At 40.7% G+C, this 144,179-nt stretch overlaps 5 protein-coding genes across 8 annotated transcripts in view; 2 read left to right on the forward strand and 3 right to left on the reverse strand.

The window, feature by feature from the left end:
* Window positions 1-23,157: 23,157 nt before the first annotated feature.
* ric3a (RIC3 acetylcholine receptor chaperone a) lies at window positions 23,158-27,398 on the forward strand. The gene is given in 7 exon segments (XM_018685003.2): window positions 23,158-23,275; window positions 24,986-25,203; window positions 25,300-25,375; window positions 25,586-25,682; window positions 26,251-26,408; window positions 26,591-26,751; window positions 26,753-27,398. Coding segments are annotated over 7 exon segments (1,428 nt in total). The 3' UTR covers window positions 27,353-27,398.
* Window positions 27,399-28,974: 1,576 nt separating this feature from the next.
* On the reverse strand, window positions 28,975-67,810 carry tub (TUB bipartite transcription factor). 2 transcript variants are annotated; one of them, XM_018685001.2, is made up of 12 exons: window positions 67,623-67,810; window positions 41,579-41,630; window positions 39,517-39,679; window positions 38,389-38,526; window positions 36,701-36,853; window positions 35,479-35,600; window positions 34,305-34,496; window positions 34,084-34,196; window positions 32,931-33,045; window positions 32,308-32,406; window positions 32,008-32,179; window positions 28,975-30,870 (listed from the first exon to the last, which is right to left on the reverse strand). In XM_018685001.2, exons 1-12 carry the CDS (start codon window positions 67,676-67,678, stop codon window positions 30,737-30,739), a joined length of 1,509 nt encoding a protein of 502 aa, XP_018540517.1. In that variant the 5' UTR covers window positions 67,679-67,810; the 3' UTR covers window positions 28,975-30,736. The 2 variants fall into 2 exon arrangements, with proteins under 2 accessions (XP_018540517.1, XP_018540518.1); XM_018685002.2 differs by lacking the exon at window positions 67,623-67,810 and adding an exon at window positions 48,931-49,404.
* A 2,694-nt stretch (window positions 67,811-70,504) lies between these two features.
* Window positions 70,505-96,249, reverse strand: rras2 (RAS related 2). Of its 2 annotated transcripts, none has more exons than XM_018685000.2 (6): window positions 95,801-96,249; window positions 77,037-77,124; window positions 76,709-76,811; window positions 74,820-74,928; window positions 73,058-73,176; window positions 70,505-72,591 (listed from the first exon to the last, which is right to left on the reverse strand). In XM_018685000.2, the coding sequence occupies exons 1-6, from the start codon at window positions 95,900-95,902 to the stop codon at window positions 72,504-72,506; spliced, it is 609 nt and encodes a 202-aa protein (XP_018540516.1). In that variant the 5' UTR covers window positions 95,903-96,249; the 3' UTR covers window positions 70,505-72,503. The 2 variants fall into 2 exon arrangements, with proteins under 2 accessions (XP_018540516.1, XP_050929681.1); XM_051073724.1 differs by lacking the exon at window positions 95,801-96,249 and adding an exon at window positions 81,569-81,590.
* Window positions 96,250-99,497: 3,248 nt separating this feature from the next.
* Window positions 99,498-111,967, reverse strand: copb1 (COPI coat complex subunit beta 1). Of its 2 annotated transcripts, none has more exons than XM_018684999.2 (22): window positions 111,916-111,967; window positions 106,387-106,539; window positions 105,699-105,928; window positions 105,408-105,577; window positions 105,202-105,316; window positions 104,993-105,085; window positions 104,744-104,881; window positions 104,484-104,603; window positions 104,050-104,157; window positions 103,784-103,930; window positions 103,532-103,677; window positions 103,163-103,259; window positions 102,900-103,060; window positions 102,696-102,816; window positions 102,360-102,587; window positions 101,817-101,996; window positions 101,142-101,286; window positions 100,892-101,011; window positions 100,665-100,810; window positions 100,373-100,462; window positions 100,013-100,168; window positions 99,498-99,778 (listed from the first exon to the last, which is right to left on the reverse strand). In XM_018684999.2, the coding sequence occupies exons 2-22, from the start codon at window positions 106,475-106,477 to the stop codon at window positions 99,719-99,721; spliced, it is 2,862 nt and encodes a 953-aa protein (XP_018540515.1). In that variant the 5' UTR covers window positions 106,478-106,539; window positions 111,916-111,967; the 3' UTR covers window positions 99,498-99,718. The 2 variants fall into 2 exon arrangements, with proteins under 2 accessions (XP_018540515.1, XP_018540514.1); XM_018684998.2 differs by lacking the exon at window positions 111,916-111,967 and adding an exon at window positions 109,135-109,292.
* Window positions 111,968-112,527: 560 nt separating this feature from the next.
* Window positions 112,528-144,179, forward strand: part of pde3b (phosphodiesterase 3B) — a 42,256-nt gene continuing 10,604 nt past the window's right edge. The window contains 4 exon segments of the mRNA XM_051073729.1: window positions 112,528-113,579; window positions 142,284-142,334; window positions 143,292-143,540; window positions 143,823-143,974. Coding sequence (XP_050929686.1) covers window positions 112,692-113,579; window positions 142,284-142,334; window positions 143,292-143,540; window positions 143,823-143,974 — 1,340 coding nt within the window. The 5' untranslated portion in view covers window positions 112,528-112,691.

Here is a 144,179-nt window from a genome sequence, read left to right on the forward strand (position 1 = left end):
GCAGTGTGGAAACACTTGGTGATCTGCCCCTGCTCCCGAAGAACAAAACAAAAAAAAAAAATCAAGGTCTGAACCGAACAGTGGGTTTGGAGAGCCATTACACTATCACCCCAGCTATGACACAACCCAATCCTCAGAGAGAACACTGAATCAGTGATTAGACAAATTCCCAGATTAAGTATAATAAGTTTTGTAAGACAGTAATATAATGTAATATTCTTCAACAATATTTGAACACGGCAACTACAGAATGGTTAAGGTAACTATAATATCATGGTTATGGCCGATGCACCACGGTTAACATGTGGTCAGGATCAAGGCAAATAAAGCATCTGCTCTAACTCTGCCACTAGCATAGTCACAAGTATACATGTTGAATTAAACAACACCTACATCGAGAAACAAAAAAGACACAGAGCTAAAAACAGCATGGCAGTATTAGTACTAAGTCTAGGGGGTAATTTCATTGTTTGGAATTATTCAGGACAATATTGGATATTTTGCCTTCATTAAGTGATTTGGCCTAAAACAACTGATCATCTAATAGAATAAGTGATGTTGATGCCAATAAGACTGGTTGATGTATTTCTGTGTCTGCATGTGTGATGTTTATTATATAACAATTTGAATGGATAATCTGTATTCTCTACTCATGAACCATGATGCTGTCCTTCACACAGACAGCTGCGACCTTACAGCCTCGGAGATAAAGCTGCAGCATTTGTTGTGAAATGTGCTGAATACAGTTACCTTGAACGCGTAAGAGCAGAGATGCTAAACTCTGGTCAAGTGACTATTATTCCGCTTGAAAATAAACTGATTTTCACACCCAATCAAAAACCCCAACATATGTTCCATTGATGCCTAATGGGCCTGCCTGTGCTATGTGCAAGAGACTGGAGAGGACAATTAGTCGCATGTGGCTTTGATTAGCACTGATTCCACAACAGTGCTGGAAGGAATATAGAAAACAAAACACTAAATTACTGTTGAAGCTCTTTTTGACAGAATGCAATAAAATGGAAGAAACTATTTAACTTGGTAATAACAGGTAAATGTGAACATGTTAACTATAGCATGGTGCCCGTGGCTAAGATTATGCATATTCTACCTACAAACAGCCTGTGCCAAGCAATGCATATAAAACTGAAATAAATGGCTACAGATGCATGAACTTGCCCTGAAAGAGGTTTGCTTACTCTGTGATCTCATTCTTAAATGAAACCAATTTGCCTAGAAATTGGTTCTAAGGCCTAATGCTGAACTCTGTACATCAGCTCTGCCACACACACACACACACACGCACGCACACACACAGTTGGCTTTTACAAACGCACTTTCACAGTCACACTGCTTCCACCCCTTCCCTCGCTGCAAATCATGTTTGACTTTGAAGTGCTAATTTTGGAAGTTTAGCCAATTTTTATTTGCTGCTTTGAAATGTATCCCCTAAGCTGCTGCACCAGCAATGAAATATACAGACCTTTACAATGAGGGATAAGTGACCAAAATGAGAAGCGCCTGGTTTTCTTCCTAACATTATATAACTGTGAATAATCCCCACATAGCATTTTCTCCTGTGCCATCACTGCCTCAATTTATATTCAAAAATATTATGCAGACTTTTTACTTTTTGCACATTCCTCAATCCCTACCTAATGTTAGAGCTAATTTAAGTTATCTACAATACAGTGCTGCAGACAAAAACCCTAAAATATTTTTCACATTATTGCTGTGTTTCTCCATAAACACCTCAGTAACACCCGAGTATATGGTTTCATCTTGGTAATGTATCTGGATTCCTGATGATAACAGGGTTTTGAATCATTAGTACTTTTCTCTGCAGGTGAACTCATGCAGCCCTATAGACAGGTGTACTTGGTCATGAACAAACACATTTGCTTCAGAAACATCTGCTCTGTGTAAAGATAGAAACAACCCTGTCTTTTGAGCTTTGTTCCTCTGTCGTGTGTAAGACCCCGCACACTGAAAAGAAGGCCTTGGTAATATACGTCGCAGCGTTTACCACCGTGATGGATGCAAGGATGACCTCAATCACAATCCTTTTTTAACGGCTCTCAGTGGGAGCTGGAGCATTATATAGTAAAATAAGTTGATCAGATTGGCTCCTCACCAAGCAGCTCAGCTAATAACATGGCAAGCAAAGAGCTTGAGGGAGAGAAGATTTGGAATGTGGGCCCCTTCACTTTCCAGCGCTGCTCTGCTTTAACACAGTCCTGGACTTGGCAATAAATTGCTTTGGTAATCAGCTTTTTGAAAAGCTTATTTACTGCTTGTTTTGTGTTTATTGTAGTTCTCAGAATGAAATATAAAATTGGATTTTATTACATGTGCAATTTTCTCATCTCGTAAAGAATAGAGAGAGAGAGAGAGAGAGAGAGAGAGAGAGAGAGGGAGAGAGAGAGAGAGAGAGAGAGAGAGAGGGAGTGCACATCACCTTGTTGAGTATGGATGATCCAGAGAGGATGTATACTGTATATTATTTTTGATGATCTCTTTGTTTTGACGCTGTCTCCTTATGCTCCTAACACACTACGGTATTGGGTGGAAACATTTCATGTATAAATCCCCCCCCAAAAAAAGGCTCACAAATCAAAGTCTAGCAGCTACACTGGGGTCTATATCTATATGTATGAGAGTGAGGATGAGTGACAGAGAGTGAGAGAGGAAAAGGCAAGTGTGGAGTAGTTTGTACTGTGTGCAAGGACTGAATGGAACTGTTGGCAAGTGAACAAAGTAACTGCTCATTCACTACAAAAGGAATATAATGAATTAATTAATTTATCCACAGCTCTACTTCACAAATGCACAAACCATGTGCTCATGTTTAGAGAACCAGATTCCCAGCGGTGCCTTTCACAGCTCCATCATTATGTCTGGATCATTTGTAGACCATGTGCTATAAAGTTAACCTAATGCTAACAAAGTATAGACCTGCCTTCATACCTGTGGTTCATTTAATCGTTGCTGTCAGCACTCCCCTGTTTTCATTTCATTTTATTTAGGCTTTAGAAATTAAACAAACCCCTGCATCATTCAAAGGAGCTTAAATCTAGTCTTGGATCATCTGGTATCTGGTAGCTAATTACTGTACTATGACTGTAAGGCATTAGAGATATTCACATTTACAAGACTTCTCATATTCAACTAATTTTGAACTAAATGCAAAGTGACTTTATGTGACTGTAGAGTCTGACAGATTCCATTAGAATCTAAAAATCTGCAGGGATACATTTGTTTTCCAGTCAAATTAAGACTTTTATTTTCCAGATGATCATAACATCCTATTGCACAAGCTGTCCTCCTCAGTGCTACATTTTGGTCTGTTCACTGTCAATACATGCCTATTTTATTAGTCATTACCTGTTATTGGTTTTTACTGATCAACAGCTGGTTTATGCTGTTACGCAGATGACATCCAACTTTTCAAAAATATCTCACGTCACATTTCAGTTCAAAAACTGTGTTGCTCACATTTTTGGTCATGGCTCATGAGCCTGATCGTGGCAACTTTCACTGTTTAACCCAACAGCAAACACAGACAGATCCACAGCTAATGAAACAGCTGTGACTCTGGACAAAGAGCAACATGACTTTGTGGCAGCCAATTCAATTGTGAGTTTTCCTTCATCTAAACTAAGAGTGTTGCCTTAAACTAATTATAGCAAGATATGTCTTCTTGTTAAGGTGCTTAAAACTCTGTGTCCTTATACAGTTATAAGAATAAATGTTATTGTATAAGGATGTTGTAGAAGAATCGTTTGATGCTGTAAATAGGAGCTCTCTCCGTCACTGAAGTCATTCTGTTTATAAATTCTCCATAAGAGTGATCCTCTATTAGAAATGTTTATGATTAAATGATTTTTTCTCCTCTGCTTCTGTGTCACTATAGAGAAAAACTTAAAAGCCTCGGGCCTGTATATACTCTGATTTGTTGTGTCTCCATGTGTATATGTGCGCACCCTCTTGTCCAGACTCATTTTTCCATCCATTTTTACACTGCGTTTGGGAAAGTGGAAGAAACAAGAAAGACAATAATTTTACATTTTGATACACTGCATCTACTGTAATGTTTTTTATTGTGATACTAAAATCAATACCACACACAACTTTTACCAAACACTGCTTGGTGTATGAAAGACAGAATACAGAAAAGCCTGTGGTGCTGGGCTCCCTGTTAGCCCACTGCTCCAGATGGCCATTTCACAGCTGCTGATTACTATTGACTGTTTTTAGCTAGTTTCAATCACATTTCATTGATTATCTTTTCTGTTTTTCTGATTTAACGTAATCTGAAAGAGGATACATCTAAAATGACCCTTTCCAAAAACACAACCTCTAGCTTGATAATCTGAAGTACCATTTTGTTTCACTTCGTTTTTTGGCCTGACGCTGTGTTCAAGTTAGCTCATTTCTTTTTGGGGGTATTTGTTTTGTTTGTTCCAAGTCAGTCAGTGGTGAGTGTTGTATCCATCACATCGCTGTCACTGATATCATATGAGTCGAAAGAGACTCTATTTCTTCAGTCTCATCCGAGCTTGTTTCCATTTTTCATGAATGTAGCTAGGTAGGTTGTTAGCCATGTAGATAAGAGATAGATAAGATAATCCTTTATTAGTCTCACAATGGGGAAATTTACAGTAGACACATCAATCATTCCCACACAGCTCTGATTGGTCCATTGTTTCTCTAATTCTGAAATACATCTAATCAGCATCACAGGAAACAGAGAATTTCTCCAGTATCTGACAATAATAATAACTGACCTTTACCCTGCTACAGTGAAGCAGTAGGAAAATACACAAAGCAAGAACAGTAATTCAGATTCAGTACATTATGTCCAGCATAACTTCCAAAGCTAGTCCTATTCATATTCAGCAATTATTCTGGTGGCACATAGATACAATGAAATCCAAATGAGATCTCTGTAGCACTGACATACTTTCTGCTAGCAGGTACAGGATGCCTCATATATGATTAATTAATTGCGGCAGCCTGCCATCTGTGTTTTAACTGATTAAATAGCTCACAAAGTGGGATGCACCTTTTGATGTGAACCTTTGGGGAACCGGCTCTGTCTTTGTATTTCTACCTTGATTAAGCACAATACCCCAGCACTTCCTCCAGCCCTCTATTTCAAAGTCTCTTTAATTTGGGAGGAAAGGACACAAAGGCATTTGGGGTGCTTTAAAATGTTGCCCATTTCCAGTAGTCAAGGGGCTGTCTCTCTCTTTCTCTCTTTTTGTTTTTTTATAAAGTGAATGTTTCACACAGGGCTGGGCCGGTGAGCAAGCATCGGGCTTTCAGATAAAAATTGATTCCAGTAAATTCTCACCTGAGATCCATCACGGTGAAAGGCTTTAAAAGGTCACACATGTAATAAGTTCCTATGGTCTCAGTCCCTCCAATAATAGGCCTTTAGTCTGCCATGGAAGGCTGGTATATAGAAATAATTGAGTAATCTGTGGACCATTCAATTCAATCGTGGGACTCAGTGACAGTGCAAGGCCTGCTGGGCTGCGAAGAGGTTGTTCTGGAGAGTCTTTCTGCTGGCAGGGAAATGGTTTGTCCCCTAAAGCCAAGCACCTCCATCTTTGCAACGGCACAGTGGATCACTGACATTTTAGAGGCTCTTCCAGGCCTAAATTGTATAGGATCCTGTCAGCAATTCAACCCAGAAAGAGGAAAGAATATGACACGACAGAAATGTATGCCCGAGAGCACGAATTCAATTAAAAACTCTCTTGGTATCCTAAATTAGCATGTATCCCCTCCACAAAGTAAAATGCATCTGATGTAAAGAGCAGCGTTACTGAATGTTTTTGCATCTGGAACATTTGAGAGAACAAAGTAAAAACTATTTCAACCAGGCCTCTGTAGGGTTTTTATATCTGTTTTTCCTAATACAATACATAAGACCAATAATGGACCATTTGCTAAAACAAACAAACAAACAAAACGTACCCCTTGCTTTGCTATACCTGTACATTAAGCTAACATTAGCTCAATGAGTTGGTTGTTAACACGTCGACCTTTTTAATGTTTCCAGCTGACCATGAGAATCTTGTAGACTAAAGGCTACATACATGATACCATGCTAAAAAACTGAGACTAAAGCTACTGAAGTAACACCATTATACCAGGAGAATTAGAAATAAAAAAAACATCAGTCTCGTATTGGAGTATAAGACTAGTTACCTCTAGTGTCACAAGTATGAGAGGGACAAATAAAGGTTAAAGCTTATCAAGCAAAACAACATTGTTTAGCTGCTTAGCTCACACAGTTTATGCTTATTGTCTGTATTTCCAAACAGGTTCACTTTTAGGCAGCTTTTAGGACGAGGACTAACCAGACTGTTTGCTGAATGCAACCAGATGCAGCTGTGCCAACGTCCATAATACATACCAAATTTCAATCTATACTAATATAGCCAGAAATGCTGCATTATTTGCAACCATGGAAGTAACACTTGGCTAGGTTATCACTCTAATTAGTATGCTAGTTAGATGGATATGCTGCGGTTTGCAGCTCACACTGAGGCATTCCTTACACTTCATTTCTCCTGTATTTTGGGGTTTGGAAAGGCTAAAATAAAACACCACACTTCAGACTTTCAGCATGCAGTGTATCTTCCTTACTAGAATCCTATTAATCACACAACATGTTGAGAAATCCAAAGTTTGACAGGCTGGCTCTGGCTCATTACAGCTGCTTAGTTATGATTGGACAATCTATGTAGGGAGGGGCTTAGGAAACAGTCAGCTGTGTGCTATCATGCTGACAGTTGTCTGGCGAAAACACTGAAAGGTTTAGTTAAATACAGCAGTCCTTATGAATTGAGAAAATAAGTCATTGACTATGATGCAGATCCATCAGCTCATTCTGACACTGTCTGGCATTTGAATAATCTTTTCATATCGCAGTTCAATATGAGGCTTCTTACGCTACAGCCTTTGAGTGAACCACATCAGTCAGCACTCCATCTCTTTATCTGTCTCACCATGCTAGTCACAGATGTCACAATAGTCTTTACACATCATTTTATTTTCAGTAAAAAACTGTTCCCACCCATCAAAGAAGCGTTCTCCATACATGTGCACGCACACGCACGCACACACACACACACACAACATGACAGATTTAGAAATATGACTTAAACCAGAACAGATGGCCCTTAAAAGTAAAACACAGTAATTCAATCTGGCTAATGGGAGGAAAGCCACAAACGGCTCCATTCTCATTTCTTTGACTGAGAAACTCAGCTGAATTGCTTCTCCAGCTTTGATGCTCAACCCCTCTATCATAGTGTGTTTCTGTGTTCCCCATGCATATTATAAGACATTTAAAAGGAAAACAGTGTATATTTACTAGACATGCCTCACCATGTGCACAGACAGGAGCTATTAGTGCCTAGGCAGAGGGGGAAATGTATTGTAATTGATTGTTACAAAAGATTACCCTCTCAAGAAGCATCAAGCTATTTCAGAACTGCATTTGACGCCTTAATGCGCTGTGCAAAGAAGGCTCTTTCAGCACCACATCTACGCTGACATGCAGTTTGCAAAACAATTACCATGCGCTGTTGTTTGATCTTTGTCCCCACTCTTTATAAGTGTGAGTACAACTCACTTGCCAGCCACACGGGCAATCATGGCTTCTATCAAGGCATGTCAGTTATAGGCAAACACAGTGCATATTCCTTACACATGTCAGAGAAAAGAAACACAGTAAGGAGTTGCTTTCACCACTGAAATTATGTAGTTAAAGTGATAATGAATTGCTGTTGGAAAGTTGTGGCTGCATATGTAGCATCCAGCTGCAGGATACAGGGAGTCTGTGAGGCTGAGTGAACCATAGTCTTAACCTTATGAAGACAAAACATTGCTGTGTCTCCAACTGATTTAATTTCATTCACTGTCACTCACTCTGTATGTTTATGAAGATATCTCCGGTTACGGTGGGTTGCATTCCCTCATGAGGTTTACCAAATTGCCCAGTGAATCAGAATGTAGATTTCAACTTTACAAATAGATCAACTCCACATTCTGTAAAGAAATTGCGACGGACTAAAATAGCCGATTTGATGGGAAACAAATCTGTGTCGATTAAGGATAAGTAATGTGTGTGAAGGGGGGATGGGTATTGAATCTAGAATTCCCAACTAGCAGAAAATTGGTTTTTGTATAGCAGCAATATAGCTTGGACACTTCTAGTCAGTGTTTGGAGGAAATATATTAACCTGCTGGGCCATGTGCACAAACTTTCCAACCTTATTGTTGACAGGTTTTATGAGCCTAATGCACTTTGTGATATATGGCATAATAACCCAGTCTATGTCTGTAGGGCCTTACTCTTAATATCGGCTGCCGAGTGGATCAGGCAAAATTATTGTAATGAGACAAAATTTCCATACAACAGCAAAATGAGTTCATTATTCTAAGTTATATTGGTGAAGTAACCAAAAGAAATTGATGGTTTTATTAAGCTGGAATTGAATTACAGTCATAAACAGAATTAGGCAAACATGCAGACAGCAAAATGTAATAATAATTACATTAGTGTTATCTAAAAGGTTATCATAGCGGCCCCTGCTGCTTCTTATATGCCATTTTCAAACAGAGGTACTGTTTCCAGCCTTAGGATAGCTCTAATTTCCTGGCCCTAGCAGGCCGACTGAAATTTGTACAGTTGCCTGTGCACAGCTGTAAAACTGCAGGTGGAAATCTAACACTTGCAGCTGGTTAATTCCAGTCCTCTGTTCAAGCTCAACAAGAGAGACATGGCCCAACAGTATGTGGATCAAGGTAGCACCGCCCCCAACAGCTCACTCTTGCCCCACCTGGAGGATCCCCATAAATTTCCAGGATAGCTGGGAGATGTAGTCCCTCCAGGACACCCTAGGTCTGTCCTCCTAACTTGATCACTTCCTGTACACATGCACAGGAGGAGCTTATGAGCACGCAGTCCTCTCAAGAGCTAGGATTATCTTAAATTTACAGCAAAAAGAAAAAATTGTGTGGAACTGGTGAGGTTTAGAATTTAAATAAAACTGACCTTCTGTGAAGTATCTTTAGAAAATACGTCATTGAGAACAAATTTTAAATACAATCATACAATTAAGAGAATTAAGAGCACAATCTCCTTTAAATGGAACCTGAAGCAGCATCTTATGCATCCATTAAGTATCAGTAGTCATTCCTCCCAAGGTTACCATCTCTCTCAGTAGCTGGCTGTACTCTCCAGCTGTCCACTGAGGACTGCTTCAGTGCATCCTCTACATCAGCTGATTATGCTATCTATCAAGCCCAGCTGTCACTGCCCATTTAAACCTTTGTCAAGTCCTCCATGCGACTGCAGCCTGCAGTAAACCAAGTAATTGCACTTTTGTAATCCAACACCTGAACATCACTTGCCCTGTATATTTCTAAAACAGATGAGCAAGATGGTGTATTTAAAGAGTAAAATTTGGGGTTTGACTTGCGTTGATGGAGGCATGGGAAATAGTCCTGATGACAAATACACTGGGATCGAAAAGAACACTGTTTTGTTTTTGTTGTAGTTACAGCGAGCTAAAAGAAGGAAAAACAGATGCCAGCCGCTTTTTTCTTGTTGCCAAGGCACAAACAGGATGCTGGCAGCTACAAAGATTCAATTATAAAAAGTACAGAAAATAATTAGAAAAAATAATAGCACTTGAAAAAAATTGCCCCTCCAGAAATTGCGCATAACAATAAATCCGTTAATTAGCTCATTAATATTCAATTGGGGTCAGTGGACTTAATGGAACCTTTTTCATGGGCCAAGGAAATGTTTAACACTCAGTTTTTCCTCTGCCTGTTCTCATTATCAACTATGCACAGGCAGGCCTTATCAGTCCTCCAGATGGTGAGGAACAATGCAGCACCATTATCGTCTTACAGCAGCATGTGTGCCTTGTAACCGGTGTGTGCCTGGGACAGTGAAGTATAGATACTGAGGCATTTAGTGTAATTGATATGTGGTATATATCGTATTGTTTAGGCCTGTTTGTTTGCTCTGCTGGTATTCAAGGCGAGAGGAGAGGCGAAGATTGATTTTCACCGCAGCCATTCCCGCTCTCACCACAGGTCACAGATAACTTGTCAACGCAGGTTTTTGGGCTGGTGTAAAATGCATCAAGGCTAAACTCTCTCGGGCATAGTGGAGGATAGGGAGTTTCATCTCTGCAAACACAAGCCCTCTCATTGCCGTTACCTTGTGCATGAGACAGATGTTTTATTCAACAAGTACATGGGATGGAGAGATGTCCAGGCGAGGCCTTTTTGCATCTCTGCTACTGTTAAGGTTCCCTACTGCGAGTTATTTCTCAGCTTTGTAAATACAAATAAAAACTGTAAAATGTCCCAGTCTGTATTTTGGTTCCAGTTCTTTAAGGGACAAATTTTAGGGAATCCTTATCAAACGTGATGTACAATAGAACAAGCATATGGGAATCCTGCTACACTGTCTGTGTGATTCATTTGATGTCTCTTGTTTCATTTGATGAATACATAAAAGCACTTCCTCTTTTCAAGCAGCCTTCATCAGTCAGTTTATCAGTGCGTCTTATAGCCAGTCAATCTCATGCTCCTTTCTTTGTTACCACCCCATGTGTGGCGGCACAGAGGGTCTGTAAACTTGCTAGGGTCCCTGCCTCTGCACTCTCTCTTCATTAGCTTCTCAGAGATTCAGATTACTTCAAGCTATTTTCACCAACATTCGGCATCAGCCTATCATCAGGAAGCAGACCAAGACAAAACCACTCATGCATACACAATTGGCCTGGAAATGACTGTGTCAAAATCTATGGTAAAGCCAAGTTTAATTAATGTAGGTATGATGAATGCTAAATTGTCACTATGGGGCATTTCAAGCCTTTGACATTTACATTGCCTTTGTTGGGATCTCTCCCAGAAATCAAGAACACCAAGAAATATGCTAGCAAGGATTTTACAGTTCTGTGATTTTCTGAGCAGAATAAATAATGCAATCTGCTGAGAAATCTTCATTCACTGACAGTCAAAGGGGAAATTGATGCCACTTGTTAGAAATATTCGGTGCATTTATTTTTTATCAGCATTTTCCATAACACTGTGGATTAATGTGCCTCAATTCGGAAGATGGACCGTGACATCGTCATTTTCCATTAACGTGCTCCATCTCTTGTATCCATCATTATATCTACAATAGTTAAATGTCAACCTTTTGAAAGGCAGCGTTTTCAGTCTCATCCAGGGTTATCCCCTTTAAAAAATAAGACAAAACATGAAAGCACAGTTTGTTTTCGTCTCTGTCTGAAGCAAAGGCTGTGGATTTTTACAGAGATAAAGGCTGTTCCATTTGTTCTTAACATGTCAGTTTATTGACACCATTCTCAAAGCGAAGGAAGATTATTAGAAATGATACATTATCGCTTGAAAAAAAAGAACATTTTTGTATCAATTCAGTGGTGCAGAAAAATACAGGGATGGACTGAATGACTTAAAGGAGATTTTCCCACATCTTCCTGACAACTAAGTCAAAGTAAAGAAAATACAAAATAAAATTGAATTCGCCTGACTGAAACAATGTAGGTAAAGGGATTTAACAACAAAAGCATTTCTAAACAAATAACTGGCAATGACTTTTCAGCTGTGAGAGCTAACAGAGCACAATGGCTGGGACTGAATGTGCTGAATGTGCTACGGCTATCCCACAAATAGAGGTGATCCTAAATCATGTGCTTAAAGGTTGCAGCTTGAGAGCCCAGGTGTCATGGATAATTCCTACTCAGATATCTATAGCCCTCACTATCTCACCCCATTCTCTCTCTCCTAGCTTAACTTCACCTCTGTCAAACAGGCAAGCTGCCATCCTATTGATCCCCCCCTCCTAGCTTCCAAAGGCCCACCCCTCCCCCTCCCAAGGCCCAGGCGTTAAGGGCAGTCACTAAACCTGTGGGCAAAAGGAAAGAGGACACTCCCCACTGAGTGCAATTGGGATTTGAGAAAGTTAAACACTTCTCAAGCACAAAATTCCAGCCTGGGCAGCAGAGAGGGGATTCTGTCCTCAGGCCCTCCTCACGCTCCCCTGATCAGAGGGTCAGTCCCGTCATCATCATCATCATCGTCCTTCTTGCCCATCTTGCACTCTCACCGTCTTTCAGAAGATCTGGAAGGGCTCAGCTTTCTCTATTACTTCAAACACTGCTGTCAGCAGCTTTTGTTGCTGTCCTTGACTCTACCATGCTACAGGGTTCATATTTTGAGAGTGACACACTGCAGGGGTGAAGGGCAAAAGTGCAAAGTGGGATGAAGAGAGATGGCAGCTGGGGTCTTACAGTTAAACAAGGTATTTATTCTGATGGACGACGCAAAACCCAAAGAATAAAACAATTCATAGAGACCATGCAGCACTGAAAGGGTAAGTCCAACAATGGAGCTAGCTGCTTTTGGCCATTTGGTTTTAAGAAAGGTAGCAGTCATACCACCTAAGCACTCAAATATATAAACTCAACAGAAATAATCAACATATATACTGAACATGGAGGTTATTTCTACTGTACTCACTGCTGTTTTTTTAATCAGTGTAGCACATTTAGTGCAATCCTCCTCCTACAGTTGCTCTTGTCAATGGTCAAGTTAATATCAGTAAAAAAAAAAAAAAAAAAAAATACAGTCATGTTAAACAGAAACAGGCAGATGGGATCCACACATGGAGTATGGAAAGCATGTGACCAGACCAAGCTGAACACATGAGTCAGGGCTGAAGTGTCACGACAATGCAGCCAAAATGGATTTTAATCTGAATTCATTTACTCCTTACAGATTTTTTTCTGCACTACAATGATGCTACACTGGTCTCAGTTGACCAAAACATAAATTAATATGTTCTTTTATCATTGGATAGGGCATTAACAGATGGAGGCTGTAGGATATACCTCAGATGTGTAAGAAGTTAAATACCTCCATCAAATCTGCATCTACCTTCTGGTACAAGCCTTAAAAGCATCATATTGTTTGTTCTTCCTAATCTGATACGAGCCAATCCAAGAGACGCTTCACCCTTATCACTGTGTAATTTGTGCCTTGTGTCATTATGTGGTAATTCTAATGTAAAACCATTGCATGAAATACAGTTTCAGTGACACAATTACTTGCATGTTCACTTTGTAAAATAATTCCCACCGTGTAAATGTAACTTGTAACAGGACGCAGATGACACACGGAATGACAAAGGCAGCACACGAATTAATAAAACATGCACTAACAGACATGAGGGGCCTTGAAAAGATGGATGCACAGGAGGTACAGGTTTATAGATAAACTTGTGTAAGTGGATTAGGTGGTTCACTGCCCAGGAAATATTATGAATATAGTATTTACATTTTTTGACATAAAATGATATGAAGTCATGAGAGAGATTTAAATGAAGTCAATTGTATGTATAATTCAGTAAATAAATTAAGATAGTTAGTTACAACCTTTGACAACTGGTTTATTTTGCGCACATTGTTTTCTTAATGTGTAAATAATGTCAGTGTAAAAGAACAAGGATGGTTGGATGTAAACGGCAAATGCCAACAAATAATAAATAACGAATTGTGTCTCTCAAGTTACACAGAATTCAACAGGACAAGACAAAGAACAGATGGCAGGAGAGGAAGCCTTAGCCAGTCATTACTACACAATATCCTGAGACGGCGTGTAAATAGCGCCCCGCGTTTTGTGGGTCGTGTCTACGCATTTAATGTTGTTTATTCCCTTGTCATGTTAGTTAGGGGTACGGTTAGTCAGTAGAGAAATGATGTTATGAAATGGCGTGCAACAAGCAAAAGGAATTTTACATTGGTGGAATGGAATTGGTGTGTTGCTCACACTATAGAAGCTCCATCATACAGGATAAGACACTAAAATACCCAGGACAAAGTACAGGACAGGACACAAATTGGTCTAACCATCTACTGGTCGAGCCAGGGTTAGAGTCTATCCACATGTACTTTCCTCCTGTACTTGGACTCAGTGGTTGTTTGGAACAGAACTGTTAAACAGATGAGACTAGACAGGTCAAGAGCAGACTCCATGGATGTATACACCAACTGAATACAAGTCATTTGTCTCCACAAATACTCCTGAACCTACAGTTGAAAGGTTCCCATTGGACTTCCTCGTTTTTTTTTAGCTGACAGCCATGTTACCCCAGTGCTCTTTATCTATTCAGACCTGTGGGTCTCCTGTAACACAACCTGCAAGAGTGAAGGAGGGGTATTTAAGGCCGTATCACCACTACAAAAAGAGCTGCATGTTTACAAGAACAAGACAAGCACATTACGTTCAAACAATGCAGCACTGCCTCCAATCCTGTGCTCTCTTTCACTCACTACATCCCACCCCCTCGGGGTTAGCAGACCTTCCTTCATGTTCAAAGATTATCTGTTAATCCAAAATGTGCAGGAGCATGAGACGACAGGAAAGGGACCAATACCCTGGGGGGAGGGAGGGATGCATGGCTTTATTTGTTTGTTGGCTTTCATATTAATCCATTGGAACACAGTGCCTTTCCCCCCTCTTTTCTGGGCATGTGTAAATGTTTTAGAGCCATTAAATGGAAGATGAAATTTTCAATGGATAGCATGTAAAAGTATTAATTGTAAAGACCATTATTTGGTGTCCATGAGGCTGAATCAGCTTAGCCACTCCATTCCCCCATTTGCATACAAAATGCTTTATTTTGGCAATCAATGAAAGTGCTCCACTGTATGTGTGGCTTATCACATGCTTGCAGGAAATGGATTCCTTAGCCATCTCGTTAAATTCTGTTGATGCAGAACAATTTGAAACATGGCACAGGCAGCAATGACATTTAAAGATGCCTCGGCTTAATTATATTTTGCAAACATTTGGGCTGTTTGTCCTCGGGGATAGAGTGCCTCCACTACAAAGTTAACTTGTTAATAATTCAAAATGAATCTCTCTTTTTGTTGAGCACCAATCATTATCTCCTATTAGTGCTGGTTAAGGGCATTCAAGGTGCCTCAAACACACAGGGGAGACATGCTGCTATTTAATACTTAAAAATTAAGCTCACACATGCAGCACAATGAACTTTGTAAATTTCAGCAGAAAAATCCAACCACTAAAAGTTCCTAAAAAACGTCCAACCTACCAACACAGGAGAGATGCTGATGTACATAAAAGTGACTGATTGAATGAATAATTTAAATAAATACATACATACACCCACATAGAAAAACACATCCAGGACACAGGGAAGGAGGTTTTAGCAGAGTTAATGTAAGTTAGGTGCTTGCTTGAAACAAACTAGTTTGTACAATGTGTCAACAACAGCAAATATTCGATGTAGAGGGTGCTCATCATGACTCAGGGAGGACTCAGCCAGATATAACAGACTCTTAGCTGACGTATCGATGCATTAACCTGGGCTACTGTGTTTATTATGCTAATAATGGCCTTAGCTCCAGATGTTCCCACATTACTCCTGTTATATTTTAACCATTCTGATCAGTTTCAACTATTTTCCAAGCAAAGTAAGAGCATGTTTTATCATGTGAGACGTTACTATGTAAACAGAAAATAAATGCAGCTTCACCATGGCAACTGGATAACAGATATTACTTAAGCTAAGTTTGTTAGCTAGTGTGAACGGTATGAACGATAGCCTACTACTTACAGCATTCAAGTGAATTGTCATGCTTGTTGTGCCACTGTGGTAGGTCCAGTTTTCAGAGTGCCTCAAATATTTGATCTAGCTCTACACTACCAGCAGATTGATCAATGATAAAAATAACCATTACAGCCCTAAACATATACTTCTAATGTTAAACACTATATGTATAGATCATAAAAATGTGTCGATGGAGTAAAAAACATGTTTTTGCCTACATACTGTATATGTGCATTCATGAGGAAGAGATCATTCAAGCTCTCTAAAGAAAGAGGTGTGCATGTTTTGTTCATGATAGTTCATAAAGGCAACACAAATTTAAATTGCATCCCTTGGTGATAGCGTCTGTCCTTCTGATACTAATAAATTAAAGTGTGCAGACTGGCAACCATACAACTAAAAGACAGTCAAGGTCTGGCCTATATTGTAAAGCCTGTTTCAACTCCATTAATCCACCTCATTCACTTTTCACAACTGTCTTTCTTCTATGAATATACGGGATTGCAATTTGTGACAGCGTGTCCTTCATGACACTCAAAGCCAGGTGCATCCCCATCAATATCAGCAAAAAGAGGAAAAAAATTAAACCTTCTCAAAATATATACTGTAGGAGTGCATTGATTTAATATACTGCCATAAGCCCTTGCTCCTACACTCGACATGCAATTTGGAAATAAATTGACTGATTTAGATAGAGGCACGAGGAGGAGTGGAAAAAAACCTGACGTAAACCTGGTCCTCTACTATTGAGTAAGGTGACATTGCGCAACAAATCACTTGCATGAATAGAGAAAGAAAACGATTTCTATTTCTAAAAAGTAATTTTGTTTGGGGAAGGTGCGTTGATTGCCATGTATGTGAATCTATTCCTCACTCGACTCGAGGAGCATGAACATTTTATAAAAGTCAATGTTATATTTTGCTGTTAGCATAATAATCAGAAAGGCCAGACTTTCATCCAAAGAATAACAGAATCTCATTTATTCCAAGTACATAATAGAAGGCCGACTGCATCAGCCTATCTCTCCCGTGCTTTGTATACTGCTGTGCAGGAGCAGAAATAGTTGACTTTTGCGGCAGCAGAGTCCATTGTGTTTTAATTGAGCCCAATGAAGAATAATTAAGTAATTAAAGCCTTGATAAGAGAGAGGCACAGTAAACAGATAAAAGACAAGCACTGGTATTAACAATATGCTACACTGCAGAGAGAATTGGACATACCTCCAGTATGGCATCACTAAAAGTAGACAAAGCATCAAAAGCACCACCCAAAATGGGCCATCAGTCTGAATGTCATTTCTTAAAAGAGCTTGTGGCTGTGAATATGCACATGGCCAGATTTAAAATTTAATACTTCCCAGCTGGATTTTGGGAATGGGAGTGCACTGTGATATTTTCACCACTCTGACATTAGCGGGTTTTATTTTTTGAGTAATTGCACAGCTTGATGTGTACTCAGGGGTTTCCATGAGAACGATGAAAGTCTTATTTCAACAATGCTGCAATTATGGGGAAATATGGAAATACATTTTGAGCCAGTTCACAGTTGAGTTGACTGGAATAATAGGAATAGAAAACAGAAACAGGGAGCAAGGTTGAAAATGGCAATTCGAAACTCAACTGTCTTTAAAATACCAGCCCATTATCAAAAGAACCCTTACAACTAAAAATTCTAATACCCTCTTATGTGTCAAATACTGCAGCACATCCATATTACTTTAACATAGTTCATGTTGCCAAATTTTCCCAAATAGTGGTATCAGCTTTATTCAACATACAGCAGCCATAATCTGTGTTGGCATCATATGCTGGTTGGCAGTGATAATCTATAATCCATTCATCCAGAGAGGGTACACAAATGCATATTTGTTTCCTAGGATTAAAAGCTTATAGAGGGAGTATGGCATGGCCAATAATGTTCATCCATGCCAGCTATGACAGAATTTTCAGCTGTATTGTGGATACAGGGTTTGTTTGTAAGCCATGAGGCAGTATCCTAAGTGCTTCAAAACAACAAAGTACAAACTTAATCATTCCAATATTTCTTCACTGGGATATCAAAATTAAATATTCTGCCATGACAGTATGTCTCTAAATGATAATTATACTATCCAGCAGACTTACAGAAGTGATAGGACTCATGGAATAGTCACTTGACAGACCTGCCTGCCGCTCTGCCTTGTGGTCAGCAAACAAAGCTGTCACATGAAGGTCACCAGTTCACAGTCCAAGACTGAAAAGGTCTACAACCAATTGTTTGACTGAAATGAAATTCTACATTGCTGCAGAAATAGGATGCCAGTCACAACACTGAGAAAATCCTTCTTTAACCAAAACACCAAATATCACTGTCCTAAGTCCTCTTACTGTCTGAAGTGTTGTTGTTGTCATACACATCAATTTACTACTTTTTGATTTAACTGAAAGTTTCAAAAAAGTCTGAGAAGTAGAACAGTGTGCACACATTAGTTCTACTAATTTGCACATTATTATTAAAAGACACTTGCCAATTTGATTAGCAGACAATTTGCAGGCCTTTGTGTAAGATGTGTCACATAAAATATCCACCCTTGAAACAATGACTTGGTGTGCCTTGGCATTCTTCACTTAGCTTAAATCTCCTGGGTATCTGACTATAAGCACTACTTAAACTAAGATGCACTTGAGACTACCTCATAATTTCTTGTGCTCCTGACAGCAGAGTGGTCCTTACAGACAATAAAGACACCTTCTCCTCCGTGGTATAAGAAAGTTCACAGTAATGCTGGAGTAATCAACTAAGACTACATGTCACACATTAAAAAAACTTAATTGTCAACAATATTAAATCAGGCCAAAGCCCAATGTTATAAGAACAGTTTTATTGTTATCCTTTATGAGAAAAACAAAACTTTTTATAGATCATTAGATCAATTGCTTTGTATAGTTATTCACAGTAAATGCATGAAGTGTTGTTCACTCCCTTAACAAGTGTCACAATGTCTTATGGGGCTGCTCATTGGGCAAAAGTAGAAGGCCTGAATAGTACTAAACACACCTGTGGGTATAACTTGAGTTCTGTTTAACAAGTTTCACCATTAGTTTGTTCCCGAAGGCTCAGTTCCAGAACAAAGGACCACCCACTCAGACAGTGGTTTGTCCTACATAGGAGCTGTATTTGACTTGTTGAATTTGAAGAGAAAGAGACCAGTTGGGTATGCTGTTAGAAGGCTACACAGAGATAACTACTATTTTATATGGGTACAGACCAAAGGCTGTTTGGCAAGTAGTGTGATCACTAATGACAGAGCCGAACGATGCAACCACAAATTCCAGCCCAGATTCTTTAGAGAAAATGATGTTTTGGTAGTAGAGGACCAACCAACAGAGACTCACAACCCACAAAATCTTAAAATAAAATCGACAGTGATGCCCCAGGTACCCTCCACCCTGACCTTGAGGCACAAGCCAGACAACACTCCTCTCATAATCATTAACGATGACTGAACAAAAGTCATATTCAGACAGGTTATCCAGGGCAGCCTACTCTAGAGATTCAGAAGTGCAGATTCCACTGGGGTAGCAAGCAATAGACAGCAGGCCTCAGCCTCCCAAGCACCTCTTAATAACCATTTAATTAGCACATGGCTCCTCACTGTGAAGCATTCATAGCCTTTGTGGCAAGCTGCAATTGCTGCCACAAATACATCTAACATGGGGCAACACAAACTTTCCAAAGCACTTACTCAAGTGTGCTGGCTATAAGGACTCTATAATGCACTAAGAGCTTAGATCAATCAATTCTAAAGGTAGCTAGTGAAGGGATGCAAGAACTTGAGTGATCGTTTTGTACCAGATAAATGCTTTAGCTGATGCATCTGAACAAGCAAGAGGAAATGATGGATTTTTTTGCCAATTTCAGAGCAGTATAGTGCACTGTAGTACGCTGGGCAAAATCTGATAAATACACAGATAACAGGTTCCACATTATAGTAAAGATATGACAGCTACTATCTCCAATACAATTGTATTATTTATCTAACATGCTTATCTAAGTGGAGGCCACTGTAAAAAAATAAAAAAAAAAAAGCAGGTTTTCTGTAGTATTTGATTACATTGTGAATGAGTTTCTCAAGCTGTAATTGGTGAATTTGCAAATTTGTTTTATTTGCATCTAGCTGCAGACAATATTGAGCCATCCAGTCCTGAATGTCTCCGAGATGGTTATAATGACAGTCAAATCCCTGTGGGGTTTTGAGAATTGCATAATAGGTGAGGATGCATATCATCTGCATAATAGAGAACAATGATGGTATGTCTGTGCAATAGATGGCATAAAGACGACATGGAGAACAGAAGTGGATGTAGATATGACTCCTGGGAAATTGTACACAGCATCCTACATTTAAGTGCTATTCTTATCCCTAAACTATTTCAAAGTAATTAACATGTCCATCCGATGCTTAAGAGAGATTCCACAATTAGCATTTCCAAATACAGTACTGAAGTCAACAGATCTGATTAAACGCTGCATCAGACTCTTGTGTTGACGAATTACTTTAAGTAAGTGAAGTTAGTCCAAAATCCTGACTGATTTTAAATGAAATGATCATTTTCATTCATAGGAACAATCAGTAATAAACATTCTCCAGAAACGTGACAAGAACAGTAAGATTGGTTCATGACTGTTCAAGACGTTTGTATCTCAGAGAGATGTCAGAAATTGGCATTCTATCTTCATATGTATAAGTAAAAGGTAGTACTAGCACAAGCTAGCATAAATTAGCATGTTGCAATTAACCAGTCACACATAAAAGCCACAAGGTAAGACTGGCAAAACAAATACACTTCACAATTTTGCAGTATCACAGGTCATAAGTGTGTAGGATCAAAGAAAGAAACTATGGCTGCTATGAATGAGAAGAGACGAGATACTATGAAGCAAACAAATAGGAAACATCAAAAAACAATGACAGTCCAAACAACTGACAACTGACAGTCATCAGTTCTGTAAGTCTGTGAAATGTGAAGTATGCAGATCAACCCGAGGGAGTTACCAACAAAGCCTAAAACCATATAGATGAATTTTGAAGCAGGATTTATCAATCTAACCTAATCATGTGGACTTCAAAGGACTTTCTGACAGGTTTGTAAAAATAATCTGACATGTCTCATTCAGAAAACGTCTGAGTTTCCCTTTATGTTGCTCTACTTCTCTTTGGCCTTCAGCAGTCTGTGAAAACAAATGCCTAAACCCTTTGATTCTGTTTGTACAATAGATTGTACAACAGCTCTTCATCATTTTAGCAGTGTTATCAAGTGGTTTTTTTTTTTTTTTTTTTTTTTTGCACAATGGCAGATGCCAATTGTTGCCTCTGTCAGAGAGTAACTATGCTGACATCTGTCTGTGCGGATGCACACACCGAGTAAGCTGAATTATATTCCTCCACTAAAGGCAAAAAGCAGAACTATTACACCTGAATAACCTCTGATTACATGCATACCATCAATTATTTATCTGACCCCTGCAGGGTTTAACACATTGATCACTGATTCAAAGTATTCTGTCAAAGATACATGTGGGAGTTACTGACATGGTCTCTGCTAATAAGTCCCCTATGTCCCACCTACATGACCTCTGTGCATGTTGGTTTGAGCTAATTTGCTAAAGTGGAGTGTTGCACTTTTAAAATACCTTACAAAATAATGTCACAAATGATTGGGAAAATGCCTACCATCTAAAACTCATTACAGTTAATCAAGTCAGCTTTGCTTTTATCTCATTTCCAGCCTTTCTTACACAACTGACTGACAGCAGCAGGAGAATCTTTCCCAGTAAAAACACAATACTATCACAGTATGTAATGAGAATACTGAATGTATTCTCACCTTACGCAGCTCTCACCGACAAAATACTGAAAAAATTTGCACCTGCCCTCTCCATCTTTTTAAAATTCCTTTTGATAACTGCAAGTATGTCACGTGATTCATTACTGTTCTATTTTTAATATTTGTACTCAATTAACTGTCTGTGCTTTGTTTTTAAATTTAGACTATTTTCCCATTCCCATTTTCAACAATGTGAACAATAAAATTAAAGACTAACAAATGTACTAACTACCTGACAACCCTACTCATAATGAAAAATAATTATTATAATGTTCCTAATATTGAGGCCTACACAGGCTATCCCAGTGGTGATGGTGAAGTGGTGAATCTATGTGGCTAATATTGTTGAAACACACTGGCTATACCATCTCTATTGATGTATAAATGTAGGAAACTAAAAAATCCTAAAATTGTTAGACATTTCCATTCAACACCATAAAATATTATTATTTAACTGTTGGGGCTGAGTGGATAATTTCCTGTCTTCCAAGTGCCTTACCTCTGTACCTGAGCCTGCACTGCCATCTGGTGCTGTTTGGTATGAAACACACACCACATAGCATACATGATGGGAGGGCTGATAGGTCATGTGTTGCATTCAAGTGCTCATTGTAAATACGAGTTGTGTTTTCCAAGTCTTGCTTAGAAATAAAGAATTCTGGTTTTTGTCTGTTTTAGTAATCAAACGTTACGATGCTCGTTTGTCCTATAGCAAAGGAATGTACAGAAAGACTTGCACATCAGGGGGTGGCACGCCACAACATGATGCCTATGACAGTTCCAATGAGAAATGCCAGCTATTAACAATAACAACATAACATACTGAATCAGATCAATATCACATGAGCAGGTAAACCTGTGAAACACCTCCAACTTCACATCTGGTTTTGTCTTGTTTTGTTTTTGTTTAGTTTTTCTCCAGAAAATCATAAAGTGATGCACTTTCCATCTAAGCCATCAGTCTGCCACTTCTATCAAATCTATTACAACTAGCTGGATGCTCATGAAGTCACATAGCGCCTCACATTGTCAATCCGCAAAGCACCGATTGGTCTGACAAATACTTCTTATTAAATCACTCACAACGCACAGCGAGCTGTCTTACCTTAAACCAGCGTCTTGACAAAAGCAGGCGTGAACTTGGTCTCTTTCAGGGCTGTGACTCTTTTTCCAGCGTTGGCTTGTTGCTGCATTGACCCTAGATCATGGCAACACAACAAGAAAAAGTTAATATTGAGAGATAAAAAGGAAATTTGGTTCACATGTACTTGACCAAAACGTAAAGGTGGTGACCTGATGCTGACTGCCGTGCCTGAGCAGAGGGTAACCTCATCTATCTGCTACATCTTGTTGGTTTAGGTGTTGTGTTTGAAATCCAGACACTTTTAGGGAATGATGATAATAACTGTGCCAGCTGATCACCACTCTGTGGATCTGTCATTAATATTTCAAACAGCACTTGAATGCATCTGGTCTAATCTGGTCTAATCTGGGCAGGAACGTCACCAGATGAGAGATGACATCTGTGGATACCAGCTCTTCTGTTCAAGTGAAATAAATGCATGGCTGTTATTTTCTGAGACAAAATGTCTATAACAACTTGCCAGAAGGTTACCCTTATATCATGCTCTGTTCTCTGTGTTTCTCTTTTCCTGCCCAGAATGCTTTTACCCAGAGGAAAAAAGGAGATGGAGCAGCCTGAGGGTAAGGCAGCTTATCAGATCATCATCCATCCATCCATCTCCATCCTGCTCCATCTCCATGTCTTTTTTTTTTCGTTTGCGATGTTGTTGTTGTTGTTTCCAGCTGTTGCTCTAACTGTACAGATTGAACGAGGCCTTGGGCCCCATCATTGCACACAGATGTTCATCATAATGTTACACAATGGAAAAGAAGAACAAAGAAACATGCACTTCATATATACTGAAGATTTTTTTTGCTGTATTGTATGTGAACTGTATTTAAAAATTCACATGTTCAAACATGTTTCAACCTATTCATTCAGATTTTTTAATACAAGTCCACACTAAATTTTAGATAGCCTGTCTATTAAACACTGTGAAGCTGAAATGATTCAATTATTAGAGTTATGTGTTATTTGATGCTTTTACACCTCACATCCACCATGGAAGCAGCAACACTGACACACTCAAGTGTTTTTCACGGAAAATGCTAATTTATGTAAGCAAACAAAACAACAATTCTAGATAGACATTATGGATTTCTGGGACCTAAAATATGCTTTAGGTACAGAGCAATGGTGGTGATATGACTTCAGAAATAATGATTAACGTCATTTCATGACTTTGAATACAGACATATTTACACAGCTAGTAAAAAGCTAAATTTGCTGTTCATTGTGTGAAAGCTGAGCCATTTAAAAGATGGTGGATGTCATACACAACTCAAGCATTGCCCTAAGTTTGAATTTCAAGTAGAACAAAATAGAAATTGCTGCCATGTATCAACAATCCTCCTACAGTATACTGCTGATCAACTACCAACAACACAAACTAACTCCAGTCAGTCAACAATGACCACAAATTGATTCTGATCAGAAAACCAAAGCTACATGTTAATCATTAAACAAACCAAGTCCAAATGTTACAAATGTCACACACACCTAAAAAGTCATGCCTTGTTTTTATGGTTCCATAACCAGTGAACAATCTTCCTGACATCTAGCAAAAATACAATGATCAATCTGTAAGAAAACAAAGTATTCATTGCATTTTTTTTTTACCTTGTGACTCCACGTCTCCTCAGCTACATCCCGTTGGTCAGGGTAAAAGAAACTGTGACTTTCCTCCTGTGTTTTTCGTTGCACTTCAGTAGTTGTCCATGTTGGTCCATTTACATGCTAACATCCTCACAACTCGTTAGGCCACCGACAGACGTCGCATTTTTACGTATAGTTTTAGAGTTACGATCCATCACTTAAAGTGTGTCTCCTCCTGCTACATTGTGATAACCAGAGTTGTCCTTTGTTAATGGGCACATTTAGAGCCTCTGCTAGCCAAACAAAGTGGGCACCGCTTTTTTAAAACCCACTTCACTGCGGCTACCACCTGTTTCTCACTGTACGGCTCCGTCTACCTGGTCAGGCGGGCTTGATTGTGATTGGTCGAACAGACTGTCGATCATCAGCAGTGGCGTATGATTGGTGCAAACAGCAGAAAGAACTTCCCAGGAAGTATCTGTAGTATTATTGTATACTGCAGGAAAATGTTGTGTCCGTGGACTTTCAAAAACACACACACACATGGTTGATGACAAACATAATTTAATTCTTTCTATCAAGTAGCCTATATGAACTACTGGTTGAGGAGGAGATCATTGTGAGATATTTGCAGGAAAATGTTTCTGTAATTATTGATATTTATTTATTGATTGATTGATTGTTATCTCCTCCAGTTGGACCTGGGTTCTACCCTCCTGTGATGCATCAGCTGTCATTGCCGGACGACTCAGAGCAATGGGGTGTGGACCCTTCATACTCCATGACACACAGTGCAGAGGCCAAGGCCAAAGTAAAAGTAATCGGTCGAGGCAAAAAATACAACCTGATGGCTCAAGTGATACCCATATATGGCTTTGGGATCCTTCTTTACATCCTCTACATAATCTACAAGGTGATTACTGTGACTTGCTTGCAAAATACTATAAACTAATACTGTATACAAATTTTATACTTATTTTTCTAATCATAATAATTTTCATGTTCACAGCTGACATGTAAGGGGAAGACTTCTAAAACAGGAAACTACACGACAATTCACAGGGAAAACATGGAGAACAGGATCAGTAAGTTTTACATTTTTGAGACACAATTCCACAAACTATTGGTATTTGTTCATACAGTACAATATGTACAGGTGCAAAGCAACCACACAGCACTGCATATGTGTCAGTGCACATATAAATTTATGCACCTACATGTAGTTTGTTCATATACTGTTTACAGTGCATCATATTTTGATGTTAAAACAGTGCTTTCTCTTGTAAATCTTGTAGTGACAGATTATGAACTTGCCAGGCTTCAGGAGAGACTACTGCAAACAGAGATGATGATGGAGAGGATCGTCTCAGCAAAGGGCCATGGATCTGGGAGGTAAAAGATCTATTTTTTTCTCTTAACACCACTTTTCACTGCCCATAGGACAGGAGAACCAGAGAAATTGCTTCATATTGGGATAAATCAGAGTAGACTTGGCATGGAAATGAAAGTGCTAAAATGAAAGGGAAATTTATTCAAAGGTGGAAAGGCCACTGGCATATTTTACTTAACAGCTGCTGCTACTGCTTTATTCCAAAAAAGTTCTTAGGTCATATAATAGCATGAATTGTTTATGAAGTAACTTAATGTATAAAGAAAAAGAAAAAGGATTCTTGCCAGGCATATAAAAACAGATACACACAGACTCAATAACGTAATCAAAGTGATTTACATTTCATTGATACAGAGAACACCTCAAATCTGGGTGTGATCCTGCTCAGTAAGAGCTTTGAGAAATCAAAAGAATCAGGAAACCGAGACCAAACAGAGAGTCTGCCTTATAGCTAAATCTGAACATGAGAATAATGTAACTGAGAAACAGCAGTTTACTAAACTAGCACAGAGTGACGTACTTCATAGCACCACCATCTTGCCCAGCTCCCATATCTGTGCTGTTCTCTAGTGGCAGAAGGAGGAAGAGTAAAACTACAACATCAAAGAAGGAGGAGAAATTACTCAGGCAACTTCGACAGATCACACAGCTGATGCAAGAGGGCCGGCTGGAGGGGGCATCCCCAGAGATGGAGGCTGAGGAGGTTCCCTACGGTGCAGACTGGGAAGGTACATGAATCTGAATCCTCAAGCTCTTGATGTTGTTTTACAAAATGTATATCTGTTGCATCTACAGTGGAGGATTGTAGCCTTAGAGAAATCCAACTTTATTTAGAAGAATTATAAGAAGCTGTTTCATCTAAGTGTCATTCTGTATTTCTAATGATCTCTTTTTTTGTACATCAATGCAGGTTACCCAGAGGAGACCTACCCAGAGTATGATGATGAGCCCTATGACGGGCAAAGATTTGATTCCATTACGCTGGAGGAACCCCCCAGCCAGCCCACTGCTGAGGCCCTGGCAGAGATGATGGAACAACAGGAGGAAGAGGTTATGGCAAGAAAGTTATCATGTAGTGCAAGAGGAGGATGAAGAAGAGGAGGAGGAAGACGGAGAAGAAGAGGAGGAAGATGAGAATGAAGAGGAAGCAGTGGAGGAAGCAGAGGAGAACATAGAGGAGGAGGAGGAGGAGGAGGAGGAAGAGGAGGCGGAAGAGGAGGCAGAGAAGAGGCAGTTGCTCAGTCCTCGTTTATCCCGGTCTGTAGGAGAAAGAAAGCAGGAGAGAGTTGGTTTGGAGGTGAGCAGAGAGCTGCAGTGTCAAAACGGAGGGAAGAAGCAAATAACCTTCAGCGACCGCGAAGACGTGTTCCACTACCCTAGAGAGGGTACTTATGAGGAGGAGGAAGAGGAGAAGGAAGAGGAAGTGGAAGAAGAGGACGAGGGGACAGAGGCAGAAGAGGAGGAGGAAGCTGACGAGGAGGATCCAGTGATGGAGGCCGAGAGCCTGCAGTTCAGCTGTGAAGGTTCCTTGAACCCAGAGGAGGAAGCAGAGGAGGATGAAGAGTATATGTTGATGTCAGAGCCTGTGGAGGGCGATGGTCGTATACATGCAGACATGCCTAAAGACGTTGGGGTGAGTGGGCTGAGGATGCGCAACAGGAGGGAGACCTGAAGGCCTTTTTAAAACATACAGTGAACTCAGTGTTCCTCACATTGTACTGTGGTTACTTCTTATCCCTACTGTGTGTAAAAGATAGAGCACAAGCTAAACAGAGGCACAGAATGCTGTTTTTGAATAATACTTTTGTACCAATTATAGTTTCCTCTCACACCATCAATATAGCAAGAGGTTCTGATGCATGTCATTTCCAGTGTATTTTGGTTTTAATCCAGTGTCCACAAACAGAGAAAAAATAGAATCTCAGGCTTAAGCAGCATTTAAGCACTTCAAATTGAGTCCATCCAGAGGCCTCTTCACGTCCTTTTTTCTGGCAAAACAGATTTGGAACATTAACTGTTATATTACACTTCACAGTCAATGACATAAGCTGCTCTTATTGTGAAGGCCCTGGACACACATGATCCACCCACAGAGGGCTTTGTACTGATTTGCTTGATTGGACCTATTTTCAGACCAGTGTGTGGAAAATGAGTCTGATTGACAGGGGTGACGCATTTTTCACAGAAGTCATAGATGCTCACAACAGGAACAGAGAATTCAAGCAAGAGTAGTTGATCAGTGAGCAGCACCTGACACTGTCATGTGACATATGGCTCCACCTGGTGGTCCAGTATGGTTCTGCTGCTGAGGGATGCTCCATGTTGCAGTAATGCGGCATAACAGCTTAAAATACACAGCAGCATGATAAATAACATCCAGGGAGCATTGCAAATAACTCCCCAGCAAGAATTATCATGAAGATACAATCCCTCCAGGGTGTAGTAGAGAGAGCAGAGAGTGGACAAGTCTTCTGCAAATATGTAGCAGTAGCAGCAAAGCACATGTCAATATACAGAGTGAATGTGAGCTTTATAAGATTTATAAACACAAACCAGTGCAGTAACATGGGAAGGATGTGGTGGAATAGCTCTCAGCTGCCACAGCAGCTCTGGCAAAATTAAGTCATTAGCTGTTTTTTTTTAGCATTTCTGCCTCCAGAGATTAATGTGATTACGTTACACTTTATTAAAAGCTGCAGGGAAATCCGTCCTCTGCACCTTGATCTGCCATTTGTAAGAAACATAACATTACCATTTATTGTATGTCCTGTTATAAGTACATAGCACTTTTTGATTTTAGGGTGACAGCTGTTCCAACATAATAGTAGTAATAGATGTAATCGATATAATGGAGCAGCAGTCTCCAGGGTCAGTGTTCTCTCTCTGATCTCACAAAAATGCAAAGCAGACAATAGGAAGGACAAAAGAAAAGAGAGACAGAGAGAGAGAGACAGCAAATCATGAGAAATGCAGCTTTAACGAGTCACAGCAGAACTGAACTTCTGTCTGATGTTGACTGTCCTCCCAAATATCCCTGTGATGTTGGACCTGTCTTATGTTGCAGGTGACAGTATAGCATGAAATGCTGCAACCGCTCCTAAAGAATTAGTCTGTGTACAAAGTTTTAGGCAAGCCTCTTACTGCCAGATATGGAACTGTAATCGCCATGCAACCTTTTTTGTTCATATTGTTGTAAAAAAAAAAAAAAAAAAAAAAAAAAAAAAATGAATAAACATGCAAGAATAATACAGTCGCAGTGATCGATTCTTTTCTTTTAAGATAGAATAAAACACATTTATGACTTACTGAAGTTTTATTTTTTTTCCATGATCAAATGACTGTGTCTATACCACCACAGTAAATTGTACACCATTTACTGTACATTACAACGAGAGCACTAAAAACAGAAAGTGAAAGAACGTTTGGTTCCTGGACACATGTATGAAAAGCAGACTTTACAGCAAGAGTATCAACAGTTTTAAAATAGAAATTTAAAATAGTTAGAACACAACTGAGTACAAGAATAGCACATTTGATAAAGATTTCCTCATAACCCACAGTAACAATAGCGGTATCAGAGATTGTTCTTTGCCTTCATTCAGCATTTTTAATGGTCGTAAAATACAAAATACTATTATATATTTGAGAAAGGACACTGCCCCATAAGGAGCGAGAGGAATAATATATTGAGTAAAAATGTGAATAGCAATAAACCATGTGATATAGAAACTTACTGCCAGTCAGATGAGGAATGTTCCCAACTCCACATTAGTGGAGCATAAAATTAATCAAAGGTGTAAAGAGCAAAAGATGAAATAAGTGTTAGCTGTGGCAGAGTCACACTGTTAGTGTGTTTGTTGGCAGTAAGTTGATCTGTGTTGAGTTTGTTTTTTCCAGGTAGGAGACATCAGAAGATATGAGCACAACCTTAAGCCTGAGTGCCTTGGATATTATATCTGCTGCCTGATTAACAGTACAATACTCACGGACAATCGTTAAAATGTTGTCCCACGATGTGCACTTTGGATTACTATCTTCTGGCGGTTTTGCAACCCCCAGCTATTTAACCAATCCAAATGAACCTTGCAATAGACGACTTGATTCAAAGTAGCTACAGAGAAATATTTCCAATGCATGTGAGAACAGCAGGAAAAGCAAAGACCAATTCAAGCTCAGCTCATTTTACGGTCAAAGCGTAACACTGGAATTAGTCTTCAAAGGCACAATAAAGTATGTACAGCTATATCTCATCCACTACTAGACTTCAAAGTAAAGTGCACCATCATCCTATACATTCACATACATGAACACTGTGACACAATATTGTATATGGTACACAGCACAGCATAACATGCCTTTTCCCTGTTCACATCCAAGTCACTAATCGTTTTGTGTGGATACAAGAGATATTCCTCCTTGTGATGCTAATTCATGTGCTTGCAGCTCCATGGAGCAGATACTGCTGAAACTGATGATGACAGAAAAACAAAATGAGCATGTAATAAATACATAAATAACAAAATAAATATATTGTGACGTGCATGTTATTTTTAATTCAGTAACCATACAAGCAGTGTTCATGCTTGAGGGAGTGTGTGACATTGCGTTTTTTTCTTTTCTTTTTTTTTACGTGGCAGACTACATAAAATCCAGTCAACTTGTAAAACTTACAGATGTGTAACTGTTAGTTATAATTTACAGATAAAGAAGAAATGTTAAATTTCTCTAACTACTACATAAAGGAACAGTGTTCGTTTTTAGAATGTCGTTACAGTACAAAATGACTATAGTTATCAAAACAAACAAATTGGATTTTGAAAGTGGATTACTCTTTGTGCTTGTTTTCTTCCACTGACCAAGACCATCCTGAGGTCCCACCCCCCAGCACACACACATACACACACAAAACTTGAGGCCCGTAAAGCATTTTGGGAAATGCAGGACTTCCAAGGTACTGAGGCGGTCTGAAGATCTCAAACCAGCCCTGTGGATTCATTAACAGCCCTTGTTTAGAGGACAGATGGACCAGTTCTCCACATGAACGTCAGGCTCGGATCTATTCACAGGCCAACTTGCTGTCAAAGCTGGAGAGGGCAATGGCAAAGGCTTGCAGGGCACACATTGGGTAGTTATAGTCCATGGTGAAGACATCTTCTGCCACACGGCCAAACTGCATCACAATATAGTCAGCTACAGAGGAGAAGAAGCAGGACACAATGTCAGATAACCTGCTTTGAAACAATGTTTTCCCCTCCCTTTTTTTGTGTTCATTTCCCCAGGCCTGCAGTTCTTCATTTGTCCACCAGATGTCCTCAAACTTTTTTTCCGTCTCATACACCTGCTCTCCTGCTCCCATTTGCAGTTATGTGCTGTGTGTGCATTCTCAAAGTAAGAAACTGTTCCTCCCCTTTCTAACATACTGTAAATAATACAACCATGAAGTTGATCAGTAATCAAATACGAGGGCCATCCCGAACAGTTAAGGAGTTTATCATATATCCGTCTCTCTATCTCTCCTGGTTTCCTGTTGCCTGTCCACTATCTAAAAAGGCAAAACAACTACATAAAACTTAAACTTAATAATCCAATCCATTTGTAAAACCAAAGCTCATTATGAGTAAATATTTTGTTATGGACCGGCTGTCGTCTCACTTAGTTTGACCAAATGCTGTTTATCTTGATTTATATAAAGACTTAAAGATAAAAAGTGACATCCTGAAAGAAAACAGTCACTGGAGGAAAAACAGTGTTGTGATATAAAAACAGATTTTAGAAAAAAAAATACAATAAAATACAAGAAAGCACAATGAAATAAGGCTTCTGATAAACTGTGATCTGACCTTTAACAGGTTTAATTTATTGGCTTATTTCACAGTTTATATTACATCTCATATTTTGCCTGTATTTATTCATATAATTATGAATTTCATAATATACTAAAACACTCACTTTACTGTATAGTACTCTACTGAAAACCTACAGTATGACCTGTCTGGAGCTACTGCAGTGTAATGTTTCAGAGCTAAACTTCATGTCTTTGAGTAAATGCCATGGCCATGGAAAATACTTGCTTGTGATTGGCTGGCAGGCATCCATTTAAATTGTGTAACATAACAACCATCATTCTAAATCAGAATGTTAAACTGCAGGTAACCATAGCAACAGTACTTTTTCTGCTTCCAATTCTGACCGGTGAAACTGACCAACTGTGCTCTTCACCTGCTTCACCTTCCTTTATTTTTGTGGTGGTGTATTATCACATTATCATCACTGGACAACATGACCAGAAAAAACTGTATTTAATAAATGAATGGGTATGAAACTCACGGTCGTTGTCGTGAATGATTTGGAAATTCTTGACGGAGGCCTGAGTGACTCTGCCGTGGAAGTTGAGCACATAGGATTGTGTGTCATCGTTCCACACGGGCGTCTTGTTGTGGAGTTCGATCACGCTCTCTGTGTTCTTGTTCTGCCACCTGGCCAGCAGTGACTCATGGTCCTGTAATGAAGATGAAAAGAATAGCTTCGGACACGGACATCATAGATATCAGACCAATTATGTAAGTATCAGAGGTGGTTGAATTGGTCGGCACAGATGTGGCTATTGAGAAATTAGGTGAGACACACATTTCGTGGGCGAATAGACACTCTCTCATGGTCCATGTTCATTCCAGGGATGATGACACTCATTTTGCGAGGTCCTTTGAATCCTAAGACATTGGTTTCCTGGATTGAAGAGATGATAAATCATATTGTGTATTTACAAAGATTAACATAGGATGATATATTATTACATTAAATGAAAAACAGCAGATGTTTTTAGAGCATTAATAACAAAAGCAAATGTTGTGTTATTGTGCTATTGAGAGTTATCTGTGAAAGCCATTCTCCTTTATAGATAATCCATTGGATTTACAGTTGCTAACAGTTGATAATGAAAAGCCCTGACTCCTCAGTTTGTTAATGTCTTTACCTGATTATCTGAGTCTGATTCTCTAAATGAAACTGTGCATTTCAAAGGTCACCAGACACATTAACCTGGTTGTTGTATTTTCAGAGGAAATACAATGACATGCCATGATATATAACCTTTTTTTTTGTTTGGACCTCTGATATTAAATTATTCCATGTTAGTAGAAAAACAGTACTGCATATAGTATTACTTATTTCCATCCTACCCCTCCTCATTCATCTTCAACAACATAAAAAACAGTACAGCTTTGTTTTAAGAAGCACTCTGACCAACTCACATAGCAAATGGCTGCTAGTTCTTGACGCAGATTGCTGGCTTCGAGGCTGGTGGTGCTCTTCATAGGGTTCAGACCACTGTCATATACAGTGAACTTGGTTCCCATGAGGTTAGACCTGCAAAAGAAAACATAACACACTTAAGGTGTCTAATTATGGATCTGTGTGTATGTGTGTTCCTGAGAGAAATGAGAACATGAAGAGCATTTTAAAAGCATCCCTCAGTTTGTCAGTGAATGATCCTATAATATTTTTAATACTGCCTCTAGTGGGCAAACACTGCACTGCAGCTCTGCTACTGAATGTGCTGCACAAATGCTGCATTAATAGCATCACCATTACATGGTGAGTGTGGTAGTTTACACATACACATGGTAGGTAGTTTGGTCTCACACTGGTTTTTCAAAGACTCAGCTTAAAGCACCTGACTGTATACCTCTTATGAGCCGTACCTCTTTTAGGCCAGGCCCCTCGAGAACTTGAGAAGCACTAGATGAAAGGTCACCGTTGATTTAAATTTAGGTCTCCATCATTCAAGTGGGATTGTGATTGCAAAGGTTTGAGCCATGCATCGACCACTGGTCAGGCGAGCTCTGAAGATTAAAGGCTGCACAGAGCCATATTTGATTAAACTCCCAAGGAGTTTCCATGGAGCTCCTAATGCAGCCTTAAAGCTGTCTCTGCGGATTATATCACTCCTCACTTCCTACCTGACGGTGGCCTTAAACACTAAATGAATTTACAGCTAATGTATATTTATGAGAATGAGGAATACGACAATGGTTCATACAGTAAAGTAACATACATTTTTTACATTAGATATTTTCTCTAGTGAAGCTGAAAGAGAACAGGACATTAAGTTGATCTATTTAAAGGTGGCTTACATGTGTGAAGGTTAATATGAATGTACCATTCAAGTAGCTCTTATTAACTGTTCCATACATTAAGCAGTTAGATCCTGATTTGTTCATGACTCATTCCTCAGTAGCTACAGTGTGCACAGTTTTCTGAATCTTCCTGTAAAGTGTTAATCATATAGTCCTTTCACAGGGATCCTAAGCGTTTATAAATCAATGAATGGGGGCTTCACAGCGTACATTATTCCTTGTGTGGGCAGCCAGAAGTTTTCATGTAGCAAAGCCACTGAGGACTTACCTCAGTTTACCAATGAAGCTCTCTCCACCTCGAGACAGATCAGTGGGATCGATGGAGATGAGGTAATTAGACGTTTTACTCTTTTTCCTCTTCCTGCCAGCGAGCAGAAACACCTAAGCCCGAAGGTAAATTAGAGAAATAAAAGCTCCACCTGTACACTTAAAGGTAGGTAAATCCTGCTGCTCACAGTAGCAGGGCTTCTGTTCCCTGACCCTTCTCACCTTCTTGCCGTCCTCTCTCTCCAGATGAAGGTAGTAGGTGGGATACATGCCTCTGTCCATGCCCTTCTTGTCTCTGGTGATTCTGCACTTCACTCTGACCCCCTGGGGCGCAGGTCGCAGAGAAAACTCTTCGAGGTCGTCCACATCGATGGCGGGTTCACTGACTGGCGGAGTGGGTGCCGAGGCCACCTCCTGTAGGAGAAAACAGCCCACACAGGCCGAGGCCCCTCGTGAGATGGTTGGACCGGTGAGTGATGCATTAGAGATGACTTTCATTAGAGTGGAGTAATGAGCCTGAAGATCAAATCGTCCACTGGGACTGAGAATTAGCACACATTGTCTAAAATAAGGACCTGATGTAGAGACGGAAGATGGGAGTTGAGTGGAGTGGAATGAGGTGCAGGGAAATGATGGTTATCAGTGCAATTTCAGCCGACGTTTTGATTCTGAATGGAGCGCAGCAGCTAAAAAGAGGCTCACATGGTTATCTGACCTGAGCCATACTGTAATTATCAGACCTGAAACAGAGAAAAACAAAACCTGCATTTCTTATCTGTGGATTCAAACATTAGACCAAGCTGAACCAAAGCTTGCTGACCTTCAGGTCATCAGAGGCATGCAGAATAACACCTGAAAACAACTTATATTTTCAAAATAATTAAAGGTTCAAATGCACATTAATGCTTACAATTGTCCACCTGAGCCTTTATGCAAAGCTCTTTGCTTCAGGTGAGTATCTTCTAACCAAATGACCTTTTTTCCTTTCAAATCTCTACAGGCAAACACAGTGTCTGTATGAGATTACTGTTCCACCACCTTTAAACAGTATCATCTATACTGTGACATGCCCAGCACAATGACTTTGAGAAATCTGTGTGGTAAATAAATAAAGGACACACCATGAAAAGCAAAGGCCCAAAATAATTCCAGTATTGTTTGTAGAAGAAAAGAGAAATCAAAAGGCCACTGCACTTTATTTGTATCACATTAGGACATAATGGTCTATTACTGTACTTTCAGCCCTGAAACTGTTTTAAATAGAGTCCAGCTGAGCAACTAAATTGAATCTACATTTCTCTGTGCTTGTTATTCAGAGGTAAAAGGTGCTGCTCGCTGGGCAGAATAAAGACACATCACAGCAGAGTGAAAGCCTGTGCTGCAAACTTCATTTTACCTTGCATGACTTCTTGCTGGTGGCGGAGCCTGGTCTTGTGTTGCTGTTGAGCTGCGAGGAACTGGAGCTAATTTCATCTTCATCATCCTCTTCTTCATCGAAGTTCATACTGCTGGATATTCCTTCACAAAAAACAAACAAACAAACAAAGGTGTCACTGATTTTTCTTCCTCGGCTGTTAATTGGATAAAATGAAATGCAGCCTCCAACAGGAACACATTCATCTGCTGTCACACATCATTGTTCTTAGACGCTGCTGTAAAAACAACATCTTCACAGTCTGAGGTTTAAACTGAATAACTCACGTCCCATGTTTGTGTGTGCACGTTGTTCACACGTTTCCACTAAATGATAAGTGAAACCAGGCGTCTGAATTCACCACAGTCAGTGTTTCATTGCATTAAGTCTACTGCCATTCAGTATCTGACTTTCCATGCATACTGACGTCCAGGTGAATGTAGATAAAATATAAAATGAGTGGTAAATCAGTAACTTTGACTGTTTGCCAGAGGTCCATCAGTCCAGTCATCCAAACCCAGGACGAATAACACTGTTTACCACAATATTGTCCCTGAACATCAGATTTGAAGTTGGTCCACACAAGCCTGTGTTTTCACAGAAACAAACTCTGCTTATCTGCTGTAAAGTTTCTGATCACACTGCATATTAACACAGTTGCTATTTTGCTAATTTATTCTAATGAATAAATTATCAGGAAATAAATTTTAGTGATAAAATATGATGACCTGAAAGAGCTAAGTACAGCATCATGATAAGACGGTAACAATGATCTCAAAATGTCACGAGTATTCTTCACATTTAAACCCAGAAGCTAATAATAAGGACTTGTGTCCATGGCATCTGCTCTGTGTTGTCTCACAATATAATCACCAGTATTTAGACGTGTAAATTACAGTTACACAACACTACACCAGTCACCACAAGGAGTGTAGCAGTGATCAGTGTTTACAGTGATTCTCATATTCCTTAAGTATCAAAAAATATGTTGCCAGAAAAATATCTAAGCGTCACACATTCAGTGTTTGAACTGTGTCATTCAGACACTGGGTCTTAAAATGGAATTTCTATTTGCAGTTTTGAGTCCTAACATGATTCAGTGTGTTTCAGCCATCCTGCCAACAACACACCACAGCAGCAGCCCAGAACGCCCTGGGTATAAATATGGACTCAGGATTGTGCTCCGGCAGAACGCTGACAGTACCTTTCTTGAGCATGGTGACGCGCAGGTCCTGCTTACTCTGTGACTGGGTGCAGCTCATGACGGGCTCTCCCTCGGCCTCCTCCGTGGTGGGGTGCCCCACTGTCAGGATCTGGATCTGACCATCATCCTGCTGGGAAGCCAGGCCGTCGATCGCTGCAGAGCCACTGATCCCACAATAAACAAATTCCATCAGAATACAACTACGCTCCCTAACATCAGGATCTCATGTTAACATCCAGGAAATGCCCAAAAGAATCCCAGCAAAGGAAAACAAAGGTGTTGCTATTAAATAAACAAGACTTCAGGTATATAGTCAACACTTGGCTGTGTAAATGTGATAACATTTCCACTCAGCTGAATGTGTGGGTGTTTTAAGTGATTGCTTTGCTAACTGTCTTTTCTGTTTAATTAGCCTCTGATGTATAAGAGAGAAGAACATTATGTCCGTGCTACCACAGACATTCTCCTCATACAGTAGAAGCACCACAACAGAATAAAGATGATAAGAGAGTGAAATAGTGCGAATGGACATTCAACAGCACCGTTTGAAATGGTGACTTTGTTTTCTTCTTTGTTTTGTCTCTTCTGGTTAAAAAAGCTGGAAATCTTTCTAAGAGGAGGTGTACACGTAGGAGGCCAGTCTGTATTTATTTTGCTTTATTTAGATTTGGATTTCATTTTAAATCCCAATTAACAGCACTTAACCAGTTATTTTTAGTGAGTGCAGAGTAGCTTAGTAAAATCACTCTGCAGTGCGCCTGGGGCAGAGAGATGGGTCCATCAGTGGTGAGTCTGGACGCTATTGCCCTGATTAATCTTTTACCCCAGTGGAATCCCATTAACTTTTTTTTTTCTTTTTCTGGGACAAAGTCATTCCAAAGAGGAGCATCTGCTCTACTGTGATAGATGAGATGACAAACATCTCTAATGTCAGAATCTATTCCACAGAGTTGCATATTTAAAATCTTGCTTTTCAATATCAGTTCCTTATTGTTCTGTAATGATGATTTAGTGTTTAAATTTTCTGGTAAATATTTGGACTAACACAGCCGGGGGTTCAGTCTGAAGTAACAGTGAATGTAGAAGAGCACAGAAGCGTTGTAGATGTGGAGCACATCACCATTTCAACACACGTTTTTCCTCTTCCATCTAAATAGTTTAAAGAATTGATGTCTCCACTTGTGGTGTGTCAGCAGGCTGACAGCACTCAGACTGTCATACATTATTACAGACAGTTGAGCCCTGACAAGCATGACACCACAGCGGTGGCTAAGAGGGCAGTTTCAGCTGGCTGTGTTTGTTGCCAGATGTGGCTTGGAAAATCAGCAGGCGAACCATTATCTGAGGATTGTAAAGAGGGCTGGAGTGGACAGTTGCAGCTGCTGGATAATATGTGGATTCTGCCTCCTCTCTTTCATACTGTGGCCTGCTTCTAATCTGCTTATTTGGTATTTAAACATGAACAGGAAAAACCTGGAACAATATGCTTGAAAAACAATACCCTAAATTTGCCAGCAGCTCAAATATCTTCTGTCTGTTGTGCTTTTTTGTGGTCTTTTACCTTTCCTGACCTCCTCCTCTCTAACTCAGTCTGTCAATCTTTCTTGCAGCGCCTGTCCATTCACCTCAGTTCTATCTACTCTTCACTCTGTCTGACAACCAGTTTGTCTTAATACAGGCAGGCTGACCTTTGTGCTTCCCCTTCCTCTCCTTCTTGTCGCTGCCAGTCTGTGGAGTGGAGCTGGCCGAGGCTTTGCCCTTTTTGGCTGAGCGAGGCGGCTGCATGTCCGCTATCACCTTCACCTCCTCCTGTTCAGCTTCTTGCACTGAGCACAGGGATGGAGGTGAGCAGCAGCGCGAGCGCGATTATCAGGCAGGATGGACAGAAAAGAAGAGAAATGGAAAAGAGAGTTTAGATCCAGTGTAAATTCACTGAGAAGAGAAAAATGAGAAAATATTATGTTTAGCAGAAATGTTATAGCTGTGTGTAGTAGTTTAAACAGGATTATGTGCTTTTTCCTTCAGTAAGTCTCTGGCATGAAATAATATTAAAACATGAATACATAAATTCTACATTAAAAAAAGCTGTGGTTGTAACTTCAGATAAAATGTTGGATTTTATAACTGTGAGGTGAAAAGGGAACTCAAGTCAAATCTCATAATATCTATTACAACTCAGTATTTTTTGTTACTTGGCTGCTATTCAGTGCCATGTAAACATCAACACTAGTTCAGATTCACTAAAAAGTAAAGAGTGACAACTTCCTGCTTTTGAATAGCGATATATAATGTTTAACAGTGAATAGATGAAAGATTTATTTCATCTTTAGGGGGGAAATAACATGCTTATTATTCCCCTTCTTTCTATCAGAATATTAGCCTCTTCTCTCTGTAGGAAATGTGACAGTTCAGGGCCTTGAGCCCAGAAAGTGGTCCTCAGAAACAGGGATTAGATGCTCTGCTCTGGTCTCTGTGTGCAGATAAGAAGACCTCATCAATCACAGTCCAAACACTAAACACTAAGCGCCTGCAGTAGATGGTACAGTGTGTTGTTTTGGTTCTGCATGGGCACTATTGTAACATTTCTGTGGTTCTATATGGTTTCTATTATTCAGCTTCAGGTTTTTATAGTTCTGTGTTTGGTGACTGTGCTACTTGTAGTTTTAAGAGGGAGAAGAACAAATACTTCCTCTAAATAAGACAGATTGATCAAACAAGCAATCTGACATCTTTGTTTGTTCAATCCATCCTGTTTCTTAAATCCTCTATGTGAGCCTGAATCATCAGAGCTCCAGAGCAGTGCCGGTCGTACTAACCATGGTAGATAGTGCTGCTGTTGCTGCTGAGGTAGGATTCCACCAGCGGAGCCTGTTCCTCGCTCTGTTTGGTCCGACGAGTGCGAGACCTCCCGTCCACGTTAGACTGGACCATCAGAGGCTCCTGCCTCTTCTTCTTCTGCTTCTGTTCAAGGAGCGCTCGCTGTTGTGGAGGTTTACACAAGCACCCAAACATGTCCAGAAGGAAAGATAATGAAGGCACAGTTTCAGCAAATGAAATGAAATCATACATTATTAATTAAGTAAAAACATTATGTAATTTCTTCACTGACTGATTAGGTAAAAATGTTGCTGCTTATTGTTTGGGATCACCTCAGTTATGTTTAGTACAGTGACTGCTTTAAAAGGCAAAGCTTTAAACCTTTCTAATCCTCTCCTTGTGAGAAAGATAAACTGTATAAAATAGTTTTCCATTTTAAAATAATCTAGTTTGTGTTCATCTCTTATGATGCTTTACATACAACATTTTCTTATGCTTCATCTTCACAGAGTGCCGAGAGCACGTGGCAATAACACCGTCTCAGATAACTCTGTTAGCCAGGAGAACAATCTGAGGATGTGCTGTCCAAATCACTTTGACCCCAGGCTGGATATAGCTATTCATTTGGACTAAGTGTCAGCTATATGCAAGTCCTCAAACCAGAACTCATCAAATATTGAAGGTTTCTATTAGTGGAGAATTCAGGCTGCAGAGCATCAGAGCTCTCCAGTGTGCTCTGCCAAGACAGTGACGGCTGTAACAGCAGGTACATTTACACAGTACGCAGATCTGAAGATTAAGGCTTTGACCTGTGGATGACACACTTAACGTAAAGTTTGGTAGAAGGTTTGAAATGCACAGTTCTCTCAGCTTCTTAAAAATAACCAGCGAGGAGAAAACATTCATTTGCTTCAGTGTAAAGAATGAGGATATTAATCAGTAATAATTTGTTTTGAGGTTATATGTCTAAGCTAGGTTAAGTGAATAACTACAAGTTAAGAAAGGTTCTTCATCATTCAAGCATGGATGACAAGGAACACAAGGAGTGCAGGAGCATTTGATGCAGCTCTGACAACAGAGCAGTGTTTAGAGCGTGATCCTCCACTGACAAAACCCAGGTTAAAGAAACAGCTGGATGACACAAAGAGCAGTTTTCACTACACAGAGAATAGAAGTGAAAATGGTTGCCCTGCAGCCTGGCCGTGTGTTTTGTCTGTTACTGACAACAAACAAGGACAGAAGCAGTCTCAGTGAGCAGAGTGTGGAAACGTAAAGAGCAGGAGACCCTCACTCTCTGCTCTTATCCTTTATGTGAGGCCTTGTTTTTGGTGTATCAGCAACACTTTTTAATACAGTCTGTAATTTACACTGTCGTATGAATCAGGCACCAAAAATGAGTTACTGGTTCCTGCTGGAGATTTAAATGCAGTGGGAGAAAACAAGAGTATGGGCTGAAAAGGTTTAACATACATACAACATACATGTGAAACGTAATGAAATAATATAACATTTAAATGAAGGTGGATCAAAGATAACTTAAGTTTAATGAGGAGTCTAGTATTTATTATTTTATATCTTTAGATAACATGGAAAGACAAATATTCATATGTCTTGTTTTCTTCCACAACAATTACATTTAAGTAGCAGGAGCAACTGGTAAGGACTTTATTGGTACTTTATTCAGACAAGAAATTATATAGAGTAGCAGTAGGTCTATTTTATTCCAATCCACAATATATAGTCTCAATATAATAATCTAGGTTATCACAGTGTCTAATCATTTGCCTTATAAAGCAGTGTTTGTCATGTTTTAAATGTTTTGCTTCATACTGTTTTTACTTTAACTTGTAGACTGATTTGCTGAATGTTAAGTCTTGCAGAGCATTACACACATCCTCTCACCCCCACACCACACAGAGATAACAAGTCCTCGCTGTCCATTTGTGGCCACATGATGGAGCAGCGGAAGTTTATGTCATGATAAAACTGCCACTGTTATAATTGATTTTGCCCGCGAGTCACTCTATTATCAGAGCTGCAGGAAGGAGAACGAACACTCACCTGTCTGTCCAGCTTCTGCTGTCGGAGGTTGGTGCCCTCGTCATCTAAAGTGCTGCAAAGAAAGAGCAAGAAGGAGGGAGAGTGGTGTTAAAAAGCTGAAAAGCATAATAAACAAACTGCTTCACTTCATTCACTTGCTGCTCAGAAACGGCAACGAAAGGTTAAACACTGTATTCTAACTTCATTGCTGTAATATGCACCATAATGAAGCTTGTTGTGAACTTCAGGAAACAGTGCGTTTGTTTCTGCTGCAAGACATTTAGTTTTCACAGTGAAACCTAACTACTGCACAAAGAAAATACATGAGGTCATTACTCCCTAAAACACAAAAAGGAAATTAGATAATTCAATGAAAATAATACATATACTTATTTCCCATGAGTGTATTAACTGTATAAAAGGCCTTTTTATGGCTTCATGCATTAAAAACTATTTACTACCACAGTGTAATACTAGAGGAGGATTAAATGTAGACTGTCTTGTCTTATATTTTGAGGTGAATTACAAAAAAGTCTTATGTTATAGGTATGCATTTATCTGTTGCATACATACACACATTCCAGTTCTCATTAAAATAGGTTTGTTTTTTTTATGATAAGAACATGTACAGAAAATTACAACAAGGCTTCAGATGCATCAGTCAGTTGCAAAATACAAGTGTTAAAAGGGACAAGGCCAGTGAGCTAACAGCGTCATAGCTTCTTAGATAAAGGTGTTTATATCTAATGAAGTGGGCAGTGAAACAGTTTAATGAGAATATGTGTACTTTGATAGATGCAGCCTTCAATAATAAGGGCCAGGAGAGCTCTTTACAAAGCTGTCAAATAGCTTCTTCTCAGTCAGTACAATAGGAACATAATCAGAGGCATCTCCTGAACATGACATAAGTGGTGTCACAGTGCCCCAAGACGGAAAAAAACATATAATGAAGGCAGCCCATTTCATTAGTGACAGAAGAGGAACAGTTTGAGGGAACCTTGGTTTCCTTTGTTGAGTAGATAGAAGCCAAGATGTCCTTGGTTTTCCTCACACAAAGACACCACTCTTTCCTTGAGACTCATAATCTGGTTTTCCTGTAGATTATGAAATGTGTCATAGACCATTATAAGTTAATTTGAACTAGCACGGCTTTAAAAAGTGATTTTTGACAAGAAGGCGTCACAAGCCAAGAGTGACGGGTGGTGCATGTGCAGAGCTTCTAAACTATTTCCACAGAGATTAAGTTATACTGCAGAGAACAGCATTGTCACAGTTTGTCTTCCAATCCATGGCTCACACTTAAGACCTCTTAAGTAACTGTATGAGTGAACATATGGACGGCAGCGTCTGTCACAGGAAGAGCAGACACAGAGGGTTTAGGGATGGTGGATGTCGTATGTTGTACAGACTGTAAAGCTCTTTGAGGAACGTTTATGAATTTGGGCGATGAATAACATTCACAACTTGTCCTGTATGTGCTGCAGCACAATCACTCATTTTAAACTTCAAGAGACTGTGTGTTGTACATAACTTCATGGTTATTTACCCTCTGAGTCCTACTAGTGTAAGTGCTCTCCACCAGGTTACAATGCTACTAACCGTATGTATGCTGCCATTTTTTATCCCTCTCAAAACCATTCTTGTGTCCTTTGTGGCGAATCTAATATCTGATGCAGTGCAAAGACAGTGCAAGGACAAAAGGAAATTGTGGAGAATTCTCTGTAAGAAAACCATCTTTTCCCAGCAGCACGGTACACAACTGACTGCACAATGTCAACCACACATCTGATCTCAGCCTGCATAAAGGATTCTCTGAGCTCGCTTTGCTGAGCAGATTGTTCTGAAGCAACTGGGTAATATCTTCCTCTACAAGAACATCAGTATTGACTTGAACATTATTGGATTTTGGTGGGGCCCTGGACCCAGACATAATGTCACTGGCCTGAGCTCATGCCTAAAGGTCAGTGTGGCACAAACAATGTCAGTGAAATGAACGTCTAAATGATGGCAGCTGGTTGACCCTGGTTACTGAACACCTAAATACAGACATTAATCAACAAGAACAGAGCTGCAGCTGTTTATTATTTTGACCAATAAGGTGGTGAATATTGAGATAAAACATTTTAGAGGGAAGTATGTGCTGTTTTAAAATTCTGCATTATTTAAAGCAAACGCTGATTAATATTCTTTTTGTCAAATCAATTGATTAATTGACAAATTGTTTTTGCTTGATTTTTGCAATTTTCCCACTTTTTATTTTTACTGAGCAGCTACTTTTATTTTGAGTGGGGATGTGAAATTCTACTAATGTAGATTTAAAATAGAAAATGAGTGATAACAGAGCCATTATGTGAACCCCTCCTCTTCCAGTTTCTGCTGATTGCTTGTTGGTGTGGGAGTTTGTTTATCTGCCTGTTTCTTTAGTCGTGAATGGAGGAATAAGTGAAACTCATCTGGTGCAAACAACTACAGATCAGACAAAACAGCAAAATGACAGCAGATCAAATTATGAATGTATTTGTGACGGCGTGTTCTCCACAAACAGAGTTAGAATTTGACAGATGCCAGTCTTTCTCTCTAACGTTGTTAAACATCGTCTTCATTCCGGCAACAGCGCTTCATTTCCACTTTTTTCTTTTCTTTTTCTTGTATTTCTGCTCTTGTACAACGTCATTATTTTCTCTGTGATAGAACTGACCCCCTCCTGTGCTGCCTTTGGCTCTGCTCTCCAGTAGCCTACATAAACTGCATTTACTAAAGGTGAATAGATTAATCACTCATTAACAAAACAACAGGGTATTTATCCAGCGCTGGTGATTGGCTGGTTGCTCCCTGTTTCCACTGTCCTCCCCTTTCACTGCCTGAGCTTTTAATTGCTGGCAACAGACTCACTGATTGTTCCTTGGGTTTGTGCGGACGGGCATCTCAGAGACCCCTGAGAAACCTCAATGGTTCCTAATTAGAGGGCAATGAGAGGTTTCCTCCAGAAGAGATGGAGAGAATGAGCTACAGCAGAGGAGAAAAGGAGCAAAGATGGAGGGGTAGAGTCGTCTGCTGGTGTATGATGAGTGAGAAAATTAGATTATTTTTCCAGCACTCTTATTTATGACTGAAATTTCTTTTGTTTTGTATCCATTAAGCTTTTTTTTTTCATATAAATGCAGATGGTTTTTCCTCACACTGTTTATTCCATTTCATTTTTCTGCCTTCTAAAGGACATTGTTTTGTGCAAATTACAACGCAAATGCTCTTATTGTATATTCTCTTACCTTCTGACTAATATGTGTATGTTTAAAAGCCACATTTTACTCTCAGCAATTAAAAACCTTTCATGTAAAATACCTAACTGATGTAAAAATAATGTGACATCTAAATGATAAATGCCCATACAGGTGAATGTATGGATTTACATTATCAGTTTGGTTGATTGCACAACACTGTCTCATAATTGCAGGGCTGATTGTTAAACTATAATTAAAAGAAGAATGCATTTCAACATTATGTCTGAGTTATAATGTCATACATTTTTTTGCTTGTCAAGTGTTTATCTGTCAGCATGTTTAATGGCAGCTGCAGCAAATCTCTTTTCATTTACCATCATGTTGCACTGGTGCATGATAAATAAAGCCGGTGGGTTAGGGTTAGAGCCTTTTTATTCTCCTCTGTCAAAAGCCCGAGTGGTGACAGTGGAAAGTCAGCCCTGTAGCTCCAGATCAGTCAGTGAATATTCAGCCTACCTGTATCTCTGCGCTACTGACTAGTTTGACGACAAAAGCCCACACAGATGCAATGAAAAAGTATTTACCTCCCACTCTCTGTCAGACATACAGACAAACAAAGCACTCCATGTCTGCAATCAGAGTAATCAAGTGTGTGAATAGGCATCAGACAGGAAGATAATGACACAAACAGAGCTGTTCCAGTGGAGGTCAAACAGCTCATTATGGTGGAGAGTCTCTGGTCACTCTTGTCCTGCAACACACTGATGATGAGGTTTACAGGAAGGTTTATATTCTGCTAAAGCAACATCAGTTATTTACTGTAACGCAGTGAGATTGAAAACTCAAGGTGGAAATGCTCTATATAAAACTATAACTATACTACTATCTATATGTCATCAAACATGACAAATCTGAAAAACCCCTAATCTGAGAAGATCACAACTCTCATCAAACAAGGCAGCAAAAAGAATAAAGCCTGTCATTTGTCATTTGTCCCTACCCACTGACACAACACAAAGGGGCGTGCCAAGGGCAGGCAAACCAAAACCTTTGTTGTCATGGTAACAATACACGGTTAAGGTTGTGGAAAGGCTGCAGTTTGGTTAGGTTTTGAAATCAGATTTTACTTCACTGACGATCTCAAACGCACACACATCACAAGATTTTAAAATGATGGAATCATGCACTACAGGATGGGAACAATCGGGGAGCAACGCAGCACCTCACGTGCTCTCAGGTGGAAGCAGACACAAACAGAATCGAGGCTTCGGTGCAACAACTTTCTATAACGTTAATAATAACCTGCAGTGAGAAAAAAAACTAAAGCAGACAGCTGAATGAGCCTGGATGAGAAAATGAATGCGTCGTCTATTCTTCAGTGTTAACTGTCAGATTTAACACCTGTCAACATTAGCATGCTAGCTAACATTATCAGCTGTTCCTGGACTGATGTGATGATAATCGGAATCATCCAGATTTCAAATCACAACCCTCATGAGTCTGCGAGCACCTCTGAGGGTTTGATACCCCTCACAGTATCTGATCATCTGGGCTAAACACTGGCACAGACCATGATCCCAGACCAGGTTTCTCCTCTGATTGTTGGGAAGGGTGAATCTGAGAGAAACAGGCCTAAACTAAAGGTTTACTTCCTCCTTTGCTCCCTTCATAATTACTATGGCTACCAGAGGTCACCAACAATAAAATTTAACAGTGGGTCGTAATAAGCTGACGCACAGACGACCTATCGACTGGTTTTTACAGGACAGTCTCTGTGTAGTTAACGTCTAGTGGACAAAACCTTCTATTTATGATCAGAGATTTGTACTGAAGCTCATTTTTTCAACATAAACTGAGGATCTAAATCATATTTAGAAGCTGCTGGGTCTGATTCGTCTGCATGCCCATATTTATTTTAAAATGTATTTGTAAATGAATATTTCTGACAGTATGAAAAAAGCAAATAAACCATTTGTATAGCTAAAATTTAAGGATGGAATTACCTTGGCGAAATTCATTCATTCACTCTTTTCAATTTCATCATGTGCATCATGAAAATGAAAACTGAAATAGTTCTGACTTGAGACAATTAAAATTTAGATTTGGCCACAAAAAATACAGTGGATTTTCCATTAACTCAGCCAGCCTCGGATGAATTTGGCACAGCTGGGTGGAAGATAGGAAATGACTATTATCGGTCTGTGAGACTCCTCTTCACACTTTTAAAACAGTTTTATATGCATCACTGGGTTTTATATGCATGAGAGTCATTGGCTGATGATTTTGCAGCAGCACCTGGCAACACTGGAGGACAATCCAATACACACACAACAATGTGTTGAATTTTCATTTGCATGGTGGAATGCATGACATTTGATTGTGACAGACTTAATCAGATGAGTACTGCACAGACCAACACTGACCCTGTAGGTGAAGCAAATGATAAAGCTAATACTGACATGATGTGAGAGTGTAAGGAAACTAACAGAAGCATGGAGTTAATGTTGTGTTCATTACACTCATCAACTCAGATATGATTTTATGAAAAAGTGAAATAACTGGAGATGCATTTTTGACATAACATCAATGTCTCAGTTCCTTCTCACTCATGTGTTCCCATATCAGAGGTTTGCATCAGTCTCCAGCTCCTCAAATGCTAATCTGGTGAATCTAGTGAGACAAGAGCTACTGTACAACAACTGCTGTCCCTGTGTGGATTTGTGTGTTTGTGAGATATGTTTCATTCATTTTGTTCGTTACTGTGAATGCATGCACTGTATATCTCTGATGAGACAAGAGCACCACAGAGTGCAGCTGTCTCCCCCAACTCCGCACTGAGGCCCATGCATTTTTCATGGCAGCTTCGCGGGATGAGAGAAAACTGCTCATTGAGAAACCACCAATCTCTCTGCCCCCGCCCTCTCACTGAAACTCAGATGGCATACATCAAGGAATAATCCGGGGTACTGACTGTGATTAATGTCTCATTTATATCATTTTTGTTGTCCAGCATTCGATCTCAGCTTTTAGCACATCTCTTCTAGAACAAAAAGTGAAGGAGCGGCCAAAATGTAGCGTTACACAATAAATACTATACTTGTTCTTCCCACCACTGCACCAGTCATGGCATAATTCCTTTTTGTTTAAGTCAGTTCAATCCAGTGAGTTCATTAAATGGTTTGGTTTTAACTTTCTTATTTTATGTGCTGTGATGTCCTAAAGATCAGTGTTTTTCAGAAGTTTAACATAAATTCCACACCAATCACTTTCTGCTGTCGTCCTGATGCAGTCTCATTCTGAAATTCATGGACTGCCCCTGTAACTTATAGCAACCACAAGCCAATAGCATCAAAGTAAGCAGGGAAACCATGGCAATGGGGTATTCAATCAGAGGAAAGAGCCAGTAGTGTTAGTGCTGCATTTGAAAGGATGGGAGCAGATATAGGTTTTTACAACGAGAGGCTAAACAGCTCATTAACACAGCAATTTTTCTTGTTATTTACAAAGATAAAAGGCAGGATTACGATCTCAACGTGGTGCGATAATGTGTGTGCAAGCATGCACATAAAACACACAGGTTCACCCACAAAGACAGGAACTTCCTCTGTGACTTTAAAGAGAAACAAATGAAAATATGAACTGATACAAACGTTATCCTACACTCATGAAGACATCCCCGGGAAACTATTACTTTTCAGTCCAATAAAACAGCATTGAGTCAAATTACAGTTTCTCACATGAACAGTGTTATAATGTGAGGAGAGATAATATTTTTCTAGTAGTGAGCCAAACTGAGATCCACAGTAGTTTATGCAGCTGGTATTCTGGGATTCACTTCTGTATTATTGATTTTTTCTTGTGGTATTCCTTAAAAAAGATCCCCAGTGTAAAATACAGATATGTACAATCAATTAAACATTATCTTAGTAACAAAAACAACACTATGAAAACAAATTCCATCATTACACATTGTTTGCTTTTATTGTGCCAATCTAGTGTTATCGTTATCAGTCTGATCTGCTTGTCAGACACTCACGCAACTGAACACCCGCTCAGATACACACACACACACACACACACATGCACACACGCACTGCTTCAAAAGATGAACACTGTGCCCTTTCCTGTGTTCTCAGGAATGTGGTACAGTACCTGTAGGGAATCCAGTCGGAGGAGTGCTTGGAGCTCATTTCTGTATCAATCACTCTGACTGCTGCTGCCTAAGTGCGAGGCTAATGGCCTGCAACAGCACCAGTGCAAGTGGCTACGGGGTCTGAGGACAGCGATCACAGCCAGAGAGCCCACATCGCCTGTTCATCCTCTGCACACAGCCCTATATCCCCAGCCCGCCTTGTGCTTCTTCGTACGTCCTCTAGCTGTGGGGCAGCAGATGACTAACAATCCAGACAGACAGCCGCGCTCCTCAGTCATGCACACTGAGCACATGAAATAGCCGTTTTCTTCTCTTCCATGTGTGCGCTTCCAGTCAATGCCTCTCCTCTCCTCTCCTCTCCTCCCATCTACCGCCTCTGCTCCTGCTCTGCGCTGGATCTGTGGGCTCTATCTAAATCTCCCTCCGTTTCTTGCCCTTTAAATCCCCCCTCCCTTCCCTTCTTCTCTGTCCAAATCTCGCTCTCTACCTCTTTGCCCAATCTATCTCTCATTATCTCTCGTGCAGCATCACCTACGGCAGCACTGGGTGCAGAGCTTTAAGCAAAAAAGGAAAAGAGGTTATAGAGAATCCCCTTTGTCTTTCCTCTTTGATATTCCTTCTATGCTATTTCTGTACAGTGCCACCCCCCTCTCTCTACTGCAAGCATACACACATTCCCTCCCTCTCTCTCTCTCTCTTTCTGACACTTTCTGCATCTTCCTTGCACACTGTCTGTGTTGCATGAGGCATGTAAAGCAGGGACTCAGATGTGTTTTCTGGACCATAATTTATTTATTCTCTCAGAGTAAGAGGCATTAGCATATGACTGTGCAGACTAGTGTTAACAGCCTTTAATTCAACACTCTCCACAGCCAGACAAAGGCACCCTGTGATGGTGCCACAGCTCTGAACCTCTCTCACACACATCTGCTTCCGCCCTCCGTCTGCCGCCCCTCACTGTCACCACACAAACACACATCACTCACTGTGCTCCCAGGGTTATTCAGGAGTCCATCTTTAGACAGTTAAACTGAGCGGCTTCACCAAGCAGTCGATTCACGTCGACTCTATCGACACACAGATATCTCAGTTCTGAGCGTGCGATCCGTTTGTGCACAGATTTTAATAGAGTGAAATCATCTGAAACAATTCAGAAAATCATCTTGGGAACAAAGTCTATTACTTGTGGGCACAGATGAAAGCACCTTGCCGTCTACTACCTCCCTGCAAAGCAGCCTCAGGCAAAATCTTGTATGTGCTGTATTTGATCATCTATGTGTTGCACCACTTCCTGAGTTTTAGTCACATGGATTTGGGACATTTAATGCACCAAAACCAGTCTGAAATACACAAATGCAATCACACACACGGACACAAACACACATTTATGATTGCTGAGGCATTTCTAATGTGCTGGTGCTTACAGTGTCAAGTTCATTTTCTCAAGGTCAGAACTCATATCATGTGCTGATCAGATTAGACACACTGTGTTTCATGGTGAGGCTGTAATATGGCATTCAGCACTGCGCTCTGTGTAACTTAAGCAAAGACAAGTCAAACAGTGGAGTCACTATTAAGGGCATTCAAGCATCTTCCTTCAATTATTTATTGAACGCCTAAAAACAAGCATCTCTGATAGAGTTCAGTGGTGGAGTAAACTGGGAGGTAGGAAAATGAAACGACCATAAAAGCCGACAGAGAAGCAAAAATATTTGTTTTTCTATTAAATCAAGTTGCATGAAAAGCAAAAATGTTTGTTCTCAGTGAAAGATTTAAAGAACAGAATTTGTCTGTGTGACAAATAACAATTAATAACATTACATTTCACATCTGCAGTGCTGGGCTTCTTACTAAAATCTAAATTCAGATGACACAATAACTACTCATTTCTAATATATCTCCCTTTACCTGATATTATAATACTCTATATAAAAAACAGCAAATCCTTTCCTCAGGTAAACTGGACAATATACTATATAATCCATCTAAAAATATATATGTGAAATATATATGTGAAATATGGTCAGAACTTCTTTTATTCTGCTCTGAAGTCGACAGCATCAGTGCCACTGAAGCAGCTTTACTGAAAACATAATGAAACATTGATTGCATTCTCTAATGGTATGGCCTTTGAAAAATGTCAGGTCACAAAGGTGTTTTTTCCCAAACAGAAAGAAAGTGTTGATCGAATGAATGACAGTAAAATAAGTCGGCTTTCACAGAAATCCAAACAGATCGATCCCTCATACAGCGTTTCCCCCGCTATGTCACAGACCAGCAGTGACGTTTAAACAAAACCAGGGACTGGGCAGTCGAGGGGACCACTTTCTTTAAGAAAACTTATTTAATAAGAGAATCTGTTACTCTGCTCTGTAAAACGAAGAGTTAAATCTGACTGTGTTAAACTACTCAGAAGCATGTTGACAGTTTGTATTTTGCTGAAGTGGGCAGTAAAGTCAGATGTTCCTCCTACACAGATCTGCCGCGGTTTCTTCTGCAAATGACAGAAAAGAAATTCAGCCGCTACACAAGAAAAATCCTGGTGTTCCCCCATCAGCAGAGACAACCCAGGAGACAAACACCCTGCATCATCAATCCTCACAGCTGCAATTATCACAGTGCTTGTGAAGCAGCATGGCACAGCAATAAGGGAGACATCTTGTCTAACTAACCCCCCCACCCGTGTCAACAGGCATCAGTTCTGCCTATGCCCTTGAGCAAGTCACTCACTCCCTACCCTGTGTGACACTGCTATACGAAGTGGCAAGAGAGAACATAATTCTACGCAGAGATTCATCAAGTGTGGCTGTTAGAGAAGGAGGTTACTGAGCACTGGTTGTCAGATAAATGTAGACGGCTGTCGATAAATATAACTTAAATCACTCTGTGGTTAATAGTGTGTGCCTTTACACATCAGCTGGTGTGATGAAAGTGGAAGTAAATGGGACAAGCCATACCACTGAGGAACAGGTGTAAGCACAGCACCCTGCTTAATATTTGATGCTGAGGGGAAGACTTTGAAGTTTGGCTTTGGTCATGAGAGAGTTGGAAGCGAGAGGCAGGCAGACTCTCATACAGTTTTATTAAGACAAAAGTATATTCTGGCTTCTACTAGACTTAGCAAAGAGGCTGTTTGCTGTTTTTTTTCCCTCTGGCCTTGTTGCTATTACAGCATTAAACAGCAAATGATAAGATCCTCTTGACAAATTTAATTTTTCCAGTCCAGAATTTGTACTGAGTTTTCCCAGAGGCATTTTATTGTTGGTAACAGGAGGCCAGCAGTATCAGTAATTATAATAATGGTTCTGGCACAGAAGGCACACACTGATGTGAAAATGGATCTCTGGCTTGTGTCTGCCTGTCTTAGTCAGACTGACTGAAACACAGCTGCCGAGCACAAAGCCTTAATAATACAGCAGCCTGATCAGTCATGCAGGACATGTCCCAACTGATGAGCGACATTTACCTTTTTATGAGCCTGTGTGTTGAATATTGTGTTTTTATCACAAAAATCTACCAAAGCCCAGGTTATTACAGGGATGCCACTTTCACAAGCCTCGCCTCAGATCATAAGCAAGAGGAGGCCATTTGCAACAAATAAAAGCAGTGTGTATCATGTTATTCTGACCAGCACAAACGGATGTTACCTATACTGTGACACTACATACAGTACTATGTCTCATTTTTTCCTGCTGTCATTTTCTGTGCTTTGATTCCTCCGCCTTTGATTGGTTGGATTTACAGTAACTATTTGCTGACATGTCCAGGACCACCTGTAATACAGTTTTTCTTGAGCTTTCTGCGGGCTGAGGAGTTGTTCATCATCTCAGTTTGCATCCCCAGCCTCACAGACATGAACGGCTCTCCCCAACTTGTAAAGTCAAAAATTCACATTAACTCCTAAGAATCTGCCACATAAGAGCAAACAAGGTGGTAAATAGCAGTGGTGACGTCTCATGAAAAGTGGTGACATTTTAACACATGATGGACACTTGGCGAACAGTAGTCACTCTGCAGTGAGTTTGTGAAGGAATTTCCACCTGTGTTCTCCAGATTCAGGCAAGAAAAAGACGCATTTTTCCACCGCATCTGGAGAAGCCTTGAAATGTGAATTGAAAGTGGGAACTCTCATGACGTATTCAGCCTTGAAACACACACTTCGAAGGAGGCAATTAGGACACAGCTAAGGAATGAGTCACTGACTTGATCCACGTTACATCACTTCATACAGGGGAGAGTGCTGCACTGGAGTCGAGCCAAGGGATCCTGTCAGCAATAAGTTGGTGTAAGCTAAAAGAGCCCGTCTGCATCAGGATTAAGAGGATGGATGGTGTTTAATAACGCCACCTATTTAATAATGCATACACAAAACAGTGAGGAATGAATGGGTGACAACTGATATCAGATGGTCCAGCATCTTGTGAGTGAGTGCAACTTGATGTTAGGAGCAAATAAACTGCTGCTTAATTGCTTAACTGTACACACCTCTTAATTACTTAAAGGCCATTCTTTTGCAAGTGCTTTGAGAGCCTTAGGCAACTGCAGCATTTACACATGAATACATAACCAACACAGGAAAACAGCACGACAGAAACAGATTTTTAGGAGTGCACACACTGGAAAAAAATTCAAATCAATAACGAAAACATGCACTTGCAAAGGCAAGCAAGCTATTGTTCCCTCTTATCAGTCAGGAACACAAATTTATCAGTAGACGGGAGCTGCAAATGCTTTCAAGCTTTTTCAAAACTGTGATTACATTCCACATTCAAACTACTTCTGACAGTCCACTTGATAAATCTTAGTCATAATCAGATAACATTTGATTGTTCAGTTCATACTGGAGTGCCAGGCTGGCTCACTGTTTAATAATTCTACAATAAGACCACACTGAATTGACCTGTAAAATACAATTTAGAGAAAGATGATTACACATATGGACTAGTGAAAGAAAATCCCACTTTAAGCCAGCAGCAGCCCACTGAGGCCTCCAGTGAATCAGCAGCAGTCTGACGTTCCAGCTACAATTTGGTGGATGATATCATCATTTATAGATGAAGACATTGAAAATATTTCTTCACATGGACATTCAAAGAAATCTATTTGTGAGCAATGGTAGGTGGCGTGAACCAAAAAGCCAGTCTTCGTAGGTTGCTGCGAGGGATTTTGTTTGAACAGTGGCATCTTTATTTTAAGGGGAGTTGTAAATCTTAGAGGGAGAGAGAGAGAGAGAAACAGAGAGACTATGTGTGTTTGTGAGTGTGAGTGAAAAGTAAATCTCACAGCTTCAGAGGCAGAGTGAAGGACTGTGTGTGAGCTTATGCATGAAAAGAATGAAAAGTGAAAGAGCACATTGGCTTGTGTCCAGTATTGATTGAATCTAATGTGTGCCTTCTATTGATTCTGCCTAATGTGAGCAACGTGATCTTTGCTGGTAACGACAAATTGCTGAGAATTTAAATGTATAATTCAGTTGCATTTTCATGGACCACATATTAACATCACATCAAGCCAAGAGCATATGCACCTGAGACTGTTTATGTTCGCTTTATTTCTTAAAGACTACAGCACAGCATGGAATTATGCTAAAGAATCAGCAGGTGGGTGACTAACACACACACAGATACACACACACTGTCCTTGTATCAACATAAATCCCATGTATCTCATCTCTCAGTGCCCAACAGAGGACATGCATAAAACATGATTTGGATTAGAAAATGTCACATTGGATGAAACAGTGTCCCAGTGTCCCAGTGAAGCAACCAGATGGACTGCTTCAATACACCAAAGTTCCTTTGCATCCTTCTCTCCACAGCCCAGCTTTATCTGTGTTTGAATACTGTATACTACTGTCACCTGTAAATACCACATGATCATTCGAAAAACTAACAACACACATTTGCACATTCTGAGCACATTTCTACATGTGTTAGCACCTCTCTGGTTCATTCTGATCAGTATGACATTGAAATGAATCATATACAGCAGCTTAATCTGATCTAAGGTCTGAAGATAACACTCAAGTGTAATTCAGAGCTAATGTATCTTCTCTTAAAGGTGCTATATGTAAGGTTTTTCTATCGCTACATTGTCAAAGTTAGCATAGGTTAGCATAGGTTTACTTATGAGTCTAGAAGAAATGCTGCAAGCATCAAACTTCATTCCTTTACTCGCTAATAGCTGTCTTCTTTTCTACATAAGTTAGCATGCTAACCAACCATCCGAGGCCCATCCTAGAAAACTCAGTTCATAAAACTACTTTGTGACAGTGAGTCACCACAGAGCCTGGGCCGCCGTCACTGTCTGACATGCGAGGATGAAGACACAGCTCTGTCCAGAGGACGTATTCTAACATCTTGTAAATGCAACAATGACTGAAGTTCTTGGTGAGTAAACAGCTGTTAATGCTAATGTTGGCTATGTAGCAATAGCAGTAATTTACATGTAGCGCCTTTAAACAGATTCAGAGATATACTCCTTATTTGAATACTGACAAACAAGGTGTGCAGGCAGCGTATTATGTTATTATCTCTATTGTTCACTGTTATATTAACAAGTAAAATTCCACAAAAGAAGCAAAAATGTTATGAAATCTGTGACAGCAAACACCAAAAACTGCACTGACAAAAAAATAGTGTCTTCACGCTGAAGCTCACTGACAGAAATAAACACATTTAATATGATATTTGCTAAACATGACCTAAACACTGCCTGCCTCAATAACAGCCAGAGATCTGAATCAATCCCTCACTGTGACAGCCCGAACAAAGACTATATGTCTTGAGCTTTGCTAAATTGTTTATGGCAGGGCTTTCATCTGGAAACCACTTGTATCCAAGGGCAACAGACAAAGATGCACAGCTTAGTGTAATGAGAGGAACAAAACCCAATACGGACTGATGAGTCATCCAACACATTTTCCCTCTGTATATACAGATGTGTTTAGATTTCTAATTATACCTTAAACCCTCAATGTAATTTTCCACCTATTAAAGTTGTAGTGCTTCATTTTTTCTGTTAAAGGTGCATTCCCTGTTTTTTCCCCCAGCCCAGATACGACCCTCGAATCAAACTTTGCTCAGCTGTGAAATGAAGGAAATTGCTCGACTAATATCATGGAGTTCTTACATTATTTGAAATGCATTAAAACTGACCACTCACAAAAGGTAGGACCAAGGTTTTCTGTAGGTAATGTGTCTGTCCTTTCATATTTCCCCAGGCAGCTGTCTATGTCAGGTCTTGGGCTTTCATTCTGTTTTATATTTTATATTCTCAAGATAAAAGGAACGGCTACTTTTCTAAAACTGTATTTAACATTATTTAACACTGTCACGGCTCTTTCTTACACAGTGACTTTTCATCACAGTGTGCGTTATCAACAGACCAGAAAAAGTAAAGAATCAAAAGCATAATTTGTCCTTTCAGAGGTTACTGACCCGTCTTTGGCTCGAACAAGGCGTAAGAACCACATCCCACACAAACTGACGCACACACATACCTCACACCCTGCTGACAGGAAGACAGGAGAGAAGCAGAGATGTTAAATAAGAGTGTCGTCTTGTCAGATGCTGTACAGTGTGTGAGCCCTGTATCTATCTTGGGAGGATTATGTGCATGTGACTCACTGTTTCTAAGCTGTTTCTGCTCTTCTACTTATCTCTCTTCTTTTTGTTTTATCTTTGACTCTCAAATTAGTTTTTGCCGTGCCACATACTCAGCCATCATGTGCAGTTTGGAAACCTCCCCAGTAATTACACATTATGAATCAGATGAGCAAATTACTGTAGAGAAAAGCAGGAAACAATGAGCCACTGGACACAGAAACTCAAATGAAAAAGGACTGTAGCCTTAAATGACTGGTTGTTTCTCCCCTTCTTCTGGGCCTCTTTCTTCTCGTCACAGCACATCAGCAGTCAGTCAGCTAGTTCACTATGAAGTCATGCTCAAGTGAAAAACCTGCCCATGAAAAATGAGGCTGGCCATGCCGTTCTGACTCTGATAATTTCATGGATGAGGGAGCAGTGCTAATGAATGTTTTTAATTCTATGGCCATAAGCAGAGAGGTGGCACGAAATGTGTGCAACACTTGCATCCTAACTCAGCATCTTTGTGAGGAGGCAGCGTGACAAGCAGAAAGACATCAGCCGCTGCCTCCTCTGACACATGCTCCTCTGCTGGTTCACTCCCGTGTCCATGGCAACAGTGGAAACTAATTATCATTTAAAAGCTGGTTGGCTATTTAACCATAATATCTGCTTCAAGAAAAGATACACACGCACTAACACACATGCACTCCCACCTTGTCAGTCACCGTGGCTGTGATTAATTAACATCTGGCAGTGCCTGCAGTGGTACAGTCACATCACTGTCAGTGCAGTGAGCTGCAGTGTTTTTCTTGACCAACAGGGGGACTCATTGAACAGTGACAGAATTGTGTAGTGATGACTCATGAACACATGGAGGTGCTGTCAAGCTTTGCATTTCCTGCTTCTCACTTTCTGTGAGGGTGGGGAATTCACAGTTACTGCAAACACACAAGCTCTGCAAGAGCCAACGGCGCCTCGCTTCTATGGAAGTGAGGTTGCTGAGCACTGCTTGTCAGTTGTATGTATGTATGTATTTGTCGTGTTAGTGTTTTACTCACATTTCAATATGTTGACAGTGCTGAGCCAGTGAAAACTAAATGTAATGACATAATCTGGCACATGAAAAATGAGAGACAGAAAAAGTTTAAAAAGTTAAAGTCATCCTAACAGACTTTCTACAAACACTTACCTTTATTTGTCTCCTTAACAGTTACTGGGCCTCGCCTGGTCTTCACAGCACAAACATGCAAAACACTTGAACCGGACATTTTTATGATGTTAATTTTATTAAAAAAATCAATTTTGAGACTGAATATCAAGAAATGGGGTATTGCTGGGCTTACATGTTTCTGATTTTCCCCACCGAGTCATACCAGTGACTGACAAAAATCTCTGACTGAGTCATTACAGAGCAGTCTGTTGTGTATTTTATTGTTCATTTATGCAGTGAGAAACTCATCAAATGTTCAGGCAACAGAGTCAACAAACTGCTGGATGGAAAATGAAAGCACAACTGTGGCAGAAACTCTCTCCACCCTGGCTCCGCACAACATGTTATGTTTGTGTTTGTTCCTTCTTCATTGTGAGGATGATTTTATTTTTAAAGACAGGGAAGGAAGAAACAAAGGGGACCTGCAGACTGTATCTGTCTCCTGAGAAAGAGAGTCAATATCTCAGTCTCACATCAGTCATCAGACAAACAATTCGAGACATCTTGATGAATAATGACATAATGAACACAGTGGGGACAGTGGGTGCATACAAATGAATATAAAATTAAAGATTGTAAGTTAAATGGCTGGACGCCAAACTGTTCCTCAGAATGGTGCTCAGCACCTGTTTAAGTATTTAAGAAGGCCAGCTGCTCAGGTTTAACAGATCGAAGTAATACTCCACTTAATCACATAGCAATATGGTTCATATTATAACTGAGAGGCCTGGAGTGAATTAAGACACCTTTCAAATCTCAGGCTAAATCAGGGCGATTTAAAGATCATACAGGTGATAATTACACTATTAATATACTTTAACCAAGACTGACTGCTGCCAGATTTAAAAATAACAAACTGTGTTTGTGTCTAACATCAAATTATTAAATAAGACATTAAAAAATCAAGAGAAGCAGGTAAGATGTGTTTGGCTGCTGCTTTGGTCTGACTCGAGGGACGACCTGTCTCTCTCAGTCTCTAGTGGTTTGTCTTGACTGACAGAGAAAAACCTTCTGATTAAAAAAGCATAATCGAAACAAAACACACACTTAGAAAAACTGTGAAAATGTAAAAAGGTTTGTTGAAATAAAAACCTGCTGGAGCAAAATAAAAATGGAACACAGGAAATAAACCTGTTCCTGCTTCATAATACAAAGATGAGTTTTTAAAACATATCGGAGCATTTAACAGTTTTATAGCTATATATGTTGTCTACTTATTAATATTACTTACTGTATTTAGCATTATTTATGCATTTGACATTGGAGATTGAAATGAAATTTGTGCCCATATGCTCCAATGACAAACAAATATTCTGTGTCCCTGCAATAAGAACACGTCAGACTTGTTTTTCTTCTCTAACACTTGATTAACTATCAACATCATGAATCAATATACTCAGCACAGAACAGCAGAAACCACTGAAACCAAGCAGTGCCAAATTTCAGACCAAGCAAGACAACGGTATGACGTTCATTCTCTTCTCTCATGTGATGGAGGAAGATAAGACTGCATGTGTTCACACTTACAGTCTGCTCATGGATGGAGGGTACGTAATTACACACACACACACACACACACACACACACACACACACACACACACACACAGACAGACAACCATATTTCTCAAAAACTTAATGCCACATCTCAATTTTACGCCATCATGTTTCACCATAGCAACCACCTCCAGAGGCATAACCCACACACACACATCCACCACTGGTAGAGGAGCTATGGAGGAGAGGATGGAGATGAATAAAAGAAAAGCAAGAGGGAAGAGAATTAGCATATTTTATATTTATGGACCTTTTCAAAATACTGTTCACAAAATCCATTAAGAATTCATAAACTGAAAAAAAGAGTAAAATCTGCACTAAAATGATTAAAGACATTTTAGCAGAGCCGCTAAAAACTCATTTTCAGGAATTATTTGACTAAAGACTGTATCCACATCACCCGTGGGCCCGAGATCACCTTAGATTTTAAAGATTTCACCTGACAAACTGAGGCTTTGTATCTGCTCATAAGGGGCAACAGATCTGTTCATCATTCTATTCAACAGGTGATGCAGACTGAAAGAGAAATTTCTTGTGCCGACTACACAGGTTTAGAGAATTAAATCAATTTTAATTAATAAAGGACAATGACACTGAACAAAAGGGGAAAGAACAGTTCAAGAGACAGCGATAAGAGTTCATTAAGAGCATGTGGAATAAATGAGGAAAGGAGAAAGGTGTCATGATAATCATTTTTATCACCTTTCTTGTGCACTTGTCGACGGCGACTCCACAGTATCAACTTTCTCCTGTGTTCACTGCAGTGTGACATATCTCATCATATTTAGATCACATTTCAGAATCTGCTCATTCACTGTGGATATTTTGTATTTTTATATTTGTGTATGAAATGAAGCCTGTCTATAACTACAGTAATGCTTTGGAGTGCAGTCAGTTAAGTGCAAACATGCATATCATTAGATGATCATTAAATGCTGCAGCATCTAATGAAATCATGAAATGTAGATTGTAAAATGATAAGGAATATACTAAAGTTGTTATGGTGAATATGTATTTGTATACACTGATCAGCCATAACATTATGACCACTGGTGGATGAAGTGAATGACATCGATCATCTCGCTATAACACAATGTTCTGCTGAGGAACCATTGTTACTTTGTCACGTACCACCCACCTAAACATTGTCACAAACCAAGCACACACCCCTCCAATATCAGGTAAGTGCCTATGTGCACCCTAATAAACATTCCTGATACAAACATTTTGAGAATATGTTGTGCCAAATGTCTGAGTAAGACAGTAATAGAGCAGAAATGCTGATGGAGCGCCACATGTATACACAGAAAATGAACATTTATTTGCCCTATTACTGCCCTCTATCACACATCAAATGGTTCAGCTTGGTAAATACACGGGAAAGGCAAAGGGTTGTAATTTAATCAAGGCACTATTCACATAAAGAGGAACCATTCTGTAATATTTTTCACCATTTCATGTTTTTTTTTTCTCAGAGTAGCCATCTATACTTGCTAAGGGCACAGCTGGGTTGTCATGCTGCTCCAGACTCCTGCTCCAAAGGCACACCTGCTGCTAAAAGAGCAATTCAGCACAAATGCACTTTGATGTGAAGGAGGACCAACATCCCCTCCTGTTTTAATAAGACTGCAAAGGCATCAAAGTGAGGAGGCTACAAACACTGTCATGCCACTTGGACAGCGATTATGATTCATGAACAGAGGTGATGTTATGTTTCATGAAACTACCTTTACAAGTCTAAAAACTTGCTTTGGTGGGTAATACCAGACTGACCAGACTTAAGAGATTACCTTTACTGATGGCATGTAGTGACACTTCACAAACACAAACTCTGACTGTCCTGACTGACATTTAACATATCTAATGTTTTCACAGTGGGTCTTTTCTTTGCAAAAAATTAAATAAAATAAAAGCATTCTGAATCACATCAGTATTAAACTACTGTGTGACTTTATCTCTAAGCTCAAAACCTTGCACTTAGAGCTAAAGTCCACTCAGAAATTCAAGGCTGCTCTTGAGTGACGACAGCCAAACAAGCTGGAATCTAATGCGATGTTTAGAGACTGAGAATCAGGCACTATTATCTTTTCACATTAGATATGCATCACTGAGAAATTCATGAGATCTAGGAAAACTGTCCTACACAAACACCTCCACACCTTTCATCTGCAACTTGAGCGTATTCTCACACTTCAAAGATGATCTTTTCAGACACTTCAGAGCAAAGAAAATCATCAAGTGTCACTGAAGGACGTCTAAGAGGCTCTATGCTGGACTGTACAGCTGATTGTCCGCTCGTCTGCATCTGAAAGCTATTATGCTCCAAAAAAAAAAAAAAAAAGCGAGAGGAGATGCAACAAGAGCTATTCAAACCACACTCATATTCTGGGTCAGATATTCTCTTGATCCAAAAACTGATAAATGAAAAAGCTAAAATATGGCAGTTCATAGAATAATTGGAGTTATACATTTTTACATAAGATTAATGGAAAATCGTCATAGAAAGAATCACATCTTTCTGCTATCAGAAGTTCATTTTAACTGACAGATATGTGCGGATCTACTTTGTTGAGAGGACACCGAGAGGAAAGAACTTTTTGAACACATGCTGAGATGTTTTATTGTTGTATTTTAATCACATGGAACTGTGTGTTCTGAATTCATAGTTAGACGGTTTTGACTTCTGTGTCCTATAACAGACCCGGCTCGTCCTATCTAATAATATCACTTTGTGCCTCAACAGGTGATAGTGAGTCACTGTAGCGTCCACTCTGCCCTGTTCCAGCATGAGAGGATGAAGGGGCAGCGCTGCCCACAGGGTGGTTCTAACCTCTTGTCAATCATGTTAGTCAGTGAGTGAAACAGTAAACACAATGATGGCTGAAGCTCTTGGCAAGTGGCAGCAAGGAGAAAGGTGATAGAGACAGAAGCAAAACGAGTTTATTTTACTGCTGGAGACGGTTCTGTTCTCAGTGATGCTGAACTCACAACATTTCTTCTAGACTGAGAGGTAAACAGCTGTTACGGAAATCACAATTCCAAAATCCTTCATCAAGGACTTCTGTGTTCACAGCTCATGCCCCTGCCAGCAGACACCGATCCACCCGTCACAGCCAGAGAGAGCCTGGATGCAGAGGGAGATGTCAGGACAGGAAGCGTCTCCACCTTTGCACCTGATGTCAGTTCCTACTTGTCAGCAGTATTGTGAGAGATGCAGCTTCAAACCACAGAGGCAGGTCAGTCGGCTTCACTGTTTCCCCAGACAATGCGAGTGTTTTCCTTTTCACCTGCAGAGGAAGGACTGAACTGACAGGCTGGCTGCCTTCTGCCATGGCACCTTCACAAACTCCCTCTGATCTCCACCTGAGAAATCTCCTGAGCCTCACCTCAGAGGATCCTGAGGCACTCACGATATTTCCCTGCTTGTGGCTCATATCTGCTCACTAAACTCTCCTCTGTCTACGTCTGGTTTTGCTGTGTAACATCTCAAAAACAGCTCTGTGTCCAAAATGTAGGGTTAGGGTGAGAAGTTCTTATATGATGGTGTTAAAAAATAATCAGTATAAAATGTGGTATCATTCACATCATGTATTCTGTCATCTCAGCCTGTCCCTCTGTGTCTGACAGGCTTTTACTTTGTTACCTTAAATCACTTTAATCAGTCAGGTTGGTGTAATACAACACAATCTGCATTCAGGTACCGTACAGGTTATTATCTTCACTGTCAATAATTTAGAAGCAGAAATCCAGAAAGGCATCTTACCATTATCAGACATTAATTTGTTTTGTATTAAATTCACTTCTCCTTCAGGACATTTGTGACAGGTTTATATGCAGCCTTCATGGTGAATGTCAGTTCCTGCCACAGGGACAAGAATGATGACAGAAGAACATTTTTTAACCAGGAAACATCTGACATTTGGTTTTTAAGATTAACTGATACAATATCCTAATGGAAGGTGTAAGGTGTTGAACTGTTTAGGTTGTTACAGATTATGATATCCATCAAGTGTAACGTCACAAAACGTTGTTTTGCTGCTAGCAAGCAGAGACTAGAGGTGTAGCAGCACAGACAAAAGCCTGAAAGCTCTGTTTGCTACCCTGCTTTTCCTATCTGTGGTTACTACAGAAACAGGTGGACAGTGACTAAACTATGAACTGCGGCAGAGGGCTCTCTGAGCCGGAGAGTCAGGAGGTCTGATGAAAAAGACACAACAGGCCGCATCACCAGAAAAAAAAGGAGAGGCAGGAAACTGCATTCTTTCATCTGGGTTTGCAAAGGTCACATTTTCCAAAAGCCCGTTACACCAACAATACAGTTCAAGTGTAGTGATGCCACAAAGATGCTATGGTATAGCTGAAGCTGTGCACTCTAAAACCTACCATTGTAAGGCCTCTGAGAGCAGGCGGAGAGGAGCTCTGACTCTCACTGGACACAGCTGTCACTTCAGCTGCTCTCCTGTACTCGGCTGTAGTCATAGAGAATCGTGCTCATCTCTCTCCATAGTGTTGTGCAGTCCAAAACCTGTGCATTTACACAAGCACAGGGTGTAAATGAGCCTGAATAATTGATAAGCAAAAGGCAGAGGCTCCGGTTATTAAAGATGTTAAAAATGTGCTGGTGAAACACATTTAAAGGAATTTCTGCCCACGAATCATGTCGCCTAAAGAGCTGTTTGTTGCGCCATCAGTCTGTCAGTTTGTGTATCTAATACTTTGGCTCAGAGCAAAATATCTCTACAAACTCTGATCAGACTGTCATGACAACCACATTCTTCCTCTCTCTCCTCTGCCTCTGACCAACTCTCATTTTTTGACCAGTAAAATTTTGTTTCTTTTATAATGGAAGCAACAGTATTCTTGGATGGAGACTGATGAATCAGTCTTAAACCTTTTGTTTGGTTGTCTGTAATTTCTAACTGACGTACATGATTCTTTTGTGACTCATTTTTTTTATAGCCACCCACAATGGCCCCAAATGCACGATAGACTCCCACTTCAGGAGTTCACGGCACTTAATGTATGACCTGGTGTGTAGCTAACAGTCAGTGTTAGAAATACACTCCTGGAGGAGGGTACATGGGACTGGGTACAATTTTTAAATAGCAATGTGCATTATTCTACATATTAAAGGGAACATTTTTTGAGCATGTTTTCAAGGGATGTTCTCTTTATGCAGTTAAAACAGGCCACTGTGCCTGTGTCTGTCAGATACATCACTTCTCAGACCTGGTATCAGTACTAGCCTTAAACTTTTGTGTAAAACCAAAACTAGCAAAGAGATTTGCTATTTTTTCTCAATTTGACACTGTGCCTTGAAATCTAATATAAAGCACAAGCTCAACGGGTGAATTAAAATTGTGCACATTTTTTTTTCCAAGGTCAAACCATTACCAAGCAAATTTGCTGTGGGGGGAATGAAAAAATAATACTTAGCAGTGACGGAGTGATTTAATTTAACTTCATTCGGTTATTGCTTTCATGGGAGACAGGTCTCTTTTCAACACATCATCAGGTCCAATGATGAAGGATGAAAAATTAAGGAGAAAAGTACTACGCTTAGTTCCACCGCCCCCTCTTTTCTGTATCTGTTTATTCTCTGCAGTTTGAGGCAGGGGAACACAGTGTACACAAGGAAATTCAAACTATCCATTGTCTTTGGATAGAAAAAACATGGGGATGCTGTACTGAGCTCTGTAGGCTCTGAATTGTATCTTGTCGGCCCACCTTGTCCCTCCATCTCTAGGATGCAGTGTTTACTGAGTGGGTGCCAGGACACAGCGTGATTGTACATACTGTAGGTCCAAGAACGACCAGGCTTCACCATGAGTACAGTTGGTATGAAATGGCCACACTGCAAAACCAAGAATTAATTACTATAAGCATCTTTTTTCTTTCTAGTATGGGTGGAGGCTGGAGTAATCAATAAGAAAAATGACTCATCAATAATTTTGCTAATGTAAAACAAAATTCTGCACACTGATCTGACACTGTAAATTAAATGGGAGAAAAAAGTCACAGGTGAACCTTAGTTTGATTTCTCTCTAATCTCTAACAGGTGACTAACTGTTGCCGAACTACTAAAATAAAAAGCTGTCTAATCAACGTGCTCCACTCGGCCTTGTCCATAACATTATCCTGAATTATCAGGCAGCTCCTGTTTGAAACAGTCTGTCTCATCTACTGTGTGACACCTCAGATGGAACAGCTACTTATCCATCTACTGATTTTAGAGACGGCATTGTGCTGGCAGAGTACAAACCTGTAATATTAATGTCAGTAAGATCATTAAGTGGTTCCTATAATAACCATTTCTGCTAAGTACATCACTAATGTAGGCCGGAGTCTCAGTTAAAAAGCCCTGCAGCACACGTGTTCACTTATTCTGGCTGATTACACCTGTGCTCAGGTTGAAGTTGGACGAAGTTTCACAAACTTCATGAACAAATAAAACAGATAAAAGTGTGGCCTCACCTACATGAAGCATCAAGCACAGTCTACACACACCCACACAATCCTTAACTAAATATGAGGCACCTGTGCAGGTGTAGCATAGCCTTTAATGGGGAGGAGTAGCCGTTGTCATGTCCGTGTCTATTTCAGCATATGGGCCCTGTGTTAGTAAATACAGGTGAGACGCTGCTTTTAATTTTCACCCCTGCTCCTTAGAGAGACTGTGCACACCACTGGAGACTGAACTGCTCCTTGACAAGAAACACCACATGCAAATGTCTCTGCCATGTTTGTACTTACTTATCTTAGAGAAGAGAAAACAACAACAACCAGCTAAATCTGGGCAGATCTCACAGAGGTTTACTGAGCTTCTATACTTATTGAAAATGAGAGTTTTTTTCTCAGGCTGTTTAGTATTCTGTGTGGGTTTTAGTACAGAATCATGATTAGTCTTTCAGTGAGATGAAGCTATGTATCAGTCACCTACATTTCAAACCTGATTGATTCTGACTGAAAGAAAGAGCAAATATCTGAACGATCTGTCAAAGGCCTTCATTAGCAGAGAGGCTGATTGTATGTTCAGCTGCATGTGGGAAAGAAGAGCTAGGAAGTGAAGCCCTAAACCTAAAGCTAAGGCTTTTCTGAAGGGAATTTATCATATGATATCGCTGTAAAAGAAAATAACATCCCTCCTTTAAAGGCACAGACACGGGCACCTCTTACAGCCTGTAACTGGTTGCATGCAGTAAACAGTATTTCACAGTGCTGTGAGAAATATTAGGAGGCTAAGAGACCACTGGCTCTGGCAGCAGTCTCTCGGGATGTCAAAGTACAGATTCAGAATACCAATTATACTGTCTGAGCCAACATATACAGTGTTGTCATGGTAGAAACTGTTCTACTGTGCCTCAGTGATCAGTGGTATACAGTGATACAGTATCTCCAAACTGTTAGCTGAGTATAGCTGATGCAGCTAACCAGGTCTGTGTTCCTTCCATGTTTGAGCCATTTTCACACGTCATAGCCATGACCGACTGACTCATTCACACTTCTGTCTAATATTATGTTGATGACGTCACACACACACAAAGTAGACATTCATGAATCGCAAGTACATCAGAAACACTGCGGGTGAACAATCCTCCACTGGCTCATCCCTTTAGCTGCTTTCAAAACATTTGTATTTGAAAACACAGCCACTGTCACACTGAGGACGTCCACCGCTCTGCAGGACGGGTCATTTTATCATCTCCACGCTCCCTCTGTGCTCACACTCCACAACATGTCTGTTTGAATATGAAACAAAATGTGAGGTCTTGATCACAGTCACCCCCACTGAGACACAGCCTGCCAACTTCCTGACTAATGAGTCCTGCTCTGTGACTGAGGCACATGAACGTACACACAGATACTGTCACCACAGAGCCCATGGTTCCAGGATACACAGGAGAGGAACACTGTCACTTCTCCAGCAGAAAACTTTTACTTTTAAATGTCACGTCCACAAAGATAGATAGACAGATGGATGGATGGATGATGGATGGATAAACCTATTGAGTATTGTGAAGATACAATAACAGTCTAAAAATAGCACTATGAGTAACGTAAACACTCAGTCCGTTCCTATGGGAATGTTTTGGTGATGGTGGGCTGTGACACACTGTGATGCCCAGGCTACTTATTACTCTCACATCGCATCTCTCGTCCAAATCCGATGCACCTGTCAACTAATTGCACAGGAAAGAGGGGGGGTCACACCATGCTGTAGCCTCATCCTTTACAATATCGGCCTCGAGCGTCAATAACAACACAAACGTAACGCAAACACACTGAGATGAAAACTGGCGTTTCCAACGCTAACACCTGTCGATGTGAGAGCTTACCTGTCATAACTCCATCTACTGTAAGACATGCTCCTGTTGCTGCTGACTCCCTCCATGTCTCCGGCAGAGCTGATGAGCTGGATGAGCTGGACCGGATGGTGAGACGGCAGAAAATCAAAAAAATCCTCCAAAAATCAGGGAGAGTAAACGCTCCTCTCTCCCTCCTTCCTCACTAATGCAAACACCAACTAAAGGAATCGCCGCTAAGTGAATGAGCAGCGATAGGCTGCGCGGAGCCAGACGCTCTCCTATAGGCTATACCAATACAGAGGGGGGGGTGTCGGTGCTCACGGTGCACGCGCGGATGCTGATTTATTTTACTGACAAAATCCCCACTGATTGTGTCCTGCGTGTCAGTAGCCTCGAACAGACCTGAGCCTAATTAAAGAGAAGGGACGAGACTGTGATTTGTTTATTCTGATTATTGGCATCTCGTGACTGCTTAATGGCCAGTGGCGAACACCGGACCTTAGACAGATAGTATCCGTGCTGTTGCCTACACACACAGTTCTGTTCTTTCACTTAAATTAACATATTATGAAATTGTACGTGGACATGTGCATCCTCAGGAGGTAATTTACCATGCATGACATTCAATGCAAATTAGAGCAGGGATGATTTAAAATATTTTTCACAGGCTCAGACTCACACAGCTCACTGCTTATTGCAGCACAGTGCTGCCTCTCTAAGATCATTAATTGGACGTCTGCACAACTGTAATTTTGTCATGCAGGCTTTAGAACAACCTGTCATTAGGTTGAAGTAAAAGTAGAAAGAGGGCAAAGGGAATGCAGAAAGCCTCTTGAGCTGCCATTTTAATATTCCACAATCTGCCATCTGATATCCTTCATTTCAACACTGAACGGGAGGGACAATGGAGCTGTGGAGTTTTTCAACCTCCCCATATTTAGCTCATTTCCTCTTGTTTATATTATTTTCTGTCTTTAGCCAAGGGTGAGGGACACCTGTATTCCACTGCATGAAGAAATATTAGCATGTAGCATATTGAAGATCTTGAGGATAAGTCATATTATAAAACATCCCCACAAGATCTCAACAGACAAAATTCTCAAACAAAGTCATATACACTGATAAAATGGTACAAATCTTAAAGAAATGCTGATAACGCTGAGCGCAATGGGAATGTCCCTAACATTAGCATTAGCACTAGCATTGTGCAGTGTTTACTGATACAGCTGGATATATTACAGCACATGCAAGGGCTAGCTAAAATGCTGCGTGCCCTGCAGACACAGATGGATCCATTCATCCTCTCACTGGTACCACACTATATCTTTCTGAAAGACAGACGAGGCCCGAATTCACAAAGTGTCTCCAACCCCTGCAGTGCAGTGTAATCAAAAGAAAAGTAGAAAATGAATGTATAAAAGTCCAAATGCACACGTTCAGCAAAATAAAACAGTTTCTTCATGCAACATCAATCACAGACGTCTCAAAGCATTCCACAGCTCCGGAGAGGAATGGACTATTCTGTCAGAAAAAAACAGGAACATACAGAGAAGCCCTGTTTTCACACGTAGAATGACTGCCCAGACTGCACATATTGTAAGGGATAACAGAGGCATTAGTCAGAGGGATGATGTCCTTCGTGATGTGTTTACTGAACAATGTTTCAGACATTCACCTGAAATAAACAATAAATTCATCAGGATTTACTATAAATGGTTTTCAATGAGGATGAAGATGATGTAAATGTTGCTGCAGACTGGACTGAGGTGTTAGTCAGCGCCCTCCGTCACAAAATCACTATCAAAACACCAAATGAAAGAATGTGTTGTTCATGATGGTCAAACACTAAAACTCCTGCTGCATGTTCTTTAAATCTCTCACACGCCTCCATCTTCTTCTGTAGCTTTACCCCACTGGCTCAAACATTTGATGACCTTTATTTAGTCAAAACAACCCCCTTGTGGTGAGACGTGTGTACATGTTGTAAGATTCACCTTTAGACAGCTGATTGTTTGGGTTCATTGTGTGTCAACGTGCCCTGAGGAAGCTGAGTGCTGATGCAAGCTGAGGTTTTATTCTTAGCCGTCCACTTGAGACTTGTGAACTTGAGAATTGTGTCAAAAAAAGACGTCAAAATCTCCTCATTGAGGAAAGTGCTTTTTGTCTTGCACTCAAAGCAACACTGAGCAGATGTTATACAGTGCACACATGATGCAAATGGATATTTGGGGGTTTTATTACGTATTCTGATATTATTTCAGCATTTATCAAACTGTGTCACTCCTGGGGAAACCAAGAGGATGACTGAACCAGAATCTGCCAGTAATGTTCAGACCATAAATACATTTTCTATATCTAGGTTTGTGATCAAAGGTTCAAATGCAGAACAGGCAGAGAGAGGACTGCAGGCTGGTAGTTTGAAAGTCTGGACTAGACATGTGTTTGAATGCAATTAGCAGAGGAAAATATCCTATTACTTTATCTCTCAAAAGGTAGACAGCATTTCTCCAACTCAGTGGGTTTTATGCTGTAGCAGCAAAATTCAACATCAGGACAAAAGTCTCTTGGGAATTCAAAAATTCCAATAAACGTGGTCCCAGATCAAAAAACAATAAACTGAACCCAGAGAACAACATAGTTTATGTTCAACTTAAACCAGGATTATATATACTGTACAAAAATCTCATATTCCAGAAATTCCTTCTTTCAATTCTTTCCTGAGGTATGAGTGGTCATACTGAGGATATACCAGGGGAGTCTCTCTGTGAATAATGATAGGACAGCGCATGGATTTCTTGAATCCTGTCCATCACATGTCGACTGCGGCATTAAATTGCACTGACTCACAGCTCAGCATCTAAGATTCAGGCCTGTGCTGCTTTCTGAATCTAAAAGAAAGATCCTCTACCCCATCTGGCTCAATGACAGATTTTATTTTAGCACCAAAAGCTAGACACAGGGCAAAAGACACTGATATGGAAGAAAAAGAAAAGAAAACAAAGAAACAGTATGATTTGGATGTACACTAGGATTTGCAATGAGATGGGAAGTGGGTATTTCAAATCTCAGTGATTAGAATATTTCATTTGTGTGGTTTAAAGCTCCTATGTAAAGACCAGAATCATTTCTAAAACTGTCCCCCACCTGACCTGGCATTTTACACTCTGAGCTGTGGCGAACACCCCAAGATAAATATTAATATTCCATTACTAAGCCACGATAAGAAAAAAACATTTTTTGGTCACATCTGGGTGAAAAATCCAATTTTGCAAATTTGGGCCAACAGTCATCTTCAGTTTAAAATAAGAGAATTAAATATTCCTCTTTACATATATACACAGCTGTGCTGTGAACATGTATTCACTTATAAACATATAAAAATACTTGTCAACTAGTTTGATAAGAAAATAATGTATAAAAGTAGAGTAGAAACATTTAATCAAGTCCATTACTTCCATCATCTGATATTCTTGTTGTTTATATTACAAGATGATGATATGAAAACAAACTGCAGTACTTCATTTTATATGCCCGAACAGAAGTACAGAGGTGGAAAGGGAAGGCAGAACAGTATTTTGTGTCTGTGGTGACGATAGCTCCACAGGTGACAGGTCCGGTGAGTTCATGTCCCATTGGAGACGGGTTGTTTTTTATGATGTGCATCTCAGTGCTTCCACTTGTCCTGGTTTTCCAACTGGCAGACCATTAGGGGGGTAAAAAGTTGTGTAACAGAATAATTCAAGGACACAGAACAAACACATTGCCACTGTGTTACTGGAATGATAGAACAGTTATGTGATCTATATTGTAGACTATTTGTTCGACAGAAAGGATGCATTACATCGGAATGATCTGAACTAAACTGAGCTCTGAAAGCTTCTTGGTTTGCAATGAACGGATCTGTTAACAATACTCGTCTTGTCAGAAGTTGATATAGAGCGTACAGTGTTCAGTGTTTTAATCTGAAATCATGTTAGTTTTCAAAGCTACACAATGTGCTACCAATAATTTTGTCTCTCTCTTTTGCTTCGTAGGAATCTGAAACAACAAACCATGTCCAATTTTGACTGAACCGCCACCTTCCAGAAGAGAGACAAAGTTGCTTCTTTCGTTACACTGAGGAGATGGTGTAGGACAAGAACCCTTCAATCTATAAGACTTAAAAAGAAAATCAGATACAGTAGACACTCCATATTTGGCAACTGAGATGCAAGCAGATACCACAGACAAAGTAAAGAATCCACTGCAGAATGCCAGAAAGTTCTATCATTGTAGCTTTAAGGGCTGTCTAGGTATTATATTTATATACATACTTATATATTCACTTTCATATATGTAAAACCAAACTCAACCTCACACACTGTACTGTGGTGATTTAATAGGTCATTAGAAATACACTTCGAAAATCACAACAAATGTCACTTATGTACAGTAGCAGATTAGCACATGGGAATAAGGATGGATATGGCACAACATACACAAAGCTTCATAAGATAATCTCTCTGCTCTGGTCAGACACCGGAAACTAAAGAAAGTCATTAACATTCTGGATATATAATTTTCATTCAATCTCGGTAGCAAGTACAAATGTCACTACAAGGCAAGAGAAGTCCTTCAGAGTACAAAACATTAATTTGTCAGGCTGATTTAGAAGGCAATGTTTAGTGTTGGGACTCTCTCATGTGAATTAGATTACGGCTGAAGGTAGAGTGGTGTTAAAATTTGGCATTGTCAGTTGTCCATTGTGATGTCCTGGGGACAGCAGTTCCTGGTCAGAGTATCTCAGAAAAGGCTGTCTGAAGTCATGCACGTGGAGAAGGCAGCGGTCAGTCATCCACTGAGGATGTGATGTCAGGCAGAGTGGGTGGGGTGGTAGAGAGTAGCTGCATGAGTTACAGTGATAAGGCCGACTCAGACGATCACACAATGGCAGCCGCTCTTGTCTTTCTCTTTTCTTGTAGGTTCTGGCGACGGTGGACATTCCTGTTCTTGGAATTTCCTGGGAGTTGAGAGAGAGCAAAAACTATGAGGACACGCTGGGCTGTGGACTTTTGCCATCGTTCGTTTTCTTTTTTTTAAAGAAACTGAAAAAAAGAGTTTTCAACCAGATTTCAGCTCAGTTCTCTCTGAGGTCTCTGTCTGAGCTCTTCTCACCGGTTCAAACACGATTTAGAGGATTTTTAAAAAATATTATTTTTGGTAGCTGACAGTAGAGAGATAAGAGCAAAAAGAGAACAAAAGACATGAACCAGGAGCACTGTGATTCATGGTCGGTGACTGTGTTAAAATGTTACAGCAACATGAGCATCATGTACAAAAGTTTCACTGTATTCTACACTCATCACAGTGATCATGTGAGTGCCTGATTGTTCATCTTCTCAGACACTGTAGCTTTGAAAAACCACTAATCTGAGTCAGACCCACATGAGGACGGTCTGTGAATGTTGTCTTTTTAAACCACCTACCTGATTACTCTAACCAGCTCGTGGAAAGCTTGGTCTACGTTCATACGGATTTTGGCTGAAGCCTCCATGTATGTGACCTTCAGTTGTCTGGCCAGCTGCTGGCCCTCTTCCTGGGTTACCTGAGGCAAAAGGAAGAAGAGAATAATGTGGGCGGAAGCTCGAATATCAACCGAGGCCTATGACACATCATGTTCTGAGTTAGGAAAAGTTTGTGAGACAGAATAAGCTGTTGTGTTGTGCACACACTCATCTTGAATGTAACACCTGCAGAGAAACGACTGTACACGTTACATCCTTTCATTTAAAGCTTCCTGCTGTAACTTAGGTGACCATATAAACAAAGAAAAAAGTCATATTCACAACAGGTGACAGCGGCTGGAGCTGGGGCTCCTGATGTGCATAGATAATTCATTTTACGATTGATCTTACATCGTCTATGGACAGTTAATATTTGCAGAACTGTCATGATCTTAGGATCTCTTTTGTTAAACCCAGTTTGCACTTCTCTGGTTATTATCAGTCAAAAATAAATTATCCTTGATATTCAAACATTGATATATTTAAACTAAAAGATAAACAAATCTGTAATACTATATTTACTGTAATGCAGAGGTAGAAATAAGTAAATGCTACATACCATCAGTGCATATGATTTAATATGCAGAATTCAGTATGCACACATCCAAGTGAAAGTGACCCTTAATAACACTGAAAAACTTTCAGCACCAAAATATATTCACACGTGGCACAACAAATATTTATATTTACATTAAAATTTCCAGCCACTGCTTCTTCTCTCATTTTAATTTCTGTCCATCTGTTCAGACAGTGTCCTCTGACCAGGCTTTCCCATGAGCCTTCACAGAGAGGCAGAGCTCCTTCATTTCAGTACATGGTGCAGTGTTGGACAATACTGTTCATCAACACCAAGAATACAGTGTTTTTTTTTTTACATGCAACATCCTTAATCACATTTTATTTTATAATTTCTCAAGTGTAAACTTAGTACACACTTAAATTAGTCTGAAGAATGCACCTGGGACATCTGGTTTGAAAACCTGCCTCCACCCTCTCACTGACACAGCTGTGAATATAATCTGGGACTGAAATGATGCAAATAAGAATCAGGTCCAAAGCTAGGCTGCGGACGCTAACAAAAGATAACGAAAAATGTCAAATAGAGACATTTGAAAAGGCTGGTCGACATGTTGCTCTGCCAGGTTTGGTGAATATTAACATGGGGTAAAAACTATTCAGGTGTCTTTCTCTTATCCTTCACTAATGGTGTCCAGTGTAATGTCCTTAGCATCGACAGTCTCATGGAAAATGTAGAAAAAGGAGATGAGTCATCACAGGATTGAGTCATATGGGGTTTGAACGCTAAGAACTGATTCCAGTGGATAAAAACCATTGATAATAATCAGCTGTATGAGCCTGTGAGGTTCCTTTTCACCATAAGGGGGTGGTGTGGATTCACTGGAGGAAGTGATGAGCGACTGCATACCAACAGCCAGAAAAATCATCATTTCATCACACTCCCTTTTCTCTCCATCCATCCTCCCCTCCTGAACCACGATTTCTACACTCTCTCTTTTATTCTTTCACTCACATCCTGTCGTATCGTAGCAGCTAGCTGCAGCTGCAGCGCTTGCTTCCACTTTCAAGTATGCAAATGCAAATCCTCCAGACTGGTTGATATTATCTCTCTGGGTATATGAATGTCAGTCAGTGGGTTCAGATATCTGCAATCTGTTGGACTTACTTGTCTCTGTAGTTCCAGATCTGCTTTGTTTCCTACGAGGATCATGGGAAATTCATCTCTGTCTTTGACTCGGAGAATTTGTCTTTGGAATTTGTAGATTTCTTCAAAGCTGTAAAAGATACGACATGGTGTTATGTGTGGATGCATACATTCATCTAAAAATATAATGTGTTGGACCTCCAAGCAAAAACACAGCCACCACCCAGAAGTTGGGGTCTTCAGCACTGTGGATCAGACTGAAGGGCTGAACGTGTCAGCAAAGAGGAAAAAGTCAGCCTCACTATTACAGAAACATAAAATGTGTTTCTCTGAGGCTGTGCTCAGCGCACTGCCCTGTCCGTTGTCCCAGTGTAACATAAATGCCATGTGTATTTTTTCAACCAAATAGTAAATAAAAAAAATGTCAATCTTGTCGGAGAAAAAAAAGAGGCAGAATGAGACCACAAGCCCAGGACAGCATTCCAGCCACAGGCCCAGAGACAGCTTGGTGAGCACATAGTAAATCTGGAAGGACTTGACTAATATAAATGGAGGAAGGAAAGACTGTTTACAACATAAACATTGGGAGGGGGCTGTGGTGGGGCTGGGGAATGCAGCTCACTGCACTGCTGGGCAGGGACACAAAGACGGGGAGGATGGGGTGTGACAGACTACAAGAAGAATACAATACAGTGTAACGTGAAAAATATCTTGAAGGTGACTTAAGCCCTGATACTTTACATGGTTTACTTTTCCTTCACTTTTCACTTTTCTCCTTTTATTTCCCCTGAAAGTTATAATCCTCAACATTTTCATTAACTCAGACCCCATTTTTCATACTATTAATGTTCTGTTATACCCATTCAATGTATTTACATTAATCTATACAGAGGGATTCACTTGAAGACAATACATGCAATCCAGCACAATTTTATCTCACTGTGCTGTAAACTGAGGCCAGTTGCTCCTTTGTTGTGTTTCTGACAAAGTAGACGCTAGAGTAGTGTTTGCTGTGGCATTAAACCACACCTGCTGTTACCACGGTTACCATGGGTGTCGCCAAATCAAACAGGACCGAAATCTTAAGGACTGCAGTTTATATATTTAAGATTTCAGCTTTAAATAAATTTCAGACCATCTGACAGCATCATATATTGCACACTGGCTTGTTCCACTTCTTTATGGATGATGTTCACAAAGAGAGAGAGAGAGAGACACTTGAACTCAACGCTGTTTTAAACATTATTTTGCCTACACATCATATGGAAATGTTCCAGATATTTAGTGTAAAGTTTCATACACATGTCCTTAAAATTTAATTTTAATTAAATTTAAAACTAACATATCTGGTATCTTTGGGAGAGCTCCACTAGAGTTTGAAGTGTCTGACTGTATGGCATGAGTTTGACTCATCAGCAGATCTGCAGTATTTAATAGGTTAAAGGCTGTTTGTGCCTATATATAGTGAAATAAAGCCCATGCTATAAAATTCTTGTTCAGCCCCTTAAGTTCTACACTTACAATATGTCTGTACTAGCCCACATACTACTGTTTCAATAGCACATGGGCTTTAAATAGAAAGCTAAGGTGCACAAATAAGTGAATGCAAGAGAACAGAATGAGGGAGGAAGTGTTGAGAACAAAAGAAAATGACAAAAAGAACAACAACAAGAGGATCCGGAAGTACAAGCAGCGACAAGTGAGAGTGTCAGCGGAGGATTTATGGTTTTAGTTGAGTGAGGGGCAGAGGAGGAGACAGAGAGACAGAAACACAGAGAGAGAGAGAGAGAGAGAGAGAGAGAGAGAGTGTGTATTTGTGAACAGTAAACAGAGATGTGCTAACAGACAGAAAGAGAGAAAGGCAGAGTGAGTGTGTAGCGGTGGGTTTGCACATGACGACTGTCACTCACCTTCCTCTGTCAGTGACTGAGAAGACGAGCAGGAAGCCCTCCCCTGTCCTCATGTATTGTTCTCTCATGGCTCCAAACTCTTCCTGTCCAGCCGTGTCGAGGACTAGAGAGCGTGTACACACACACACACACACACACACACACACACACATTGAAACAAACGTGCACACACAGACAAACAAAGAATAACTTGCAGCAAAACAGACTTGTGTAATCACGTTCTTCGAGTACAATATAATGCAACAGACACATAAAAATGGCCTACATGTGTGTCTGTGTGTGTGTGTGTATTTACTCTGGTTGTGTTTGTTCAGCAAAGTGCACTTACTGTCAAGCCTGGCCGCCCTTTCGTCAATCACGCACTGCTTGGTATAGGAGTCTTCAATTGTGGGGTCATAGTCAGTGACAAAGTACGACTGCAGACGAGAGAGAGAGAAGAAACTGTGAGTATGTCTGGGCTCTGTAATTATGTCAGGCTGAGACACAAGCTGTGTCCTAATTATGTATTAACTGCATACAGTATTCACAATGCACTGATCTTTGCGGTGACTATACAAGAAACAAACACTCTTTGTTTTATGCTAACAGGAAATGAAGCGATATGTGCGCCACGCAAAGTCCAATCAAACTGCAACAGTAACATTTTGTTGTTGTTGGGATTTTCTGTTTTCTGAGGCGTTCCTCGAGCTGTTTTGCAGCAGTGAGCAGCTTTTCCATTTTCTTTGTGCGCTGCACGGTAGCAGAATAGTGTCAATCACAACAGCAGCACCCTCAAAAATCATTTTAGTCTTGCTGCTGAACGTCCTTTAGTTTTCCAGTGTGAACAGCGTACATCCTCTTTAGAGTGAGTATGAACTATGGATTTGAGACACAGCTAATGACTAAAATCAGCTGACTTGAAAATGGATGGATGTCAGAACAAACAGCTGCTCTGTTCCTGTGTTTTTGGTTCAAACAGCACAGACAGCCTTACTGACCTCTACCTTTACAACTCTCCTGCAGACAGGAGGTAAACACGCTGCCTGCAGACACCTGCACAAAAAGTGTCAAGTAAATATTCCCTCACACAACAACCACGTCTTAAGTTTGGACAGCAGGCTGGTTTTCATGCTAATAACACATTTATGAGACGTTTCCTCAGTTGCTACAGTCGCGGCGCTCACTCCTGAAGGCTTTGATTCTTTCACTCTCGGGCCAATATCTGGTCTCCTAGTAACCTAAACTGGAAGGGTGGGGCCAGGGGATAGGGAGGAGGAGGAATCATGCATTTTTTAAATTTTTCCCATGTTTTGTAGTTCTCGCTTTCCTTGGGGACTAGTTAAGTGGTGACAGCTGAGGGGAGTGCTCGGGGAATGTCAAAACCAACACCCTAAAACACAGAGAGTGATCACGGGAACATGAAATACAGACAAGATTCCCTGTCGTTGGAAACAACAAGCCAAATTAAACTTTTACAGTCATGTTGTTTGTGTGTGTGTGTGTGTGAACAATGTGTGTTGTTTCACACAGTGACACAGCCTGTGTACTGTGTTTATTTGCTGTTATTTGGCAGCTGAAGGAAAGAAGAGAGGGCTACACTCCCTGTCATGTTTGAGTAATTTATAGATGGCGGATACAGATCTAAAAAAGAAGCAGGTGAATCACTTCCTTAATTAGAACCCAACTGATGCAACTGCATGACCAGTGTTTTTGACCAACATGGCTATTTTGGCTGTAAATAATAACTACTCATTACAATCACATATGACGACAACAAATATTAAATTCTCACATTCAAGAAGGTGGAACCTGCACAAGTTTGGGATTTTTGAACATTATTAAAGAAGCCATTTTGTGTCGATCAGCTAATCGAATAAGTGACTAATCATTGCAGCTCTATTACCATTACACAGTCTAGCAGAAGGCACTGACTGGTAAAATATTCCTGCTCTGGACACAGTATATCTTGATCCAAATAACCAAATTTATGGCATTAATTAAAGTGTTTGTGTTACCTGCCTAAATATCATCATCAGATCAGTAATGGCCTCAAACATCCGCTGTAAGTCAAGCTCTACTTCAGATATGTGGATGTCTATAACTGTAATTGTTTTCTCCTCCATCCTCTGCATACAGATTTCTTTGTGCCACCTGCAGCTCTCTGCTGTTGCAGGAGATGCAGGTTATCTCTGGCTCTCAGTCTCCTGTCGTTCTGCAGCATGCGAGTATGCCGGCCTGTGTCACATCCACTTGCCACTGTTCAATAATTCATCAGTATTACTGTGTATCCTAGAACGTGCTTCACTGCACTGCACTGTCAGTGGAGCCTCAGACGAACAGACAGAGACAGAAAGAGAAAGAGAAAGGGAGAGAGAGAGAGAGAGAGGGAGAGGGAGGGAAAAAAGCTGCTTGTGTTTCTTGTCCCTCCCACCACCACCACCACCACTCTCCCAGCCATAGCTTCAGCACGTGACCCTGGCTTCCCGTCAACCTCTTATTCCTATTCTGTCAACCTCAGGCAGCCGCATTGAGCGCTGCACTCCTCCAGCTATTCCTCCCCTCCCTCCACCAGCATGGGTAAGCGTAGCTGCTGCACTCTGTTCTGGCCGAGCTGACTCTCCCAGAGCTGCCCCCCCACCCCCACCCCCCTACCCCCGTGATAGATGAGGCTGTTTTGCAGTGCCAGCAGCACCAGGGCCAGCACTAACAGGGGCTGTAGTTCGGCCTGGCAGGGCTTCAGCTGGGCAGCCATAGAGCGGCGGGCTAGGTGGGGGGGGTGCAACATGACTCAGGAGGACTACCGATAACTATGTGACATAAGCCAGACTGAGTCATGTCCAGTAATATGACCTATAAATCCTTATATTGGTCCATGACTTCATCAGATGTAACAGGGTCCTGGAACAGAATGAATCAGCCTGTATGAGCCGAGCAGCAGCACCCACAGGTTACCACCACATCTAACCACCTGCAACTAGGGCTGGGTATCAAACCTCAGTACTCTCTGACCACTGACCAAAGTGTGTCAAGCGTCAGAAACTGTCCCAGAAGTTAGGATTAAATGCTTGTACTGCAGTGTTTGAGACGTTTGGCTGTTAAATGAACAAAAATGGGGAAAAAACATGTCCAAACTCTTCTAAGTATTAAAATGCATTTAAGGGCTGCAATTAATTTATTTGTCAATATTTAGTCTACAAAATGGCAAAAAACCTGCCCATGAAAACTTCTCAAAGCCCAAGTTGACATGTTCATCTTCATATTTCAGATGATATCTGATCTGTTTGAAGTTGGACAGGCTGTGACATCAGTGTGTGAAGTGTTATCTGCCAGACTATTTCACAGGTACATGCTGAGGAGGCAGACGAATTCCAAGACAGATTTCCATGAAAACATTTGACAGCTGTCATGAGGAGACAGCTGACAGCCACAGTAAGGTCCACAGCTCAGATCTTAGTTTGTGAGTTTGGACAGTACAAACACACACACACACACACACAGATGCTGTGTGCTCTTAAAACATTCACTGCTAAGTGCCCTCCATTCAGATGAAATATCTGACTGCAGCACAAGTTACTGAGGCATTTACAACACAAGTGTTCTGCAGCAACTTCACAAAGCTGAGGAAAATGACTATTTAAACAGAGTCAACCTGCTGTACAACAACTCGTCCTCTGCATGGAGCGAGGAATGATGCTAAAAAAGCCAAGAACAACTCAACGCTTTTGCTTCGGCAATCATTAGGCCTGTGCTGACATGACCACCCTTGTGGGTGTGTGTATTTGTGAGCTGTAAAACCAGGATTATTAACATCCTTGGATTTTCACCTCTGTTCAACACTAGTAAGGTTTAAGTTTATTTAAAGTGGATTATCGAACCGAGGTGCCTCAAGTTAACATATATAAAAAATGAGCACAGAGGTGTTAAAGCAACGGACGGATCATTAAAAAACACAGCAAGAACGAAATGAGAGTGAAATCCAACAGCCTGCAGAACCAGGCCACAGTACAGTACAGTTTAGATGCTGGTGGCAAGGTGGGTCAGGCAGCACTCAGCCCCGGTCAGTTCTGCAGGAAGGAAACTCCACCTCTGCAGCAGGCAGCAGGCCCGGGCTGAGCCCTCGGGTGGTGGTGATGTCACAGGCAGCATGTTCCCCCACCCTGCCTACCTACCAAAGTCCAAACCTGTCACTCAGTTCCCCTCCAGCATTCCAGCTATACATCCCAGCCCTCCACCCACCCACACACACACACACACACCCGGAGCACATGCACGCTCACACCAGGAAAACATTAGAGGCCTGTTTTCACCATGAATACACGGACGGTGGGTGATTCTCAGCTGCAGCACAGCTTTCTGTGCCGGGCTGAAATTACCACACAAAGAAGAAACAGAGACAGAGCCAAGAAACTGGGGCTGCAAATAATGACTTTCTCTTTTATCGAACACTGTCTTGATTATTATAGATGAATCAGTTAATCATTTATTATCATTGGAAATAACAAAGGAAATATTCTCAGAGTTTGAGCTGATGTCATCAGACTGATTATTTTGTCTGAACAGCAGCCTGCTACCCAAACAAATTCACTTTACAGTGATGGAATACGCAGCAAATCACCACATCTGAAAAGCAGGAACTGGATAAATGAAAAACAGGTTAAATAACTGAACCATTATAAAGTTGTTGGTTGTTGATAAAAACATCCTGTGGGTCAAACTATCTGACAAATACTTTAAACTTTACCATCAGTGATACATTTAAAGATCACCAGAGCTGAACAAATCTTTGCAGACTGAACCACAAAGATAACATCAAATCAAGTGTAAGTGTCTATGTTTTCAAAACCGCCTCACTAGAGTTTCATAATTTGAATACATACATACATTTATTTCAAGCAACTGCTCAGGTTTCTTTTGAGGCGACAGCTCCTCAGTCGAGACACAAAGCAATAAATCCTGTCTCTCTATGCTGGTTGCGAGCCTCAAGGAAAGCAAGAATGGGTGATATGTGTAGGCGTGTAATCAACATCATGCTTGCACTGTGCACCCACTTCCTCTCCACACAAACAGCCTCACTAACACTAAATATAGATCCTTTTCCATCTCTGTCAGTTATCCTACTTGTTTGGTTAGAGACGCCTCTTTTGACTGTTAACCGATAGAGCATCATTAACTACACTAGAGCACAAAACCACAGATTCAGCACCGACGCAGATAAAACTGAGATTTTCAAACACACACACACACACCTCAGGTAATTAACAAAAACACGCTCTACCTACACAAATGAGGGGAAATGGTGTGTCTGTCTGCCTACCACACTGTCATAATGAGAGGGAATGCTGAGCTAAAACAAATAGTCATCAGCATAGTTAGGAGTTAATTACCTTCTGTACGAGGCCCAATGCCCAATGAGAATTCACAGACCTTGACTTGAAAATCATCAGCCGTAGTTATTCTTTAATTAAAGAAAAATGTAGACTGAATGCCATTAAATCCTGTTATTCTAGGGGAAATTTCTGTCAGCATCTGCAGATTTTAAATATTCCCCGACCTCCTCGCTCCCCGCCCCGACACAGCCACAGCCTCAACACATTTTCCTCTGAAGCTGAAACATACAGCGAGAGATTTTCTCATATGGAATTGTGGGAGAACCTCGAACATAACAAGCATTTTCACTTGTCTTATGTCTGAGCATATACACAAAATAACTGGGTGGATGTGAAGTGGGTGGAGTGCGTGTAAAAATGAGTGTGGTTTCATTCGTTTTGCTAAATAAACTGAGGGTGAGCAACAACGGTCTCCTGCAGGTTCTCAGGTCTACTGTTTGTGTGCTTTGACTGTGAAATTCTCACTGGCTTTTGATGGCGTCTAAGATTCAACGGGCAACTCTCCCACTCTACAAGACACGTGCCAACTGTATCAAATGCTTCATCCAATTTGGCAGGTATCCGAGAAGGTGTCAAGAGTCAAGTCTTCAACCTCGCACTGGAGGAAAAAAATCTAATAAGATTATCATTTACTAAGAGGAAACAGATCTTCAATGGTCAGAAGATTCTCTTACAGTGAGTGTTCGGCTCAAGCTTCAACCAAAGACATCCTCGCTCTTGGTTCTGCTGACAGAGCAATACAAACTGCTTCACAGACTGAGACATCAGCACCAAGACGCTGGATAGGAGTGGTCATCCCAGCCAGGTGGTGGTTGCCCTCCAGTTGACAGGTGAAACGTGCCATTTGTAAGACTTGCTCAGCGGGCCAGAGCCAAGTGCAGCAATTTCAATTAAGGACACAAACTCCATGCCAGACAGTGTGGAGCCTGCCAAGTTGCACCCTCAGCTAGACAGCAGCAGAATGTGACAGATTGTGATGATCCATTCCTGATGTGATCATGACACGACAAGGCCGGCTCATAAATTGTACAAGCGTATAAATACATCAAAAATGTAGAACGGCATAAATATTCACGCTGCTCTGGCCTTTCAAGGGTTTCTTCAGAAGAATTCCAATTTTGTCTCCTAAAATCGATGTTGCCACTAGCAACACATTAATGTAAACGACATTTTATAAAACAGTCTTTTTTGTGCCTTTATATTCGGAACCTTTCAGGGTAAATCTCAGTCCACTGAAATCTACTGCAATCAGGGTCTAGGTTAAACTTTTCTTGATTACCTAAGCATTAAACACCAAAGCAGTGAAACATGCATCGATCTAAGAGAAGAAAAATTTCACTTGAGGCATCTGTGTATCACTTCCTGTCCTCAAACCCGCGCAGGTTTAACCTCTGCAGAACCTCTGGGGCTGGACTCTGAGCAGCTGTCGGTAATCAAATAACCACCGTGAGGGTTTAATGTTAAACAGATGGAAGTGAGGACCAGTTCCTTTACATCTTTACACTGTCTGTCCACCTCCATCATCGCCTTTCTTCTCGTGCTTCACAGGATTTAGCAGTGACACAGGAATCTGTGTGAGGAGCATTGTTTTTGTTGAGTAGTTAAGAGTGCTTGAAGTGAGAAATAGTGGAAAAAAATAAGACAGAATGAAAGGTTTGAGGGGGAGGGAGAGTGTAGGCTACAAGGAGAGGGAGAGCAAGAGAAAAAGAGGGGGAGGGAAAGGCATTAACTTCCTGTGGAAACACCCACTTTTCCCATGAGCTCATACAAACCAGAAAGGTCACTTATTCAATACCTAATACACATGGAGAGAAAGAGAGCACACAATGTGTCCACTGCCCTTAAAGGGCCACTGGGGAGCATTCTGCTGAAGCTGGGAAAGCTTTAAGACAGAACACGCTGCTGCAGAGAGACACTTGGAAATAACAGAAAAGTTTTGATCGTCATTTTCAAAACTCTCCAACCACTGCTCTAAGGCTTAATGATCATGCTGCATGCTCAACATCCACAGTAACAGCACTTTCATTGAATGTTTACAGTTAGAGAATGCAGTCTGGGTGTAGCATTGAACCTTGGCTTGATGCCGAATTAAATGAACCCATGCACATCATTCCTACAAGCTCTCCTCCTCCTAATGCGCAACAGATCAATAGCCTGTCCCCTTAATCATTGCCCTGTCCTTAAATGCCGACAGAGCGGTGAAACTCTTTAAGGATAATTCACTTTTTATTATAAATAAATATACATATTTATATGGGTTACATTTTATACAACTGCATTAGCTACTGCCGCCTCCTCTGCCTCCTCACCTCTGGCTGATTCTTCTTCTCATTTTAACATGTACTCAGCTTACGTGCGTTCTGTTTCCTTTGTTTCCTTTGTTTTGTGATCATCTTTAGACAACTCACCCTCGTTTTATTTGGTTATGATTTTACTGATCGCTGACATACAGAGTTCAGTCAGTTTGATAAATCTATTTTTAATGTATTTATATCTATATTCACGTTGGCATTAAACAAGTAGAATTAAATGGTACATGGATCTATTGTAATTACGCTGCACATTCTGGTGTTTTACAATAAAATCAAGTAACATAGAGTATGTGCTGCATGGCCCGGCTCAGGGCTCTAAAGTTAGGGCTAGCACTCATGCAGAGAATAAAGGAGAGGATAAATGTCCCCACCAAGTAGGCCAACTCCTGGCGCAGTCACCCCCCTGCTCTCCTCTAACCTCTCTGGCATTAAGACTTCAATCGCCCTGCTAAATATCAATGTGTGCTGGACTCTGAACACTTTTGAAGCGGCTCAAAGGCGCAGAATCAAAGAGGTGCCATTTAAAGGGCCTTTTTTTCCACCAGATCACTGGGCCCAAAGCCGCCTGTTTGCTCTATAGTGGTCACTACAAACTATTTCTTTATCTTCATTTCATAAGTACATTTTGTTGGATTCTAAGTGGAGACCAGTGTAAATACTTTAGAAGCCAACAAACTGATTAAACACAACGACACAAAGACGGAGAACTGTGTGAACCGACCCTTATTGTTCTAGCTGATCATGTGACATCACTAATGTTCCCCCTCCCTGCATTAAACCTGCTCTAAGCCCTGCCATTGATGGGTTATCAATGCCGTTTTCTCTGCGGCCCTTCCTTGTTTTGCTGGGAGAGACGGGAAATAAAGACTTATTTTGATAAGAGTTACTCTCTAAAAAGACATGGCGAATCCCCCTGACTGCATTTTGCTCTGGTGAGTCTTCATCAATGCCTGCTTTTGTGGAGGTGGGAAAACCTTGGGCCCATGTGACGCTGCATCGAAATCGACACAATTTCAGTGGAATAACTGTAGAGAACAGAGTAAATGAAGCAAGGCGCTGACAGTGAGTAATGTAGGGAGTGAAGACATGAATATAAAGCAGATACAGTAAAGGACAAACAGGGATACCTGCAGTTTCTGAAGCTGACCCAGAAAGATCATCACCCTCTTAACATATAGAACATGAGGTATATTGTGATATGTTGAGAGCCAAGCCCTGCTCTGACCCATCATCTCAGTGCAGTGCAGTGTTTGCTTATGTTTTTGTGTCATTCTAGGTTTTATTCAGTTCTTCCTCCTCTGTAGTACTGCACATGCTCACATCAACAAAGCATTACTGTGACGGCTCAGTGAGAGGACACCAGCTGCTGCAGTGGCTGTGTGGACAGAGAAACTACTGTGACTTTCAAAAACCCATACAAAGTCACTCGGCAGAGTGTGGCTCACAGTCTACAGTCTATGGTTTTCTGGAAAACCGTATGACCAACTGAATAATGGGATGCTGATCGCCACTGGAAAATAAAGAGCAGTGAGACGATCAAAAGGCTCGGTCTGCAAATTAAGATTACAGAAGATTAATCAGTTCTAACCAAGTACACAACTGACATATTACTCCATAACAAATACTTCTACTGCTACCTACTTTAAAATGTCCAACTTCTTCCACAAACACCTCTAAAAAGAATGAACTGTGCAGCACCTGCAGAGACGTATTCATCTTCTCCCCCCAGTCTCCTCTCTTTGCTCTGGCACAACTGCTGAGTGTGTGTTTCTGCACCAGTGTACTCTGCTGCAGACTATAATTCTTAGCATAGGGTGATATGTCAAAGGAAATGGGGCCACTCACTGGCATCATGTCAGACACACAGCACCATTACTGTTGTGTGCTTTTAGGCTAGCAGTCCTACAACACGGGCTGCAGAAATGCTATTACTTTAGCGGGCACCTCCTCATAAATAAGACCTAATGGAAACATCTTCTCTCTCTGATGGCTTTTCCTTCCTGGCCCGCCCACATCAAGCCCTTTTATATTGGCACAGAATGATCATAATCAACAATTGTCCATGTTACAGATCATTTTTTGTAAGATCAACAAATACAGATGGGTGAAAAATTACAAGAAAAACTTGAACAAACGATTGGATGTGAATCATATGCTGTGACCTTTGGTCTCAACTCAGTGGACTGATGTGTTGAGGCCTGGTCTCATCATCCCGTCAATAACAGCACAGCATCATACAGAGAAAAGCTTGTGCGTTCCCAGCTTGTTAGCTTGTTACCAACTAGCCTTGCGAGTATAGTCACTACGTCACCAAGTTCCAAGAAAACGCTGTCCTGTCCAGTGGAGACTTGTAAAGTCTTAAAATCTAAAATAACTATCCATCTTGTCATCAAGGTAAATGTCTTTGTGTGTGTGTGTGTGTGGGGGGGGGGGGTCTGAGCTCTGCATGCTTTAACTAGCATCCAGAGAGGCCTGGCAGTGAGAGACAATGTTTTGGTTCGACATACCAAACACACTTTTTAGGCAGCTGTTGACTTGGTGTGCACTGGTGTGTGCCAATTTAAAATTCAGGTTTGCCGACGCCAACTGGTGCTGAGGACACAGAGTCACATGCAGTTGCTGCCTGTGTTAGATCAGTACAACAGTCACTGAATGGCTGTGTCACTGACTCAGCCTAACTCTAATATTCCTAAGTGTATCTACACGTGTACCTGACGCTTGCTCAGGAGCCTTTTTGATTGTGGACTGTTATTATATCAGTGGGAGACTCAGGCTCATTTCTTGAGGACACAAGTCACACTTGGCCATTGTCATCAGCACATTTGGACAGTGAGTCGTGCTGTACTGTCACCTGTTGCGGGGTTGTCTCATTCCATGCCTCACCTCCCCCTGATGGACAGCAGGTGCCCCGCAGGCCTCTGGACACTGTCTGCATGAGACGTGCCAAATGTCCACCAGCTGCCTGGCAGGCAGCTCGGGGCTCGGCATCAGCAACAAGCACAGACATATAAAAAGAACCATTCATTGTGTTCTATCAGCTAAGTTGCAGGACAAATATCTCCTCTAAATGTGCCACACTACAGAGGGCGGTGCTATACACTACATACAATCAACTCTAGCATCAGTAGTATGCTGATTAAATATAGGCTTGTCAAACAAAAAGGTGTACGTAAATTTGGAACTCTGAATGTTAGAAGGGGGAATGGGCTGCTAAAATAAGCAGCATGTGACTTTCCCATCACCAGAGTTGTTATATGACTCTGAGATGTGAGACCTGATACTGTGGCCAGTTATTCTGAAACAGACAGATGTGTGAACACAGAACAATAGCCAAAAACAACACAGAGGAACCCACTGCCCTCTCTGTCTGTCTGACTATCTGAGGGGCAGTGACCGGAAAATAAGTGGGGATATCGCAGGTGAATATATGAAAGGTTGTTTCCAGAAAACAGCAACTGAATCCTTCTTTTTTCTCTCTAGATTAAAAAATATATTAATTGAACCATAAAGATCATCTATAAAATAATTTCTAATATTTTCCTTCTACCACCAACATAAAAAATTAGTAAGCCACTTTAAACTACCACCAACACAATCTCAAAATACATAAAATAAGAACAGAAATACAATCACACAATCACACAGGAAAAAACATCACATTCAAGCTTTTTGCCGTGGCCACCTGATCGCCTAAAACTGGCCATGTCATTAAGATTAAAAGCATCTATGAGGACAGAAACACACAGATCATCCGACTGTTGTCCTTGCTGGTGGTGACTGTGCTGGACCAATAGGCTACCTGCAGGACCCCCACTGTTTTCTATGTAAACAATATAAATGTATATGGAGGAAATGCAGCTTTTAGGTGAAATTTGAGACAAAGCACAAAGTGTCTCCAAACAGGTAGCTGAACGACAAACATTGCATTTTTCTTCCACTGAAACATAACACTGTCTCTTTTTTCTTTTTACATGGCCCCAGTATTATCCTTCACAATCCTTATAGACTTTGATTCTTGCTAATGGTGTTAGCTACAGTCCTAGCTACAGGCAAATAACATTATGAATGAATGCTTTTACATGTCTCCATCCTACTGATGTTCTGGTTTAATAACCATTTCACAGGCTGAACCTATGGGTCATGAACACAATTACAATATCAGAGTTATGGTGCAGATACCAGAACAACACATTACTTTAGGAAACATGAACACATTTTTTTATTTATCTGTAAAAGACGTCAAAGTTCTCAGGTGTGAATGTCGTCTGAACACAAGCAGCTTTCTACATTAAATACAGTCTAAAACATTTGAATTCAGATCAGAAGCTATTAGAGCAACAAATAAGTAAAGAAGATTAAACATATGATCGGACATTCAGCTTTCAGTACTTGACAGTTTTTGATGCTTGGAGCGATCTTCAAAATGCAAAGATTATTCTGTTAATGTCTGCAGCATTAAGAACAGCTTATATATGAATAAATCATTCTTGTACACAGGAAGTAATTTATTCAGTCATTCCATGACCAACAGTCAGTCTCTAAGTGGCACCTACACTTCTGCTTTTTGTCCTCAACTGCAGATTATTAATCAGATTTAGGTTTTCTTCAGAGTTTATAAACATAAAACTCTCTTTCTGTAGTTTCTTACTCACTGACTTGTGTGTACATGCTACAATATTATTCCTGCTTGTGGCTGTTGCAGAGAGAGAGATAGGAGTGGCTGAAAGTATCATCTGATCTCAGATCTGTAAAGTCTGGTGGGCAACATTCTGGATCACACCTTCGCCTCCAGCTAACAACTTCACTTTACACAGCAGAGAGGATGCTTCAGAAAACACGACAGCGATGTGTTTTTCAGAGCTTCTGACACCACACAGCCCACAATGACTTTTCTCTCTCATTGCCTTGAAAGATGCAGTATATTCATGTAAGCTTTACAAATGATGATAGGTTCACTTCAACATGCAACAGTTCTCGCACAGAGCCCCTCTTACTGTTGCATTCAAGGCCACACATGAATGAGGGTGTGAGGAGATGAGATGATGGGATAGATGCATATATTCTGATAATCTGAGGCATTATGAGTTGAGGGCATCATGCGTTTGCACCTTGCCAGATAACATCAAAGCTCTTCTTTCACTAAAGGAGGAAATGGTTTTGTAATGTTTCTCCTCAAAAACACTATGTTAGAAATGATGAAGCGACAGGAGCAAAACTCAATTATCATAAACACAATCACCAAAACACAGAAGAAGTATGCAGAATGAGGAAGTACAGGCCATTTGTTTAACAGTAAATATACTCCTGCTAGTTCTTCTAATTGACAATGGATCCCCTATACTAACAGACTAAAACACAGGTACAACACACACAATCAGAAAGGAATCGACCACAAAAATATACAATAATCCGATCGTGCCTCGTATCGTACTAATGTCTTCACTGTATGTTTAGCTATTGCTGATTAAGAGTGGTCTTCCTCCCAGGATAGTCATTACTTTCTCATTAGCTCAGAGTGAAAGGGATGACCTTCTCGTCTCTTGAGCTTTCCCAGATGGGTGGGAGTGTCTTTACAGATCCCGAACTCCCTTTTGCATGAACATTCCTATGCAATGCTGCATGGGATTTTTCCAGATTCAAGTAAATTACCTCAGCAACCGGGCTGTATTTATCCATCTATTTAAACAAGACTAAAACATGTAAAGCCTCTCTAGTGGCCCTTGGTGCTGCAATGTTCATAATACGCCAACTTTCACACTCTTCAGAAACCTGACCGTACAGTCACCACCAACAAAGGAAAAATAATCTTGTGTAGAGTTATGTAATATTACAAATTCTGTTGCCTTGGTGCTAGACAGACACAAACCACAAGGCCGGCTGAATTCATACCTGGTCACACAAAACTGTATTTAGAATTACACTTATGAGAGACTATATGTGGTTAGAGTTTGATGTTCACTGAGGTCAGACAAGCTGAGACATATAATTAAGTGACGTACGAAAAAGAGGAAGGTGCGCACAGAGGAAGAGGAGCTGAAGCAGAGAATACAAAATGTTCAGTTAAAGCCTGGTTGGTGATGTTTTCTAATCACAGCAGAGTTGTAGCCCTTTCAAAACAGCACAGGGGACGCAGGATGAAGTTGCATTTTGGGTCGATTTTAACACGTCAGTGCAGAGTTATCTGACCCTGCTCACAGCCCAGGGGCCTGGTATAAGAAAAAGAACAAACGTTTCTTTCACATCAAATAGAGTAAATAATAAGTTACTTTAGAATGATCAACTACAACTCTTCTAAACATGCTGACAGTGAGTTCCAACCCTCTTAAACTCAGTCTATACACTGTGTAAGCTGCTCCATTCATTTTTAATAAAGAAAAATCCTATAAAATCACAGTCCCAGCAGGTGGAACGTGGCATTGATCTCTCACACAGGATTTTGTGTAAAAAGACTGTGACCAGTCTTAGCAGCAGTACACTGAACCTTGAAAAGATCAGAATGAGAACTACCTTTTATCGAATGAGGAGTAATTTGCTTTTCAGCCATGATATACACGCTCCATGCTCTTTATAGACGCATGCTAAACACAAGCAGTTTTCTTGAATTGTAGTGCTACTGTCGACCGGATGGATGATTCACAAGCAAAGTGACTGTGAAACCATTCACAAAAACAGCAGGTCTACAGGAATTGTTTTTTGCAATTACAGTTTTGTGTGATAGTCACTGCACGCACTTTGAAGAGTTTTTTTCTCTAGGCAACAAAGCACTGTATCTTTAAATATCATATTTGTTGTTTATAAATTTACATGTGCCTTGAGTTTTTTTTAACTTCATGGTTTAAAGTCCTGTTGTGAAAACCAATGAATTGCCTATCTGCACTCATTGTGGTTGTACTCTGTGAGAAATCAACAGGTGACCATCCTACAGAGCTAAATAAACAATGTTCTCTCATCACCTGCCCTCAAAGTCACGCACACACACACACACGCACACACACACACACGCACCTGCCACAGCTGTAAACCCTTCACTGAGAAAGAGCTTGCTGTCACAGCGTTCAGTCTTCCGCTACAAAGAAAAGACACAAACTCCCTTAAAGGAGATGAAGAAACGCCACTTAGAAAGTAAGTGGAATCGTTTGCACTCAGCAGTATGGCATGTGACATATCACTGAGCCAGACAGAAAGTTACAAAACAGCCTGCATCCAAAAATGGGCTGAGAGTATGCCCCGCGCAGTGCTACATTTAACAAAGTCTCAAACACACATGCACAAAAGTGTCGCTGCAAACACTTTGTCTAACCACCTGTGGCTGCTTCTGAGAAATGCAGATGAGACGGCACCCACCGCACTCAGCTCCCGCTCTACTATCATTACCATACCTTGCCTCCACATGCCCAAGGAGGGCTGCCCTTATCATCCATGTTTATTCTATTGAATTGCTACCTATGGCAACATTCCTCCTAACTGCCCCTCCATCTAAGTAATCAAAGTCATGTTAGAAAATATGTGAGATATGTGGAGCAGGAGTAGGAGTGTAAGAGAGACAGAGAGAGGTCACTTGTGCTCTTTAGCTGTAAATCCAGCTGAGGTCTACAAAAATCCTCCACTAATCTGTCTGGACTTGATCAGTCAGGATGTTTTTGCTCTCGTGTGTGATTCTTCAGCGCCAACGGCTGCCACCGGACTAATATTAGCAAACATGTGAGCAAGCAACACCACGCTCTTCAGCCAGCAATCAGATCACACAACATCTCATTATACAGCCGAGTCATTCCACCAGCTTCTTTGGTTACTCTGAGGAAATCAGACATGTTTTTTGATATGTCATTATTTCTGAGATAAAAACAAAAAATGACACACACACACACACACACACGCACACACGCCACCCCACACGCAGTCTTCACGTGGCCAGCGTGAGTCATGTTTTCCCTTACTTGGGACGCTTCCTCTCTAACAGACGTCACATTAAACAACTTTTGTCAGATGACTCAATGTTATGTCATCCCAATGCTATTTCAGCTTGAGTCAACTGCTTGGCATCAGGGCGGCCAGCAGCTCTGAGGGACAGAGTGGCAGGAGCCATATCACCTTTTATCCTCTGACTCCCCAAAATCCTGCTTCAGCACAGTGGTCTGTTTTTGTCTTAGACTCTGCTCAGCACCCTGAAGATTAGCACTGGGTATCAAACCTCAGTACTTTAGAGAAATGAATGAAATGTACCCACAGATATCAAAAACAGTACACAACATCATCATCAAATGATTCATAAAACTCTTTATTACTTTTTCTGAAAGCAAAGCTTTTTGCACAGCTGCTTGTGTTAAGGCAAGTTTAAGACATTAAATTTTTGTGGATGTTTCTATTCATTAGAAGATGGTATTTAAAAAAACGTATTGATATCAGCACCAAAACATTTTCAAATGACAATAATGTGTCATGGTCACCCACTGACACCTCTAACACACACACACACACACACACATTCCTACACACAAAAACTAGTAACACATGGTGTCACTTAAAGACCCTACTGGATATTCAAACTGTAGGGGCACCTCTCCTGTATTACACTAGAGGCAGACTGCAAAACTACCTTCAGCAGCCTATTTTTACTGGCCTATTTTCTTTATGATAGTAACTACTCACCTACTTGATGACAGGATATCAAATGATGATAAATTGTCTCAGCAGCAGTCTGGTGCACAACATTAAATCTTTCTTTGGGAAATCATATCCACGAGAAATGGGAGCAAATGGAAAAGCAGTAGTAAAAATGCTAAACTGAGAATCAACCAAGATTTCAAAGAGAGGTTTTTATGCTACAAAGAGACTTGACACTTGTGTTAGCACTAATGCGGAACCTTGTCTAAACTGCAGTAACTATAATAAGCATGTGTAATAACAGTAATACTGTCATACTGCAAAAAGTCATGGTGAAAAGTACTTTATATTTTGGGCAAAACATTCAACACTGAATCTAATTAATACGCTGTCAAGATAACTACGAACACACACACACACACACACACACACACACACACACACACACACACACACACACACAAGTAGTTCCAGTGATTCAGGAAGCAGGTCATGTTTTTCCATACAAAGCTAGGAGGTCCTAAAAGCAGCAGCAGAGGGACTTCCTTTGCCAAAGGGCCAAATTCCACATGGTCCATGACCATTAACCCACCCAGGCTGAGTCAGACCCCCCTCCCGTCACCACCCCACCCCCCTCAAACCTCACAACACTCGACAAAGTTCTAGGGAAAGCCTGGACTTCACAACCAGCTGTTAGGTCTTTTCCCCTGGCAGGCGACTTCTAGAAACTTCTGAAGAGGATGCAGGTTCTCCCTTCCTGCAGTCAACATCTCAATCTCTTTCACTTTCTCAGCACCAGATACAATATGCTAGCCAGCAGCGAGAAAGGCGTGAGAGGAAATTAACTGTGGGCCGCACTGAATACAAAATACACACAAAGTGCACGTCCAAGCAAAAATCCCCAAACTATACAGAAAAAATGACATTCTATACTGTTTACTTCCCTGATTAAATTCATGGCAAGACCACGATACAGACAGTTTGATAATATCTTCTACGAAGGTGCAGCAGGTAGCGCTGAACTCACTCACCTCGCAGAAATAATACACTTTCTGTAATTCAAGAATGAGCTTTTGATTGATACGGCTGTCCGTTATTCTGGCAGGAGACACGACTTAGTGGAAGCTGCAGCTTTAATTCTAAATCTCTGTGAGCATGTAAATCCACCTTAATGTAATGATAAGACAATCTTTGTGAGATCTACTTTCAAAGCAGATATCAAGTACAATCTTCTATCTACAAACGCTGACATTTTTTTTTTTTAGATAATTCTGATATTATCAGCGACAGCATGCTGTCGTTTTACATTACAAATTAGAGACTTAAATCAAGTGTAATGTCGTCTGTGTGTGTGTCATGTTGAGCTGTAAATGCTCCCCTCCTTCAGGTCAGTAGGGTCAGTAGGCTGCAGCAAAAATCTGTGCCACAGCTATTTGATCCCTTTTTAGTTGGTATGCAGTTAATGAGCTTTTTGAACCCTCATTAGACCCCCCCCCCCAAACACACACACACACACACACACACACACACACACACACACACACACACACTCAAAAGCTTTTCACCCCCCACTCTGAAACGTGTGCCAGCCCACTATTGTCTGACAGTGTGGAGACATGCAGCTGCCTGCAGTCTGGTCTCCTGGAAGCCAGAGCCAGCATCAGTAACACACACTGACATGTGGAGGGGGGGGGGGCACACAAGGCAAAGGGCAAAGTTTGTCATCTCTTTCGTACAGAGTGTGTGTGTGTGTGTGTGTGGTGTGTGTGTGTGTGTGTGGGCTCCTCTCCTAAGTGACTATTATGAAAGCCGGGAAGGTCAAAGCGAGGCAGGCTGTGTCTGCAGCCTGCTGGAATGCACCCAGGGATAGAGGGAGGTAAACTGTTTACATGCCTCTTATATGTGACACAGATGAGTTTTCGAGTGTGGGCAGCTATAAAACCCATGAATTATCTTTCAGCGGGGGTGGAGATTAAAAACTTCATTTCTAAGAATATGTATATTAACATGCTGTTTGCCTTCATTTACTGGAGGTGCTTTGAATTAGGTTAACCAGCAGCTCACCTCGGTGGGAATCTGCATCTGAGCACAAAAGTTAATCATCTTTCAATGGACATTTTGTGCTGCTGCTGCTTATTTTACAGTCATTCAACCCTAACGGATTTTCTCTGTCTAGTTCACATATTTCTAATGAGATTTGAAGCAGTTTGGAGGCTGAATGGACTTATTTCTCTCTCTGAGAAGAGTATCAGTGCTCCACTGACATTCTTACAGGGACTAATGTGATTTTTGTGCAACTTTTCTTCACACCGTTCTCTGGCTTTTACCCTCCTCTACTCTGAGCCTTAGTTTTCTGGCTTGGTGGGCAATTACAGCCTAAATCCCAGAGTGGTAACAACTTAGCATAGACTCTAAATCTGCTGCTTTACTCTGCATACCAAGTTAATAAAATAGGACAACCCGGGAGCTCGGTAGACCCACTTTCCTTTCTCTTTTGACTGGCGGCTACAAACTGCAAAGTGGAAGTGGATCTCTCGGAAAACATCGTGTTACAGTGACAGCCGTCCTTCCCCCGCTGAATTCACGAAATAACCCTCCCCACCTCACCCTACCATCTCCCAGCGACCCCTCGGTAAATAGTTGTAGGCCTCGGCAAAGTAGTGGAGAAGAAAACAGACCCCGGTATCCGCTCACGGGGTTCCCGTGTCTGGCCTCCCCTCTCTCTCTCCCTCCCTCTCTTTTCGCCGTGTTTTCGGTAACATAAGCAGGGAAATCAAAGCAACGGCCGGGAAGGGTGAGCGACTACTGACCTGAATAAACTGGATAGTCAGGGCTGATTTCCCGACACCGCCGCCTCCGACCACAACCAGCCGATACTTCTCCTGCACCGAGCCGTCCTTCCAGCCAGCCATCGAGGACTCTTCGCTGCGCTCGCCGCCGCCGTCGCCGCTGCCGAAACACCAGTGAGCAGCAAACACCCACTTTTTTTCTCCTGTTAACTGAAGAGGCCCTGCAGTGGAGACACCGGAGCGCAGTAAAAAAAAAAAAGAGAGAGCCCAGACAGGGAGGCAGAAATGGACTCGGTCGCTGTAGTCCGTTTTGTGCACGGATAGACAGATAAGACGGGGATAACCGGAGAGCTACGGGCGCCTGTCCATACGCCTGACCGTGTTTCAGCCTCCTCGACAACACTGCGATGTTCAAGATGTGGATCCGATAGTAGGAGTAATCAGTCAGGCCAGTACTAAAGTCTGGCGCTAGGGGCCCTTCTACAGGCTGTGTGTGACTGCCTCAACACCCCCCGCACACACACACAGTCCTAACCCACCCTGCAGCCCTGTCCTGAGACTAATATCAGCCACCTCTGCAGTCACATTCCTGTCCTTAAACACACTCTGCACATACAAAAGCAGGACCTGCTTACTAACAACCAGTTATGTAGATGTGTCCCTGAAGCTATCACGAACCTTCAGCAATATAAACTATTCGTCTTTATTTACATATCAGGTCAGTTTGCTCACTATGTTGTAAACCATGAATTAAACTATTCTTTCTAAATACTTTCCCCCTACCCTGATTTACACTCAGTGAGCATTTTGTTAGGAACACCGTACTAATACTGGCATGGACTTTCCTTTCCTTTCCTTTGAGATCCTGCTCCATGTTGACACGTTGATCACATCACTCCTGCAGATTTACAGCTGCACATTCATGCTGTTCTACCACAACCCAAAGGTGATCTACTAGATTCAGATCTGGTGACTGGGGAGGCCACTAAAGTGCACTGACCTCACTGTTGTGTTCAGGAAACCAGAATCAGACGACTTTTGCTTTGTGACACAGTGCATGGTGGGAGCCAATGGAAGGTGGGTAAATTGTGGTCATAGAGGGAAGCACGCGGTCAGCAAAAAATACTCAGATAAAAACCATGACTGACTGGTATTAACGGGGCCAAAGTGTGCCAGGAAAACATTCCCCACACCATCACACCACCACCACCACCACCACCAGACTGGACTGTTGACACAAGGCAGGTTGGGTCCATTGATTCATGCTGTTGATGCCAAATTCTGAGCCTACCATCTGCTGCCTCAGCAGAAATCCAGATTCATCAGACCAGGAAACGTGTTTCTAGCCTTCAACTGTCCAGTTTTGGTGCGGCCTCAGATTTCTGTTCTTGGCTGACAGGAGTGAAACCTGCCGTGGTCTTCTGCTCTTGTAGCTCATTTGCCTCAAGGCTGGACATGTGCATTCTGAGATGTCTTTCTGTTCTCCACAGTAAAGACTATGTGAGATACTGTACCCTCTGTGAGCTCCAGCTACTCTGCCCATTCTCTGACTTCTCTCACCATCAAGGTGTTTCCTCCTACAGAACTGCCACTCACTGGGTGTTTTTTGTTTTCTGCACCTTTCCATACCAGTTAACTCTAGAGACGGTTGTGTGTGATCAGTAGTTTCAGAAATACTCAAACCGGCCCATCTGGCACCAACAATCATGCAACAGTCAACATTACAGAAATTACAAGTTTTCCTCATTCTGATGTTTGATGTGAACATTCACTGAAGCTCCTGGCCTGTGTCCACAGGGTTTTCTACACCGCACTGCTGTCACAAGAACGGCTGAGTGGATAATTACATGAATAAGCAGGTGTACAGGTGTTCCTTATAAACTGCTTAGCGAGTTTACATTATACCACACCATTTCCAAATACCTGCAGTGTCTCGTGGGATAAGCATAAACAGATTCAACACATTTTAAAAATACCTAATGTTTCTTTTTGCATTACAGTTTCAGATGAAAATCAAACCTCACCTCAAAGAAGCCAGTTGGCAAGCAACTGCAGTGTTGAGAGGAGGTATGTATTTTGTTTACAAAGCATCTTCAGGAATGCAGATATCTTTGTTTTTGAATCATCTATATCATAAAGAGTTCAGCATGGTGATGTTCATCTTGTGTTTTGGAGTATGTGATATAATGATAACTCAGCACTGAGGTGAGATAAGAAATGATGGACCCTGATTTTCTGTGACTGTAAATGACAAAGCTGACAGCCTCAAGCCAATTTATCTGAAATGACAGACTTTACTTGACTGTGTAAAAGCATGACTTTTATTACAGAATCACTATGAACTATGCAGAACTCCACCACTTTGACACGTGTGGCTCCACCTAGTGTCAAAATAGAGAAACTCGCCCTGAAACTGTGAACATGGTGCTCTTCAAAATCTTGATTAAGAGTGTTAAGTAAATAAAAAATGGTTTCGGACATTCATATTAATAGTTAACTCATATCTGCAGCGAGATTAAAGTAGAGAGGACAAGCTTGTTAACAGTTTAGAAAAATAAGTTTGCTGGAGCCGGTCTTGTAGTAAACCGCAGGCATCTGTAAAAACAAAAGAATGTAGTATTACACAGTACACACCTGGAGAGTAAAAAGCAGAAGTCACATCAACATGGGCCTTGATGCAAAATATAATAAAGCCATCGTGCCACTGACACAGGACAAATCCCTATAAAAATACGAGGAATTAAAGAATGTAATGTGATGTTGTGAGTTTTACTGTATCTACACTGAACTCCAGAGGCTGCACACTGCAAACAGAAGTTTGGCTGCGACACTCCTGCCAGATAGTCGACTGTTTACTTTCACAGCTGAAGGTCTGACCTCAAAGCCACCTTCAGCCTTTATCTAACCCCCGGGAGAGACGGATTTCACAGATACTGTAAATGTATGACCAGGGTTGTGACCTTTTAATCTGGCATTTTCCCAGAAATGTCCCTTAACTCATAAATTATAAACAGGAGGGCAAGTGGAATATGTAGGTCTGTGCCAGCACTAATCCATCTCCATCTCATTATCACAGTGCCAGTAAAACTTGCAGATGGCTTTTAGAGTCCCTTTGAAATCACAGCAAAATATTATCCCAGGTTAAAGGAATCATGTCCGTACCCAGGATGTGATGTCACTGTCACTTTGGAGGTACTGCCACAACAAATTCCAATCAGTTTCACACTGTGCAACTTATCACTAAAGGAATCTGAGGAATTCTAATTAGAGCCTGGAGCTATGAAGCTGGACACAGCAGGAGCTCCAAGGCAGGAGTCCATTCACTCTGAGACACAGCCGCCTTTAGATAACAGTGACAACAACACTGAATATTATGCCACACGTACAACTTTCCAAGAGACAGTACTCAAACAGAGCCTGTTCATAGCATCGTGGAGTATTCATCCAAACTTCACCCCTCTAACAGCTGTAATGATGAGTGGAAGATGAAATCATTTGTTTGGTTATATTTCTGCATAGGTAACATAGGTGCAAGGTACTGGATTAGAAATGAGGCCCACGCTCACACTTACTTTAGAAATGGGAATTTCACCAAACAGCATTTGTTCACATCAGTTTCTTTATTTCAAAACTGAAATCTCGTGAACTAATGAAATATAAGCGAAAAATGTCCATAATTACAATAAGAGCTATGAGTCAATGAATACAGCAGGATGCCTCAACTTTCTCATTCTTTTAATACATATGTTTATTGAAAATTCATCAGGACAGGGACATAACAGAGGTGTAGTTTTCAGACAAAAAAGAAGACAGAAGCACGGAAGCAACTGACCATAAAGAGTTCTTAGTTTGCTGTGATGAGAAGGCTGTAAAACGGGCGATACAAGAACAGCAGGTGACTCTTACAAAGTCGGAGGGATCAGCTGGATCAGAGTTGTCTTAGATGTTTGTCTTCTTTTGGGAGAGGTTGATCTTGTCCCCGAGGCTCAGGGCCATCCCCTGTGGAATGAAGGAGGGAGGACTTATTGCAACAGACTGGATACATACTGGTAACATCACCTGTAATGGGTTATTTCATCTATTCACTTTCTTTTTTCATTCAGCCCAAATATTTCAATGAGGTATCAGAAGAAAAGGTTATCCATCCAAAAGATGAAGTGGTCACATTGTCTGAGTTGAGAGAAAATAAATTCAACCAAGCCTTTACTTCATGGTGCAGCAGCTGTGACCCACCTGACTTTTGGCTCTAATGCGTATGTGTCCGTTGACAGGTGCCTCAGGCCCCAGGTGGATGGGCTTCTCGATGCTGACATTAGCCAGGGCATCTTCTCCAAAGATAGAACGAGCATAAAGGTTGGCAGCCATGAAGCCACAGAAGCCAGACAGTGCCTGGTTGAAAAAATAAAGAAAAAAAAAGAGTGAGAAATATTGCACAACAACATAGTACTGACAGCTTCAACTGATGATGATGGGCTTGGTGACAATGACAGTAATCTGACCACCACAAAATGCCACTCATTATTTTTCCCAACAGAAGCCTTAACTGCTTGATTTGCTATCGCTGCTCTGCTGAGTGTAACATCTCATACCAACCTTCTCAGGAGTCAGACACTTCATGTTGGTGGACTTGAGGATGTGCTGGAGGTATTCATTCAGATCAGTGATGTTGGTGTTCACCGTCACCTGCAAAGGCAAAGACAAGACCATCTTCAATGTTTGTGTTTTTTTAAATTCTTTCTAAATATTGTTATAGATTTGTTGAAAGTAAATCAACAATAGAGGCTATGAGACCTGCAGAACAAGCTCAAAAACATGTTACATAGCAGTTTTTGTAAATCCAGTCTTTTTCTGGGAACTGGCTGCAACGCAGGAATCCAAAGCTTACCTTGTTTTCCCACTCAAACTCTGCCCACATCTGTCTGAATTCTGCGTCTGTGCAGGAGGCCGGCTGGATGTAGTCCATGATGTCAATGTGGATGTCGCTGAGGACGACACAGTTTCTGTCGCTAGCAGCTCCCGACACATCGTAGACTGCACAGAAAGAATCAAACATAATTTGATGATTTCAAACATGAAATATGATCTTAAACAGACGCAAAATGAGTCTCTTACCGATGTTGCCGAATATAATGCCATTCTCAGTAGACGCCACCTTGACATTGGCCTTGATGTTGGCAAAATCATGAGGAGCCAGAGTTAGAGGTGAAGGCTTCTCAACCAACTTGAGGTCACCTGTGGAAAGATAAAACCCAGTTCAGTGAAATGTTTACTTGGTGCAGTTTAGCGACACAGATGTGACAGCCTCAGTAGAGAAGAGAAGCTGTACATTTGTCCAGTGCAGCAGAAAATAAACTAGACTGACCTAAAGTGGCCAGCTCGAGGGTGCAGTTCTGCAGAGTATCACTGGTTTGGTTGACCACCAGCACATCCAGCACAATGTCATACTGGTTGACGTGAACATAGGCCTCAGCATACACTGGGTCTGAGAAGCCTGTCAGCTGGGTCACCTACATTGGACAAAAATGAATCATATTCAATATTCAATTATAATAACACAACTAAATGCAACCATTTCCTCACAGTAAGCAATGAAGAGTTTGTCTTCCCCAATTCACTTTTGAAAAGAGTTTTTAACAGTGCAGCAGGATGAGAAGGAAAAAAACACCAAATGTGTGTCCTTTCATCAGAAACGATTCATACTCATAGCTAAATAAAACTAATGAAATAAATAACAATAACTAGGTCAGATTCCACAACTAAATAGGAGCCTACATACAAGGTGGAAAAACTTCTCTTTCCCACTGAACAATCAAAAACAGTTACATCCTCTGAGGCAAATATCTCACTGAGATCTTAAAATATTTATGCTGTGTAATTGCAACAATGAATGGGCAAGTTTTCAATAAATCAAAATCTCTAATCTAATATCCGAGCAGAGATAATATTTACAGCCCAAACTTTGTCTCCCACAGGTTTTTCTCAGCGTAATCTCCAGCTGTCTCGTATGCCTAGATTTCAGCAGAGCCTTGTGGTGTACCTTGTTGAGTTTTGAAGCGAGGGGATCAGCAGCCTCCTTCCTCTGAGTGTTGCCCATAGCTGCCAGCAGACTGAGCTGGAACTGGTCCTCCTTGGAAGTCATCTCATTTTTGGCTGTCAGCTGCATGAAGGAGATGGGGTCGTCCGCCTGCACTGTCACATTTCGCTTCTCAGACTCTTTCTGTGGTTAGAAGAAACACATGGTAGTTTTTAGGAGTGTAAAGCAGCCCATAGTTAGCTCACAACAGAATCAACACACAACAAGAGCTACAGTAGCTGTTGTGTGGAAGGAACACAACAATTGTGGAGACAGTGACAATGCTCATGTCGAGAGAAACCAGGGCTCTCATTTATTAATACTGAACTGTAATGTCATAAATTCTTATTAAATACGTATAACATTCTACTCAAACCAAAGTACACATTTTCAAAAATAACAAATGAGAACTGGATCAGACGATTTGCAATTAACACTGAAAACGTGTTCACTTCCTTTACTTGTGATAAGTATCGAGTTCAGGCCTCAGAGTCAAACTGTCATTACCTTCTGTGACAGCTTCTCTTCCTCCAGTCTGACAGTCAGCATATGTGACAGGGATTTGCGGCACTCCTTGTTGAAAATGTCATTCATAAGTGGTGAGCACTCTGACAGGACCTTCAGGCACAGTGAGATGCGGTCCACATCGTCGTCTGTAATTGGCTTCTTAGGCAGAGAGGACTTGCCCAGGTGCAGCACAGTGACCATGATCAGCATGGCTTCCGCAACGAACGACTAAAGGGGGACAGCGCGAGAGCAGGGATTAGAGGACCGTGGCAGCTGGTTAAATGATTTTTAAAAAGGTGTGGTCTTTCAGTGGCTGTGAAGAGGAAAAACTCTTACGTTTTGTTTCTTTTTGTCTTGAACAATAGCAACATAGCGCAAGGCTACTTTGGTTAGTGTGGTGGCCAGGGAAGCTGCCACGTAGAAGTCTCCATCCATCAGGAAGCCTCTGAGTGGAGGTCTGGAACAACAAGATCAGTGTTTATTGAGAGAGCTGGACGGTAAAACTGCTAATGATACTTCTCCACAATGTGCGGTGCTTACCTGTCTTCCTCTTTCTTTGAAGGCCTGGAGGAGCTGAGGGCGCTCTGTGTCACATAGGTGCCCATCTCTGTCACCAGCTTCTGTGCTGGAGCTGCACTCACTTCATCCTCCGGCTTCACCTCTCCTGTCTCCTTCTTTATTTCATTTTCTACAATTGGGATCTGTCCAAGTTAACACACAGGTGTCAGATATTTATGACAATTATAATGAAGTTCAGATGGACTAGTAGGCTTCTGTAATATGACAACAATGGCTAAACATACCTCTCCCAAGGACCTGCGCACTTCCGTCATCACACTCTGGATGTCTTCCTTGGTGCTGCAGTATTCCCCCAAGATCCACAGCGCTCCCCTGTAGATCCTGAAATATGACAAGGGTGATAAAGGTCACAAACACACATACTGATGACTCAGTCAAGTCTATGAACCAGTTGACAGAGATACAGAGTATTCACTTTTCACTGGCGAGCACTGAATGCATCATGATTTACTTAATCATTGATTAATTTACCTATTATCTAAATCAAACAGGGTAATCCAAACTTGACCTGCTTTTCATAACCATTAAGAGACGAACAGAGATTAACCAAGGCCCTGAATAACATACCCCTGAATCTGCTCATAAAGCCTTACTTGACAGTTTTGATGGCATGAAAGACTTCCAGCATCTTCTCGATGATGAGGGGTCTCAAGTTGTCAAATCTCTGAATGGCCTCCCGTACAAACTCCAGCACATCAGCAGCAGCTGCCTCATTAGTGTCACTTAGGAACTCCATCAGCTGGAAATCAACACAGAAAAGTTTAAATGAATTCTTATTATATATACAGTATAGTCTCTCTCAAACACCTGTGAAAGATAATACAAAAAAATAACAGGACGCTCACCACAGGTATGACGTTGGCTGCCATGTCAGGGAAGCGCACGCTGCAAGAGTGGAGAGTGCGTACCAACAGCTGCCTGTACTTATCAGTGTCCTCGTGTTCTGTTACGTTGTTTGTCTTGATCACCTCTTTCTTCAAAACAATCACCAACTGGAAAACAAATAGATGTCATTATATTTGCAGCATATTACTGTTTTCCCCTCTCTCGTGTCCATGCTAGGACGTGAAAACAACAACAAGAGGGTGGATGTACTGTGAACACGACTGACCTCTTCTACATTGCGTGATGAAACAAGGTCCAGTGCCAGCTGCAAGGTCTTCTTTCTGACCTCCAGGTCAGGAGTGCTGAGAACTCGCAGGATGTCCATCACAAGGTCCTGGATAAAAGTTTTAACAGAGCTGATTTTTAAGTTTTAACAGAGCTGATTCACTGTAGATAACAATGTCTCATAATAAAACTACATTTGACAGACTCTAACATCTTCCTGGTGTTTTCTGTTGCTTTTGAGTCTACGAAGTGACTATATAAAACTTAATTCTGTACATATTCATATACATTTTGTTACATTAAGTTAAAGTTAACTGGGAAGGAGTTTTTTTTATTTTCAACTGGGCTGAAAATATTGGTTCATATTTTAAGAAAAAATGTGATATAGAGGTAACTGGTCTTTGCTGTAATAAGGTATGAAATAATTCAAAGTACCTGGAGTACGCGCTCGTGAGTAGGATGCTCCTTCAGCTCAATCAGGCGATCGAGAACAATCAGCTTCACATTGTTGTCACTCTCCTTGATAATCAAATCAATGTAACACTGGGCAGCAGCCTGGTGGACGTCAAAGAATACATAAGAGACTGTACTAAACCAAAGGCATCACTATTGGGTCACATGTATATGACAATATCAGTAGTGAATAAACAATACATGATATCCCCATGATTATAGACAAACCCATGGTGATGTACCTTGATGGCTGTGGGAGCACTGGAGAGAGTTACAAGAGTGCCAGCAGCCTCATACTTGACAGCCGGGCTGGAGGACTGTAGCAGGTTGTAGATGCAGCGGATGAACCTGGCACGCTCAGAGGGGTTAGCGTGACAAACCTAACAGACAGAGAACACAAACAGCAAGAGTTCAGACATTAAAGCAGTGTTTCTGGTAGAACGCTGCTGTGCTACAAAGCTGAAATTAGACCGTTAAAGGCCTTGACTCACTTTGTAAATCAGCTCAACGATGACCAGCTGGAGAATGTCGCCAAAAGTGTGCACTTGGTCGATACATGTGCTGAGGTAATCCAGAGCGCGATCCTATATGATGTGAATATGAGAATGGCATGATTTAAGTTAGGCCTCTAGGACAGGCATTATAGATTGAATGGCACACAATGGTAGAAACAGTAAGCAAAGGACAATATGTTACAGACCTGATCTGCATGAATCAGCATCATGAAAGCATTTCTCTTACAGCTGGCATCTTTCTCATTGACAAGAAAATCATGGATCAGCTCGGGAGCATCTGGGATGAGATGTTCAAAGTTCCTGAAACAAATGAATGTCATCAGTTACTTACTGGTTCACTAATAAATGAAGTACAAAATACCTGTGGAAAGGTGACTGAACTGTTTTGTACCTATAGATGGTGTAAATGGCCAGAACAGCATTGCGGCGCACATAGCTGTGACGGTGCTCCAGGCAGGCCCGGATCGCTGGCATGAGAGGCTCGAGCAACTCAGACTCCTTCAGCTTGCACAGGAAACGCAGAGTGGAGCCACGAATGAACTCATTTGGATGCTGCAGGTCCTGAAAATGAAAGAAAGATGTCATATGATGATTGTTGAATGATACATATGTGTTACAATGAAGAGAGCACCATATTAAAAATATACAGATTGAGTTTATCACTCATGGCCAGTTAGCTTACCTTTCTGTAGGCATCACAGACCAGGATCATCTCCTGAAGCAGCTTGCCATCTGGAGTAGTCTTGGGGACAATCTCCCAGAAAACCAGCAGCAGCTTCTTGATGGTGTGGTCTTGAAGCGGCAGCACGAAGCGGATGATGGTCATCAGCAGTCCTGGCAGCTTCTCACCATTCAGGATCATGATGATGACTTTCTTCAGCGCTTCCGTCTTTGCCTTGATCTCCCCCTTTTCTGTAGAACAATGATTATTATTATTACTGTGCATTAAAGTTTTAACAGATCTCCATCTAAAAGCTTTCAAAGTATTTTGATTTGCAATTCATCACTTTAGGCATTTGTCAAGTAAAACCAACACTGGCTACAGCTTTTCTGGATAACCCACAAACATCACGTTCAATGGTTTTCACTGGAACTACTTTTTCAGTGAAGTACGTAGTATCTGACAGTGGGGTGTGTAGATTATTCGGTGTAATAAGGACACTCTTTCAGAAAAGTGATGTCTTTGATTCTTTTAAGTATCTCCTCAATGCCGTGAGCACCACAAATTAAATTCCACCCACCTCCACTGTACTGAGGTTGAAATATTCAGAAGTGAATACCTCCACACTGCATGGTTTATTAAGGCAACTGAGGAAATCTGTTTAGCAGCATAGCTTTGCAAGTGAACATTAACATTAATTAATAGTTACCTAGATCTGCTTTTAGGCTGACTTCAGAAGGGGGCTCTGAATCAGATGGAACATTGATCAGAGTGTAACAAACGTTCTCTGCAGCTGTCATTTTGCTGCTGGGCTTGTATCCGTTTAGAAGAATCCCAATGAATGTCGCTTACTGGATAATACCTATGAGAGACAGAAAAAATGAGATTTAAGAAATGGTGGAGAAAACATGAACACAGTCTCACATATATATAAGTACAGCAAACTACAAAGACATCCATGTAGACTGAACTAAATCTGCATTAACTGCAAACAAGATAAATATACTGTACAGCACCATGAGCATAAAACAGAATAAAGACCTGTGGGATTGTATTCACTTTCCTTTGCAGCAGCTGAGGAAGATGTGGCAAACTGTTTAACATGGAGCCTCCTTTTAGGATTTATTTTTATTTTTAAAACCCTGAGCAACCATCCAGGTGTCAATCACAGGGATACTTTTACTTGACAACACACTTACAGAATGTAACTACTTTTATGTACTGGAATTAAACTGCAAAGTTTGCAGTGCACTGGCTCAGTGTTAAGCAATGTCGCCTCACAGCACAAAGGTCCTAGGTCTATAACTAAATAATCCCCTAAGAGAAATGAATATCAGATAAACTAAAAACTCTAAATAACAGAGAAAGTATTGTTCTGTCCTTGTTCATTCTGCCACAGACTTTCATCCTGTCCAGAGTGAGTCTCACCCTCTGACTCAAAGCATGCTGGGACATGCCTTGGCCCTACTATAACCCTGACCATTAAAAGTAGAACTAAGATATTGATGAAGGGAAATGACAGATTATCACTGTGGGCATCAGAGACAAGTTTCTGATCCCTGTGAGGCTCTTTCAGCAAAACATCACCAATAATGATAATAATATTTAGGAGCAGAAGAAGTTTTGAAGAAAACACACAGTCCCTGGTATCCAGACTTTCAGTATACTAGCTGGGGCTGGCTGTGCAGCTCTGCAGACTAACTACAAATGCCCTGTGGTTTTCCTGTGTTAAAAAGTAATTCTCAGCTTCTGCAGACTACAAGTTAACAATATGTGTTGTTTGTGTTACAATAGATCACATTTTTACATTAAACAGCAGCATCTGAACATGAAACTTAACTAATTTGCTGAGCTAATATCACATTATCATAAGGCTTCAGTGGGCTGGGTTAATCAAATCAAGTGGGTATACTGTCAAAAACGCATTAACTTCTGAGAAATAATGGAATCTATTTTGCACTGAAAAATGACACCTGACTGTAGTTCAAAACAGCTTTGAAAATCTGTGAACCTAACCTTTAAACTAAAAAGCTTTTTAGGCTTACACATTGCAACACTGTAAACACTTGAAAATTAACTTATACCATGACTTCTTAAGGCTCTCTGAGTTAATGTTAATGCTACGGTGTCAAACATTTTAAAAATCTTAATCATCTACTAAAGGGCTTGGGTTTGAACCTAAATACAGCATCACAGAGTTGGATTATTCCTTCTGAAATGACACAGGTATGTATCTACCTTCCTTTGGTAGCAGTGACCATTGCAACAGCACATAAATCAAAATACAAGCTGATGACTTGTGGATTACCTTTCTGCCACAGGTACCTATGAACGTAATCAATGCAGGTCTGTGTGATGCTCTTGAAAGCATACAAATTCTTGGTGGGAATTGGTAACATAAAAAATTAATGAATTGGAAGTTACATGGATGATTTTCTTCCCTGAGAAACCTGTATAACATGTCACAGCTCTAGTTATAATAAAAGGAGCAGCTCAGTTACTGATGAGTTGTCTCTGAATAGACACAGTACAAGTGCATATAAAGAAGCAGTGTTAAAAATTGACTAAGTACATTTACCCAAGTTCTGTCTGTGAGTGCAAACTTAAAATATCTGAATTTTACTCAAATACCATCAGTATCATCAGCTTCGGCACTTTTTATTTCTACTCCAATGCAATTCAGACGGAAGTGTTGTACTTCTTAAACACCACTACATTTAACTAACTGCTATAAGTATTAGTTAGTTTACAGATCAAGATACAATGCATAAGAAGATTTTTTAAAATCATTGTTTAAAAAAAAAAAAAACAACAACAACTAACAAATCTGATCTTAAATAATTAATCGGTTACTTTCTTAACTGTTCAGGCAATTATCAAAAATTGTAGTACGCGTTTTTACGCAAGTAATATTTTGTACTGCAAGACTTTCATATTTAATGGAGTATTTTTTTCCCTACTTATATAATGGAAGTCATATTTACAAAGTCCTGATATCTGCCAGCATTTTTCTGTTGCTTTCGATGGTAAAGCTTTACTGCTGTCATCACAGAAACGCAGAGAGTAGCTGTCACTGTGACAGCAAAAGCAGTAAAAGTTAGAAATTTTCGGTTATGCTAACAGCAGATCAAGCAATATGACACGCAGCGTTAACACTTCGGATAACACTGCAGCTAAAAGCGATAATGGCGTAACCTGCGTTAGCAATAACAGCTGTGTAGCAAAGGCTGAATAAAATTTAAACCACAGTTAGTTAGTCGACTATTTAAATGGTTGGATTGAGTCAAGAAATATGATCAACTGCTAACTAGCGAACGGTAGCTAACACCACCGTAGCTTCTGTCCAAGCTAGCAATGAAATGGAGGACAGAAACGTTAGCTAGCTGTCTGAACAGTTAACACGGGTCAGGAAACAACACAACGCTCATGCTGATCAAAACTAAGCTACACAACCTACCTAACCGCACGACTATTATCCTCCGAAGTGGCCTCTTATATCCAGTTTTGGATATTTACATCTGTGAAAAGAAACGCTCCCTTCGGTGAGCTGTCCCTCCACCACTTCCTAGTGACGTGGAAGATTACTTTCAGAGCCACATCACTGCTACCGTGCGCCAGAAGGTCCAAACATCAAACTAACAAGCTCAAACGCGCAAGGGAAAAAGCAGGATGCTCTTGAATAGTTAGATTTAAAAAAACAGATATCATTAAACCCTTTCTTTTTATATTAGACATTTTACATTTATATAATGCTGCAAGAAATACATGTTCGCTTGCTAGCTGTGAATTTAAAGGAGCTGTGTTCCTTAAGGTCCCTTCACGGCCCCGGCTGGCGTGGGTCCCCATAAGATGAGCTGGAAAAGGAAGAACATTTGTATATATTTTAAGAAAGGCGCAAAGACCTTTAAAAACACCGCGCAGCCAGAAAATACAGTGTTGTAGATAAGGATTACCAAGTATTGGTTTCAAGAAGTTGAAGCTTAGTTTATTGGTTTATCAGGAATCTCTGCTGCAGTCTTCTTCAGACTTTGCCCCTGTATCACAAACCAAACAAATCATTTAAAATGCCATGTAAACTGAATTATTTTGTGCTTCAACAAAACAATACAATGGATTTTAATGGTACACAGCACCCTCCAGTGGAAACTTAGTGACACAGTAGATGCATGGAAACTTGAATGAACTGTAGTCTCAAAGTGGATTTCTCAAAATCTTTCATTCAGTCATTCAGTCATCCATCTTCCAGTATACAGTGATGCTGCATCTCATGGCCAAAAGCCTCTAAGCAAACAGTATGAATATCACTGGAGTATTTTTTCTGAATACTTAACTTCCAGAACTGCAAGTGCTCCTGATTTTTGGTAAATTCAAATCAATTCAACACTGTCCTGTGTTGTGTGGCAGCAAACACTCCAATAGACTACATTTGTTCTTACACTGATTAACTTCCATGCAAGTCTTTGCATAGGCATACTCAATCAAACTGAAGTTGTTGTGATAAGGAGGGTTTATGGTTCAAGTCATGAGCAAAGTACTTGCTACATCACAGAGCCTTGTCAGCCAAGGAACAATGACTGCAGCTGTGTTTCTGTCTTCTCTCTATGCAATTAAAATCAATCTTTCTGGAAGTGACACCTCTTTATACAGTCTACGGTGACACACATTTATGGACTTCGGCTCACTGAATTTTTATTCAGTATATCACATCCAGTCCAGCTTTTGCATGAATGAAAGCAGGAGTTTCATCTGTAAATCCACTGTTAATCAGAAAATGAGCATTTCCACACTGTACAGTCACAGTGTCTTTGGGGACTGGGGGGGCTTATATTTCCTTGAGCTTGATAGATTATCAGGATATGATTAGTTGCTCTGTCTGTGTCTGGGGTTGGTGCAGGGTTTGTCGATTTGTGTTGCAGTCATTTGTTGCTTGTGAGCATCTAAAAGTAAAACACACTGACCTTACCTGGAGACACTAAAGTGTGACTTGGCATAGCAGCAGAGACACAGGTGCTCACAATTACATTAACATGGCTCTGGCCTATTTAAGGAATCCACTAAGCCATGCCAGTGAGGCCACCTTACACGATGCCAAGACTGTGGTCAGGCCGCCGGTCGTTTCTCCGAAGTCAAACTACCCGACACTAAAATTGGAGTGCACCCGTATTCTGGCCTTTATGGTACATGCATTGAAACGTCCGTGAACGAGAAGACAGGCAGCATTGAGGACTTCCGGATTTCAAAATAAGATGTTGGAAAACAGTGAATGAAGAATTTGTGATATCCAGGTGCTATGAAAATATATTGCCCGATAATTTCACTTTAAAAGTCATATACCTGTACTTTGATATCGTTACATTCCTGAAAGTTCAGATACTGTAAAATCGAATAGCTCCATAATATCTAGGAATGGACTGATGTATCAGTATGGCAGGTGAGAAGACAGAGATGTTCTCCACTCAAATATAGAAATTATTAAGCATTTTGTTCAGAGACTTTTAATTGGAATTTCTCTATATCCTGAAGTCAGATACATCAGCCATTGCCAGAAATTATGGAGTAGAGTGTTTTCATAGAGTCTGGATATCACAAATTCTTCAATTACTTTTTCAATATCTTATTTTGAAAACCGGATGTCCCGAATCCTGCCTGTCTGCTCGTTCGAGGACGGTGCATTTACCATAACGGCCGGAATACGGGGGCACTTCAATTTTAGTGTCAGCTAGTTTGACCGTGCGAAACGAGCGGGGGCTGGTTTGACCAGCAGTCATGCCAAGGAACGAGCAAAACTCAAGTGTGTGCAGCCATGCGTAACATCATTAATTACACCTGTGCTTTTCCCTGCTGTAACATGTCAAAATGTAGGCTGTGACGACAGGTGTATTAGCTGTCTCTGGCAGGTCAAATACTACTTGTTTCCTGTTGAAACTCAACGATATTAAAAAACAACAGGACGATATGTGGGCGAAGGAATGGGTTTTCGTTCTAGGACATGAACTTGTTTGCTTAAGTTGGCAGTTCTGTCAGTGAACATTTATAAATACTTGTCAATTCAATTCAGTTTTAAGTCTTAACAACAACATCTTAGCGCTAGCTTACGTTTGTGGACAGCCTCCGTATTTGATAAAGATATTCGCACCATGGGTCATTTATGTGTTAATTATGAACAATGGCTTTAACTCAGAATCGTTTATCTTGAGAATATATGTGAAATTATACACATTCTTTAAAGATATCTTACCACTTCTCGGCGATAATAGCCGGTTACTCTGATCGGTTACATCGACAATCGTCCCGCTGCAGGAAAACCAATCGATCCCAGAGCAACGTGATGCAGCGACACGCGACGGCGACACAAAAGACCAGTTAATTTCAAGATGCTAAAATACTACTTTAGTAACAAAAAGCCCAACTATTTTGCACTAAATTCGTAGGTTTGACTTTGAGTCATGAGACGCATTCAGACAACAAACTCTGGATCTGAGCGAGCTGAATTACATTTGAATTCATCTCCATATAAAGCAAAATGACATTGAAATTGTGTCCTGATGAAATCAAGTCTAAAAAACACAAAATATTTGTCACTAATAGCAACGAATACTACCCTGCTACTCATAAGGAATGGACCTGAAACAAGTGAACCCAGTTTACAGAATTAGAGGGTACAGTTGTTATGAGAACTTTTATTATTTTTTTAAAATAACACATATTTCTTTAAAATAAAGTTTCCTCATTAATTGCAGCCACAGAGTATGTTTGTTATATTTATAATGCAGCTCAGGATTGGTCCAGCGCTCCACATTACAAAGCCCTGAGGTCTGAGTTGTGGCCTGTAGGCGGCGACACGGAGCCCCGTTTCTGTAAAAACAACATCTCACCTTCTTTCTTTAGTCCAAGTGCTGGAGCACGTTTGAGTGACCATGGAGTGCGTTTGCTGTCATGTAGTTCAGCGTTAATACGGCGTGAATAGCTGGAGAGGGGGACATTAGTGTGGATCCGAGGAGCCACAGTCGAGCCATGGCTGCACGGGAGGAAGGAGAGGTTTTGCACAGTAAAATAAGGCACCACGACGGAGCTGGAAGTGTAAACAGCTCAGAGGGCTTCAGGAACGGCTATGTGAAGAGCTGCGTCACCCCCCTGAAACAGGACCATCAGAGGGGATTTTTGTTTAACGTGTGCAGGTTTTGCAACGAAGACATTCTCAATTCAAAATTGCTAAAGGTCTCTGCCCTCTACGTCGGCGCGTTTGTAATTTTCGCGGCTTCTTTTCTCATTTCGAGGAGCTTGCAAAGTGACTCGCTGTGGGATTTGCGGACTTTCTTGTGGGGCTTCTCCCAGTCCATCAGTCCCCTGTTCAGCATAGGATGTGCTTTCTTCTTTCTAACGTTTTACCTGAGGAGGAAAAAGAAGGAGAGCAGCAAATGTTGGCTCGTGTCACTGCCAGCGTCGTGTTACCTCGGGGATTTTTTGGTTTTGCGGTTTTTGCAATGGGGAGAGGACCAACACCAGATGCAAATGGTGGGCAGGTTGTTATTCGTGCTGGGATGTGTGGGTCTGCTCACACTGATCCCCACTCTCAAACTCAAACACAGTGTTCTTATACTGGTTTTCGCCAGCGTTGTGTGGCTTGTCTCTTTCACAAGTTTGAGCGGTCTGCCCGCACTGCTCAGACCGCTCTTCGCCTGCTTTGCGGGGGTTTCTGGCTGCCTGTTGGGGCTCTGTTTTGACCGTTACTACCCGTCGAGGGAAGCACCGAGTGGGATTTCCAGCGCGGAGGAAAAGGTCCCCGTGATCAGACCTAGGAGAAGGTCCAGCTGTGTTTCACTGGGGGAGACGTCGACCAGCTATTATGGCAGTTGTAAAATGCCTCGCAGACCCTCGTTGCCCTGTATATCCAGAGAACAGGTAGGTCCCCCCCCTCACCAAAAAGCCTCTCTCCCTCTACAGGACCACGTCTGTTGTTATAGTTGAGAAAAGTAGGCCCTCTGATCATCCTCGGCTTCCCCGAGTAGCAACACATGTGCATCAGAGGAGGAAAACACCCAGTCTCATGTCATGAAAAAGCCCTCACAAACACCTGACCTGCAGGAAAAAGAAACATTCCCTCACATAACAAGATGTTTTATTAAAATATCAGCTCAACATTAGATATGCAAAAAGTAAATGACTTGTAGTTAAGGGAAGCATGTACTGTGAATGACTTCACCTGGTTATTATAATTAATTCCTGGAGTCTAACATAATTTTTTGCAGTGTTATTATACAGGCCATTATGTGTTAGGGATTTGTACAAATGTACTTTTATTTATTTAAATTTTAGCAAATTTACTTGTAATTAAATATCAGCTGTAGGCGATCTTGCCATCATGCCATATCTACACTATGCTGGGAATATATTCATTTAAAAGTTTACATGCCAGATAAACAGTGAGATCTGAGAGACCATCTACATCATACATCAGAATAACAACAAAACCAGCAGCAAACCCCAGGTGGTGTGGCCTGCAGTCTCATATGACTGTAGCAGTCAACAAAACAAAATGATGGTGAGCACACGCAGGGATTATTCAGTGTCTGTTTCTTTTTTTCCCTTTCTTTTTGTTTGCTTGTATACACGAGCCCGTACAAGCTGTTTAAAACCAGTCTGTTTACATACAGTAGCTAACAGGTCGTCCACAAAGTGATGCTCCTTTCTACTCTGCTTGAGTTTTGTAAACCAATACACCTCTATCGAGTGATATCTATACCAAATGAAGACGATCATGTTGCATACAGTATGTTGCGGACAAAAAAAAAGGCTGACGCAAGCTGCTGCCTTAATTTATGTGTGGACAGTGTAGACACATGACAACATTATTGTGTATTATTTTAAACAATATATTTTAAAAACAATGCATGCAGTTCTTCAGTGGATGCCAGGGCGTCAGCTCACACACATTGTTTTTGTGTCCTTCAAGCTCACTTAGAAATGATAAGAGAACTAAAAATGTATTTCCAGTTTGTCTCAGTCGTCTTATTTCCAGCAGTTGTTTTTCCTCTTCATTGTGTTTTAGGCTGTTAGCAGATTAGCAGGCACATTGTGTCAGGCCTTTAACATGAAAACTAAAACAGAAATAACAGTTTGGATCATTAAGGAAAGCGTATGAATATGACCACAGACTTAAAGATTATTTGGCAACCACAGTGTTTCAGCTTTTGCTTTATCTGATAAGACACAGAAACATTAGATCCCAGAATGTGCTTTATGTGTTCCTGAACATTAGGGAGAACAATGATATATGGAGGCTGTAATATCTTTTTCTTTTTTTGTGTTATGATGGAGGCCTCAGCTCCAACATTTACCAACCTAAGATGAGGTGTTTTTGAAACAAGAGACTTGACTTTTACCTAAAGTATGTTGCAATTTAAAAGGAAACATTGTATATGTGGATAATTTTATCTAGAGTATTTTCATTACACATTTATTTTTGACGTAACATCCTACACTTAGTGTACATCCATTGTAGTTAGTTATTTGACATACAATGTGAAATGTATATCATCGTTGACATATTCAGGGACCTGGGCTTTAGGACTTGAATTTGACTGATGTCTTGACCAAGACTGAATTTCCCTCTGTTTATAATTAGTTTTCCTGTTTCTGTGTAGGCAGGTATGTACAGCACATAGTGCTTTAAAAGAGCAAACATGATCTCTTTCAGTTGGAAATTTGAAACAGGACATTGTTTTTATTCTTGATTCAACAAACCATGTGTTTTTTAATTGCTACATTAACTGTCTGGTTCAGTTACCCAATTATTTTGCTGCCCCACATCCTCAAACAAATTGTTAAACCTCTTTTACGCTGTGTAAAATTGCATAAATGTAAATTGTGGACAGAAATGTACAAGATGTGACAAGGGCAAAAAAACTTGTGCAAAAGTGGTAGATATTATTGATTGTGTACAGTCATACCGTCTTATTAGATAAATATCTGACATGCGTTATGATTCATACTGAGTAAAAACATTGTCACACTGTCCTTAAAACATATTTGGCAGCCTCTCTGTGAACATTCATGTCTAAGTCAAGTTTTTCTTAGTAAGTAAAAGAAACAACACAAATGTGCACCATAATACGATACACCTGTTAGTGTGGATTTCATCTGAGAAATGCCACTCAGGTGCATTCAAGTCTGAACTGAGAATTTTGGGATGAGTGTGTCTGTCTGTAGGTGTCAGCCCCATGATGCAGCTTACTGGCAACCTGTCTGGTGTATCGTGCCCACTGCATGCTGGGATAGATCTTACTCATCAGGATGGTATGACATCCTACAATATAAACACATACCCCATAATATAGGAGAAAGCTGTTGTAGATGCTCTCGTATCTTTAAAAAGTTTTCCCTTTTTTTGTTGCCAAGAAATGTTTGGAAATATTTTGCATTTTAGCTACCGATGGCACCAAGCTCTTCATTTTCAGGCTTTGATAATCAGCAAATGAAGTTAGTTAATACAAACTGTAAACTGAGCATAAGAGATAATCTTTTGTAATTTAACTTCTCTTTGTATTAGTGATTAATTTTATACAAAACCCGTCAGTTTCTGCGTCAGACACAGGCACAAAGAGGCACAAAGGAGGACTTCGAAAGGAGTCACTCAGGGTTCACTGGTGATGTCACACATGTTCTTCATCTTCACACACATTTTTCACACAAAACATTTGCCCCCCTGCCCCACCTCACCCCCGTCTGCTGTCTGTCACTGGTTTTCTTTCTCTCAGTTGCAAGAGGGGGGTTGTTTTTTTTGTTCACAGCGACACGTGGTTTCATATACTGTACAGCAAGTTCGTCATCACCAGGGAAAAGTTGTTATATAGGGTTTTGGCATAATGTAGATGAAAGGCAGGATGTTTAGGTCAGGATAGTGTGTGAACTGAGTCTTAGATCTAAGTAAACTAGAAGAAGAAAATGCTCCCAAAAGAATGTAAACACCACTTCATCCTCAAATGAGTTTTGTTCTGATAACTGTCAGGTGTTTGTTAAAATCGAATCACAGGACATCCCAAAAAAAGAAAAACAGTTTTACCAACATTCTTAATGATTTATGTTTGACTGCAGGTAACTACAGAGACAGTGGTTTTGGTCGATGCTGTGTAAGACACTTCTTGTGTATTAACCTCTATAAATTAGAAGACATTTGCAAGAATGACCATATCATAAGCGCCACACTTACTCCATTTTTTATCACTATCAACTGGAAAAAAGCAAAGTTGAAACTCGACTCTGTATTGTGTTGAGTTTGTGGGCTCTATCAGGTGCTATAGAACAATTAGGAATACATTAATTTACACACATTAATTTTTCTATAATTCACTGTCTTACCATATCATGAGAATCCTTTTGACAGTTTTACATTCATGTTTGAACCATCTGATGCTTCCTTCATAACCACTCCATTAATGTAGACTTACTGCAAGTCGACACCATCATGAATATTAAAGCCAGCAGTGCTGTTTCAGACCAATGTGCCTCGTGTTCTGAAAGACACCAGGGCAAGACTTGTACCATCAGACACACCTATGATCAGAACTGATATTTAAAATATTTTTCTTGTGTCTGTATGTTAGGCTTGTCAGTTGTTATTTACACAAAGGAATTACCAGAACAACAGAACATGTAAGAAGCTGTAATACCCGAGTAATTCTTTCACCTAAAAATACAAAAATAGTTTGAAGCCTCTGTCCCAGTTTTTCTAATCTGTAAATCCATCCAGAGTTCAAATTGAGGACATATATATATATATATGTGTAGATATATGAGCCACCTAAAGGTATCGTTTGGTATTACAACACCAGAAGTTAATTAAAAATAGCTAATTGTTTATCATTATAGGCTGCAGTGTGTAGATGATGTGATAAACCAACATAGACCATGGATCGGCTACTGCTTTTGCTGCTGTTAACTACACAGAGGAGTTTTTGGCCACTAGTGGCGCTATAGAGCAGGTTTTTGTATTGGATTTTTTTTGTGCGCGCTGAAAATATTGATTGGTCAGGCTAATGAGGATAATTTAGCTCCTACTTTCAATGTTTTAAGGACATACCAGTTGGTAGCTTGGCCTGCATGTCAAAAAAAAAATATATATATATATATTTACTTGCAGACTTTCATGGCCATGGCCTTTTATGTCATCTGTTGGATTAACACAATTCTACATGTTAACAGTTAGAGGTGGTAATGTGTCCTAAATGGCAGCTATGTGAGAACCGCAAGACGAAAATGGATTATTAACAAATCACCCTTGCAGATATCTTGTAAGGTACGAAGTGCAGCCAGATATTTGATGAGATTTTGAGAATATGAATGCTTGAGTGCAAACACAGCAAAATGTATCCAAGTAGTGGAAGGTGTTAATCGCAACAGTTCTTTCTAAACACAAATGGCTGAAAACCATGCAGAGTTTAAAAGGGACTGGGTGCACACTGTTACTGACAACTACATATTTAGATCCACCAAGAAAATATTCTTTTGCTCTTCAGCTCATCAAAGCGTCCATAGACAATTTATTTCAGAAAACTGCTATTGTTTTAAGTACCAGTAAAATTGAAATTTTGAAAGGCTGAGCTTACAAATGAGTTTTACGTGTCACAACAAATCACAACACAATCCATAGATCAGATTCAAATTCATCTGTCTGATGGCACAACGTTCACAGATACTAGTCTATACAGTTTACTCATTGATGACAGTATTTTTTTTAACAATAAGATGATTTAAGTACCAAACAAGAAAATATTACTCACAACTCTGAAGTTTTAGTTGTTATTTTTTAAATGCTGTTTTTAATTAGAACAAGATCTTAAAGTAAGAACCAAACAAATATACACAACTGGCGTCATCCAAGAACACCCATCCATCCATCCATCCATCCATCCATCCATCCATTATCTATTCTGCTTATCCTTAAGGATTGCAGGGGGCTGGAGCCTGTCCCAGCTGACATTGGGCGAGAGGTGGGGTACACCCTGGACAGATCAGTCTGTCACATATAGAGACAAACAACCATTCACACTCACTTTTGCAGAGGGAGAACATGCAAAGAGAAAAGACATTCTCTTAGTTTTTTCTTTGAGGCTTGTTCTTACGAGTATTCCAAGTTGGATTCACAAAACTCTAACTCTACAAACTTGTTGTAAATCGCTGCATTTAGACTGATGAATACCATGTGCTCAAGAGCAGGTGCATGTTTATGAGATTTGATCATTAGATTAATCAACACTTTGAAAATTTCCGTACGAGTTTGCCTGTTCTGTGTTGTTTGTGGGAAAGGTTCATTCACAAAAATGTCATACAAAACTAAAAATAAGAATTTGATACCACAAAGCTTCAAATCCTGTTGACAGAAATCAGTAGTTGTATTTTAGGACACAAACTAATTAGAAAATGTTAGAAGTCAGTGTGTACAGAGCAGTGCTCACTGTGACAGAAATAAAGAGCGAATGGTTCAGGGCTAAATGAAGTTAGATGCTAAAACATTTTTCTAAAGCAAATGTGAGGTGGTCAAGGGGACAGCCACTAGTGAGATGTTAGACTAGAGAATATTACAGGTAGGTGATGTTACACTGTCGGGTGCAACAGAGAATGATACAGAGTAAAGACCTGCATAAAGAACCTTTGGCAGCTGTCAAAAGAGTTTTCCAACATTTCTTTCCCACTGAAATGTATAAGCTGCTCTCTGTATTGTATTTGGGTGAAATGATAATTGCTGAACGCAGGTGCATTAAATTTTGTTTGGCTCTGAATCCGAGCAGTTTTGGGCACGTGAGGCAGCGTAATCCTAGAAGTTAACAGCTCACTTACCAAAGACAAAGCCCATCAATCGCTCAGGCAACAAACACAAAGTGACTGAACGGGTTGATAAATGAAAGAAAGAAGTACTGAGCTAGTTTCTTCAGTGATGAAGTGCAGCAAAGCGTTGCGCACTTCTTGCGAGAGATCGTTAGGTGTACAGAGTGGGAATGAAAGAGGCTCAGTGTGTGCAGCGTTGTAGATGGAGTTGTCTCATTTAGCATGTTCTTGTTTCAGGTAATGTGTTTTTTTGCTTCTTGTGATTTTCTGTTTTAACCACAAAATAATTCAATTCCAAAAAATCTCTTGCACAACTAAAGCTTTATGGATTGACTGTAAGTGGCTCACTGAATCCTAGATTTATTGCATTAGCTGTGGGGATTTATTCTTCTTCCATAAAATACCTAAATAAGTGAAGTGAATCAATCACGTAGTGGTAGAAGAACCCTGTTAAACTTTGCTAGTTTTATTGTGAGATTACTCTTGCACTTTGAGACTGTCCAGTAATTGCAATGCTCACAAATTTAGATCTAGAATCTGGTTAACACCACTTGCAAGTCAGGAATATGTTGGCAGATTTTCTCTGCATAATTTGGTTGTGGGCCTATAGAATCGTTAATTTCAAATGACGGTTTCCCAAAACAATGATTTTATTGTCCAATCTGAACAGCAACCTGTTCCCTCAGAATTATATCAGCATATATCTCTGAGACCCAGTTAGTTTTTTGAGATAAAGAGAATAAACTGGAGGTAATGTTTTTAAAGTAGGATTATTGTATTTGGGCTTTCATGGCAGAAATCTAAAAGCTCCACTTCATGAGTAAGACCTAAGAGGCAGTGTTGGCAATGGATTCAGAGAGAAGGCCCTCTTTTTGTGTAGTTACCACTCCACGGGGGCAGGCAGGGGTAAATAATACACTTAACTAACCCCCCATCCAGACAAGAAAAGAGAAGCAGGCTGCAGAGAGAAAGGTTGGAAGGGAGAGCAGCGAAAGCGCAGAGCAGCTCTCAGCTGTCACGTTCGCTTGCTGTAAAGCCATGTGGAATGATATAACATTGACGTCACAACCCAGTGACGTACCACAGGGTGATTGCAAAGAAGGAAAAAAAAAATGCCAAGTCTTATTAATCGCCCTGTAGAATATAGTGTCTGCCTCTAGCTGTGATGAGAAAGGGAGAAATTGTTCGTCCTCAGACGGTGTCTAGGTGGGAAAAGGTGCCATAGAGAATTGTACTTCAGACCACTTAGCTTATTCATGCAGAAAACCAGACAAAGCTATAGGCTTTTAAAATTTTTTATTATTATGTATTAGAAAATAATATGTTTGCCTATTTTGTAATTTGATATTTTTTGCTGAAGGTACACAGTATTTTAAGGCTGACACGATCAGCACAGTGGTGAAAGTGTATTGAACTAGTTATGTAATGTTGACTTTGATTGAACAGATCCTCCCTCTTCAGTATTGTAGTTGTGCAGAGAGAAAGTAATTAGTGTAAAATCTAATAGTAGATTTTTGGTTTAAAATCTAACAGCAGATTTGTGGTTTAGAAAATCATATCTGTTTCATCTGAAAAGTAAAGCTGTATATTAGTTTAATGTGGTAAATTCTTTTGTCAGAGGTCTAATAAGATAAAATCAAGACCAAATTAAATTGCACCTTTATTTACTGTTTCTACTGTTTCTACCCTCAGCCTCTTTATCTGATTTTTCTGTGGAGATGAAAGCCTCCATGCATTTAGTGAAACTGTCAGCTTGCCCTTTTGCCTTTGGTTCACCATTATCAAAAACTAAACCACTGTCTGAACAATGTGTGTTGTATTTAAGTTGAATCGTATGGGCTTGCGTGTGTGTCTGTGCTGTTTATGCTGATTTTGTTTAATTTTCCAGTTTATAGTAAATCCTCTGCGTGCTATTCACGGCACCTTTTTCAATCTGATATAAAAACTTGAAACCATCTTGCTTTAAAAAATTAAATGTATAAAGGATAATCACATTACACCTTATTGTGCTTCCTATGCCACTCTGGTCCTCTTACATGCTCAGGGTGCGTCACGAACACTGAGGAGAACAACACAATCTAATTTTACAATGCTGCTCATATTCTTTTTATTTTGACTTACCAAAAAAAAAAAAAAAACATTAATTGCTATAACTAAGACAACCTTTTTTTGAAAGGACTGCAGACAGAAAAAAACACCATTGAATGTCAGATGTTATGTGTATGTTAATTTATCCACAGTATCATTTATAACACAGGTATTAATTTTTTGGACATATTTAAATGTTTGAATTTTAAAGTAAAGTGGACATTACAGCCATCTTTTCTTTCTCTGCTGTTCATGTGACTTTGAGCTGATTGTTCTGATATAATTCTATTTGAAATGTAATCTAAGCTGAGCTGTTGTTTAACTGAAGGAGGATGACGAGTGACGTTAACCGCAGTGTTTAGGAGCTTGTGTAACAGTTGCGATATCAAGACCAAGATGTTCTAATTCATTGCTTAGCAACTACTTATTGATGCCACAGGTAGCTTTGATAGTATAGGTAAGCATTTTGTGAATGCCAAATCAAGAGCTGAATCAGCATTTATGAATGTTGCCTGTAAGTGTAATGAGCTTTTTTCCTCCCAGGTGTTTCTCTGTAAATGTACATAATGAATGTATTATTTGGGGGAATTGTACTGAACAAAATTTGGCCTGTTGTTATTTGATCCAGATGGCCTGCTGTGACAGCTTCTACAAATTCTACTCTCATCCTGCTTCCTTAATGTCCGGACTAGTTTGCATAGCTGCTTTTCATTTTTCATCGGCAGCAGCAGGACCAGCAGAAAGGGTTAAGTTGAGTGAGGTGCTGTGTGTTTGGCTGACTGCAGAGTGAAACAGGATGCAGCGACTGCATTGTCAGCCTGCTGGTGTGAGTGCAAACAGATGAGGAAATGCTGGAGCGGGTACTCCAAAACTCGGGTTACCCTGGAAACGGTTTGCGTCATGATCACCAGCAATTAGCTTGCAGCTCTTTAGTTTTCATGATAGGTCTACCAGAGCTTAGCCTAATGACTCTGGTGTCTGAAGAGTCACCATCAAAAGAGGACTCACAAAATATTCATAGGCGGCTTTGTTTTGCCTCTTCCTTTAAATTTTGTTTATGAGTTTGGGTTGTAGCTTTTTTGATGCTCTGTTTTGAACTGCCTATAAAGAGCTGTGCAGCGTGTCCTCTCTTTCTTATTTTTCTCTAATGAGCCTTGATGTGATGTCCTGACCTCGTCTATCTGCTTGTATTATTATCTGTACAAAGCTTATTTGTGGCTGTGTTTGTGTATTGTCGAGGCCCAGAATGTTGGGCTGGAGAAGGGAATGGAGCGGGTCTGCCGAACCACTGCCATCAACTGAGTTTGGGCTAATTAGGCCTCTTTTTTCCTGCAACTGTCCTATCAGCTCACTGCACACTGCCTGTTTTCACTACATGAAAAATTGGCAAATGTGAAATGGCTAGATAAGATAAATGATGACAAAATGTTCCCCCTGTTTGCAACACAATCAAGATTTTAAATCTGAGGAGACAGTGGAGATTTCCTGCACAGCTCGCCTCGAAGGGTTTTGATTACACCACGAGGTTCCCAACAATGCAAACATTTCAGGTGGCTTGGCTTTTAAGTTCAGGACGAGGTTGTTGAACCTTGCATGTGTTGACTGTTTGTTCAGTCCAATGACAGGGTGAGAGTAGAGTGAGAGAGCATGGTCAGGTTTGGTCAAAGGGTTGGTATGGTTAAATTACACCGCTATGACATAGATGGCGGGAGCCCTCGGTTAAATTGCTGCTGTGGGAATTTAAGCAGAATGGGGAAATGGAGGCGAGGGATGTAGTAAATTTTTTTTATTTAAATGAGCACATACCATAGGTTTTACTGACTGTTAATAGTCTCCAGATGACTTAATTGATATAACATCACCTTTTCCCTCAGTATTCTCAAGGCTTTACGTGATAATCTGAGGGGATAGTCAGACGAGAGTGATTTTGTACGGCACTGAAAATGATTCAGATTATCATTTTTTGCATTGCATTCTCACCGAAACATTACACAGCAATCTCACCAAAAATTTTTACTCACTTTGTTCCTCTATTCCTCTACTTTTCTTTCCCCTGTTTTTGTTCTATCTCTGTTTCTCATTTTCTCTGAATTTCTCTCTGTCTTTCTCTGTGCGCCTCTTTTGAAAACGGTGTCAGCACTGCTGCTTTTACACCAAAAGGCTGTTGCTAAGTGACGGTTGACGTCAGCCGCAGCTACAGAGGAGGGCTTGTGTGTGTTTAGCAGCTGAGGGCAGATCCCACTGAAAAGGGCAAAACTGTGAAGCACTATTAGTCACTGCAATGAAAACCCTAACTTCAACCAACAGGATCGCCATTTCCAATAACTGTGCAAAATTTATTCTGAGTGACTTATTGTAAAAGTAAATCTTTCAAAGTGGAATGATGAGGTTTAGACTTTTTTTTTTTTTTTTTGAGAAACTGCACCCGGCCAATCCCCACCCCCTTTTCTTCACTTTTCGTCGCTGTCTCCCTTTCTTTCTCACATTAACCCCTGTCCACCCCTCCCCCAACATGCAAGCGCGCACACACACGCGCACTGGCTCAAATGCCAGACACCCCCCACCTCTTCCCCTCACATAATGTAAGTGAGATTTTCTAGATAGATTTTGTGTCTGACGAAGGTCTCTGACTCTGAGTTTCAGTGTGATATGTCCCCCATCCGGCCAAGGTTGCTCTTGATCTGCTTGCCATTGTTCAGTGTAATCAATTCCCGGGGACCTGTATCATCCCCCCGCCCACCCCCTTGCCCCCACCACTTGCCTCTCTCTCTCTCTCCTGTGACCGGCACATGAAATTTGACCTGTTAGAGTGGACCAAACAAAAAGCTCATCAACATTTCAGGTCATAATAATAGTGGACTTTTTGTGCTCACCTCTTGTGAACAGTTATATTGTTGTTAGTCTTCTTTGTGCAAGAATTTAATACATTTCTGATGCAGCGTGATTCTCGTTTTGTCTGCGTCAAAGCCACAACACTGAGCCAGCGCAATCTGCCTGTGCTATAGGATCCTATAGGGGTTTTTCATGTGAGCAAAGTTATAGAGCTGTGACACAGTAATTTAACAGTCCATATTCAGCAGAAGACATGTCAAGTCTGTTGCATCTGTGCTCTGATGACTGTGATGTAAGTTATTATGGCTGATGCAGGCTGCCGCTGGAGATAAACCAGTGCCGGCGGAGATCGGGGGGTCTATGGGCAGAGATAGGTTTTTGCAACAGTCATATGGAGCTCACTGATGGCAGAGTGAGTGAGCAGAGAGAGCACAGGGTTTAATCGCACACCCCCTCTGCAGCTAATGCACAGTGTGCTGTTCAGATACAGTCTGAGCTGTGGCCCGCCCCAAACTATCATAACTCCCAGCGAAAGCCTTGAAGTGACGTGCTCGTAAGAATTTTTTGAAGAGTGATATTCAGAGATCAAGGCCTGATGGGCAGTGGTTTAGTGGCCAGAGAAATGTTCCTTAAAGTGGAAGACCAGTTCACCCCGGTGAAGTTGTTGTAAGAGAATCCCTGTCACCTTCATGGGTACACCTGACACTGTGGAGTCAGCAGGCCAAAGATTTATTTCTTTATTCGATTAAGAGACACCTTATTAATGTATTTCATACTGTAAGAGTTTTGAAAAGTTGTGTCTTAGTATTGATAATAAGAAGACACAGTTATTGATACATATTGCATTGCATTGGATCGCCTGCTGCAGTGTGACCCAATTTTGTCCTTATCTGTCCTGACCCTGTATCAAAGGATCAACTGGATCAGCTGGATCAACAGTGGACTCGACGCCACATATCAGCAGCAGGCACCCTGGCATGGCACCATAGACACGGAGCATTAGGCGCTGGTTGCTCGGCTGCAGACAGCAGTAGCTGGCTGGATTAAAGATGCAGTATTTGCGTCATAAGGTGAAATCAACCAGGCATTGTGATCATATAGAAAGTTTTGTGTTACTGTTGCCAAGTGATAAAGAAACGCCGATGCATCAGGTTGGCTATTTGTACAAGTAGCAAAAACAAAAGCTTAAAGAATAAAAAAAGAAGAATAAAATATCAAGCAAAACACATCTGACAGTTTTCTATGGTAGCTAGTTTGATACAGTTGTAATTTTATTTATCTTTTCCTTTATGTCTTTTTCAGCAGGAGCCACATGCTGACGAGAACAGCATTACTGCTGTTCATAAAATGAGTCTCCTTATATATTTTGTATATTTGTATTTTAAGTGAAAGAAAACTGCAACATTGTCTTTACTATGCTTTTAAAATAAGAAGAAGCCAGACTCTGTTATCAACAAATAGCATGCGATAACTAAAAGATAATTCATCCAGTGACTTTATACTCGCAGCTTCCCTCTGTAGTGAAAGTGCTCTTGCCTGCAAACATAGGGAACAGAGACGATTCATCACACTGCCCGAAAGACACATGATAATCATCGTACCTGTTAATAATAAGTGCTTGATACAATGCACCAGATCTCGCATGGGGTAAGGCATCAATATGCCAACTAATCACCTTTAATTGCTTGCCAAAGCAAAGATTGATAAAGCTAAAAAAAACTAATTGAGCAGCCCTACTACAAATATCATAGGGGTAGTCTGTGAAGTGTAGATCATTTATCATGTGTTTGGCACATTAATAGGCTGTCCCTGCAGATAATGCATGGAAGTGAACTGTTGCCTGTCATGGGGCAACAGAGCAGTGACAGAAACAAGCTAAAGGTCACACTCAGGCAACAGTGCTGCACAAAAGTAAAATAAGTATTTTGTGGTTGTTCCTAAATTGATATTATATATCATGATTCTGTAGATGCTTCAGCCTACAGTGATCACAATTATTCTTAAGTAGTAGAATGAAGAAAGTTAAAGGAATTATGTAGATTGTCATTTCACAAAGGGGACTGAGGAAAGTCTAAGACAAAACAGTGTAGAATAGGTTGTGTGATGTGTACAAATGGATGCCATATGTGTCCTGAGGATCATGATTTCTGCCTTTAATCTAAACAAATTTACATTTTCTGGCTCTCCTTTTACTATTCTTCCTCTTGGTAATCAGTATTTTGCATATTTTCAGAGGAAAAAAAACTTTCAAATCTTTTATTTATAACAGGGAGGGCTCTTTTACAGAAAGGCCACAGTGTGTTAATACCTCAAATTTCCTCCAAAAAAAACAAAAAAGATTTGTATACTACACAATTCTTGGTAAACTTAGTACATGTAGGCCTCACCTTTGCTCTCTTTAACTCTGTTTAGTAAACGTACCTCAGGTTTGTGTGACTGACTCATCTGACAGTCAGCCAGTGTTCCAGTATTTATGCCATCTGTCTCAGGTGATGCAGGCAGAGCTTGCCAAGCTCAGAGTTTATACTTACAGATGTAAAACGCTGATCTCCGGTGGTTCCAGCATTATGTTGTGACCCATACTCTGTCAGCGCTGCCTGCTGAGTCTGCTCGTTCCTAAGAAGGGATATTGAGGAGAAAGCAACTGAGGACCCCAGGCCACCTTTCCTGCCTGGTGACTGTGTTTAAACTGTAAACTACATGATGCATTTGTAAGGAAGTGTAGATTTTTCACTTACACGCATCCACAAATATAACAGTCTGTTAGCCACAAGTGCAGCTGCATATTCGTCAACTTCATTGCAAACATTCATTTCTTTGTTACATTAGTTTTAACAGTCATTTAGGATGCTTTTATTCACTGTGGGATTTGTGTTTGTTAAAATGCATCAATAGCAAAAGATCAGTATCTCCAAATAAGTTAGATATTGTGTCCACAGTTGTTATAGGAGTAGGAGAAATAGGAGCCGTGAATGATGCATCCGGTGATGAAGGTCGCCCCAAATAGCCCCCTGAAATGCTTTTGTGCTAAATGGTAGAAATATCTGTCGTATTTAAATTCAAATCCTGTCGATGCAATCAGTTTTAAAGACAGGAAGGAAAGTGTGTTTCTTTGTGGTGGAGCAGTAGTGAGTGAGTGAGTCTTTTTGTGTAAGCGCAGTGTTATTTCTGCTGCTGGATGTCAATGCTTGTGGTTATAACATATTAATGTGTGTTTATTTTCCCTGATCTTAAATTATAGAGAATGTTGTACAGATATACATCATCATTTCATGAAATTCGCTTCCTACCCTCGACACACTCAACTGGTCTTCCTCACTTTTTTCCTTTGATTCATAAAACCTGTGGACTGACCCTCATGGTCTGTTTCTCTCTTTTCTGTGTTGCTCCAACAGCAGGTTCCCTGTGTTTGTCACTGAGAGCATACAGGCCTCATGGTAGGATGACAGTCTTACTTCATTATGTGTGCGCTAAACACCAGGGACTCCACAATGTGGAATACCGACACACCCCACCCCTGTACCAAGCCAGGGTGGATTTTTCTCATGAAACATCAACTTATTACTTTTGGACATTGCAACAAAAGACATGTGTGGCCTTATGCCGCTGTAGAATTTAGTCCCTGACCTGTTACAGTGCTGCGGACCATCAGCAGGGTTGCTGTGAAAGTGTGCCCACACAGAAAGGGCAGTAGAAAGCGTTCAGTTGTCCATTGTCTGGCCAAACCATGGGAAGTGGATAAATGCCTCACACTGAAAAAGGGCGTTTTGCCCGAAACATCTGTGCTTAATAAAATGACAGGACTGCAGCACGGTCTTGGACACTTTATCATGCAGAAATGTCCAAAATATCCAGACATATGTGAAATGATGATATTCTAAAGGATTTAAATAGACTCTAAAACTCAGACGTAGTGTTTTTTAACACTCACGTTAAAGCTACACTCTTGGATTTCTGGCTGCTGGAGGGCAGAGGATTTCCAGAACCAGCTTACAGTCACGCAGCTTATGAAGTTGTAACAGTTTCCTACTCACACATCGTGCAGACATAGAAGAGCATTCTCATCTGAACCATGTTCCTGGACATTTGATGAATGTAAGGCCCAGTAGTCATCTTCCTTTCATCTCTGCTTTGGTCTCCACCAACTCCTGAAAAAATACCTGCACATTTAGGTTACTGCATGTTCTCTTTCTTCTCCCTAACTCTGTCTACCGTTGGTAGGTATTGTTACTGCCACTGCTACTAGAAATGCGAGGTAGATGTGAGCAGTTCAAGAAATGTGCAGCTGTAAAACCAAAATGACTTTAAAAAGGTTAAAGGCTCCATAGATCTGCAGAGTTTAGCAGCAGTTCTCTTTGGCTTTGTGTGTGTGAGTGTACTGATGATTGCAACATATTTTTTATTTTTTTTTAAATACAGCTATTTCATTTATGATATTATATGACTTAGCAAAGTTCACACAGGCTGTCACACCTTGTGAAAAATAATATCCAGCTAGAATCAACAACAACAAGACAAACTGGTAGCTATGAGGCATTTTGAAAAGTACATGTTGGAGCCCTGTGTGAAACTGACCTTTACCTCTGTGATCCACACACCATGATCAGGACAGTAGGAGAGGACAGGTGGCAGCATGTCCTTTGTTGCTACACAAACAGACTCTCACTATGAATTTTCCTTGAAGAGTATGTTAAATTTGGTTAAATTACTCTCATACTATATAATCATTAAGTTATTCATGGAAATGTGTTCTCAAATAACTTTTACAACAACGAGACTAGACAGATGTTGAGGCGCCTCTGAGTGGCCTGTTGCATATTGATTTTGACCTTTAACTTGACAAGTGTACAACTGCTTCTTAAGCTTTCTTTCTTTTAATTTAACCCCCCGTCACCTCAGCTTTAATGGCAGCTTCGAGAATGCGACACGTAAAGGAGAAATGAGAAGCTGCTTACAGCCAGCATTGGTCACTTGCTTGTAAATGATTTACTTAACACACAATTTCTGTTGTGGTCTCTTCTCTCACTGCTGTTTGTGTCTGTCTCACTCTCTCTACTTCCCTGTGAACTCCTGCTCCTCCTCCCTGTGCTCGGCTCTGATGGATGGCGTTTGTGTTCACATGCTTGTTATTGGCCAGAGTTCCAGGGCTCAGGCGTTAGGTTGTGTTTATGAGAGGAGCCTGCACTGATTCCATGATAAAACCAGATGTTCCCTTACAAGGCTTTGAGCCTCCCTCATCGAGCTCTCATGTCCATATCAGGTATAACCTTCCTGTTGCGCTCAGGCCTCCCAGCCTCTAAACTATAGCTTGCTCTTGGGCTCTGCAGTGGTCAAAAAAGGTTGCGTGTGAAGGACATACATCACATGTTTGCACTTTGATAGAGAGAAACAGTCTAAGTTAGTATAAGCTGGGAATATGGACTATTTTCAGAATGTGAGAATACCTGTCAGAATAGAAAATGAGCACAAATTAAAAATGCAAACAACCTAAGCTTATAAAGATAATATATGACATAATGTGGTCTATTATCATTATTAATTATATTTTAAAAAGTGTTTATTGTCACAGTTTAGGAGTTGGAGCACCATTTTTCTTTGATAGATGACTAACCAATTGATTGAAACACTAATCAAAATTTTCTTTTTATGTTCATCAAAATAAGCACTTCACCACTGAATGATACATAAAACAGCTTCACATGTGTGCATGTCCAAAAAGACCCTTACCTGTCTTTTTCAATTAGTGTTAAGTACAAAAAACATGTGGTGCAGCTGCTGTGACCTGTTAATATACTTAAGGTCTCCAAGGACTGGAACATAAAGTCACGTACGCACTAGAACTATGCTATTCACATTACAAAGTAATCTACCTGGAATGTGCACTTGCACATATTTGATTTGCCAATTTCGCCTGCTGCTGTATGACGTCGTATCGCATTGTTGAGTAGAAGTTGAGCCAGGTTCAAAGTTTTTAACAGACTACCCTGTGTTTTTGTGCTAGAGCCCAGATTGGTGTCATTGGAATGAATGAGGAGGCTGCAGTTTTTGGCACAGCGCTGTTGTCAGGTTTGTGTCAACATTAGAGATTAAAGAGCTTTGGAATCACAGCCATATTATATTACAATTTCTGCTTCATGCCTCTATGTTGAGCGTTGACCAGGAAGATTGTAAACAAACCGTATAGACTAATAAATGCCATGAAAACAAAACGTTCTATTACAGCTCCATGTGTACAGGCTGTAAGGTTCTTAGGGCAGCCTGGTCACAGTTTCAACAGTGAGATCACCTTTGTCCCCTGGTGTATATTGAGTCTTTGATAATACTAACTTGTTGGAAACCTAACTTGGGGCTGATATACTGCAGGTGGAGGAAATACAGCTGTAAGAAAAGGAAAACAAAACAGAGAGGCCAGTCGGCAGCAGATCTGGTTACTTATCGTACCTTCATAAACAGCTGCTTACATTTTTTTGATGACATGCGAAGCCCTCGTCAGGCCCTGATTGTACATTCTGTGCGTCACAAGGTCAATGGTCCTTTTAATAATTACTGGTGTTAACACTGGGTAAACCCGGGATATTTATATGAACCTGCAGATCAGCAAATCAATGTCAGCAGAAAGGACTTTGAGAAGTACTATTCAGAGTATTTACACTTGGGCTCTCTGCCACCGCTCTCCAAAGGTCATACATGCCTATATTCTTGCCAATCTCTTGTGATAGCGATGAATTGCTGTGTTCCAGGTCAACAGAAAAATTAAGCTCAGATAAAATGTAACCTGCATACATAGCCTGCACTGCAGACTGCCTGCAACTATTTATAGGGGCATGATTTACTGAGTAGTTTCTAGTAAATGTGGGACCAAAGTCACGCGTGGATTAAATCTCCATATGTGGAACATGTTTTGTTGAGTAAAACTGATCCTAAGAGCTGGAAAAAGTCACATTCTTTTTCTCATTTGACTTCAGTCGACGCAGTCACTGAATTGAGATCAGGTGTCATTTATTGCTTGGATCTGGATTTACATATTCAAGTATTCCTGTGTACTGCAGACTGTACTATGTATTTACATAGTTTTGAACACCACGTCCAGTGACCTGTCCTTCAGCACATTTTCATCACCCAGTGGAATTAGAGGAAAGATGCATGTTTTCAGTCAGATTCAAAAACAGTGTCATCTGTTTTTCTTTTCATGGTCTTGTAGGTGTGCAGGCTGTGTTTTGCCAGCATTGGTAGCTGCCTGCTGAGTTTTGATGTCGAGCATAGTCAAAAAGTTACGGGCCAATCGCGGCATGAAACATACCATTGTGGGAAAAAGTTCATCATTGACGTACTAGGGTTGACCTTACTCAGATTGTGGCATTTATGTTGTTCCTGCATGTTGTGTTTGTCATTATGCAAGCGCCGCTGTGGCTGGCGAACAGCCAGCTGCAGAAACTCCTTCTGTGTGAGTCAATGCTGACAGCTATATAGCAATTTCTGTCTCTTGTTAAGCTACAAGTTCTTTGTCAGTACAGTGCACCTTGTCATTCATGTCTTCTTAAGTCTGTGAGAGGACTGGCTCATACGATCAATAACCAGTATCAAAATAACTTCACATGTTGAACTTGGTAACAATTCACTAAAAAAGAAAACTCTTTAATTATAAATTTGTAATTATCTTTGCGGCTGCCGAGCAAATTTATGATATGAGCTGCTGAAAAATCTAATTTTGAAATGTAAAACTACTAATTCTGTGGTATGATTCTCTGAAAGTTATTTTACGCAGTAAAAACTAAATATTTTTATCATTAACCAAATGCCATCCTCACCTTAAGTTCTCACAGGCGACAGGGCACATCATTAAATTCATTTATAGTAAAAAGTAAAATTGAATATATCTATGCGGCACATTTTTGAATTTGCTCTTTTTTAAACTTGACATTTTTTCCACCATTTTTGTGGCCTCCCTTCAACATCAAGTAACTGCTGCTCCATTTCCTTTTGAAAAAGCTCCATCATGACCTCTTTAGCTTTTCTCCCACTGGTGTGCATGTGTGAGACTCTGTGGCCTCTGATGTAATTTTTTCGGGGGGACTGTGACTGATTCCATTTCTATTTTCATTTTTTTACTCTATGGTTGACTCAGGGTCTGAGAACTTTCTGACAGAGCTGAGTGATGAATCAATTTTATATCAAAACCACAACTGATATTTTAAGCTTTGATTAAATGGTTTTACTACAGCACTATTGGATCTGTCTCTTTAAATCAGCCTATGCAACTTTTGCTTAACACTGGCTGAGGTGCCAGTTGCAGAATAGTAGTTTCAGTTGCACAAGCAGAGAAGAGCCATAAAGTCGACTAACGGTAGTAATGTATGTTACGCAGTAATATCTATCTGAAATTTGCTAAGTGTGATTTTTTTTTTTTTCTTTCAGCGGTTACACAGTCTTACTTTAATGTATGTAGATTATGTCATCTTCATCTATAACCACCTTTTGGTGGAAAAGGTTGTTCTAAAATCTGATGATGATCCATTTCTCTCCTGAATGTGCATCTGTAAAATCAAAGGTAATAAGAATATTTCGCTGCCAGACATCGAAGTCAGACCTAGTGGATAAACTGAAGAGTCCTTTAAGTCACCGTCGGCACTGATAACCATCTGGCAGCCAATGATGTCTCAAACTCTTGTTGTGGCTTTTGAGGTTTTTTGTTGAGGTTTTTAAAAAACGTTTACCAGCTGTGTCAGAAGGTGCAGACAATCTTAATTGCTCAGTCTTGTTGATTGTTCCATGCATTGATCTTTACAGCATTTTCTGCAACACAACGCTCCCAAACAAAGATAAAATACTGTTTTACAGTAATGATCTGTTCATGCTTAGAACTGCAAGTGACCACAATAGGTTAGGTAAAATGAATGGATGAGGATAAATGGCTTGTTCCTTGTGCGTCACACTGACTGCTGAATATGTAGGGAAATGCAGATATCCTCGTGCTCTGTTATACTGCCAGTGCAAAGGTTTAACTGTGGACTTACACTATTTGACCCTGTGGGGACAAAAAAAACATGAGGATCTCTCACAATCTTTTGCTGTTGTGGTTTTCACTGAATTCAAAACAGCTTACAGGCTCTAAAAGGTTTTCTTAATAGTAAAGAGTATAAATATAAGAATAAAAAAGTTAACATAATTTGATAATTTTTGTCAAAGAATGTAGCTCTTAGCTTTTCAGACATCTATCCATATTCTTGTCCTTTATGCAGGTCAAGGGTTTGGTAGCAACAAAGCAGGTAGAGCAACCCAGACATCTTTTCACTAAGCAACCTCCTGCATCCCATTCTAGAGGATGCTAAAGTAATCCCAGGTCATCTGAGAGATACAATAAATCCGAGAATGTGTAAGGTCTGCTGGGATCCTTAAGTATCTTTCGACGCCTGTCTCTTGAAACGAGGACACACCTGCAGGCTCAGAGCAGCCTGAGTGATGTCTGGCCTTGCGTTCCCCTCCTTAGGCCTCCAAGTGTTTTTCACTGCAGCCTCTCTAAACTCATCCCACATCATGAATCAGGAGGCCTCTGTGCCTTCTTCATCCTGAATCTTTCAGCAGGCTCTTGGCTCTTTACCATGATGGACACCAACTCATTTTGACCACAGCTCCAAGCAGCACCTGTGAGCGTGATTTAAGATTTGACTGGGTCCATTTCCCACCCTAAACCCCAACCTCTCACAAAGCAACCAAACCCAGTCAGACCTAAACTAGGCATTCTCAGCGCAGCCTCACTTCTCATTGGGAATTATCAAGTCTGTCTAGTAACCTCCTCTGCCAAACTCAGACTCTTTATTTACACAGATGTCCTGAACATCTGTTCATACAGTATGTCTAATGAAACCACACTGGTTCCATGTCCCTTGGACTTGACCAGTCTGTTGGCCATCCAACTTGGTTTAGCAGACAGAATTTCCCTGCTACTTCCTTACAGGCCCAAGGAGCACAGTTGTAACTCTTCCACTCAGTTTTTCTGTCAGCCTTGTTCTGGTCCATCTGCTTTTTTCTGGGGACACAGCTGGCTGACAAATTCACAACAGCCAGGAAGCAGACAGCAACTGCTATCTTCATCGCTTCAAAGGAATTAGTGGGTGTATGTCTATAGGCCGTGTGCTGTACATCTCCTGACTCATGTAAACAGAAGTCCTTAGTAAAAACTGCACGCTATGCCCCTGAGGTACAAGATGAGAGAGCTGTGTAGGCTTCTCGTTCTGCAGCAACAAACTACGACCATAAGTGAGTTTGCCCGGAGTCTTTGAGGAAAGGGAGCTTTGCTGACATAAACCAGACAGGCTCGGATGTTGAATTAGTGTTATAACTCATCAGTCGTTTGGTTTCGTCCAAATTCCTTTGGCCTGTTCTGTTGTTATTCTCATAGCTGTTTGTAGATTTAGTGTTAGACCTGAGATCAAATGTTCTTGCTAGTTTTAGTCAGATTTGGATAACTAAATTAACTCCAGCTAATTCTCGTTGCGTCTCTGGGGACAGAGCCAGATTTCTTATCTCACTTATTGCATAAAGTCTCATTGTGCTGCTTTGTCTTGCATGTGATTTAATGGCACACAATTTTCTTCCATTGATTCTTAATGTAATTTGAATAAACAGGCACATGTGATCCCATCTAATGGGAACATCATGCAAAACTAAAAATAAGTTGTAAATATTTAAATTCTCTTTACTATCTGATTAATAAGAAACTGTGCTCGTCATCTGCACAGCACAGAAAACCCTTGACAAATGATTTTGGCTGTAGAACTGAAAACCCAGAAAGTAACCCACTAAAATGACAAAACTTTACAACAGAATACTATATAATGTAAGACAAAGGCCAGCCTTATGACCCTGAGGTAGGTGTGCCTACTTTGTGGATGTAGTCATGATGTAGAGTTTTCAAAGCCTTCTCTGTTACAAGATAGCGATCACACCTGATTTGTTTAGTTCAGATATTGGTGATAAGCGTGTTGTGCTCATGTTAAATAACATGATGCTGGGATGTGAAGAGGAAACTCTTTTTTTTCCCTCCATTTTTCAGTGGCTCAGAGCAATCCTGAAATATGATGAAAAGCAAATTATGTAAAATATTCTTAGTTATGCAACATGCATATCATGGTGGCTCTGCCACATTAAGTAGATCAGCTGTCAGAGCAAAAGTCACACTCATCTGTCATCATCTGTTTTCTAGTTTTCAGATGGAGATTGTAAAACTGTTTGATTTACACCAGGGCGCTCTCTGTAATGGGGCCTGAAACCTCTATCAGGTCAATGTTACTCTCCTGTCAGCCTCCTATAATACATGGGAAGATGCTGTTTAGAAGTAAAACTGTTGCATGACCAGTGACATGTTCTACATTGTGCTCAGCTGATCTTATAGCATCACGTTGTCAGGGTGGCTGCTGATAGCTTGCATGGGCTGGTGTGGAGAATGGACCCTAACAACCAAACACGGTGCTCATTTTCATGTTGCATTAACAATAATGACATATTAAGAGATGGCTGGCCTGTTCTGTCACAGGCCCAGCATTGTAGAGGGGCTAAACCCCACATTTTATTTGTAATATACAGTGGTTGACAGTACACAGTTGGGTTGGAACCATTTTCTGAAATTATAGCTCAGTGATTCACTGTTAAGGGCAAAAGAATTCTGGTCCGTTGGGTTCAACAAACCCTTGATGGAATCACTGCTTTAGAGAAAAAATACATTGCTTTTAGTATATGATTGGCTAGGTCCAAAAACACATCTCAGAGAGGACTGGAGAGGACAAACTTGGTCTCTTCACCAGGTTATGATGGTTGAGCAGAAGTACTTTGGTTATATGTGTAAAAGTTGTCCTGTTGATTCCTGATGGAAAATGAATTTAACTTTTTAAGATGAATTAAGGACAGAGTACAAACAGATAATTGATAATTATTATTTTATTTTTCATAAAAGTCAAAAATAAGATAATAAAGTAAACACTGTCTGCAGTCTTGTCCTAAGTGTCTTAACATTAACTGTTTTGCTACATTCTTCACCACTCCTCTTTCTTTCCATACATTTGCATTTCTCCAAACCTTTACCTTTCAGTTGTTCATATATATAAATATAAATATATATATTTATTTGTGTGTGTGTGTTTTTAAATTCTGGGGTATTGTGTACCCAAAAGTAGCTCTTACATCCTCTGCTTCATACGTAAACAAACACCAGTTGCCGAAAAGTATGGCGGATCACGTCCTAAAATACCCTAAATGCAGTGTGACGTGACTTTGATTCTGAAGCCTATTTCATGCTCTTCATTAGCCTGGGTGTCTCCCCATCGAGCACACTAGCTTCTATAAATAACCAGAAAGTTTTCCACTGTGACATTCTTGGGTGCCATTTAAAAAATGTAACTTTGTTGAGTGAAAAGAACAAGTTCTGTGCTTTGTTGTGTTGTTTATTTGGCTCCACCCCTCAGATTGAGATAAGAGACTGAAAATTTAGTGGGCAGTAGTTCACTGTCTTGTAGCTTACATTAGTAGACACTGTCTGGGGCTTCCTTTGGCAGCACATAGAAGAGATCTGCAACTGCTAATTGTATGTTAGTGTTATGAAAAATGCATAGAGATAAGGATTAACAGTGGAATCTCCTTCAAGAGTTGTAATAGTCACTGACAGTGGATTTTTTGTTAAAGCTGCTCCTTCTTCTCCGTCTGTTGAGATACAAAGTTTGCAGAATTTAAACTGGTACTTTTACAACTCGACTAACAAGGTATGAGACGTTAACTTGTTCATGCCTTGGATGGTTTGCATTTTTTAACTATGTTTGGGAAGACATTTCCACTGTAGTTTTTGTTTTTTTATTTCACTGGATTGGTGCCAAATGGGACACACACCACAGAGTAAACAAAGAAACAGATCTTGTTTTAGAAATAAGTACTTCAAAATACTCCAAATGACACCGGTAGGTGCTGGCCTTTGCAGGGCAGACGTTGAACAACACCAGTCCAGTGAAGTGGTAGATGAGTGTGAAAGAGAGGGATGACATTTTGCACGAGCTCCTTTCCCTAGTCAAAGAATTTTCCATGGTCCTGCCAGGTTGCCCTGACGACACTGGTGAAAGCCATAGGCGGACTAGCCATCTGGAGTACCATGAGATTTCCCGTTTGGGCCTGTTGACCTGTGGGCTGGTGGTGAGCCAAGCAGCACTGATGCAAAAGATTCTTACACGTCTTTGGTCCTGTACATTGTCTGGCTGGTCACACTGGGAGGACGTACTGTATCTCCTCCCACCTTTCACAGGCAGCTGCTCAGTCAGTTCATACTCTTGGTCATCGGCCGCAGGAACTTGATGATGATGTTTTTTTCACGTGTATTTGAGTCAAACAAAAGGATCAAAAATCAGTGCATCGGGCTACTGAAATTCTGTGAACTTAAAATACATTTAATCTGGAGAAATCTGATAAACGTAACAATGAGAAAAGCAAATTCTGATATGACAATGGCCACAAACCCACGACACAGTTGCTTGTTGTTTATGCTGTCGAATGTCAAAGGCACTTCTTAGCATGGTGCTATGTCAGACACTGCTTGTTGGTTTTCAAACAAACACACTGGCCCAGTATCTCTCACTCTCTTCACTGGTGTTTTGCCTTTTACTTGTGCTTCCTGTCTTTGTTTGCACTGATACATTTTGCAGAGTCTTTTTTGTGTATTTAAAGATACCTTAACCACTTCCATGTAATTGAAGTTGTGACCTTTTTGGCAATAACTTCCTCATCTTTGGTCCTGCGTTAATATAAGTTCACTGTTGCACTCATTCTCCATCTTTATAACCATTTTGTATTTATCATTATCTCTGACAGCCTACAAGGAAATGATCGTCAGAGCACATACTGGGAGCCATATCACAACCAGCCTATATTTATCATTGTTACCAAATAAACTTTTATAGAGAATTGATGTTGAGAGATTATTTTATTGCAGGCAATAAGTTCTGAGCAGTGATACCTGGGAAGGAAGAGTTTATCAAAAACATTTGTGCAACCTTTAATGATTTCTGATTCAGATTATTAAAATGCTTTACTGAGGTTCTTGAATTTATTATTAATAATCAACACAAAATGCATTTTGTTGATAAGAGAAAATGGTCCATCTCTAGTATATTTTATCGTATGGTCTGTTTTGTGTGTGCTCGGGTAGAGGATACGTCCCTGTAGCGAGCCAGTCTGGGTCAAAAGTTCAGAGACAGTTTTTATAATCCCTGCTCCTTCCTTCAACTGCTGGCCCACAGTCAGCTAACCTGTCTGAGCTTTGGCACTGTGCTACAGGCCCAGCCATATCCTGGCAGTTAAAGCTATGTCCGACCGATAGGACAACACACACACACACACACACACACACACACACACATATACACAGACAGACACTCTGCAGACCTCTCATCTGGTTAACTCTCTTTCCTGAACAGGGGTTTAAAAGAATCAAGCCAGTCTGTGCTTTCTTTTCCTCTCCCCATGTCATCTTTTCTTCCTGTGCGTGTCTCGACAGCTAGTGCCCATTCATTATCAGCGTGTGCATGTGTAGAGGGCTGCTGACGTTGTGTGTGTCGCTGCAGACTGACGTCAGCAGTGCCCTGCTCCTCTCCATACAAATGCCCTGCCTGCCTGCCATTGATACCTTTTCTCCTGCCCCCCCCACACACTCTTATTAGCGTCTTTTTATCAGTCCCAGCACCTCTCACACCACCGTGCTAGAGCCGAGCTAATATGACACACAGGTGTGACTAACCAGCCGTTTAACAGATTGCACAAGATTATTGACTCCTGTTAGGAAATATTTACGACTTGTCTCATGTTAAATAATTGTGTGTATGTGAAGAGTTATTTTGACTTTTACTATTTTTTGCTTGCATTAGTGCATCGCCTGTTTTGTCTGCGTGGGCCTGTCCTTGTTTGCTTTGCGTCTGTACATTCATGCAGGTGTGTATAAATATAGTGCAGTCATTTCCCCTATGGAAATACCTGTACCACAAATAAACCTCATACACATACACATGCACATGTGGGTGTGTACGCGCTTTTAAATGACAGATATACAGGATATGGACGATTGTATAAGGCTAACAACTCTTATCTGTGTCAGTCTGTGTGATATTGTGATGTGATATTGATGAACAGTATAATTCACTTTTTAGATTTATAACCTGATTTATGGTCATATATATTGTTTACTGTTCTCTGTGTCCTAATTCTGAAGCTATCTGCATGTATGTAGAGTGAAACTGACAATCTATTATAGTGTCAAAACACTCTGTTTCAAGTAAAAGTTCAGCATGCAGAATTTTGTAGAGTAAAAAAGTAAAAGTAGGAGCAAAATGTACTGTTAGTACTACTGTTATTATCATTATTTCAAATAGATAAACATGTTTATTTAGTTGAGGTGGAGGTGGTTTGAACTGCTTTGTACACCGGCGGGCAGTTAAATCTAAAGCAATGCATCATATTTTACAAGTTGGTCACATAATTCATATTTAAACTTCTGCACAGTAACCAGTCACTGTTGCTACCTGATAGATTTTTATTAGAGGTAAAAAAAGAAATGCAATACATCCCTTTTTAACTGTAACTGAGAAGAAGTATGAAGTAATATGAAATAGAAATACTACTACCTCAGTCTGCTTTACACGAGGTCTGTTTCACAGTTGTACCTAAATGTCTTCAAGGTGAGAAATATTATCATGTGTTGTGCAACGTGCTTGTGTGTCTGTGGGTATGATGTGTGTGCATGTGTCTTAAGTGTCAGCAGCTGAGTTGTGTCTGTGTCTGTGTGTCCACCCTCATGTCATGTTTTCATAACACCACCAAAGAAAACATCTCTCCTTTTCATTGAAAGATTTTAATCTCATCGGATGCATGAGGCCCTCACTGTAAATAAGTTGTTGCTTGGCACACGCTTTAATGGTGGCGGTGGTAGCGCCCATTCAGCGAGCTTTTCCTGTTTCTGAGCTGAGAGAGAGCCGGAGGAGAGTCCATGTTTTTGAGGGTTGTGCGCAGATCATGTGGAGGTAAAGAAAACAGCATACTGTAATGGTGCGGCGTTGACTGATTGTAAACATACTACACTATACTGTGTGACACAATGCAGACATTTGATCGCGTCACTCGGTGTGTGCGTGTGCTGCGTATGTGATCATGTGGGTCAGCAGAAAATGGAGAGGCCAACAAAACACGATCCTTTGGTCGAGTTAAATGAAGGCCGAGCTCACATTGTATCCAGTTATGTCTCCGTTTTTTTTAAATCTCCGTCTGTAGGCCTCTCTCCTTTACTCTTCATCCCCTCCTTAATGGCATCCTTTCCTTCAGCTTTTACCCGTCTCCTTCTCCATTTCAGCCCCTCCGTGTCTCTCCGTAAACAAACAGAAGGCCAACAACTCTGTCCTCCAGCCGTCTCCCGCCATCCTGTTGCCATGGTGTATGGAGCATTGTTTGCTGGCCTCTATGTCGGGTTGCCATGGCAGGGCTTATTTGCCATATTAAATGTTTGGCAGCATTGTACAGATGCTGATGACAAACACCCAACATCCCACTTTGATCAATGAAACAGTTACTGATTAGAGGAGATGGGATGGAGCCACTGATCTATTTAACAGCCTTAGTTATAGATTTCATGTACTGTATATCTTACATGCTGAGATGTGGAAAAAACCAAACAGCAATATTACAGACAGCTGGGAAAAACAGCGTGGAATAAAAAATAAAAGTTTAGTTTTGCCATTCAAATGTGGAACGGACACTGCATTTTTTATAAAAAGAAATTTCCCTAAATAAAGTGCATTTGTTTTTCTAAATATATTATATTATAGTCTTATTGAAGTTCTTGACATTGCTGAATATGACCGATTTCACTTAAGCTGTGATTCTTCCTGTCAATAAGGCGACTGGCTGAGATGTGAGGGTGAGTGTTTACATGTTAGGTTCAGGTTGTTGGTGTTTGTGGAGGTCCTTCTCTAATAAGGCTCCTATGTCTCTCCCCCTTGTGGTGAGGGGTGAGACTGCACGGTGGCCCTGATCTGTTTACTGTCTGGATTTTATTACACGGCAAACTGCTCTATTTCTCCCCAGTAAAAAAAATGTAGGTAGACTTAAAATGCCTGGGTGTCTGTTTGTTCCCTCAGAATCAGCAGGTTGGACACAAATAGCAGGCTTCATGCTTTCATGTGTTGTGCTGTCAAAGGTAATAGATTTCAGTGCTTTCTTTTAAGTGTGCATGTATAACACACCTTAATGAATTCATTTCTTTCAAATGTATATTTTATTTGTAGTTTAACATCGAGAATCACAGGTTATTTCAGGTCCAACAACTTAAGCGTTACACAACCTGCACCAACTTTGACTGTACACTGCTGTAATGTGTGAGAGCTGTTTGGTTACCAACAGATAGCGTGGAAGTGCTGCCGATTGACGTAGTTGCAGCTAGATAAGATCTCATAGCTCTATTGTAGACGCACCATGGTGGTTTTAGTGGTTTGCTTTTCTTCTTTTGCTTTCAGTGAAAAGGCCTCAGTCTGCTGTCAGTAAAGCAGTGTGTGCATTAGCATACCTGTAGTAGAAAGTGCATCATGTGGTGCAGGAAATCCTTAATGTAAACTGTTACTACACTGTGTGTTTAGATAACAGGCAGAATAGACTAGCAGGAGCTCTGGCGCTCTGTTGCTGACCTGCCAGTGCCCTCACTGAAAAGCCATAAGGCTGATGTGCTCAAAGTGGAGCACAGGTCAAAGCCTGTGCTCTCTCCGTGTGAAATACGTTTCAAATTCTCTGTTATGCACCCACACAGCGATGACATTTGACAGTTATTGTGTCTCTCTTGTGTTTTTTCAGATGATCTTGTGGGACTGGGATCTGAAACACTGGTATAAACCACAGTATCAGGTCAGTACTGTTTTTAAAGGTACATGTGCACGGTTCATTCAGGTAGCACTAATACAGATCTTCTCAGGCAGAGTGTAGTCTTCCACCAGTAGAAGCTGTCTATAAGTCACTTTTAGGACATTCAGTTCCTTTCCTGATATTTGGTTTTTGGTCAGGCAAAATACACATTGTGTAAAACCTAGCATACAATGACCTTGGAATCGTTGTCATGCCACATTTTTATCTGACTCAGACATTCTTTGTCTTGTTTGAACTATTTGTGTAATCTATTGAAGAATTTAGCTCCCACAGACCAAAAGTCATTATTTGTTCCTGTTAGACGGGGCAAAGCCAGCCAGAGCATTTTCCCTCATGAAACCTGTCCTAAAAAAAAAGGCAAGGATTACACATATTTTGTGACAGGCTGCTCTTACAGTTTCACTTTGGATATTAGCATAAGCACTGCACTTACCATATGAGCTCTAGATGTAGTGTATGTGTGTTTTCCTCCCAATATACTGTAGTAGTCTTTACCATTTCAGTTGTGTAAGAAGGTAGGGGAATAGAGGAGACAACAGGAGAGGGATGAGGTGAGAGGAAGTTAGAAATAGTAACTATCAGCAGAGTCAGCTTTGGGAAAATGGGATTCCTAAAACAAATGAAGATGGAGCAAACCAGAGTGTAGAGAGAGGTGGGGGGGTCTTCATCAGCTCTCTGAACCTGATGTTGTTGTTGTGACCTCAATACCACTATTCCTAACAGCCTTTGAGGTCAGTGGCATGAATCAGTGGATTGGCACTTGTCTGTCCATATAACAGTGCACTCTGGCAGGAAGCCTGTAGACATCACAGTCTTAAGCCATAAGCCAAAGTTTAGCATCTGTTTTCACATGGGAAGCAAACTGTCAGGGCTTTTCACAAAACTTTCCCACAAACATTTTGAAAACAAGAGCACTTTGTGTGTGTGTGCGCGTCGCAGGGTGCAGTGAGCGGCAACGGCGTCGACCTCTCGGTCATCAACGAAGCCAGGAACATGGTGTCAGACCTGCTGATGGACTCGTCTCTGTCGCCGCACACCATCTCAGCTCTGCGCAGCATCTCCAGCCTCATGGGGACGTTCTCCGGCTCGTGCCGACCCAGGGTCAACCCCTTCACCCCCTTCCCGGGTTTCTACCCCTGCGATGAGGTGGAGGACTCTGTAGAGAGGAGTGACAGGAAAACCATTAAGGTGGGTACAGAGCTACGCCATACACACATTTAATTGCCTGTTGCCAGAAGATGCTGCATTGTATTGTGGTAAATGTTGAGCCAGGTTTTTGACCACAGGAACCTTTTACTGGCCTCCCTGAAATGTATGAGTGAGGCTGCATTATTGTCAGTGTGAACATGGTTTTCAGTAAATGCTCATCATTGCTTTTTGGTGGGATAATGTTGTTTGAGCCACATAACCAGCATCTTCAGTTTGTGTATAAAACATAAATCCATGTTGGCGACTTCCTGTTCCGATCAGGGTTTGAGCAGCAGAAACAGCCTCCCCACCCCTCAGCCCAGGCGGAGCTCCACCTCCTCCTCGTCCTCTGCACTCCCCCCTCTTGACTCCAGCTCTTCTCGCTGGGAGCGCAACAATGGCAAGAGACCCCACCCTGACCTCAACTTGACCAGGTATCGACACAAACACAGCATAAACACCTTTCAGAAACAAATAGGGTCTTCAAAATTGCTCACACACATCATGTGGAATCTACTTTACCCTGAAAGGCCCAGTTCTGGGTCAGATTAATGGCTGTGCTCCAGCTGAGGTCGTCCTCAGGTGGATCTGCAGCACCTGTGCACAGTGAAACCAAGGCTCTTGTTTCTTCTTTGGCCA

Source organism: Lates calcarifer, linkage group LG2 (genome assembly GCF_001640805.2).
Source record: "Lates calcarifer isolate ASB-BC8 linkage group LG2, TLL_Latcal_v3, whole genome shotgun sequence".
Taxonomy (NCBI): Eukaryota; Metazoa; Chordata; class Actinopteri; family Centropomidae; genus Lates; species Lates calcarifer.

What these genes read in the sequence shown, in the direction of transcription:
- tub (XM_018685001.2), bottom strand. Translation starts at nt 67,678, where the DNA reads ATGGAGGGAGTCAGCAGCAACAGGAGCATGTCTTACAGTAGATGGAGT. An exon ending in AGTAGATGGAGTTATGACAG is followed by an intron (nt 41,631 to 67,622) that starts GTAAGCTCTCAC and finishes CTTTCTTTGCAG; the next exon opens with CACTTTAGATGACGAGGGCA. An exon ending in AACTAGCAGCCATTTGCTAT is followed by an intron (nt 32,407 to 32,930) that starts GTGAGTTGGTCA and finishes TCTTCAATCCAG; the next exon opens with GAAACCAATGTCTTAGGATT.
- rras2 (XM_018685000.2), bottom strand. Translation starts at nt 95,902, where the DNA reads ATGGCTGGCTGGAAGGACGGCTCGGTGCAGGAGAAGTATCGGCTGGTT. An exon ending in TCAGTCACTGACAGAGGAAG is followed by an intron (nt 74,929 to 76,708) that starts GTGAGTGACAGT and finishes TATCTTTTACAG; the next exon opens with CTTTGAAGAAATCTACAAAT. An exon ending in GAGCTGGTTAGAGTAATCAG is followed by an intron (nt 72,592 to 73,057) that starts GTAGGTGGTTTA and finishes CTCAACTCCCAG; the next exon opens with GAAATTCCAAGAACAGGAAT.
- copb1 (XM_018684999.2), bottom strand. Translation starts at nt 106,477, where the DNA reads ATGACAGCTGCAGAGAACGTTTGTTACACTCTGATCAATGTTCCATCT. An exon ending in TCAAAGAAAGAGGAAGACAG is followed by an intron (nt 102,817 to 102,899) that starts GTAAGCACCGCA and finishes TTGTTGTTCCAG; the next exon opens with ACCTCCACTCAGAGGCTTCC. An exon ending in AGTGTCTGACTCCTGAGAAG is followed by an intron (nt 100,169 to 100,372) that starts GTTGGTATGAGA and finishes TTTTTCAACCAG; the next exon opens with GCACTGTCTGGCTTCTGTGG.